The sequence below is a fragment of the Lutra lutra genome, chromosome X (assembly GCF_902655055.1).
Source record: "Lutra lutra chromosome X, mLutLut1.2, whole genome shotgun sequence".
NCBI classification, from domain to species: domain Eukaryota; kingdom Metazoa; phylum Chordata; class Mammalia; order Carnivora; family Mustelidae; genus Lutra; species Lutra lutra.
The window spans coordinates 19,059,786-19,203,964 of NC_062296.1; the positions used below are offsets into that span (position 1 = coordinate 19,059,786).

The 144,179-nt window shown below is 42.5% G+C and overlaps 2 protein-coding genes across 2 annotated transcripts; one reads left to right on the forward strand and one right to left on the reverse strand.

Moving 5' to 3' along the window:
- Positions 1 to 4,663: 4,663 nt before the first annotated feature.
- Positions 4,664 to 52,113, forward strand: FRMD7 (FERM domain containing 7). Its single transcript, XM_047715901.1, has 12 exons — positions 4,664 to 4,734; positions 29,374 to 29,478; positions 30,491 to 30,533; positions 33,061 to 33,139; positions 35,634 to 35,731; positions 42,697 to 42,811; positions 43,002 to 43,149; positions 45,707 to 45,802; positions 47,180 to 47,343; positions 48,904 to 48,972; positions 49,084 to 49,159; positions 50,228 to 52,113. The coding sequence occupies exons 1-12, from the start codon at positions 4,678 to 4,680 to the stop codon at positions 51,308 to 51,310; spliced, it is 2,133 nt and encodes a 710-aa protein (XP_047571857.1). The 5' UTR covers positions 4,664 to 4,677; the 3' UTR covers positions 51,311 to 52,113.
- A 1,473-nt stretch (positions 52,114 to 53,586) lies between these two features.
- On the reverse strand, positions 53,587 to 106,829 carry STK26 (serine/threonine kinase 26). Its single transcript, XM_047716178.1, has 12 exons — positions 106,647 to 106,829; positions 106,396 to 106,546; positions 74,580 to 74,810; positions 66,259 to 66,315; positions 61,667 to 61,775; positions 61,426 to 61,583; positions 60,051 to 60,236; positions 58,585 to 58,733; positions 57,233 to 57,326; positions 56,735 to 56,797; positions 56,516 to 56,652; positions 53,587 to 55,378 (listed from the first exon to the last, which is right to left on the reverse strand). The coding sequence occupies exons 2-12, from the start codon at positions 106,435 to 106,437 to the stop codon at positions 55,354 to 55,356; spliced, it is 1,251 nt and encodes a 416-aa protein (XP_047572134.1). The 5' UTR covers positions 106,438 to 106,546; positions 106,647 to 106,829; the 3' UTR covers positions 53,587 to 55,353.
- Between the last annotated feature and the right edge of the window lie 37,350 nt (positions 106,830 to 144,179).

The following is a 144,179-nucleotide window of genomic DNA, read 5'->3' on the forward strand; positions in this document are numbered from 1 at the left end:
TTATTGTATTATTTAAAAAAGCTTTTATTTATTTATTGGACAAAGAGAGCATAAGCAGGGGGAACAGCAGAGGGAGAGGGAGAAGCAGGGTCCCCGCTGAGTAGGGAGCCCAGTGTGAGGCTTGATCCCAGGACCCTGGGATCATGACCTGAGCTGAAGGCAGCTGCTTAACCAACTGAGCCATCCAGGCACCCCTAATTGTCTGATATCTGAAAACTCAAGAATCAAATGAAAAATGACTACAAACATTCATCAAAAACGAATGACATATTTTATGGTGACCAATATAACACAATAGAAAAAACAAAAAAAGTTCAATATGTTAACAAGATAGAAAATTAATATATAAAAATACCCTTCATATGTGCCAACAGCTTCCAGTTAGAAGATGGAACAGAAGAGAAGATCCCCATTTTAAAAAGCAACCACAAGGTATAAATACTTAGGAGTGAATGTATAAGAAATGCACAAAACCTAGTGAGGAATGCTTTTGAACACTTTGATGTTCATTAGTTAAACCCATTAATCAATCCTGGTCTCACTAAAAACGACCAGACATATGCCTCTTGATGTGATGAAATACAAAGTACACAGTATCAACCATGAAGTCTCCTTACCAGAAAAGTTTGGATGGGAATCTCATCAAGCACTTATAGCTACCTTCCATTTATAAGGAATATAAGTAGGATAACAAGTAAAATGACAACACAGTGAAGCAAACAGATCCAGAACGTGGAATATTCCATAGGGCAATTGGCCAAGTTTCTTTAATCAAAGGCATTGAATGAGAGCAAGGGTACTGCTATAGATTAAAAGAAAATTAATAGATGTAACAATTAAATGCAACATATGGAACTTGTTTAGATCCTGATTCAAACCAACCAATTGTTTTAAAAAAAATTTGAAACAGTTGGGGAAATTTGAATATGGCCTGGGTACAATATAACAACAAGAAAATTTTCTTAGTTGTGATCATGGTCTTGGCGTTATATGAGAAGATGCCCCTATTTTTAAGAGATGAATAGTAAGCATATGAAAGGAGTGAAATGACGTGATGTCTGGCATTTGCTTTAAAATAATTCCGAGGAGAGAAGCCTGGTTGGCTCAGGGTGTGACTCTTGGTCTCAAGGTTGTGAGTTCAAGCCCCAGGGTGGGTATAGAGATTACTTAAAAATGAAATCTTTTAAAAATATATTAACAATAATAATAATTCCTGGGAGGTAGACAGAGAGAAAAAAATGGCAAAATCTTGATACTATTTATATTCGTTTTCTAGTGCAGGGATAAAAAAATACCACAACCTGGGTGGCATAAACAACAGAAATTTATTTCTTATACTTCTGGGGGTTAGAAATCCAAGAGCAATGTGTCAACAAGTTTGGTTTCCTCTGGGGCCTCTCTTTTTGGCTTGAAGATGGCTCCCCTCTCACTACATCCTTGCATAGGCTTTCTTCTATGAACACACATCTCTGGTATATGTGGGTACAAATTTCCTTTTCTTATAAGGACACCAGTATGATTGGTTTAGGACCCACCCTAAAGGCCCCGTTCTAACTTCACTATCCCTTTAAAGGGCCTATCTTCAAATACAGTAACATTCTGAGGAACCAGGGGCTAGAGCTTCAATGTTAGAGCTTCAACACTATTTAATCTGGACGATGAGTGTATGGGAATTTACTGTACTAAACTCTTTGGTTTTGTGTATATTTGAAAAATATTTATTTACAACATTCCAGAAGAGAAGAACATTAAAGTACAACTGAGCAAATTGACATACACACCCCATGAATGAGAAGACCTGCCATTTGAGATATACCAACTTTCCACAAGTAAATTTATCATTTTAACAAATTTTTAACAAACTTGTATAGAAAAAATGAGTAAAACAAGAAAAGCCAGGAAAACTCTGTAAATGAAGATCAATGTGGTGTGGAACAGCCTAGCTAGATATCAAAACATACTCCAGAAGGGCACTTGGCTGGCTCAGTTGGTAGAGTGCATGACTTTTGGTCTTAGGGTCCGGAGTTTGAGCCCCAAGTTCGTATAGAGATTACCCAAAAATCAATTAATTAATTTTAAAATTTTAAAAAATAAAATAAAAAACAAAACACACTCTAGAGCCTCAAAAATTAAAACAATGTGAAAAACATTAAAACAGTGTGGAATTGGTGCATGAGCAGAAGAGAATAAAAATCTCTAAGCAGACCCAAATGCATGTGGAAATTTAGTGCATGATAAAGGCATGGGGCACCTGGGTAGTGCAGTCAGTTAAGCATCTGACTCTTGGTTTCGGCTCAGGTCCTGATCTTAGGGGCTGGAGGTTGAGCCCCATATTGGGTTCTGCACTCAGCACAGAGTCTGCTCCAAATTGTCTCTCCCTCTCCCTCTGCCCCTACCCCTGTGCTCTCTCTCTCTCTCTCTCTCTCTCTCTCAAATAAGTAAATAAATCTCTAAAAAATGTATGATAAAAGTAGCTTTTCAAATCAAAGAGTTGGAAACAAACTTTCCAATCAATGACATCAGGACAATTAGGTATCCATTCAGAAAAAAGGTGAAAGTTGATCCATAAGTCACATCATATATCAAGATAAAACAAAACCATAAAAGTACTAAAAGAAAACCTTGGAGTGAAGAAGACCTTTCTAACTATAACTCAAAAACTAGAGGCCATTTAGAAAATGATAGACAAATTTCACAACACAAAAATCAAAAACTTGCCATGGCAAACAACACATCTACACCATAAACAAAGTTGAAAGACAAAGGACAAATAAGGGACAATATTGGTAACTCACATCATGGGCAAAGGGCTAGTGTTAAAATAGTTCCTAGAGATTGAAGAGAAAAGGACAATAGCCAATATTTTAAAGAGGGGCTATGGAACTGTGTGAACAGAGAGTTCACACAAAAAGAAATCTAAACAGCCCTTAAGCACCTGAAAAGATGCTCAACTTCTCTCATAAAATGAAAAATTAAAATTCAGACTTCGAACGGCACTGAGAGGGGCTCCTGGGTAGCTCAGTCAGTTGAGTGTCCAACTCATGATCTCAGCATAGGTCTTGATCTCAGGGTCATGAGTTCAAGCCCCACGTTGGGCTCTACCCTGGGCATGTATACTATTTAGAAACAAAACAAAACAAAACAAAAAAGAACTGGACTGAGATTCTTTTTCACTTATCAACTTGGCAGAAACCCCAAAGTTTGACATCACACTCTGTCGGTGAGCCTGGAGAAAAGAAGCCCTGTCATACACTGTTGGTGGGACTGTGCCCTGCTACAACCCTTGTGCTAGTTTGATAGGTCTCCCATCAGAAATGAGGTAGGTGGCGTACAACAACAGGAATTTACTCTCTCACCATTCCTGGAGGCTTGAAGTCTGAGATTGAGGGGCCAGCAGGGTTGGTTCCTTCTGAGGCCAGTCTCCTTGGCTTGTAGGTGGCCATCTTCTCTTCCCCGTGTCTTACATGGTCTTCCCCCTGTACGTGTCTGTGTCTTCATCTTCTCTACTTAGAAGGACACCAGTCCGATTAGATTAGGACCCAACCTAGTGGCCTTATTTCAGTTCCATTATTTCTTTATAGACCCTACCTCCAAATACAGCCACACTCCGAGAAACTGGGGGTTAGGACTTCAACACATGAATTTAGAGGGATGCAATTCAACCCATAACAAGTTTATGGAGGAAAACTTTGAAATCACTGTCAAAATTACCAACATGTAACTCTTGGCCAGCCATCTTACTTCCGGTGAGTTATATGACCGCTGTAGCTGCGCACATGTAAGATGACATATGGATGAGGATATTCGTTTCAACCTTGTTTATAATAGCCAATGGTTGAAAACAACCCACGGCCACCGATGAGGAACTATTTGAATTAACTGTGTTTTACCTCCGTGGTGCAAAATCACAGAGCTGTCAATAGAAATGAGGAAGCTCTCTCCGTGCACGGCTAAAGCAACATACGAAGAAAAGGAAGGCACGAAGCAGTGTAATAGCATGCTACCTACATAGGAAAATATGTTCGGATGTGCTTGTACAGTATTTGCTTAAAGAAACACTGAAGGCTAAATAACTAACAGCAAAAAAACCCTAATAAAATTGGTTACTGATAGGGGTGCATGGGGAGCCCCCAGAACACGGGGGGCAGAGGGGAAAACGAAGCTTTTCGGTATATTCCCTTTCACATAGTTTTTGTTTCTAGATCATGTAAATTCAAAACAATTAAAATCATTCTACATAAAGCTTCCTAGTTTGGCTATGAGCTTTCTAGTACCCTATGAGACTAAGGTGAGTACCTAATCCCTTGACTTTGGAGAAGAGCTGTTCTCAGTTTATTCAAGCTTCACCCCAGGATTTCAGACCATACTCTTGCGAAATAAAGAAAATCCCCAAGGGTTGCGAATGCTTTCTCTCTTTTTCTTTTCCTTTGAAGAAAAGAACTAGTTTCAGAGGGCTAGAGAGAGTCCAGTTGGACTTGACGTTGACCAAATAGACGAGATTGCCCAGATGCTATCGATCACCAGCGCGGCGCAGCACAAACGCCCTGCTGGGATGGGGGGGGCTGGGTGGGGGTGGGGGCCCCCAAGCGCACGGCATCCAGCTGGAGAAAGCCCCTCTTCCTGTCACAGCTCCCACAGCACTCCAAGCCTGCTTGCAGCCCAACGGCCTCGCCGAGAATGCTACATTTAAAAGTACAGTTTTTGGATGATTCCCAGAAGATTTTTGTGGTTGATGTAAGTGGAAATCACATTGCTATTATTCCTTTATTATTCATTCAATAGTGGTCATTTGTGGACAGCCCATTAGCCGGCGATGTTGTGTCTTCTTTAGGACCAAATGAAGGAGGACTGTGGTTTTTAGCTTTGGAAAAAGAAATCTGTGCTTAATATCACAGTGTAGCTTGTGTTTTCCCATTAACCTTTCTTCTAGAACAGGTTCTCCTTCCTCAAGGGACAACAACAGCATGTTTGGAAGAGATGCTAAATATTTGTAAAAAGACAAAGCAGCAATAACTTATTCGTCTTACCCTGAACGGTATTAGTGCTCACTGAAATAATTTGTGAGTCTCACCCCAGGAACATTTGTGGGGAGAAAAGTATGGTTGTGAGGAAAAGGAGAAGGGGAAGGCTACCCTCCTTTTCTAAAGGAAACCTGGGGGGTTCGGCAGGGGGGTAGAATTATGCAGTCGTAATGAGAACTTCAGGAAGTAATGACAAGTATGAAGAGAAAAATAGGATAAGAGACTATTTAGTTTGATTTAGTACTTATAGTTCAGGGTTCTTAATATAATTCCTAGCTACGAGATGATTGCGTACAATTATACCTCATCTCTTCAAGAAAGAACAAATGTATTAAGCACATCATTTGGGACTTGTCTTCCAGAATCTTAAGATACGTACATTTTGATGTAAGGATTTATGTAGGAGCATTTTGAAATGTTCTGTGATTTTATTGGAACAAAAGATGCTATTTTGCTCTCATATTTATATTAGCTACTAACAAGGAACAAGCAGTTCATGTTCTTTGAAATTCGTACAAAACGCCGTTTGTTTTCTTTTATACACAAACTAACAACGGCTGTTGGGTGTGGGGGTAACCCATTTTTCAAATGAGTATTTCATTTTTATTTGAATCATGTGCTTCGTGGGTGATGACTTCATGGCCGTCTCTTCCTTTCACTTCTATTTGCAAAAGGCATTTCTAGGTCCACGGACCTGAATGATTTGTTTTTGTAGCACATAGCTTCCATTAGAGGGATGAGGCATTTCCTAGTCTTTCTTGGACCTCTATTTAAAGGGTGGAAAATATCTTTTGAGTAGTTTATCCATTTGCAGGCTGGTGGTGTAGGCTCGCCGTGCTCCCGGACCTGAATGAGTGAGCTGGGAATTCAAAAGACATTGCTTTAGGCTAAGTTTTTAATAGAGATTTCAAGCGACTCAAAGAGAAATCTTTGACCAAAAATGACAGAAGAGCTTTCTGAATGTGTAGCTTAAATTCAGATCCAGTTAAATGGGAGGGGAGGAGGGCGGGGGACAGAGCACCAGAGCTTTATAAAATTCACCTTCTGGGGAACGGGAACCAGTAACAGCAACTGGAAGCCAGCCTGATTTTGCTTCGAGTCGGTCTGTCTCTTTCCAGCTGCGGCACATTGTGTTCCTTGGGAAGATAATGGGAGAGATTTGATACCCAGCAATTCGGGTGTCACAGCATCTGATCCCTTCTGCCCCGGGAAGGCTCCTTTGTAAGTAGCAATCGTGGTGTCACCCAGAGTGGCAAGAGCACTGATGGCAATCCCACGGGCAGCTTCATCCCGAGGGGCGTGGAACCTTAACTTAGCATCCATTCGTCCAACACCATCTTTTCTCCTTAACAACGGGAGACTGATGAGGAGGGGGCGGTAATGATGCTAAAGATGATGGTGGTGATGACAGCAACAGCATCGAGTCACGAGTGGCTAACACTTTAAAATAGATAAAGCAATCTCGCATCCATTAGTTCCTTTGACCCTGCATTCCACCCTGTGAGGGAGGGTAGGAGAAAAGTTCATCTTCGCCCATTTTGCAAATTAACAGGTAAAGCCTCGGGAGCTGAAGTGACTTTTGCTAGATTACACCGCAGATAAATGCAGAGTGGGGACTTCCAATGCAGAAGTCTTCTCCACTAGTTCATATACAGTTGTATCCGGAAGACTCATCTGTCAGTAGCCTTCTAGTCCTGTATTACTGCCCACTATTTATTTTCTGTTGCCCTCAAAGGTCATACCTACAGTGAGCCTTTCATGACAATTGTAAACCAATGAGTAGATCCTTCCTTCCTTACCCATATTTGAGGAGTTGTGAGAGAGAGTGGTTTCTAGAGGCCAGGAAGACCCTGGTGTGAATTTTTTTCATTGACTCGGAAGCTTAAAAAGGTCCCTCGAGGCACCTGGTTGGCAGTCAGTGGAGCATGCAACTCCTGATCTCGGGGTTATGAGTTCAAGCCCCACGTTAGATGAAGTGATTACTTAAAAATAAAATCTTTTTAAAAAGTCCCTCAATCCTATTCATAATTCCTTAAAATGCACCCCAGCACCATACTTTGGAAGACTTCAAGTGGGAAAAGGGGAAAAAAACAACCTAAACATCCTCTTCCATTAGTACTAATATCATTTTTTTAAAGATTTTATGTATTAATTTGAAAGAGAGAGTGGAAGTGTGAGTGGGAGCAGGGGCAGAGGGAGAGAGAGAGAGAAAGGAGAGAGATGCAGACTCCTTACTGAGCACAGACCGCCCCCCCCAAACATGACCTGAAGTGAAATCGAGAGCCCGAAGCTTAAAGTCTGAGCCCCCCAGGTGTCCCCATTAGTACTAATATCTAAAACAGGTGAAGAAATGCTTGGACCCATAGTAAAGAGGACCATTAACAGTGACAGAAAGCCACGCAGAAGGGCTTTTGGTAGCAAAGTTGAAGTCTCAAGAGGCATGGATCAGTCCCGGGGAGAATTGTTCCTTAAGATAGAATTTAAGAAGGGGCGCCTGGGTGGCTCAGTGGGTTAAAGCCTCTGCCTTCGGCTCGGGTCATGATCTCAGGGTCCTGGGATCGAGCCCCGTGTCGGGCTCTCTGCTCAGCGGGGAGCCTGCTTCTCTTCCTCTCTCTCTCTCTCTGCCTGCCTCTCTGCCTACTTGTGATCTCTGTCAAATAAATAAAATTAAAAAAAAAAAGAATTTAAGAAAAGAATTGGCTGCACAGGGGGAAATAATGGTGTCTTGGGCGTTGGTGTTGATTTTACAGAAAGTAGCATATGGTAGAAATACAACAAGGATGCATGCTCAGGTAGAATAATGTCTCCTGGGTGAGACTAACTGACATCCAGAACCCTCTGTTTTTTAGTCCCCCACCCACAACATTATCTTGATATTTACAATCAGGATGCCAGTGGCACCATTCACAGTGGGACCGGGGATGCTAGGATCCTCCCCTCAGTTACATCTGTTGCCAAGTGTCAGAAGAGTCTGATTTAAAGGAATGGGACCCGTGACGCTAATACCTGATGAGCTGATAGGGCAGCCATTTCCTCCAAGGCTCTGTCACTGAGACCTTCCAGTCACCCATTCATTCATTTAGTCTCTGTTCTGGCCCCTGAGACAGCCTGACTCTTCCAAGTTTCTTTGCATATCTATACTCTGAGGCTCTATGTGTTGATTTTATAGATGAACTCTCTGAAAATATTAGTCAAACTTTTCCTTTATGCATTTCCAAGAGTATTTGGGGCGATGCAGGGTAGATACAGGAGTTCAGAATTGCTGGCATATGCCTACTAAACTGTAATCCAATGAGGAAAAATGTGTTTAGTGAAAAGAAACCTCATTGTACTTTTCAAAGTGTCATATTTATTTGATAAAATTGATCATTTTCAAATATCGACACCATCCCTAGTGTTGCACTGATCCTTAAATGACAGAGAAGGACTCTATCTACAGAATGATGATGGGAGTGGACAGGCAGGAGGAGAAATGAAACAAGGTCATTACTTTTTAAAAATAATTTCAGATTTTAGTGTAAATTCAGTTTTGCCTCTTCAACATGAGGACCAGGACTCTTCGTGAGAGAAAAAGGGAGGATGAGACCAAAGCTGAGGCCTTCTGAGCTCTCAGAAAAAGTAGAGGAGGTCAGGTGTCCAGCTCCAGGCGGAATCATCCCAACGCCCACAGGTGCCAGGTGCAGCTGTGTCCTTGGAGGCTGACCTTCCTTTAAGCCTAATGTTTGCTTATCTCTGGGTTAGACGGTGAGTTTCAAGGCAATAATCCCATCACCATACCTACAAATTTCTGTCTGATATCTCCCCCACCTCCCCCCACCCCACTCCCTGAACCTGACACAGTTCTACCTTGGTAGAAGCAGGGCGGAGGGGAAGAAAAGCTGTTGTTGGTGAATTTCCAAAAGCATACTTTGTTTCAATGGTTTCTAGAACCCAAAGTCCAAAGAAGAGGTTTGAAACCTCTCAGATCTTACATTTTACCCGATTGCTAAGTGACAGCATTGACCACTGCAGTGGGTACATTGTGGCTTACCCAGGGAGAGAAGGTAATGAGTCAGCTTACCTCAATCCCTTGGGAACCCTTCAAAAGGCCACCGGGCCTCATTCTCTGGAAGAGGCAGAGGGGAGGCCGTGCCAGGACCGAGCACTATTCAAGCTAAATAAGAAAGCAAAGAACTGTCCAGGAATTTTTCTTTTTTTTTGGTAGTGGCATTTACCTTTGGTTGTTTGTCCAGGAGGTGGTTTTTCAATTTATAATGATGAGGGATCTTTTGTACCCCTGTCAACAGTTAGATGTTATATGTCAATAGATATGCCACCCCTTCCTAAGGCAAAGCTTTGCAAACTCCCAATGAGATGGAATTGCGCCAGTGTAAATAGAATGTACCTGGATTTAGGGCTATAAGAACTGCATGGTTTTAGTGTGTAATCTTGGTCCAGTCACTTAACCCCTTAACTCCCTGAGCTGTTGTGCGAAGTCATAGAAATTATATAATGTGCATTTGGAATCTCATAAAACAGGGTAAATTAGACTCTGCCCCTTACAAGCTGTGTGGCCTTGGGCAAGTCACTAGGCTTATCTGAAACTGAGTTCTGTCAACTCTGAAAACTTGGACTGGGGTGCCCGGGTGGCTCAGTCGGTTAAGCAGCGGCCTTCAGCTCAGGTCATGACCTGAGGATCCTGGGATCAAGACCCGAGTTGGGCTGCCTGATCGGCGGGGAGCCTGCTTCTCCCTCTCCTTCTGCCCTTCCCCCTGATTGTGCTCACTCTTTACATGCTGGAGGTGCCAGGGAGAGTCTGGACGATAGTTTCAAGTTCAGTGGTGCCAATGTTAGTCAGCCTCTGTGCTAACCCATACTGCCCACTATCACAGTATTCCAGCCTGATAGGGAATGGTGGAGACAGGAAGGAGGGATACAGAGATGCTAATGACGTAGAATTTCTAGAAGCAACTGATGCTGGTCCGGATACAGGAGATGACCTTCAAATTCCTGCCTCAGGCCACTGGTTGGATGGGGGCCCCCATTCACCAAGATGGAGAACAGAATGAAAGGAGCATGTTTAGGGTGGGCAATAATGAGTTCTGTTTGGATTTACCGATGGAGTTATGGAAAGAAAGAGTTCTGGTCCCAGCCCTGGCAGCCTTAAGCAGGGGAACCTCATGACCTCGGGGTGAGTCCCCTTAGCTCTCTGAGCCTGTGCCCTTATCACTAAAATTGGGATAATCATAGCACCTACCTCATGACGTCGCTGTGAAGATAAATGAAATGACCAGATTCCTGACCCAAAGTACAGAGTCAAAGCATGTTAATTCTGCACCCCTACCCTGCCCTTGCTTACAGACCTCTGGACTTCTACACTTGGCAACTCGACAGGGATCAGCCCTGATTTTACAGCCCACCTCCAGGCAAAAAGCTCTTTCCCCAGGTCTGCCTTCCTCTGGGACTTCCTGCCAGGTTAATTTATCCTGCCTTTCTAGCAGTTTGCCCTTTGCTTAGTCAGCAGCCCCTGGTGGGGGAGGGGATTTGCTCTTCCCCCTGGAACCATTAATCCTGGGAGGGTCCATAAGAACTGTCTAGAGTTACCTAAAATAATGTTAGGCTTCCTTTAAGGAAGCAGATGGAAATGGCCAAACCCTTTGTGTTTACCTACATTTTAAATTAGTCTGTGGTAACTACTCATAGTAATGCTAAGGTAGTTAATCATGATAACAGTACCCCTGGCTAATAACCACAGATCTAATATATCCACAGATACATTGTACATATGTTTTGCTTGGACTATCTCGTGTAATTTTTACACAAATCGAAGAAGTAGCACTGTCTGGGATAGTTACATACCTCTCTGTTGTAGTGGGTTTTCTCATCTGTAAAATGAGGATAATATTAGTTAGCTACTCCATAGGATTGCTACAAAGGTTGGATGAATTAATACACATGAAACACTTAGAACAACACCAGTAAGTGCTATAAAAATGTTTGCCACACCAATGCCTTATGGAACCTGGCTCCAAATTTAGATGGTGAACACATGTACTGATATTTATGTCCAAGCAGGAGGAAGGTCTGGAATGAGGATGAGGCCTGGACTATTATTATAAAAATAATAATAATTTACAAGCATGTAAAGTGAGGTACAGAGAGGTCAACTTAGACAAGGTCACCGTGCTATTTAAGTTCATGGGTGAGCCAGGGTTCAAGCCCCAGTCTGTGTAGCTTGAAAACCTTGGCTGGTCACTCTTTAGGTGGTAGGTTTACGGCTCAAGTGGGGTCACTCTAGGTATGGTTTAGGGCTCAAGTCGGGGGTGGGGATCGCTGTAGGTGTGGTTTACAGCTCAAGTGGGGTCGCTGTGGGTGTCGTGAAGCTTCCTGGTTTTCCAGAACCTCGTGATGTACCCTCAAGTTCCGAGCAGCCTGGCCCAGGCTAGGCGCTCCGTCAGTGCCAGATGACAGACTGCCCATCTCAACTCATACCACCCCATGCCTGTGCAAAGAACTCCGAGGAGCATCCAAACCACGTCAGAAAAACTATCCTGCAATCTTCATAGCATCCCAGCCTAGCCAATGGAGGCCGTTTCTTTGCCAGGGATTTATTTGTCATTACAGGGGGCCCGAGCTGCCTGATGAATGCCTTTGTTTAAACGACTGAGTTTGCTTTGCCCCTCATAGCCTAAGGTTTGTTGATTCAGAGAATAAATGGAACTGAAAAAGAAAGAAAGTGCTTGTGCTTTGTCTGGCCCCGGGCCAGGCTGAGCAGCAGGCCAAGAGGGGTTTAGGTGCTGCCCCGCCCACTCCTTTAGGGGCCCCGGGCCTTCTGCGGTCACCTGGCTGCCAGCCTGCCCTCTAGACGCTCCATCTCAGAGGAGAGGCCTGGACTCAAGCCTCCCACCCCCGCTGCTTGCTGCAGACCCCTCTCCCCCGATCCCTGCATCTGAGAGGAGGAGGGAACCTGAACTCCAGAGCACTGAAGGCACTGGGGGTGGGAACTGGGAACTGTTTCTGGAGCTGGTGGGTGGTGGTTGGGTGCTCGTTCAAGTCTGCACTCGTGGGAATCTCTGCAAAGAGTTTCAGTGAGTTGGGGCTTTGCCACTCCTTCACCTCTCATGCGGGTGCAGGGCCCGGCCCACCGTGTGCACCACCCCCTCCCCATCGCGGGGAGGACAAGCCTAAGCTTCCCGCCCCGCAGCTAAAGCCCTCCAGGGGCTTCTCTGAGTGCAACGCTAAAGGGCAAGATTCCCCTGAATTCTGTAGGATTTTCTCTCTTTCTTTCAAATGCCCTTGACCGCGCAATTGCATCATCGGCCTGTCACGAATCCGAACCTATTACTCGAAGAAGAGCTCAGCCCTCACTGACGCTTTAAGCCAAGGCTGTTGTCAATTGCGCCCATAGCAATTCTTCAAAGAGCTCAGTGCCACCTGGGGATTAAAAGGGGACGGCCTGAGGAGCAGAACCACCTGGGAGGTGGCGTGACTGAGCCAGAAATTCCCTAAAAGGACCCGGGGCCTGCCATCCCAGCTGCTGAGAGCGGCGCTGGCCTTGGGGAGACGAAACACTTTTGTCTCAGGCTGTCAGAACTGGAAGAACATTCGGTTAGACCAGTTCTACCGTGGGAGAGATCCACCCTTAGCCGATCATTTGCATCTGGGGAGGTCCTGGGGGATTGGCCAATCAAGTGTCTAGGCGAGGCAGCCCGGGGAAGATCTGCCAAGCTCAGGAAGAATGGAAGGTGACAGGCGTTCAGGGGGGCACTTCTCCGGGGGCTGTGGAACTCTCTGATGTAGAACTTGTCTGTTCTAAACACAGCTGCTCTGCAAAAGCTGCAATTATTTACCCCCACAGGATCTTATTCCAGCCCCCTTTGCTCTATTCCCTCTCTTCTCCTTTACCCACTTCCTCCTTCTCTTCTGGGTCCAAGGTGTGGGGCCAGAGAGGGGAGGTCTGTCTGGGTGAGCTGACCCCAGGCCCTGGAAGCAGTTAGGCACGGCGCCTCACCACTAATCGCCAGGCTTAGCTGTCTTAAACAAAAGGTCCTTTGTCCTCTGAGATTCGTTCTATGATTATGAAATTCACCTTTCAACAGACTTGAACAAAGACAAAGGTTCTCCGGAATTTTACACCAGAACGTTTTAAGTGATTGCAAGAGATCCATCACAAAGTTACTGTCAATTGCCTTTAGTGCTCTGAGATACCATTTCCTGACCTGTGTTCCAGGAATTTCCACTTACATTATGCCATTCAATTGTGAGTTAATAAGTGTGGTAAATAGGTATGATTACATGACTTTGTTCATTCATCAGTCAGTTGACAAGTTCTTAGGAGCCTTCCCTGCGTCCTTGCACCGTGTTGGCTACTGAGGATGCAGAGAAAAGTAAGAAATAGTGCCTGACCTCAAAGACTCGTGGAAGAGCCAGAAATGTGAACAGGTACCCACACTACAGTGTGACATGTGCAAATGACAGCAGCAAGGATAGTGTTTGAATGGCACAAAAGAAGAGGGGCAACTAACCCAAACCAAAGTGTGCTTGTTGAGGGGTTGGTCAGAAAGGTTTCCTTGACGGAGATGATCTCTGTCTTAAGCCATCATGATTAGTACTAATTACTGCGTGACGGAGAGGGAGTTGGACTAGAGTTGAAGGTTGGTCCAGACAAAGGGAGAAACACAGGGAAAGGCCCGGGGAGGAGCTCAGTCTGACGGGATCCTGCAGCGGAGGGCAGAGGGTTCTCTGAGAGCCATGAGAGGCAGAGATGAGTTAGGAGAGAAAAGCATGGGCCAAGTCATACAAAGGGATGTTTCAAATGAAGAAACTAAGGTTCAACAAAGTTAAAAACGAGCCCAAGTTCATACAACTGCAAGTAAGTACTTGTGTTGACTGCAGAGCCCCGCTCCTTCCCCTACAGCCTGCTGCCTCCAGACTTCCCAGGCCCAGCAGCAAGTCTGGGTTCTCAAAGTGCTTTCGCTGCTTTACCCAGCAAGGGCGATGCCGCCATGATCTTTTTCACGATTTGTATTTGTATTTCGTTATTTAATTAAAATTTGACACAGAAGTTAAACTCTCTAGTATTTCATTGAAAGTCCCAGACAAGGTGGGATTGGGAGGGAGACAAACCATAAGAGACTCTTAATCTCACAAAACAAACTGAGGGTTGCTGGGGGGAGAGGGGATAGGGAGAGGGTGGTGGGGTTATGGACATTGGGGAGGGTATGTGCTATGGTGAGTGCTGTGAATGTGTAAACCTGGCGATTCACAGACCTGTACCCCTGGGGCTAATAATATATTATATATTAATAAAAATAATTAATTTAAAAAAAGAAAGTCTCAGACAAAAATAAGACAAACAGCCAAAAAGGCAACCTAAATAAGCCGAGGAACTCGACTGCTGGATAAACGTCTCCTAAGGAATGATTAAGGTTGTGTGCCAAGATGGAGGTACATCTTCGTAGTGTTTGCAATAGCTAACAGGAGGAAACGATGTATGTGTCCATCATGTAGGTGGTTTCCTATACAGTAACTAAGGATGGTATTCAGTTTTTTTATATAAGATTTTATTTTTAAATAATCTCTACACCCAACATGGGGCTCGAATTTACAACACAAAATCAAGAGTTGCATGCTCTACCAAGCGAGGCAGCCAGGCGCCCCTACTAATGATGATATTTATAATATAATGCTAACTTTTTAAAAATCTAGTGACCAGAAAGTGTTATTATATCACGTGAACTGGGAATTATCTGGAAAGCTTTACCCTAAGGTCCTAATACTGTCTGTCTTTTGATGGATGAGATTATAAATACTTTATTTCTTCCTCTTGCTTTTCTGCTTCCTTTTTACCCTGATTTTTTAATGAGCTTATTTTGATTCTGAATGACGGGGGGAGAAGAACCCTCAAAAACAATGAAAAGGGGGTGCCTGGGGGGCTCAGTCAGTTAAGTATCCAACTCTTGATCCCAGCTCGGGTCTTGATCTCAAGATGGTGAATTCAAGTCCCACATTGGGCCCAGCGCGAATCCCACTTAAAAAGAAAACAATGAAAGAAACTTCATTTCTATAATAATGGTGCTATATGAGGTCCATGTCCCTCATAAGCAATTAAATTAGGGGACTCCTCTCAAAATGGCTGGGTCATATGTTCCAATCTGCTCATACCCACACCTGCCTCAAACTATCAACCCTTTGCCAGTAGTCCACAGTTACCACTCAACTCCTTTCCAATCTAAAAAGTAATCATAAAAGCTAATACACATCACAAGAACATTTATTATGTACTAGGCACTAGTATCAGTATTTTACACATATTAGCTCATTGAAATGCTCAGTGAAGTAGGTGCTATTAATATCCCCATTTGACAGATGAGCAATCTGGGCAGAGAAGTATAGTGAGTGGTTGAAACAGAATTTGCACGGGACCTCTGGGTTAAGAACTCATTCAGTTGACCACCATATCCTGTCTTTACAGCTTGTCTTTCAAGAGTCACTGTGTTGGTGTTATCTTGGTATTGATGCCTCAGCGGTTAGGGCTTGTGTGTGTGCTCGGAGTGGTGATGCAGAAAACCAGCTCAGCCGCTTCAGGGGAAACTGACTTGGGGTAAGCAGGACCTGACATAGCTGTCAGGGGCTTTCATGGGACAGATGGACAATGGAAACGGTTCTCACAAATGGGCAGGGTTAGAGAGACAAGGTTTAGGGTGTCTGAGAATTGCATGAGGCAATAAGGATAGGTCGTTCTTTGGGGCTCAGTGTTGTGGGGGGTATGCCTCCAAAAGGGCACCGTTAGTTGTCTTAATCTGGTGAAGTCAGGGACTGTCTGTAGTATATGGTCAGCACGGGCCTGGAAACATAGTAGATGCTCAATGACTATCCGCTGAAGCAATGAAAGAATGAATTCTCTTCTTGTTCTCAGCTGCCAGGCAGCTAATCCCTGCTCCGATGAGTTCACTGATAAAATGTCAGGTAAGAAAACCTTCTAGGAAGTCAAGTCTTAAGTCAGGGGGGATGTGGCACAAACCTTTCATATACTACAGGAACAAAATTTCCCTGGACTAAACCTGCACCCAGGTAAAACCATGTGGTCACGGGAAACCCTCACTGACTGCCAGAGATGAGAAATGCTATGAGTAGGCTTCCCCAAAGTTCAGCAGAGGAGAGGTCGTGTCTTCTCCTGATAGCCTGCATAAGCTCTCCAAGTCTGTTTGGAGATGCCACCAACATGCCTGTTCGATTCCACATTTGTAGGAATGTGGGGTAGAGCCCCCTCAGCTGGGACGAGCCGATGTCAAGTTCAACATTCAGAAGGGAGGAGTATGTTTGGTTTTGATTTATAAACATCAATGAGTCAGCTTCACCAGATCCTTCTGCACAGATAATCGCACCTAAGAAATAAGGAGCAAGATATGGGAGTGTGGGATTTGGGATTGTACAACTAATTTTAAGACCCAAAGGTTAATATCTCTTGGGACCCCTGTTTCCCACTGAGGATGGCTGGTGACAATTTCTGCCACTACTCCCTTCCCAGCTTCCCCCAGTTCTACATTTTGCAAGTGAAACCATGCTTTGTCTTTCTTTCTTAAATGCTAGAACTTTAGAGGTCCAGTAGTTAAAAATATATATGAATGCAAATTGTTCTGGGCTTGGCCGTGCTTGTCCCTGCGTACAGTAAGAGAATCCCAGACAACCGCTTTGAGTTAGGCTGCACATCCTAACGACAACAGATCTGCCATATTGAAATAGCCCGGAGGAGGGAGGATGGCAGAGGTCTGCAAACCTGGTAGCAGCCCCAGACTAAGTCAGACTGAGAAGAATATGTAACCACCAGGCTTTGGGTTGGCAGAGCCCAGGTCGCCGCAAGGCCCACATGTATGAGTCAGCACTCAGGACTCGGATGGCTATACGCAGGGTAGACTAGGAGGAAAGGGGCAGAATGCAGCCCGCGACCCAGGAGTTCGGTGATACCACTAAGCCACAGGCTCAGCAAATCTCACCTGTGCGCAGGAGACAAGGTGAGGATCAAGCAAGAGGAGGGCGGAGCCTGGTGGAACCTAGCCAGCTGCCACGGCGGGAGCCAGCAGCAAACCGCAGCAGCCTAAGTCAAAGACGAGGTGAGTGAGGGTCAGGAACTCAGACAGATGTCTAGGCAGGGAAAGAGGAACAAAAGAACAGGTCCTAAATGACTTCTTTGAGGGTGGAGCTTGGCAAGACGCCAAGTTGGGTCTGAGTCTGGAGCCCCTTACAGGTTTCTTGCTGCAGGGCAGAGCTGGTCTCTCGGTGTAGTCCGCAGGTGTTGAAAAAGCCAGCACACCTGGCTAACGTGGGGGTGTTGACAGGGTGTGGGAATGAGACACTCGGTGGCAGGGAAATTAGCCTGAGTGATAGCTCATATGACCTCACGTCTTGCTAATCAGTTAGAAGCCCTTAGAAGTTCATTATTATTTTTCCATTTTCACATCCAGCTTTAATGCATGATAAGACATACATTCGTTATGGAAAGATTAGAAAATTCTGGCAGCAAAAAGAAAAAAGTAAAATCCCAATAAAATTCCATCGCCTAGATTTTTAACATTTTGGTATATATTTTATACACTGATCTACTATGTTCTTAGGGATCCCTAAACTTCACATGTGCCTCCCCCACTCCATTTAGTTTGGCACACTTTTCTGAATACATTTTTAAAAGATTCTCTGTTCAGACAGCACAGCTTCTCCACAGTAACCTTAATACGTTGTGTTTCATGGCCTCTTATTAAGTAGATGTTTTAAAAGGCATTATTCTTTAATGGCTTCTTTATAGAGTTTCTGTGAAATTCACAACCTGTCAGAACAGAGTGGCTTCCAACCAGTTCAGAGCCCCGCTGGGCGACATACTAAGCACTCTTTCTAAAGGCAATAAAACTAATTCTAGGAAGGAAGAGACAGAAATGGAGAGACGTTGGAGTTGTAAGCAGCACAGAAACAGGAGTCAACAGTACAGTCAAAAGGTGAGAAAAGATGAGGTTAGGAAAAAAGAGTGACCATGAAAGGGAAGAGTGGATCAAAGGAAGGCGTTTTGGGTGTTTATCTCTTTCTTGTCCTCCATGGACAGCCTGGTATAATGCAATGGGCTCTGCTTTTATTTTTTTTTAAATATTTTATTTATTTACTTGAGAGAGAAAGAGAGAGCACGTGGTCGGGGGGAGGGATAGAGGGAGAGGGAAAAGCAGACTCCCCACTGAGCAGGGAGCTGGATGTGGGATTCGATCCCAGGACCTGGAGATCATGACCTGAGCCAAAGGCAGACACTTAACCAACTGGGTCACCCCGGTGCCCCCAACCCCAGTTTTGCTTTTAACCTGTTGAAAGCCCTTGGGCGAGTCTCTTCCTTGCTCCAGATCCAAATCTCCTCACTTAGAAAACGAAGGGGCCAGACTACATGACATCTGATGGCCTCTCTTGTGTCCTGATTGTCCCGTATTGCTAGATACATACAGAATGTTTTGTCGAATTCAGATTTAAAGAAAACTCCTGCTAGCATTTGGAATCTGGTTGTGCATCACGCACACCACACGGGTTTAGTGCTAAAGCATTACATGGAAACAAACAATTATCATTGTTTTAATTACCCGGAGTAGCTAGCAATTTCGACAAGACTTGGGAGCACTGTCTTGAGAATGCTATTATTACCCTGTCACTTTTCAACAGCCTTTCCAATATAGGCATGGTAATAACAGTGTCCCAGGAGTGGGGGCAAGATTGCTATTAGAGTGGTACTCTTGTTTTTTTTTTTTCTTTTTTTTTCCTTTAGTATGAAAGCTAACTCTGAGCAATGAGACACCATCCAGCAAAGAGTGTGAATCAGTTGCAACCTGTCTAGATCATTGCCAGGCCTCTGTAAGGCCTCAGGCAATGACACCAACCATTTTCTGGTAGCTTCAAAAAGGTGTCTGCCAGAAAGTATCTATCAGGTACTAGACTAGCTCTCTGTCTCCAGAGTTCCCTCCCTATCTTGGTTTGGTCAGTATCAATACAGCCGGTAAAGAGGGCGGCAGTCAGGCGGCCACTCACTTTGGTTCTCCTTGATTCTCCCGGACCGTTCCCTGCCGGGGCAGCCACGTGGGCTGGAAATCTTTCTGAGCACTTAATCTTAAACAACGTTAAGCGCCCATCTATCACACACGCAGTACTGTGAACTGCCTTGTGTTTTCAGAAATAAAATAAAAACCAGTTGTAGCTTGGTGTGAATGTCACACATGCACAAGCAAATACAAGGGGCATTCTCTCGGTTTAGCCCCACCAGGAAATCTTAAGTACCCAGTTAAACTGTGCTTCCCTCCAGGGTTTATGGCTGAGCCCCTGAAAGGCCTTGGTTGACTTCCTACTTATTCTTTGCTCTTTGATGTGTCTAACTGCACCTTGCTCTCCACCAGATGCCTGCAGAGAGGGCTCCGTTTTAGACTGAATGGCTGCTACCTGGAAATCAGCCTCTCAGTGGTTCTTTCTTTTTACCAGGAGTTCAACCCCCCACAGAAGGGTTACAGCATAGCCAATCATTTCTTCTGCCTTGCCCTGAAGGAGCTCCATTTCCTAGGTTCCTGGGGAGTTTACCCAGTGCATACTCTGAAATCATGTTCAATTTCTTCTTAGAAAACTGGTTGCGTCTGACTCGATGGGTAAATGTGTGAGACATGGGCTTATTTATTTTATTATTATTATTTTTTTTTGCAACTTCAGGTTATTTGCATTTTTAAAAAAGGTTCTATTTATTTGACAGAGAGATAGACCCAGAGATCATGACCCGAGTGGAAGGCAGAAGCTTAACTGACTGAGCCACCCAGTCACCCCAGGATATTTTCATTTTTAATGAAAAGTGAAACAGCCTTTTAAAAGGGGCCATCCCAGGGTTTAATCCCTAAGGGGTTCTGAGATTTTTTTGGATGTAGCCTGTGCTTGACAGGGAAACAAAAAGACTTGCCTCTGGAGGGACCCACACTCTCTGTAAATGAGATGTATGCCTGTTGCTGTTTATAAACAAAGAGCTAGACTGAGGTGAAGGAGGGTAGACCAAGAGGCAGAACAAGATTTTCCATCATTGAAATTAAACCAGCATCACTGAAAACATTCTATCCCTGGATCTGTACCAAATGGTACCCAAATCCAGAAGTATCTCCAGACTATTCTACTCAGTACAAATCAGATACTCTTACTAGAGTGCCTTTGTGGTGCTGGGTTCTCAAATGCCATTCGGAGTTCGGTACATGAAGAGGAAAAGGAGAGATGGAAATTAGCCATCAGGTTGGCCAGAAGGGACTAGCTCCCAGTCATCTACATAAAGATGCCAAGTGGCAATGGGCTTATACTATCCTGGACAGACCTGATTCTCAGCCAGTTCCAGAGCGGGTGATTGGGGTAAGTTGCAAATGGGATAATACATAAGAAAGCTCTCAGGTGCACCATAAAACACCAGAAAAAAATTTCCAAGTGGGTGACTTTAGAAGGAATTAGTGAGAACATCAGAAACAATGTCAAGGTCACCTGGGTGGCTCAGTGGGTTAAGCATCTGCCTTTGGCTCTGGTCATGATGCCAGGGTCCTGGGATCGAGCTTCGCATTAGGCTCCCTGCTCAGCGAGGAGCCTGCTTCTCCCTTTACCTCTGTGTGCTGCTCCCTCTGCTTGTGCTCTCTCTGTCAAATAAAGAAGTAAAATCTTTTAAAAGAGAGAGAGAGAGAGAGACGGAGTGTCAAGAAGATATTTTGTAAGTGTACATCGGCGAAAGCTTTGGTATGACAAACCATGATTTTCTTTCCAGACTGACGCACAGGGTAGGGAGTGTCCAAGGAGGGGCTCAAGTATGTGCAGACATTGGTGAGGAATGTTCCAAGCATCCCCACTCTCAGATAGGTGGGTCTGGAAAGAATTCAGTGGCAAGGAGTGGTGGGAAGTGAGGGAGGCAAGCTGCCGCGGGGTAGCCCCTTGTCGTACATGTGGTCGGTGGGGCAACCGGCAAAGAAATAGATGTCGGGAATGAGCAGGGTGATGAGGAAGGGCGAATAAAAGGCAGCAGAAGCTCGGCCATGGTTGATGCAAACTCTGGCCCTGGCCGAGAGCAAAAGGGGGGCAAGTGAAGGGACCACCAGGACCTCCAGGCCTCTCACTCTCCCTTACCTCCCCAGCCCCACTGCACTGGCCGCAGACACGTGTCTCATACCTTACCTCCTTGTCTGCCAATGTCCAGGCCACCATCTATCTTCTCTCACCCAAGCTGTAGAAGGAGCCCCCACCCCGGCTCCACCTGTTGCCTCTTTTGCCCCCCACTCCCTCTGTTCCTTACACTCTCATCCTGCAAGGTGTTGGTAACAGAGCAGCAGAAGGATCAGTCTCACCTGGGAAATTGTGAGAAATGCAGATTCTCAGGCCCCTCCTCCCACCCATCAAATCGCAATCTGTATTTTAACAAGATCCCCAGGTGATTCATATGCACTTTACAGTTTGGGAGCCTCTGCCCTAACCACTGTCCAGACGGTGCTCCGGAAACCCAGCTCTGACCATGTCAATTTCCACTTAAAGTCATTCAACGATCCCCACCTCGAGCTTTGCCTTCCAGCTTATGGCCTCCCCTGGTACAAAAGGCCCGTCTTGGGAAAGCTCCCACCCATTTTCCAGTCCCCGTGTCTCAACTTTTCCCTTCGGAACACCTCGCTGCTAACAGTTTCATTCACACCGGGCTTTCTAGGCTCTGCCTCTGACATCCTTTTCTTATCCTCCTCTTCACCTGGCTAACTCCAATTCTTGCTTTCTGTCTTGGATTAGGTGTCCGCTCCAGTCGGAGTCCATTGCACTATGCCCTTTCCCATCCTTCTGGGTTAGGGGCCCATTGGATGTGATCTTTTATTATTTTATTATTTTTATTATTTTATTATTTATTATTATTATTTATTATTTATTTTAATTATTTAATTATTTAATTATTATTATTGCTTACATGCTGCCACAAGGGCACTTGGCCCCAGCTATTGCGATTACCTGTTGAAGTGCCTGACTGGCCTGCCAGCCTGTTCTGTGTTCCTTCATGGTAATGCCTGTGTCCAGTTCACCCCAGAATCCCTGGAGCCCCAGAAAGTACCCGGCACAGAGCAGGTGCTCAGTAATGTGTATTGCATTGACAAGACGGGAGAAAGGTAACAAAAGAATAAAGGCATATGTAGAAGGACCAAGGCAAGGGCATGAGAAGTAAGCCCGGAGCTGGGGCCAGTGGAAGGGGGATGATTACAATAGAGAAAAAGAATTGGGTAGAGACTAAAGAATGGAGAAAAACATGCTAAAGGGGAGGTGAGGGATTAGCTTTTAGAGGGTTTATTAAGGAGAAGGCTAAGACTGATGAAGGCATTCTCTTCCTGTTTTTGGTTTTTTTTTTTTGTTTTTTTTTTTGTTTTTTTTTTTTTTGCGGGCCTGTTCTGTGGAGTCAGAGGGTTAACAGGCCCCAAAGGCAACTCATTCACTTGCCAACGAAGGTCTGACCCACTGGCACTGGCTTCTATGACACCTACAGTTACTTGGGTGGTCCTTAATATTCCAGATCTTGAATATTCAGATCAGTGCCACCCTCATCAAACCAGACCCCTTGGGGGGCGCCTGGGTGGCTCAGTTGGCTAAGCGACTGCCTTCTGCTCAGGTCATGATCTCAAGGTCCTGGGAGTGAGTCCCGCATCAGCGGGGAGTCCGCCTCTCCCTCTGACCCTCTCCCCTCTCACGCTCTCTCTCTCTTCCAAGTAAATAAATAAAATCTTTAAAAAAAAACCAGACCCCTTGGGTGATCTAGGTGCTAACAGCTAGGTGACCATCCACCAGGCTTCGTCCAGGACGGTCCTGGTTTGCAGCTGTTGTGACAATATAACAATTAGTAGCCCCGTCAACCCTTGAGAGTGTGCCAGTTTGGACGATGGTCCTCTGACAGTTAACACTTCTTTTTGAGCTCTTCCTACGGCCCTGACACCGTGTAAAGCACTCAACGTCTGTGTTTTCATGAAATGCTCTCTATGAATCTTTAAAAACTGAGACGCAATTCACATGCCATAAGAGTCATCCTTTTAAAGTGTACGATTCGGTGGTTTTTAGTAGACTCACTGTGTCATGCAAATATCACAACTACCTAATTCCGGAGTATTTCCATCCTTCCCAAAAGATACCCCATACTAATAAGCAGTCATTCCCCATTCCACCACCCCCCACCCCAGTCTCTATGGATTTGCCTCTTCTGGACATTTCCTATAAATGGAATCCTAGAACATATGGCCTTTTGTGTTTGGCTTCTGACAATCCTATTTTACAGTTAAGGAAATTGAAATTCAGAGAGATGAAATAGCCTGTCCGAGATCATCCCTCCATCAGGTAGAGGGCAGAGCTAGGGCTGGCCACTCTAGGGCCCACATTCTTAGCCACCTCCTCGTATTTATTACAGGTACTCAGCCCAGTCTTGGAACTCTGTTTTGGCCTTCTGTAACCGGGCACATTCTTTCCCAAATGCCTCATAAATCTTCGTTATTTGAGAGTGGATTTAATGTTCGGAAAGAGCCAAAGTCATAAAGAGCAGATATGATACTAAAGTGGGCCATCCAGCTGGGTCAATGCTGTGGACAGAATCGTGTCCCACCCAAATTTGTCTGTTGAGTCCCTAACTGCAGTGGGACTACTGTGGTCCTGTTTGGAGATACGACTTTTAGGAAGTAATTAAGGTTAAATAGGATCATAAGGGTGGGGCCCAGATCCAAATCTGGTGGCCAAAGGAGAAGGAGGAGGAGGGGGAGGGGAAGGAAGGGGAAGAGGAGGGGAAGGAAGAGGAGGGGAGGAGGAGGGAGGAGGAGGAGGGGGAACGGTAGAGGGGGAGATGGGGGGGGGCGGGGGGAGAGTTACCTTTCCGCTAGGTGAGGACACAGCAAGAAGGCAGCCATCTGCAAGCCAGGAAGAGAGGTCTCCCAGAACCCCTACCATGCTGGTACTCTGATCTCAAACTTCTAGCCTTCAAAACTAAATGAGAAATAAATGTTTGTTGTTTAAGCCATCCAGTCTATGGTGTTTTGTGATGGCAGCCAGATCTAATCCAGTCATATTTTGGGATAAAAGTAAGACATAACCATAAAGTCAGGAGAATGAGTGATAACTATCTGTGACTTCAAGAACAAAATCCTGCGGGGAATATGAGAAATATTTTGAATGTGGGAATCAGCCCTGGAAACAGGAAAAGCATCTTCTATGAGACTTTTTGTATGGCACTACACTTTTAAATTTTATGCTGTCTATTGCATCTTTCTGAAAAATGTAACAGCTATAAGGAAAACGTGAAAATAATTGATTATGCTATTGTTAAAAATATGCTGTATTCGGTTCCAGTTCATTCTTTTCCGAAACCTTAATGACAGTGTATATATTTCTAAAGTACACATTCAAGATGTAAAAACATTAGACTCTACTTTACCTAATGTGGTCAAAGGTGGTTGTTGGTTAGTTAATCAATAAAATTTGTTAAAGCAGAAAATCATAAGTACACACACACAGACACCTTAAACTTCTATTTTTTAAAGATTTTTTTTTTTAAAGTAATCTCCACACGCAACAGGGGACTTAAACCCACAACCCTGAGATCAAGAGTCTCATACTCTGCCAATCGAGCCAGCCAGGTGCCCCTTAAACTTCTAATTTTGACATAAAACATATACATCATTATTCATTTGCCAATCTTTTGCTATAGGGTCAAAGCTTTTTTGAGTAAGGACTTCGATTCCTTTTGTCTTTCTTCCATACACCACACCCATAATGCATCCTCTATGATTTCCAGCATTTGCTTACTTAATGTGGAGAAAGAATGTGGATGTTTGCAAAGCATTTTGAGTACAGAATCTTTCCAGTGTTTTCTTCCCCCGTATTTTACTGCTGTCATATCTAAAGCTAATTTGACAGTGCAGTTTTGGGGATTCCCCTCTATTGAGTTTTTGCAAAGCGAAGAACTTAGTTTTTATAGAAACAATGCTTGCTTTTAGAAAACAATTTAATGATTCTCTGGGTCCATGAGGTGTGATTACATTAACAAGTAGAATTATCAAAAATGCTCTCAAGAAAACAATTATTATTGAGCATGGAACTCAACTGATGGGTGTAGAACCTTTAGAGTAGCCTACTGGTCATGGGTTTTCATCATGACATAGGGTCCTGTCAGTGTTTTAAAGGAGGAATGTATGGGTGTCTGGCGGGCTCGGTCAGTGGAGCATGGGACTCTAGATCTCAGGATTGTGGGTTCAAGTCCCATGTTGGGTGTAGAGATTACTTAAAAATAAAAGCTTAAAAATAAGTAAAGAGGGACTGTAAAACATTCTGAGTGCATCACTGAGTGCTCGTTAAAAACGTATCGAGATATTCACAAAGTAAAAAGTTAAAATTCCCCTTTAATCTATCCTCCCTCCAGGGAGAATGCTATTAACATTTGCTGTGTATCTTTCCAGACTCTCCTATGCATTTATCTATATATGTGCATTGCTTCAGTCGTATGATGTGCTGGGCATTGCACTAAAGGCTTTGATGTGAATTGTCTTGTTTAATTCTCGCAAGTCTATGGGATAATACTACTATTATCTCCATTTTACTGATGAGTAAACTGAGGCTCAGAAAGAGTCAGTAATTTGCCCTAGGTCACATAGTGACTAATTTGTTCTTCCTCCTGAGAGAGCTGTCTTACTAATGCATAGGAATCAAGTTAATCGTTTGGCTCCATCCATTTATTCAGCAAATATTTATTGAACGTCCGCTCTTTACCGGGCATTGTATGTACTGCCAGGTATTCAAACACATGGCCTCTGTCTTCAGGCACCTGGAAAAGGCAGGTCAATCTGTGAGCTAAAAGATTTTCCCCAATTCATCCAGTTAGTAAGTGGGTAGAGCAGGATTACAATTCGGATTTGAATTAACAAATTGTTATATGACAGGTCTAGCTGCCGAAAGGCTGTGGTAGATTGTTTTATACGGGAAACCACCTTGAATATTTGTTGTTCCCATGAGGAGTTTGGAGCCCCCAGAAATCAGTGTTATGAGTAAAACACAGTTTGTAAATTGGAGATTATAGATAGAAGTTCTAAAAAGTTCTAAATTATATATATATATAATATATATAAATAAATATATATAAATAAATATATATAAATAATAATTATATATAAGTATCATAACTATAGATATATCTATAGATATGATACTTGAACAACACAAGAGTTAGGGGTGCTGACCCCTTACACTGTTGAAAATCCATGCATAACTTTGGACTCCCCCAAAACTTAACTACTAATAGTCTACTGTTGACTAGAAGCTTTACCAATAACACAATTAATACATATTTTGTATGTTCTGTGTCGTGTGTGTGTGTGTGTATTTTTTTTATTTTTAAGGCAAACGCTGTTCTACTGCAATCAGGGGAGAAGGTTAAACAAGATTCAGGATTGTAGTTCCAATTCCTTGAGTGGGAGGACTGGTAGTAAAGACTTTAGATCCACGAAAGAACTGGGTTAGAATGTTGACAATGTCAGCTTAAACAAGAACTTGCAATAGAAAAGAGAATCAAGGGGCGCCTGGGTGGCTCAGTGGGTTAAGCCTCTGCCTTCGGCTCAGGTCATGATCTCAGGGTCCTGGGATCCAGCCCCGCATCGGGCTCTCTGCTCGGCGGGGAGCCTGCTTCCTCCTCTCTCTCTGCCTGCCTCTCTGCCTGCTTGTGATCTTTCTCTGTCAAATAAATAAATAAAATCTTTAAAAAAAAAAAAGAAAAGAAAAGAGAATCAAAAGTCCAGAAAGGGAAAAAAAAAAAGTCTTGAAAAGTTGCGTGTAAAGAGTTATGATGAGAAAAATAATCGCAACATAAAAATCACAGAATTGGATTGTAATGGTTAAACAATATTAAAGTCTGTACGCTGAGACAGAACCAAGAGCTTGCCTATTATGCAACACGTTCCACAAGGCTGGCCAATTTCGAAGTACATTATGGAGGGCTGAAGGGAAATGCCTCTCCTGAGGTGGGGGTGGAGAGCCCCAGCCATGTGAGCACCTGACCTCCAAATGCATTATTGCCAAAGGCCTTTAGAGCCAGTTGGCAACATGTGCAGGGACAGAAGAATCAGGAGATTATTCTTATAAACATGGTATGGGAATCTTATGGAAGGGAGCAAAAAGGAAGCCTTGACTGGCATCCTTACAAGAGGGCTGTATATTCTTTGTGACAGCAGAAACCTTTAAATATACAAACACATGGAATGTGGCAGACTTGATGGGGACGATTAAATATTTCGATGGAAAAAAAAGAATCCAAAAATGAGGAGGAGAAAGGAAAATCTTGAGTTTCTTAAATTGTTTGCAAAGAAACTGGAGTCTGTGACGGAATTTGGTCCTCATGACTGAAATGTTTCCTTGGTGTTGGAAAAAGTATTGCTGTCGTATCTCTCTTTAGAAATTCTTCTTCTTCTTTTTTTTCTCATAATAAAAATCCCGTGGCAGCTCCTTGTCTGGACGACTTTAAAAATAGGAGCGATTTCATCTGTCTGGAATGGTCTGTGTCAGCATTTGCCCTAGGCAAGGTTGCCACATAGGCAAAAACTCCCCCTTCCCTCCTCCCTCCCAGACGCCCCCTCCTCCACCGCCCCCCAAGGCCCTTCACGCCCTTGTGTTCCACCCCCAACTCTGTGTGTGCTGACTCCCCTTTCCAGGACCACAGCTCCAATGTGACCTTGAACATAAAAATCCAAGCCCCCCCCAACCCACCCTGGGCTCTGTCCAGGTGCTGGGGATGCAGTAGGTGTCGCCCCTGGTGGCCTCTTTGCATTTCAAAATAGGACCCTGGTTAACCCACGTGCCTGTTGAGTCGGTGCAGCTTTGGACGGTGAAACCAAGCGGAGCGAGGTCCAGGGGAGAAGGAAGGATTTGGTCACTGGGGGAAGAGGGTGGGGTAGGCCACCTTCCTGGAAGCTATTAAATCCCAGATGTGGGCCCCTGCTCAGCATGGCACTGCCTGTAGGGAGAAGGTAGGGGGTCGGAGGAGGGTAGCCAGACTCTCTGACCTCTCAAGGTTGCCGTGAGTTCTATGGGTCGGTGATTTCCAGCTACATCTCCTTTCGCCCGGCTTCCTGAGCAGCACCATGGGCACTGCGTGACTTGGCTTTAACTAGGGGTTTTCAGCGGCGTGTCTCTGCACCCATCCGCCAGGGCCCAATTTTCCCATCACAGTCCTCCTTGCAACAGCCACCCTCGGGTTCAGCTCTTACGGTGGCTGGAGATCAGTCGGATCTTCAAAGCTCCTGTTCTCAGAGAAACCCGGGCAAGGGGCTCTTTTGTGCTCGCAGTGTCTGCGGGCTTTGGGGGGGGGCGGAACATGATGTGTGGCGTTATGGAAACGAATTGCTGGGAGATGTGGTGGGAAAGGCTGCAAAGTGAAGTCTGCTCAAGGAGCTCCCATGAGTCACTGGGTCAATTTCACGTCATAGCAACAGACATTCAAGAGTCCCTACTAGGTGCCAGGCTCTGAGTTAGACGTGGTGAGTCACAGGAGAAATGAAGCGAGGTCCCTTCTCTGAAGGGACTCAGTCCAATGGGGAAGACAGACATCCTGGGTTGAGAGTACCACGTGTGAGGCAAGCGAGGGTGCTTGGGAGCACAGAGGTTGCCCTTGTCTCAACCTGTCCCCGATAGGATCAGGGCAAATTCTCCAGGGAAGACAGCCTTTAAGCTGAGCAGGAGTAAGCCAAACCAAAGAAAGGTGGGAAGGGCGGTCTGTGGAGAAGGAATGACAGGAGCAAAAGCGTGAGGCGAGAAACCACTTGACAGGTGTGGTTAACGGCAAGCGGGCTGCGATTATTAGAAAGGAAAGTGCCAGCAAGGGGGAGGGGCAAGAGGAGAGGCTGGAGGGGCGGGCAGGGCCAAGGGAGGGAGAGAGGGCCCAGCCTCCCGATGGAGAGCCTAGACTGTAAACTGAGGGGAGCCACAGAAGGATTTTTAAGCAGGTCAGATTTGCTTCTTGATTAAACTGTCTGTCAATTTGGGGGAAATCATTCAAATTGCCCATGGGATGAATTGATTAAAGAATGCCACTGAAAGGGTAACACTGCCAATCTCACCGTAGTTCAGTGCGGGTTTGTCATGAGTCTGGGGCTTTTTGGAGGGGGGCCGGAAGGGCTAAAACAAGCTACAGGTAGATGCATGTATTTATCTGTAAAACTTTCGGTTTGAGAGGATGCAGGATGGCTGAAAGGTGCTTAGAGGAAACGGTGTCTGCCCAGAGGTGGGTGTCTCCCACCCTTTCTTCCACGTGGCCTGACATCTCAGGTTAGGAACACAGACTGTGCTATGATCTCTCTGTTTTGTTTAGCAAAAGTCATCCGGGAAGGCGCTGTTTAACCTGAGTTGCAGCCACCTAAATCTCGCTGAAAAGGAGTATTTCGGATTAGAATTCTGTAGCCATTCTGGAAATAATGTAAGTTGGTTTCATTACAGGGTTTTTTTGTGTGTAGCCTCTAAAATGCAGTTTGCGGCTAGGTATGTAGGGCTCAAATCAGATTGAAAAAATGAAAAAGCGTTTGAACCCTTGCAAAATGCCTGGATTTAATAATGAAGTTTCCTCCTCCTCCCTCCTTGCCTATCTAAAATCACCTCAGTTTCCCAAACTCTTCTCCCCTCTATTCCTCTTTCGTCACCCTGAGAACAGGAACCTCTGCTTTATCTGTTCTGATTTTCCAGAGGCTGGACCTCAGCCTCCACCATGAAGACTCCTAACTCACCAGTGAGTGTTCAGTGAATTCTTCTCTCCCCTCTCTCAGCTCCCCTCCTTCTCTGTGTTCTTCCTCCTGTGTCCTGTCTTGGCATATCTGTTATCTGGCACCTTCCCAGAAAGGCTCATTAGATCGATTAAGCTGGCATTTGGGGGATGTAGGATTCAAATGCAGAGCCAAATGCCTTCATTAGTCTTTGTAGTAACTAATGAGCCGTGGATGTGACACCTTTGTCACCCTACTTAGGCAGGGGAGCAGTGATTCAAATGTCAACAACAAAGACTTTATAGATCAACAACGTTCACTGTCACTGGAAAAATACAAGGGGGCTGACTGAGTGTGGTGGAGATACGCCATCTCTTTGACACGGCTGTTTCTAACTTTCTTTAGAAGGGGTGGGGCGCCTGGGTGGCTCAGTGGGTTAAGCCGCTGCCTTCGGCTCAGATCATGATCTCAGGGTCCTGGGATCGAGTCCCGCATCAGGCTCTCTGCTCGGCGGGGAGCCTGCTTCCCTCTCTCTCTCTCTCTGCCTGCCTTTCTGTCTACTTGTGATCTCTCTCTGTCAAATAAATAAATAAAATCTTTAAAAAAAAAAGAAGGGGGCCAAAATAGTTTGGTATTTGATTATTTTGTGCTGACTTCTGTTTGTTACAAAAAAAAAAAAAGCTGTACTCAATGCCATGTTCTACCAATTTTTTTTCATTAATCTTATCACAGGTCTGGTTGGAACTGCTGAAGCCAATTACAAAGCAAGTGAAAAGTAAGTATGGGAAATCACCGAAGGCATCTAATTCCCAGGTACAACTTGAAAAGTTTTCAGTGACACCATGCTATTCCTCACCAAATATAAGCGGAGAAAAGGGCTTCGAAGCATCATGTTAATCCTTCACAGGTCCAGTGAATTTAGCAATTTTTAAAAATCACTGTAATGTTGTCCAAGATGAAGAAAAAATCATGCTGCTGGATCTTTGGGGAGATTGGAAGAATGCTGGTAATGACAGCATCCTGGGGATTGGCTCAGATCTTGGAGCATCCTTGACGTTCCCAGGGAAGGAAGAATTTCCTCTGCCCTTCAAGGTCCTTCTAGCCAGACTAAGAATCAAATTGACACAAGACAGATAAACAGGGGAAATTCAAATTTAATCTTATACATAGGGGGAGGCCACACAGACATGGAAATTACAAGACAGTCAGATATCCTGAGCGAAGAAGGGAGTAGGGGTCTGGGACTTCAAAGCCAAAGAAAGCAATTCGCAGGAAAAAAGGAAAAGTAAATGTTTGGTAGACAAATGTTTGCTGGGCCACTCAGAAACAATGGGACAGGAGGACTTTGATCAAACAGGCCTTGGGAGGTCCCTCCTTGTCTACCACACCTAGTTCATATTATAATGTAGTTATCTAAGGTGATAGTTCTCTTCCTGGTACAGGTTCTCCTTTGCAATGTAGGTTTAGCCTGTTGGGGTTGGGCGGTAAGAGCGTTTCCTGAATCGACTGGGTTTTGATTGCTTTTAATTCAGAATATTCTTTTTAGAATAGATTTTATTTATTTGAGAGAGAGAGAGAGAGAGAATGAGCAGGGGGAGAAGCAGAGGGGAAAGGGACAAGAGGACTGACACAGGGCTCGATCCCAGGATCCCAAGATCATGACCTGAGCCAAAGACAGACCCTTCACTGACTGAGCCACCCAGGCGCTCCTTAATGCAACATAATCTTAATTCCCAACTGGCCCATTTTAGGCATTCTGACCTTGTTACTTATAATGCCATTCACCCTCGGCCTGAAGATGTTTTAGTTTTATCACGTTACAGACATTGTCCATTTGTTTCAGTTCACATTCGAGTGCCCGCAATGTACGAAACCTCCCCCCCAACCCCGCCCCTTTTTTCATCACCTAGTGCAGCGGTTCTGAGATTCCAGTGGGGAGTAGGAGCGCTTGTTCAAATGCAGATTCCCGGGCCCCATTCCTGGGTTGGGGGGCCAGCAACCTGCGTGTTAAATTCCACAGGTGTTTCTGATGCAGGGGGGTTTCAGTGAACACTTTTGAGAAACGCTGTCGTATGGTGTCCCCTGGCTCACCTGCCCTCTCCGTGTTAGTTCTGTCTACTCCCACCACATGGTAATCATCTGTCACATTACTCCAACCGCTTCCTAACTGACTCTCCTGATCCGTCACCTACCCTACTTCCGAAGGGAACTACTGCAAATACAAAGGTGACCACATCACGCTCTGGCTCAACGGGTTTCCGTGGCTCCTTATTGCCCTTAGAATGGAGTCCGAACTTGTTCGCATGAGCCACGAAGCGCTCCTGCCGGTCCAGTTTTCCCTCTGCCACTGACCCCTTCGAATTCCTAACTCTCCTGTCTGTGGCAAAACTAACTTCAGGTGTAGGGCTCTCGGAGAAAAGAAAACATGTCCACCTAAATTGGAATTTCAAATTAAGAAAGAAATAATTTCTCGGTGTAAGTATGTCCTTGTGTTATGATTGTTTATCTCCAATTTCGATCTAACCGGAGCCCTCTGTCCTCCCTCTCGTGCTTGCTCGGTGCTCAGTGCTCTCAACCGTCTGCCGTTCGCCAGGCTGCCTCTTCTGAGGGCTTAATTGTCTTTCTATTCCCCGTGCCTGTGCCCGCTTAGTACAATGCCTGACCTATAATAGGCACTTGACAAATATTTGCTGAACGAATGGTGCTAATGGTGTATGGATGTGTTTGCTTTTGATGCAGAGAGCTTCTTTTTTTTCTTTTCAAACCCGAGCAGGAGTGAAGGCAAGTTGATGTGTTTTCTTAAAGCAGATTTTAAGCAACAAAGAAGCAGCAGTCCGTCCACTTCTAGTTGCCCTTATAAGATGCTTGATGCCAGATGATAATCACCTGCTTCTAAAGCTGAGCTCTTCTCTCAGCCGGGAATGCAGAAGCCCAAGTGGCAAGTGGTATATATCTTTTTAAATGGGACACTTCTTAGAGGACCCAGTAGGGCTCCAAAAGAGGCGCCAGCTTTACAGAAAGAAACTCAGAGGGAAAGAGGGTAGAAAGAGTGGCAGGAGAACTTTCCCGATTGCTAGCCACATGAAGACACAATCCAGAGATAGCACCATATTAGAAAAGTGGAAGATTGAAATTTAAAAGAAAAGTCTGAGGGAGGGAGTGATGGGGCTGGGATGCAGAGAGGACAGGGGGAAGCATGTGTGTGTGTGTGTGTGTGTGTGTGTGTGTGTGTGTGTGTGTAAAAACCTGTAACTGTTGTGATGGACATTTAAATAAAACTTATGGAGATATTGTGTTTTAAGATCCTAAGGAGGTTGTTTTCAAATTTATGGTGAAATTTTTCCCAGTGGACCCCGGACATCTTCGAGAAGAGCTTACAAGGTAGAGTAAATTCCCTGTGTGTCTGCTGCATGACGTTACTTAAGAATCATTATTCTCCATTTATCAGAGAACGGGCTTCCAGCCTTCTTTGGAAAGCTTGGCTCTCACTCTGGGAGATCGTGAGGAGCTGGAGAGAAGGTGGGCCTGGCTGGTCCCCAAAGCATTAATCTTGCAAAGAGTGGGGTCCTCAGGGAGAAGGAAGGGTGGCATTCTAGCAGGGTAGACGGCCTGGGTGCCCACTTGGGGGTTCTGCCATTAATTCCTACAACAATAAGAGCACTCGCCTTCAGTGCATCTGTGTTCCGGTCAGAGGGCAGCTTGATGGCACAAGTGTGATACCAGCTATTTTCCGTAGATGTTGAAAACCGCGTGGGTGTGTGTGCGCGCGTGCACATGCACGTGTATCCCATAGGTAGAGAGTGATGATGACGTGTACTTATAAAAAATTTTAAAAGTAAAAAAATAAAAAGTCTAAAAAATGATTTAAATAAATTATTTATCATATATAATATAAATCATTGATAATTTTATAATTCTTTAATAATTATAAATTATTCATTGTTTTATATAATTTTAACAACCATTTATAATTATACATTATTCATAATTTTAGATAGGTAAAATATTTTATACTCATAAAAATAAAAAAGTTAAAAATTCACCAGTATAAAACATTTTTTAAAAGTATATTTATACTTACATACAATGCCCTTCATTATTACAACGTAACCCTGCTTCTCCAAAAATGCACTGTCAACCTAACACTCTTCCAAACCTGAATGTGTTTGCTAGACTCTAGAATCTTCCCCTCCAAGGGATGCATGTTATCATCTAGCCCAACCCTCCTGGTTTATAGAGGAGGAGACAGTTCTGGGAGCTAGAATGACTTGACCGGGCCTTCCGCAGCCCCCACTCTCCCCACCCCCTCCCACCACACGGATCGCCCCTTCTGCACAGGGGCCCTTGTTTTCTGAGGGGTCTCTGCAGACGTCACCTTTCACAAGTCTGTCACTGGCTCGCCCCCTCGCCCCACATTTGTGACTTGTAGGCCACTTTCCCAGATAACCCGATATCTTGGTATCTGTATCGGTTTGCACTAGCTAACCCATTTGAGTCTCAAATTATGACCAATTTTAATGGAGATAAACTTTCTCCCCCCGCCGCCAAAAAAAAAAAAAAAGAATGAGAAAATCAATGCGATGATAAATGATTCATCAGCTGTTCAGAGTGAGGATTTGGTATTTGTAGCAGGCAGCTGCCCCTTAATAGCGAGGAACGTGTCAAATGACAAGAAGTTTCCTTTCTTGCTTGCTAGGAGCAAAATGAGATTCTCTTTCCCTTTAACAATTGAGGCTTATTATTCTCATTCACATCTATATTTGAAAGCAGGCAATGGCAAAGGTTAGACTTCCTTTATTTTTTTCCCTCGGTGGTCCGTTGAAGATACTTAACCATGGCTGACTTCACAAGGATGCCTTGTTTGGGGCCAATCTGTGAGTTTCTGAGAGTGGTCTGCAAATATAAATTTTCTAATTGAGTCATTTCTAGCCCATTAGGGGAGCTCATAATTTGAAGGATTATAATGATGAGTGCATTTATAAATTGAATAATCACCTACTAATTTTGCCTGTTTTTTTCTATCACCTGCAATTAATTTTGATTTACCACGTTGTCTTCAAGACTTAATTGATTTAAATTAAAAAGTCCAGATAAAAATGTTACTTAGAAAGGCTCATCTTATATTGGGAAATGCCCACAGTAGATACTCATGAATGCTGGATACCTACCCGCACTTGCTGGGTCCCTGACGAGCCCTTGGTGGGCGAAAGGGCAGTGTGGCTTCATTCCATTCAGAACATTGGCATTTCCTACCTGCCCCGTGGCAAGTGCTGGGCCGGGCTCTGAGGATGCAGAGAAGGTGGTGCAGGTGAAGCCCGGCCTCACGTCCTTGATTTCCGCAACACAATCTTTTGGATAGGAGGAGGCCTTAATTCAGTGGGTGACCTGACATCCGGCCGCAGTTTTGCTATCTTTGGGCAAAATCACCTTGCTTAAAATCCCTTAACCTCTGCCCTTCTGTAATTGTAAAATGGATCTGATCGATCCTGCCCCACCAACCAAGTTGTTTGATAGATAGGGTTTGATAGCATTTGCTCAACAGAGCGGCCCGAGCCAGCTTTGTATTGCTGAGTCTCCCTTTCTTTCGGCCTGGGTCTGCGGCTTTGCTCTGTGGCAGAAACCATGAGAGGATGATTGGCCAACTCCCCCAAGCTGGTGGGAGGATTTAGCGGGGGTGATTCCTAACGGCTGCGAGGGAGGCCTGCCAAAATGCTGCACCAGACCTCTGCTCTTAGTCACCCTCCCAAAAAGGCATCTCACTGTCTTGGGGGCGCCGTTTCTTTCTTGAAACATCTTGGATCGGGGAGAAAGGAAATGATTCTCTCTTGTTCCTGTTTCTTTCTCAAGAGATTTTTTTCCCCCTACTTCTTTTCAGGTATCTTTTTACTCTTCAAATAAAGAAGGATTTGGCTCTAGGAAGGCTTCCGTGCAGTGAGAACTGTACTGCGTTGATGGTGTCTCACATTCTGCAGTGTAAGTAGCAAACGGCGGCTTCGGGGCAAGAGCCGAGCAAGGGAGCGGAGCACCCCTGCCTGTGCTCATCCTGTGTTAGGACTTACAGAGGAGAGAAAGCCTGCATAAGGTGTCCGGAATCCGCATGGGCCAGTACAAAGAGGCTGGTCATTGTAGCCACTCAGCTTTGGATTCCAGATCCAGTCCCTGCTATGTTCTAGCTGTTGTAGGCTTGGGTGAAGTCCCCTCACCTATCTGTGCCTCAGTTTCCTAGTCTTTACAATAGCAACAAAAGGATCTTCTCATAGACTGGTTATGTAGATTAAAAGTAAATGCAGGTTTTCTTCCATCATGGTGTAACCTCCCCCCTCACCACCCCCCACCCCCACCTGGGGCTTGCTGTCCAGGAGCTGGGTTGGACTCATCTGTCCAAGCATGGATTTTGCCAAGCAAGCTCCACTCCCTCTGCTTGCCCCGGGATACATTTCTGGTATGTGCTTTCTGTAGCACACCCTCATGTTTGATGGGATTTCTGCATTGCTCTTTATCCTGAGTCTGGGGAACCAAGCACAGAGTACAGCAGGTAAAAGAGGCTAAAAGGGAAAAAGGCCCCAGGGGTCTACTAGGGTCCCCCATTTGCTGGCAGCCAAATAGCTGGACTAGGCTGAATAATGAAGGCAGGGAGAAGGAGACCCGGGGAACCGCGGGGGCCAGCTTGGGAGGGGGTGAAGCAGGGCAAGCCAGTCTTCTCCTGCACCCCTAACAGTGGGGTCGAGGCAGCTGGAGACAGTATTTCATCTCCTATGGCCAGTGGACTCTCTACCTTTTCTAGAGAGGCCTTCCAAGAACAGGCTGTTCTTTACCACTTTTGCGGGATCATAACATCATTTTTTGGCTTGTTTTACAAGTTCGGTGTTGACCTCTGTCCCTGACCATTCTGACAGGCCAGAGCTGGTAGATTTCTGATTTCACTGGGAGCACCAGGATGAAGTGTTTGGAGAGGGACATTGTCTAAATCAGTGTTTATTTCAGGGATACCTGCCTGGGATAGGTGACCACAGCCCCAGGGTATCAGGAATGCAGTGGGCCCTGAGAACAATAGTAATCAGGAAAGGCTTCTGGAGGAGGTGGCTTTTGTGCTGGACCTTAAAGGAGCACATAGGTAGTGATAGGCAGAGACACAGCTCAGGTAGAGCTCAAGCATAGTGTCTGTTTAGGGGAAGTAACAGAGAACTACAAGTCGTATGGATGGGCTTTGAATGCTTGGCTGGTGGGGTGGGGTGCGGGGTAAGGCGCATAGACAAAACAATGTTGGAAGACTTATCCTTTTTCATTATCAGCCTGTTAATGACTGGGGCTCCCCCACAGCCTCTAATGGCTGCGGGGGAGCCCAATTTCAATTTTAATAGCTGAGCATTATGGATTTGGGCATTCCCTAGTGGCCATCTGAGGCATAGCACTGAGGACTTCTGCTTTTCTAGAGAATACTTTGTCAATACAAGTTCTTTCCATAGGGAAAAATCTGAAGTTTCAGTGAGTCCCACTCCTCCCAGGGCAAGTCACTGGACGCCAGGGCAGTGTGCAGAACATCATCAGGTGGCTCATTCTTTTGCTCATTTAGTCATTCATCCGATATTTACATCCTAGGCACTCCAGAATCTCCACATGCTGACCTCATCTGCCTAAGTCTCTCTTACATATCCCTTTTACGAACGCTCTTAGTAACTTCTTTGTCATTCATTCAACAAAAACTTATTGAGTGCCTACCACATGGCAGGTGCTGTTATAGGCACGGGGAACTGGGCACTGAGCTGGACAAACACAAAGCCTTGCTCTCATGGAGCTCACCTTTTGGCAGTGGAGGACAATCAGACAACCTAAATGAGGAAATATAGCATGTATGTTAGAAAGTTATAAGTGCATCAGGGAAAAATCACATATGGGAGGAAGATGGGGAATCCAGGGAGTGGGTACTCAATTTTTCAATGAAGTAGTCAGGGTAGGCTTCACTGTGAACATGACAGGTGGACAAAGATTTGGAGGAGGTGAGAGGGCAAGCTTTACAGAAATCTGCTGGAAGGTTGTTCCAGGCAGGGATAACATCCTGTGCAAAGGGCCTGAGGTGAGAATGTGCCAGGAGTGTTCAGAAACATTTAAGCAGGCTTGGTGGCTGGCTGGAGCTGGGGGGGAAGTAATCATGGAGGGCCTTAGAAACCTACTAAAGACCTAGAACATTACGTGAGATGGGAAACCACTGATGCATGCTAAGCAGAGGAATGAGATTATTGGAATTAGGTTTCAACAGGAACTTGTTGGCTGCCAGGTGAAAACCTTATTCTTGGGGTGGCTGGGTGGCTCAGTGGGGTAAGCATCTGCTTTCAGCTCAGGTCATGATCCTGGAATCCCAGGATTGAGCCCCTCACTGGGCTCCCTACTCAGCAGAGACCCTGCTTCTCCCTTTGCCCCTCACCCCACTCATGTTCTCTCTCTCTCACTCTCTCTGCCTCTCTCTCAAATAAATAAAATCTTAAAAAAGAAAAAAAAAAGAAAACCTTATTCTGGAATGGTGGAAGTGGGGAGACCAGAGAAAAAGCTGTAGCAGTAGAGAGAGATGATGGTACTTTGGGCCAGCGTGGTAACAGTGAATATGCTCATAACATTTGCTACTTTCTTGTACTGCTGATGTTTACTCATGTGAGTTTCATAGGTCTCTTCCTAGATTGTCATAGTCTTGCATGGAGTGAAAAACTAGCAGTCTTATGTGTTCTTGTGTTTTCCAAGGGTCAACATAGGCTCAGGGTCTTGTGCTTAATAAACAGTAGGGTTGGGTGTGTGTGTGTGTGTGTGTGTATGTGTATAATTTAGAGAGCAGGAGAGCATGAGCGGGGGGAGGGGCAGAGGAAGAAGGAGAAGCAGACTCCCCACTCAGTGGGGAGCTTGATTTCAGGACCCTGAGTTCATGACCTAGGCCAAAATCAAAAGTTGGACACTCAACTGACTGTGCCACTCGGGCGCCCCCTCTAATTTACTTTTAAACACAGCTCTATTGAAGTATTTACTTATCATAAAATTCACTCTTTTAAAGGCTACAACTAAACAGTTTTTAATAAATTTACAAACTTGTGCGTGGAGCACCTTCTCATCTGTTTATTAACAGTCCCTTTTTGTTGGCAAAATGCCTTTCAGATCTTCTGCTCATTTTAAAATGGATTGTTGTCTTCTTATTGAATTTTGAGAGATTTTTATATACTCTTTTTAAAGTTTATTTACTTATTTTTGTAAATAATCTCCATGTGGGGCCCAGACTCATGACCCTGAGATCAAGAGTTGCATGCTCTTCCAACTGAGCCAGCCAGGGGCCCCAGATTTTTATATATTCTGATTAAAAATCATTTGTGAAATATGTATTTGAAAAACTTTTCCCCCAGCTTGGTGGCCTGACTTTCCGTTTCTTAATCCTGGCTTTTAGAGTGGAACAGTTTTTAATTTTGCCAGAATTCCCCTTTCTCAATATGTTTTAGTGGATCGTGCTTTTAGTGTACCTAAGAACTCTTTGCTTAACCTAAGGTCACAAAGATTTTCCTCTGTTTTCTTCTAGAGCCTTTGCAGGTTTACCTCTTAGGTCTAGTTATATGATGTTTTGAGTTATTTTATTTTTTTGGTCTGCTTGTATGGTGTATGTTGTGAAGTAGGGATCCAACTTCTTTTTTTTTTTTCTTGTGGTTGTCCATTTTCCCCCATTTGTTGAAAAGACTATCATTTCCCCCATTAAATTGTCTTGGTGTCTTTATAAAAAACCAATTGACCATTAATGTAAGGGTTTATTTCTGGATTCTTAACAATATTCCATTGATCTATATGTCCTTATGCCATTATTACACTGTCTTATTTATTGTAGCTTTGTATTGAGTTTTGAAATAGGGAAGTGTATATCTTCCAACTTTGTTCTTCTTTTTCAAAATCGTTCTGGTTATTTTGCATCCTATGTGTTTCCATGTTAAGATTATCTATCAATTTCTATCAATTAATCTATCAATTAATATCATCTACCAATTTCTATTTTAAAATGTGGTGGGAATTGCATTGAATTTATAGATCAATTTTGGTAGAATTACCACCTTAATTATATTGAGTCTTATAATGCATGAACCCGAAATGTCTCTCCATCTATACAATCTGTTAAAAATTTAAAAATGTTTTGTAATCATCAGCATACAAGCCTTATACATCTTTTCATTAAACTTATTCCTGAGCACTTTATTTTTTAGATGCTATCGGAAATGGAACTTTTTTAGTTTCATTTTTGGATTGTTCATTGCTAGTGTATGCACGTGCAAGTCCTTTTTGTATATTGATTTATTTTGCTAACTTGATGAACTCCTATATTCTAGGAGTTTTTTGTGGATTCCCCAGAATTTTCCGCACACATGACCATGTTGACTACAAGTAAAGACAGTTTTATCTCTTCCTTTTCAGTGCAAATTATTGATATTTTTTCTTGCTTATTAATTGGATTGACTAGAACCACCAGTACAAAGGTGGATAGAAGTAGAAAGAACAGATGTCTTTGTCTTATTTCTGGTCATAAGAGAAAGCATTCGGTTTCTCACCATTTAGTATGATTATGATGTTAGCTGTAGGTTTTTCATAGATAACATTTATCAGTTTGAAGAAGTTCCCTTCTACTCTGTGTTTCTTGGATTTTTAAAAATTTATTATTATTATATTTTTCTTGAAAGAGCAAGAGAAAGAAAGAGAGCAGGAGGGTGGGTGAGGGGCAGAGAGAGGGAGGAGAGGGAAAGACAGAATCTTAAACAGGCTCCGTGTTCAGTATGGAGCTGGATACTGGGCTTGATCCCATGACCCTGAAATCATGACCTGAGCTGAAATCAAGAATCAGATGTTTACTAGGATTTTGTTGAGGATTTTTGCCTCTGTATTCATGAGGTATATTGATCCATAGTTTCCTTATGATGACTTTGTCTGGTTTGGGTATCTGAGTAATACAGCCCTCATAGAATGAATTCGTATTTTTTTCTATTTTTTGGGAGAGTTTGTGAAGAATTGGTCTTCATATCTTCTTTGAATATTTGATAGAATGAATCAGTGAAATCATATGGGCCTGATTGTGTTTTAATGAGATTTGTACATTTATCAATTTTGGCAAAAAAATAAATTAAAAAGCCATTGATCTGGCCTTTTTAAAAAGAACTTGTTTATGAGGATTTTTATATAATGTGACTTATATACATACATACCTCATTTGTCATGAGCATGTTGGTGAACATGTCATCTGTCTAAAATGTAATAGAGGGGCGCCTGGGTGGCTCAGTTTTAAGCGTCCACCTTCGGCTCAGGTCATGATCCCAGGGTCCTGAGATGGAGCCCTGCATCAGGCTCCCTGCTCAGCGGGAAGCCTGCCTCTCTCTCTCCCACTCCCCCTGCTTGTGTTCCCTCTCTTGCTGTGTGTTTCTCTCTGTCAAATAAATAAATTAAAATCTTTTAAAGAAATGTAATAGAAAAAAAGAAAAAAGAGGAAGTAAGTTTCCATCCCTCAAAATCAGTGTCCCATATCCATCTATTTTAGTCACAGGATTCCATGGAGAATGTATTTACTCTTACAATTCATAAAATGCCAATTGTTTTGGATATCTATGTTCTTGGTTAGGAATCCTAATTATGACCAAGTGTGGAGACCTTTTCGGGAGAAGTCAGTAACCAAGAAGTGATTCATACCAATCTGACAGAGAGGGAAAAGGCATAAAAATTATAAGGAAGACCCAGTAATTCAAAAATTGAAAGATTTTGAAGCCATTAACTATAGGAGCAGATAATCCTGTATACCTCAATCACCTTTGTAGGCATTGTGCTGTGACAGGTGTTTATAACAATAAGCTAGAGACATCTAGAGATGAGAAGATTATGATCAGGGATAAGCTGCCAATGATTTGGGAAAGCCAGAATGATTTCCAGAATGATTCATTTACTGGGCATTCTGGATAGCTGGGGTTTTGCTCGTTTCGCCCATAGTGATGCATTTGTACTTGGCATTCATAGTCTCCTTTTCTGATAATGCACAATCAGGGTAGAGTGAGATTAGGGACCCGTGTGAGTTTGCTAGGGTTGCTATAATAAAACACCAGGAACCAGGTGGCTTAAACGGCAGAAATGTCTGGACGCATCCTCACCCGCCCTTTCCTCCAGGTACCGGGTTCCTGGTGTTTCTCTGCAGGGTCAAATTTCCTCTTCTTCTAAGGACACCAGGTCCAACTCACTTAGGGCCCACCCTACTGACTCATTTTAACTTAATCCCTTCTTTATAGGCCCTATCTCTGAATATAGTCACGTTCTGAGCTATGGGGTTTAGGACTTCCACTTCCGTGGTGGGCAGGGGGTGGCGGCACCCAGTTCAACCCATAATAGGCACTGGTGAGAAGAAAAAGACCAGAAACAGAGTGTGGAAGAAGGAACCAAAGAAATATTCATCTGTGATCCTGGAGCCTTTAAGACATACACTGTGCCTATGATTTACTATACCGAGACTTCATGGCAACCCACTGCTTCTGATTTGAAAAAGACCCAGTTATGGGGCACCTGGGTGGCTCAGTCGTTAAGTGTCTGCCTTCAGCTCAGGTTGTGATCCCGGGGTCCTGGGACTCAAGCCCTGCGTCGGGCTCCCAGCTCAGAAGGAAGCCTGCTTCTTCCTCTTCCATTACCCCTGCTTATCTGTCTGTTTGTCTCTCTCTCTCTCTGTCAAATAAATAAGTAAGTAAATAAGTAAATAAAATCTTTAAAAAAATAAAAAAGATCCAGTTAATTCCCCCCCTATCCTAAAACATAAATACATATAAAGCACGGAGTAGGGGGCCTAGGGCTGCACTGGCTGCAAAGAAAAGGCTGTTTGGGGAGGTTGGAGGGTCTGCTGAGTGCTCCGTTGCTAAATCCCCCAATGCTAATGTGAAAAATGTCACCTCTCCGTCATGCAGCAGAACTGGGAGACTTTCATGAAGAAACAGACAAGAAACACTTGGCACAAACCCGCTACTTACCGAACCAGGACTGTTTAGAGAGCAAGATTGTGCACTTTCATCAGAAGCACGTGTGAGTCCTTCAACCAGTACCCGCTTCTACCAGCAGGGAATGGGACAGCTGGGGTCAGGCTCTTAAAAGCAAGTCCTTAAGTCAGAGAAGCTCCGGGCTCAAGAAAACACTGAGCTCCTCCCAGATCCCTTAGGGAGGAGGTGGCATTCTTGCTGCATTTATTAAGCTCATAAATTCTTTCCCTTTGCAGTGGCAGGAGCCCTGCGGAATCTGACATCCTGCTACTGGATGTAGCGAGGAAGCTGGATATGTACGGCATCAGGCCTCACCCTGCCAGCGACGGCGAAGGCACGCAGATCCACCTGGCTGTCGCTCACATGGGAGTACTGGTGTTACGGGTAACAACCATTTCCTTCTAAGTCCTGTGGCTTTGGGGGTTATCTTGGCTCAAACTTGGGTGACCTTGCCCCTCAGTCCTACCACCAGCCAGAAAGGGAGGGGATGCTTATGAGCGTCCCGTGTCCAAATTCTTGCCTGCCTGGGCTTTGCCTCCATTTGTGGTCTTTGACGGACTGATTTGACTCTGAGGATCATTGGATCGGGCCGGCGTGGTGGAAAAAGTCAAGAGGCCCTTTGGAACTCTTAGACCCTAAATATGAATATGGATTTTGGCATCCTAAAAGCTTTGGCTATGACACTAAGTGCACCCACCTTGTCCAGATCCACCAGAAACAACCCAAAGAGACCAAATGAGAGCTCCAAAGAAAGTCACAAACAGGTCAGGTGCAGACTCGGCTAGAACCATCTTGGCCTTCTCATGTTTCGGGTTGTAAACTTTGCAGCATGAGAGTCACACAGGTGGGCAAAAGACCCAATGGGTCACAGGAATAAGTGTTCCCCTAGGAAGGAATTTGACCCATTCTACTCTAACTGCCCCCCATCAGTCCTTGTCGTTTCCTATGGCGTGGGAGAAAATGGGGCAGGGGAGGGGAGCAAGGCCATCATGTTAGTTGGGAGCTCTTCCAGCCCGAGCATTTCTGTGGACAGTGTGGAATAAAGTAGCCAGTCTATTTTGTCCTACCCCAAATGCAGTCTAAGAATACTTGTGTACCGAGTACTTTGTATGTGTTCGGTATTGTGTTATTCTTTAAAAAAAAAAACAAAACTCAAACCCAGCTTTATTGAGATGTAATTTGCATAATCTAGAATTCATCTGGTTTAATTTTTCAATTCAATGGGCTTGAGTATATTTACAGAGTCTGGCGGCACTATTCCTTGATTCATTCATCCTTCTGTCGGTATAGTTACTGTATAGCTAGCCAGTGCCGGATACTAGAGCTGCAGAGGTAAACAGGAGGGATGCTGACAAAGTCTTTCTTTTCTTAAAAGATGTATTGATGTATTTATTTGAGAGAGAGAGAGAGAGAGAGAGAGAGAAAATGTAAGCAGGGGGAGGGGCAGAAGAGAGAATCCTCAAGCAGATTCCCTGCTGAGTGCAGAACCCGACATGGGACTCAATCCCAGCACCCTGAGATCGTGACCTGAGCCAAAATCAAGAGTCGGATGCTCAGCTGGCTGAGCCACGAAGGCGCCCCATGGACCTTGCATTCTAATAGGGGGAAGACGGACAATGAAACAAGTAATTTTAAGCAAATGCCATGTATTTGTTTTCGAAGAAGTATGGGGTGCTAAGGTAACGCATGTGAAAAGGGTTTAACATTTGAGCTAAGGGGTCCCCTGCCTGGTTCAGTTGGAAGAGCTTGTGACTCTTGATCTTGGGGTCATGAGTTCAAGCCTCATGTTGGGTGGAGAGATGACTAAAAATAAGTAAATAAATAAACTTAAAAAAATTTAAGACAAGACAGTAGGAAGTTGTCCAGATCAAAGAGATAGGGTTGGCAGGGGCTGGGGGCGGGGCGTGGATTCCAGATAAAGGGCACAAAGACAAAGGCCCGGAGAAGGGTAAAGGATGGCACGGTCAACAGACTAACATTAAGCATGACCTATGGCTCAGGTCATTAAGATTCTCACAATTTAGGCCAGAGAAATAGTGATCAATATCAGTAATAAGTAATCCAAAGCTAATCTATCCTACACACGTGAAGCTGCACAACAAGCATACATAACAAACTAATAAATGTGGTTATCCATAGAGAATGGATAGATGGGTACAGAGGGACAGATATAGGAATGATGGTGGTGGGAGTGAGACTTCTCGATGTGTATATTTTTTGTATACCTTTGATTTTTGGACCATTTAAAGAAACAAACGTCAAGCAACTGACCAACCAGCCAACCAACCAACCAACCACCCAAAAGAGCTAAATGGTTTGAGCAGTCCAGAAGAGCCCAAGGCGTTCAGAGCAGTTAGAAATGGATAGTTATACAGAATATTTTAGAAGGGGGTGCTAGCCGACTGGTGAGACAGCTTGACTACGGGGAAGGCAATTCTGGGTAAGGAGAATGACGAGCCCTCTGGGAGGGAAGGTACAGAGTTGGATGGAAGGGTGTTTTCTAGGATTAGCGGGATGGAAGGCTGGATGTTCAATACAGCTGAGGCAGGACACCCCAGCCAAACGTGTTTAGACTTGATGATGCCTGCAGTGAGAAGTTCTGGAACGTATTCGAGTAAATGCGGTGGCAGTTGAATCTGAAAACATAGGAAGGGGGTGCAGTTAGAGAACCGACTCTAGTCATCCCCTCCTCCCGTGGTCTCCCTATCCTGGCTGGAGAACTTTCCCACGTGAACCCCTTCTTGCTTGCATTTCAGAACAGTCTTATGTCCCCCTGGAATAACTTCTTTGCCCACAGCTCCTACCTAGTACAACAGGATCATCCTGTGCAAGAGGTGGGATGGTCCCATGCATGAGGTGCGTTTTCTACCAGGTTCTCGTTGTCTTCCAAACCAGCTTGTGCTGACATTCACCTTCAAATCTGCCATGCATGTCATTACAGGGCAATACAAAGATCAATACTTTCAACTGGGCTAAAATTCGCAAGTTGAGTTTTAAAAGAAAGCATTTTCTCATCAAACTTCATGCCAACATCTTGGTAAGTAGTTTCTAATAAATTCTTTTACTTTCTGTTCACTTGGGATTTCTTGGTTGTTTCAGCAAATGGTCTAAATGTGAGTGGTGAAAGCTGAGGGGTGAGGTACTCCCTTTTTTGCCTCTACATAAATAAACCGGAGCATGAGTCATATTTTTACTCAAGGCAAAACACCAAGGAATCCTATCGGCAGTTCAGAATGAATAAACTATGTCGGAAAATGGGGTGGCTGAAATGAAGGCCAAGTCTCCTTAAAAACCATGTTTTTCCCCCAAGGATTTGATAAGTCAAATTCAAGTGACCAGATCTAGGACTACGGACATGTTTAATTGCTGTTATCTGCCCCATTTTATATTTTTGTCTCCTTTCCTTAAACAAAAACAACTGAACACTGAGTACGTGCCAAATAATTGAACACCTATTATTTGCCAAAGCAGGATGCGGTATGGGGGGGGGTGTGGGGTATAGATTAGGCAAAAGCAGCTCTTATGGATCAAGGCTGGATTGTACAGGGTATGACAAAGGTGCTAGAAAGGATGCTTTGTGACTCTAAAGGAAATGAAAATGTGTATCAGCTCATTTTTTGACTTTCAGAAGATGCTGTAGTATGGCCTTCATTCTCTGGATCTTAGCCTCACACAAAAGTGTTCATTTGAGCAGTTCAGGAGACTGTCTCCAGTGTAAAACTCAGGGAGTGTCCCAGGGCTGCATGTGGGAACCTGGAAAGGAATGAGGGAAGGGGGGAATCAGCAGGAAACAGGGCTGCATGCACACATGCGCAAATGGGGGTCATAAAGTGGGTTGGGGTATGGGGAAAACTTAACCTTTAGGTCTGAAAGGCTAAGCTCCCCTGGAGCAGATGAAGACGTGCTAAATGAGCAACACAGAGCATCATAGAACAAGGCAGCATAGGGAGGGCGAAGTGTTTCTAGCTGGTATGTTGGAAAGACTGCTATACATGTAATCATCCTATAAAGCCTACCATCTATAAGGAAATCACCTCCTCCCCCTGTTTCCTGTTGGCCATTTATAACTTCTTGTCACCTTGAAACGATGTCCTTTGATGTTCATTTTAACCTAATTTACAACTTCATAAAAATGTTCCTGGCAGAGAAGAGGGGGTAAAAACGCATTTGAGGTGTGGGGGCTCCAGAGCAAGATTGGCTTCTCAGAGAAGGCTCTGTTTTTGAGCATTGGCCATGTCTGTTCCTCGGAAGGTTGCCAATCGTTTGGTTTTAGTAGGTGTGAAGACTGTAGGGAGCCAAGTGGAAAATCAGAAGCTGCATGGGCCCCTGAACCAATCGTTTGGAAAACATTAGGAATCGAAGTTCTTTGATAGTCTTGAAGGATGTTTGGCTTGATGGAAATTGGTTTACACAGGTGTTGTGCAAGGACACCTTGGAGTTCACCATGGCCAGCCGAGATGCCTGCAAGGCTTTCTGGAAGACCTGTGTGGAGTACCATGCTTTCTTCAGACTTTCTGAAGAGCCCAAATCCAAGCCCAAAACCCTACTGTGCAGTAAGGGTTCCAGTTTCCGCTATAGGTAATGAAATATTGCACATAAGCAAACGGGACACACAACTTCTTTTCAGTAGTGTGGAAGGCAGTGGGAGGCATTCAATTCTAGAAGCAATAAAGAATCCCCTTTACTGCTCCTTCTCTGTGTGACACCTGAGGTCCATATTTCCTAAGGGGGAGGCCAGAGGAGGGAAGCACCCTAGTTTAGGGGCTAGATCAGAATATTGGCAAGGATCGGCGGGAATTTATGCTGTTTGAGAAGATGTATTTAATGAACCTATAGTTTTCCTTATATCGCAACTTACATGCAAGGTATGGGAAGGAAAGCTCAACACCATCTGTTTGGTGATGGTTGGGCAAGATTGGTGGGGAGACAGTCTTGGAGGAGCTCAGGGAGGCCAAACTCCGAGCTATATGGTGGTAGAGGCTCCTTGGCTCAGGTGACACTTTGGAGGAATGGAAGCAAGGTCAAAATAAGATCTGATTTTTACGTGAATGCACCAGCCTAGGAATTCTTTGGAAGAAGCCTTCAAAACTCTTAGCTAAGATTTAAAACAAAACAAAACGAAACGAAACGAAACAAAACCCTCCTAATTGAATGTTTCCCATAGGGGATTTTCAAACAGTGGAATTGAGATCTCAAAAACATAGGTATTTTTTTTTATTTGACAGAGAGAGAGAGAGAGAGAGAGAGAGAGAGATCACAAGTAGGCAGAGAGGCAGGCAGAGAGAGGAGGAAGCAGGCTCACTGCTGAGCAGAGAGCCCGATGCGGGGCTCGATCCCAGAACCCTGAGATCATGACCCGAGCCGAAGGCAGAGGCTTAACCCACTGAGCCACCCAGGTGCCCCGACATAGGTATTTTTTGATGGAATCTTTCCAAGATGTGTTTTACAAATCCCCACCTTCTTAAACAGATGATACTGGGCATATTTTGCCCTTTTCTTAACGACCAGATTTATTATAAACGTCACTTATGATCCTCTGCGGGGAGCTGTGGTCCAGTGATGGCCCCTGGGTCGGGGCGGGGGAGGCATGTACCTCAGTGATAAATGGCTCAGACTTGTTGGGTTTTATTATTTTTAAAATATTTTATTATTATTTTATTTTATTATTTTTCCTGATTTTTTTTTGGCTCTTGTGTTTCTCCCAGCTGTCAGCTGGCTTTCTTTGCTGGTGTATGTCTGTCTGGAACAAACATCTTTTACTATTTAGTTAGCTGTTTTTCTTCTGTCAGGAGTTGGAAAACCAGCTAAATAGCTTTATTAGAAATTGTATGTAAATTTGCAGGTAGGGAAAAGGCCTTTATAGGAAAGTCAGTTTGTTTTCAAGGCCAGAATTTTTAACTGTGATATAGTCCTGTTCCGAAGCTTTTAAAAATCTTCTGGGTTCTGAGTAGTTGAGGTTGCTCTAGGCCTGATAGTTGAAAAAGCGGGTAGTTATCATTACTGTGATGGTCAGCCATTCATGGCATATGTCATTCATGGGGACACTTGACTTCAATAGTAATTGAAGCTTTGGAGTTTTAGTAGTCTACTGGCTTATGAGTGGTGTTACTAAAATATCTATCGCATTCTTAATCACAGTGGAAGGACCCAACGGCAGCTTTTGGAATATGGAAAGAAAGGGAGGTTGACGAGCTTGCCATTTGAGAGGTACGGGATTTTCTCTCTCTCTCATGTTGATTTGAAGCCGAATGTAGAGATTTCTATGTATTCTCTATGTGCCTGTAGACCATTTCAATTCCTTCCTTTTCTGGATTACAGGAAACATTACCCATCTCAGTACCATGAGCGACAGTGCCGGTCCTCACCAGACCTCCTCTCTGATGTGTCAAAACAAGTAAGGTTTCTGAGAATCCCTTCTTCTTTAGATAAATGTACTGCATCTACATGTGAAATGCTTTTAAGAATTGATTCTGCCAGAAACCTCCCGGTGTGTGAAAAGGTGACTCTGAGTAGGCTAGCCTCCTCAGGAGGTCTGTTAGCTCAATCTTTCCAGCCAATAGAAGACCATTTAATAAATTACCACTGGTGGGCACCTTATGGACTGAAAGCATCTGGCACATCTCTAAATTGCAACTTGTATTGCTAACGTCATGTAAAATGCGGATCCAAGTGAATTTCTGTGGCTTTGAATTTTTTAAACTAAAAGCTCTTTTCTTTTTTTTACCTAATGAAAAATTTTAAGGCTCAGAGGAAGCTTTAAGGTCTTGGGTTAACGTTTTAAAGTACTCTTGTCGTGTAATTTTGTCACTTAATTTAAGAACAAAGTGCTATTCTCCTGGAACCGTGAGATGATGGCTTCATTTGAGTTTTATAAGCATTAACCATGTTAATTATTTTTCTTTTGCTCTCCCTAAAAAGAAAAAATTATAGGTCTCACAACCTCTCATGTCTTCATTCAAATCATAGGCAGTTTTTATCTCAAAGACCTCACGGAGGTATAATGCCATCTAACTATGTGACCCTCTGGTGCCATTTGTAGCCCTCCTTCCCACCATTTTACAGAGAATAGGGAGGATGCTAGAGCAGGGAGGTCAGGAGATCCACCTGAAGTCCCAAGGCAGAGCCAGAACTCGAAAGCAGAACCCCTGGCTCTTTTATAAATGAGCTACTAAACCATTCTGCCTGAAGTACCATGCCAGCGGAAGTACATGGAGAACTCAAGAGGCAAGGAGTGGGATGGCAGTCAGAAAGGAGACTGTCGTGGGTATTCTTTAGCACAAGGATTGGGATATGGTACAAGGTATTTCCCTTTCTGTATACATTCACCAACTTGGACTAGAACATGGAGTTGAGATGACCTTGTGAAAATACCTTCGTGAAATTCAAGGCGAGTTGAGATCCCTGCCCCACCCCCAAGCAAATGGCTTTTCTCTTCTTTCACCAACGTGTCCTTTCTCTCAAGGTGGAAGATCTGAGACTAGCATACGGCGGTGGGTATTACAGAAATGTGAATGGAGGGCACGCGTCGGAGCCCGTGCTCGACGGTAGGAGGAGGAACTCCGCAGTGGAGGTGACGTTTGCAGCGGAGCTGGAGCGTTCCAAACCAGAGGCGGATCCCACACTGTTACACCAGTCCCAAAGCAGTTCCTCTTTCCCTTTTATTTATACAGACCCTGTCTTTAGTACTGACCCGGATCCCAGAGACTACTTTGAGGAAAGGAGTCCTCTGAGCTCCTTCCAACCAAGCTGTAAGTTTGCTGACAAGTACATGAGCACATCTTCTGGCCTTGCAAGCAAAGTGAGTCCAGCAAGGCAGCTAACTTACACAGATGTGCCCTATATTCCTTGCACTGGACAGCAGGTTGATATTATGCCTCCCCAAGTCTTTTTTTATGTGGACAGACCACCCCAGGTGCCCAGACGGTCTCCAGTCATGGCAGAGGAAAGGGAAAGGCCAGACAGCTGTCTAGAGCCCACTGCAATGAAGCCAGCCAAAAGAAGCCCAAGGAATGTTAGAATGAAGAGCTTTCAGCAAGACTCTCAAGAACTCCAAGAAGCTATGGCCAGGACTAGTGGGAGGAGCAACATCAACGTAGATCTGGAAGCAGAAGACCCAAATTTAGAAGATGCGTTTGCATACAGCATTCAAGACCAAACCCCCAAGCGATCCCAGAGCCAGTCAGACATGAAAACGATCCGTTTTCCTTTTGGGTCCGAATTTAGACCTTTAGGGCCTTGTCCTACTCTGAGTCGAAAAGCTGACCTTTTTACATATATGTTTGCAGAGCAGGAGTTTCCAACAGTTTTAATGGATCAGGGAGCAGCAGAAAGGTACGTAGCTAGTGAATCCAGTGATTCGGAATCAGAAATTCTTAAACCAGACTACTACTCTTTGTATGGCAAAGGAATCAGGTCGCCCATGGCCAGAATCCGCTTGTCTTCTGGTAGTCTACAGCTTGATGAAGAGGATGAAGGTGTTTCTTTCAATATGCCAACTGCTGAAGAAAGGACTTTGTTAAAACCATGTAATTACTTTTTAGCTTGAAAGTGTGAACTCAGTGAACATTTCTGGGTCAGTTCCACGTTGCCAACTTAGGTAAAAAATAAGGAACCTTCTGCACAAACCATTTTCTTAGTTATCCTTCATTGGTAATGAGGGGATCGGCTATGTTTGGGCACCTAGCTCAGGAAAGACCCAGCTGCTGCCTCGTTCCTCAAGCTCCCCTCTTCAGTTTCCTCTAAAGGGGCTCCAGAACATACCCTCTCCTCACCAGCACTGTGGTGGGGCGAGGTGGCTACCTGTCATCTGCATTATACATTTCCCCATAGAGACATCGGTGACTGTCAACACTGTATGATGTTGACAGTATGGGTTGGCATAGCATTGGCCTCTGATGTCCTTTAGTGATTTGGTAGATTGTGACTGTGTTGGTCATTTTGTTTTTAAGCCATACTGTGACTAAAGGTTCCCGTAAAAATGGTCCTGTTGTATGTTAAAGACTTCAATTTTTGTAACATATGTAAGGGGGAACATGGCCATCCTATACCTCAAGAACAAGATGGTGGCATAGAACCTCCCATCAGATGCATCTAGGACTTGGAAGCATTCTAAACCCTGGAAATTCATGAATTGGTCAATTTCTAAAGCCAGATAGATGCCCAATGAAGATTATGACGTTTGACTTACTACTTCTCTACTCTTAACTATTATATGTAGTGACAGATAGAAGTTTACATGTTGGTTTCTCTACTTTCTCCTGTAAGACTTTATTGTTTTGCCATCTCTTGCTGCATGTATGTAGGCAAGGAAATGAGATGAATGGCATTTTAATAAAGAGTGATGGAAATCCATTTACTAAAAAAATCAATTGCAAGTATGATCTTCATTTTGTTTTAGTCAATTTCAGAAATGACTGGTTCTGGTCTTTTATCAAGGGAAGGGACAGTTAGAGAACAAGAAAAAGGAAGGAGACAGGTGAAAATGTAGAATTGGGGAAGGAGAAGTTGTAGAATTGGGGTAGTTGATGAGAAAAAGGATAGTGCCAAAACCAGACTGAGTTCATGAACCAAGATTCTATTCTTGACCCATTCAAAATTTCCCTACTATTCCCCCTGGAAGGTCCAATATTCCATTTGAGCACTTTTGTTCATTGATTTTAATGTTAAGTACAACATATTTACAAGATAATGGTAGGTACTAACTTCAAAGAAACGATGCAATTATATAAGCAAGCTATTGATGAGAGGGAGAGAATGAGTGAGGGAGCAGGAGTGGAGGGGGAAGGGCAGAGGGACAGGGAGAAGCAGATGCCCCATTGAGCCGGGAGCCCAATGATGCGGGGCTTGATCCCAGGATTCTGGGATCATGACTTGAGCTGAAGGCAGACACTTAACCAACTGAGCCACCCAGGTGCCAAAATGCAAGCTCAATATACATTTATGTAATATATAAATAAATATTTAGAAATATAAATATATATCATATGTAGCAATATATAAATGTATATATAGCTTGCATCATGGTATTACTTTCCTAGTCCTTGTATCAGAAAAATTCCTTTTAATACACCTTTCTCTAACCCTTTCCCACACTCTAGCACTTTCTTCCCTGCTCCTACCCAGTAACATGAATATAAAAAAGTGATGTAAACATAAGAATATATTGAAGCCTAGTCACCTATATGTTAATCCTATAGATTCTTTTTTTTAGAAAGATTTTATTTATTTGACAAAGAGAGACACAGCAAGAAAGGGAACACAAGCAGGGGGAGTAGGAGAGGGAGGAGCAGGCTTCCCGCCCAAGCCAGGGAGCCCAATGTGGGGCTTGACCCCAGGACCCTGGGACCATGACCTGAGCCGAACGCAGATGCTTAACGACTGAGTTGCCCAGGCGCCCCAATCCTATAGATTCTCAGAGCTACAGTTAAGTTCATCCTTGAGTTTTTCCCTAGGAAAAACTCAAATTCCTTTAAGCTCTCAATTTCTGGAAGTCTTTGTGAAATTTCTTTTCCCCAGAGAACTATAGGGTTCAAATCTGTGTATGACTTCCTAATAAAACTATAGTTGGGGTGACCACACAATGTATTGTCCAACCTAGGGCATTTCTGAGCGAAAGACGACTCTACCAATAATTGTGCCAGGACAGGGGGACAGATACGCACTGTAACTACCATCAGTGCTTCAGTGAGAAGAATACCTTCTAGTTTTCAATGGAGATGCTGGTGTTCAAGTTCCAACAACAAATTAAAAGGCAGAGGAGACAAAATTTCAAACAATAAAAATTCCACCTCATATCCCCACCTGGAGAAAACAGACGCTAAGGACCATGAAATTTAAATATTTATTTTTAAATCCCCCACAACACTGGAGTATGCTTCACCTAGACACAGTTTACAGGACTAATAACTCTAATGAATAAGCAATTATGATTCCTATCCATGATGCAGCTGTGTTGTAAAGTTTCAAATAATCCATTTATAAATTCACTGCTTTTGTTTTTACAAAAATATTCATTTAACCCATGATATGAGTTGCAAAATTATTTCTAGACCTCTAATAGATTACGAACTGAAACTGCGTTTCAGTCACATAGAAGGTGAAAATTTCAACTGAACCATTACTTCAAAATACAATGCATTAAAAGGAATTGTCACAGTATCGGCACCAATGGAAAGAACTTTCTTGGCATATGACATGACCACGACTTACTCAAGTGTCTGAATGATTACAGAAAGAGAAGAGGTAATGGCCGCTTTGAGTAAAAACAGTATTCTCTACTTGAAGGACACGTTTCTTCTAATATTTGGCAATTATTCAGATTTTTAGAAATGACTTTGGTGCAAAAACCAAACTGTGCAGAATCCAAACAACAAAACGTTAAAATATCAATAATTCTACAACTACTGAAATATAGCCCCAGTTCGGAACTTAGGCAGGCATAATATATATACTGGGCTTTAAAGAAAAAAGGTATTACCCATGTAACAGTAACCATAAATATAACTGGAAGTTAACTGTACAGTCTAACAACTTCTCTATGGACATAGGTCATCCTGTACTATGGTTATTTTCACATGAACTAGAAAATGCTTATTTAAATAACCTTTCAAAAATGAACAAATGATGCTTTTTGTACTGGATAATTACGAAGAACAAAAATGTATAAATAGTTTATAGGACACTTCACTACCATGACGATAATATGCTGGTGTCTAAGGTATATTCATACCTGTTGATCAGGTACTTAATCACACGAATAACAGCTCTTACTTAAGCTCCCCAAATCCAAGCATATAGTATGTGATATGAGTTGAAGACTTTAAAAATGAAGCCTGACAAATTCCTCCAGGATTGCCAAAAACCCATCCTTGGTTAATTAGTATTGCTTGAAATTTCCAACCACGTTAAATAAGGGTTAACTGCCTCTTCTGCAAGAGAAGGTCAATACTACACACCAAGAGGTACCTCCGCTGCTACATGTTGCCTAGACATGCTTCAAACACAGGGCTCTCAAATGCGATCATCACTGAGCTGCCTGGAAAATCAACCCAAGTTGGCAGAGGGAGTCAATACTTTTCAGGTTTCATTTCCAAGAGCTTATTAAAAACTTCAGTTTTAAGAAAGTATGACTTGTTTCTACCTCCCCACCAATAGTCCTTTTTAGAATATGCTTGTGTTTTTTTTTTTTAAGAGTTTTGATGCTTGATGACTTGGAAACATTCGGTATTTAGGATGACTTTGAAAGACCTGTACGTTTCATGAGTGTACAGTTAACTAAAGATCAAAACATGAAAGGTATTCATCCCAGTAACTTAAGTAATAATGATACCTAAAAGCAAAACTGTATCTCAACATTTAGTAGAATACAGGTGAAACTATAGTATTAAAAGTTATTCCTTACAAAATAATCTCTTTAAAATATAAAATGATAAACACCATCACAAAATAGTTGAAGAGCTTCTTCCAAATCTTCAATGTTGCAAAGATCCAAAAGGCACATGGAGCTCATGAGTTAAGCACTGTTAAGCTTGAAGTAGCTTTGGTGGGTTTCTCTGGGTCCGTATGAAATAGAAGCCAGTAAGAAGTTCCTTAGGGGGATTCATCTGCTGAACACCTATAAAATGAAGAAAAACTTAAACCTATATACAAATACACATTTGTATTTCTCATCTGTATGAACTCTGTAATAAAGGTACTGATTCAGCAAACTAAATTCTTTTACTGAATCTTATCAGGTAGATGTGAAAATATAAAGAAGTTCAAAAATCTCTTCTGTGGAGCACCTGGGTGGCTCAGGTGGTTAAGTGTCTGACTCCTGATCCTAGCTCAGGTCTTGATCTCACGGTTGTGAGTTCAGGCTCCGTGTGGGGCCCACTTAAAAACAAAATCCCTTCCGTTTCTGATTTGACGAATTCCAACTGACTTATCTAAGGGATTTTGAAGGGGAGCTCTAGTGTATGAGGACACATGGGCTTCATCAGATAGAAGCTCTATCAGAATGTGTGATTTTATAGGCCGTATAGTTTGTTCCAACTTGATCCCAGTGGCATCACAAATACAAGCAAGTAGAAAGATGCACTGAGAAGCAATATATAATGGGACTGAGACTAGAATTAGGGTTGCTTTATTCCGTTGGAGCTAAGGAGGTGTATGTATGTGTGTGCTTGCAAACAAAAGTCTGGTTTCAAAAGAGAACTTAAAAATTAAATGTATGAACTTTACTGAATGGGAACAAAGTTAAACCAACAATTTGAGACCGTGTGGAAAACTAAAGTCAATCATATGAACCTTTTGTAGGCTGTACTGACTTCCTCTACTTACAATCCTTCCCTTTTCTTACGGGGGCTAAACGTAAGAACTTCAGCACTGGAAACTACGTGAATAGTAGTGTGATGAGGGTACTGGCAAGAATGAAAGCATTCCTAAATGGTATTTATAAGGGCCCAAATAAAAATACGCTCCGTGACCTTTTGTCTGTACCCCTACTAGCGGGCAAACTAGCGGGCAGAGGAGAAAAAAAACAAAACAGGCCATTTCTTTCAGGGGGAAAAGTACCTTGTAATACCCAAACAATTCCAAAAGCCCGTGTTTAAGATGAGCAAGAAATAAAGTAGTTTTAAGCATATGACTATTAAGAAGGGACTTAATAATTAAGAATAGCCGAAATGACTGAATCAAGGTAATCATATTGCAACATAAACATCCCAGAGAAAATGTAAAAATAATTTCTTAAATGACATTTGAAGCTTACTTTTGAAATTTTTCAATTAATTTCTTCACCATTTTATCTGTGATGCCAGGACAGGCGGCTTCGGCCACAGCAATACTTTTCTCAAGTTCTTCAATTGCCTGATTCCTGCTAGCATTATTCTCATCCTGCTGTTTAAGCTGTGGAAGATCAATAGTAATAACATTTGAAATCTCCAGACTTCTTAACATAGATATCCAAAGCTAATGAATCCGTACTTACTTCAGCAAATGCAGGTGTGATTATCATAGACAAACAGCTCAGCGTTTGCACGAGATCTTGCTCCTTGGAACAAACAATATAGATTATGCAGATGAAATTGACGTAAGTAGTCATGGTTTTCTTACTCTTTAACAAGTGAGGACTAACTGGAAACCTCTCTCCCAAAAGACTCAATATAAGGCACGTTTCCATGCTTCCTTCCCACCCATCCATCATCCAGAAGACCTCTAACCTCCCGGATTACAACAGATACCCACGATTCCACTGGGTTTATGCATGTCTAGGTTGCATTTAAAAACATACCGATGGCCACTTAAATGACTCCCATGACCTTTACTTAATGAGCTCAAAACTAACGGCACATGAAGCATTCTATGGACACAGTGAGGTAAACGGGTTTAGTGGTATTAAATTCTAGTAATTTTTGGCCATCACAATCTCACTACATTAGTCCACAAGAGTCCTATCGAGAGAAAGTGATCACCGCCATGCACATACTGCCCCATTCTGGAGTTTCTTTGGATCAGGCTTCTTTCGCACGGTGGTAAAGCTCCATTCGGGATGAGTATTACTTTCTCTGCTGGTGGATTCCCTAAAGAGATGGCCCAAAATACTAATATAAGTTCCTAAATTATTCAGCTTGGTGAAGATACCAAATCAATGCAGCCAGACTCTGAAGAGTTGTTCTGATATATAAAGAATCACAGTATTTAAAAGCATCTGCTCTCAGTTTTGGGTGGAGACTATCTACTGAAGAAGGGCAGTGGTCCTCAAATCCTAAGCGTGCATCAGAATGGCATGTGGAGACCTCTCACCACATAGAAAGGCCTGCCCCCATCCCTCCCCACTGACCAGATCAGGATCTCTTGGAGTGTGGCTTTTGCTTCTTTTTTAAAGTTCCATGGACCACTTTCATGGACAGCCATGGCCAACAAACCAACAGGGGCACAAGAATCAGCCTGGTATTTTTTATTCTTTTCAAAAGTAGGGCGGGGTGCCTGGGTGGCTCAGTGGTTAAGCCTCTGCCTTCAGCTCAGGTCATGATCTCAGGGGCCTGGGATCGAGTCCCACATCGGGCTCTCTGCTCTGCGGGGAGCCTGCTTCCTCCTCTCTCTCTCTCTGCTTGCCTGTCTGCCCACTTGTGATCTCTCTCTGTCAGATAAATAAAATCTTTAAAAAAAAAAAAAAGTAGGGCAATTTCTCATAAATGCAGGACTCTGAGAATATTATCGGAAGAAATTTCGTGTTGCCTTTGTGCCGATTCAGCCAGTGGAAGAGTAAATTCTGGTGTGACCTACAGACTTCCCTGGTCTACATTAAGTACGGACTTAGAATCTTAGATGTCAATGTCAATGCTGCAGTCAGAAAAACAGTGGAACTTTTTTAGGGGGGTAGAAATCATATATAGATGAATATTTAAATGTATCAGTCTGATCACAGTTTAGTATGTGGCCAAGGGGTGGGAAAGGCCCAGAGGTCAGTTCTCCAGAAGGATTCTGCAGGTTCCCCCCCGCTAAGTATGAGAAGACATAGCACCTTATCACTTGAGGCAAACTAATCTAACACTTTTGATCGATTTTTTTTTCCAAAATTTTGCAATATACTCAAGTATCCACTAGGGGTTAGACCGAGACCATTTAAAACAAGAGCAATTCGCTTCTAAGAAAAAAAGTTTCCAAATTCATTGTACTCCACAGACTGTGATTTTGAAAGATTTCCACAGTTTCTAAAGTAAAACTCTGAAACAAGGTTTGTATTTTATGCTAGAGAAAGCACAGTGGATACTAGTTAAAAGACAGGCAATATTAGAATGAGCTACCTACATAAAAAATTAAATGATTTGTACATACGAATCAGAGCCCTCGGAATCAGATTCATCATCACTGTGGCCTTCTGCCTTCCATCTCTTAAATCGATCTATCAGTTCGGTCAGATAAGAAGTCTTCTTTGAATTTTTTACAATGAATTTGTGTTTCAGAAGTTCTTTTGCTGTAGGACGCTAGGGAAAAATAATAAGGATGCATGAATACTTCCAGGCTCTTTATGATTACAAGGGGTGGTAAAAAATTATTTCAATTATCAAGCAGAAAAGGTACACCTGGAAAGTAGGTCTACAAACATGAGGATAACTAAAATGCTATGGGTAATAAACAGCTAATTCTACTTTTTGAAGTGGTTCAAGGCAACCAAATTAAATTTACTACCTTGGTACCTATTTGTTCAAGCCCAGTGGGCAAAGCAGTAGCCTACCTACCAGCAAACTGGCAGGCAGGAATCTCTCAAAAGCAGAGAAACACATGGCAGGATTTTGAAGATAAGTTAAAAATTGAAAAATGTTTCTAAATAGTGCTTTCAAATACTCTTATATTTACTGTAAGTTGAAAAAAATGGATGACAACTAGCAAGGCTGTAATTTTATCATCAACTACACACATATGATCCCCAGATTAATCCTTTCTCCATCACCTGTTAATTCATCGAGCATCTAAATGCAAGCACCAGGGGCTGTAGGGGCTATTTCTCCCCTTGGGCTTTGCTAATATCAGAATATTCATTCTCAATTTAAAAACAGTTACATCGGGGCGCCTGGGTGGCTCAGTGGGTTAAGCCTCTGCCTTCGGCTCAGGTCATGATCCCAGGGTCCCGGGATCGAGCCCCGCATTGGGCTCTCTGCTCCGCGGGGAGCCTGCTTCCTCCTCTCTCTCTGCCTGCCTCTCTGCCTACTTGTGATCTCTGTCTGTCCAATAAATAAATAAAATCTTTAAACAAAAATAAAAACAGTTACATCAAGAACTTAGTTCTTGTACAGTTCTAGCTTCTAGAAGTCACCAGGCAGCTTTATTTTAGAAACAGTAAAGCGACTGTGATCAATTCTGCCAGGTAAATGAGTAGAGTTCGCTAGACTTCAGTAAAAGCATATGACTTCATATGCTGGAATTTCTCAACATTAAATTCTTTAAAAAGTGAAATGCACACATCACTTTTCAAGAAAAATGAAAACACAGTTGAGTAAAAATCACTGTGGATAGTTACACGCGTACTTTAATAATGACTTCCTGTAACAGGAACTTTATTTCTCAAATTTCTTTCCCTTTGAAACAGAATAAAGGAGCTAGGGACCATGAGAAAGAGCAAAAGACACAGGGGAAGGAGAAAAGGAAGAACAGAACTAGCAAGAGAGAAGGAAGAATCAGGTTCCTAGAAGGATCTTAGGCAATTTTCACAGTCACTGTATTCCTTACTGCAGAAAAACCCCATTTGCTTATGCAGATTTAATAATCAAAACCAAACAGTAGTAATAGCAATATATACTCACAAATGACGGATCTTTGTTCAGGCAAGCATCAATGAACTCCTTAAAGGACTTAGTAAAGTCTCCAACGAGAGTTGGAGGATTGTTTTTTGGAATAAGGAACAGAACTCTCATCGGATGCATGTCAGAGTTAGGTGGCTCTCCTTTGGCTAGTTCAATAGCAGTGATTCCCAGTGACCAAATGTCAGCCTGATATAAGAGAGAGAGAAAAAAATTAGCTTGACTTTCCATTCCAACAGACTGCCATGAAATAGCCTCTGGGTCACAAGACTTTAAGTGTCTTAAGAGGGGCACGTGGTTGGGTCAGTTGGAAGAGTGTGACTCTTGGGTCTTGGGCTCGTGAATTCGAGCCCCACACTGGGGACAGAGAGGAAATCAATCAATCAATCTTAAACAAACAAACAAAAACCAAGGTGTCTCAAGAAATGTAATGTAAATGTAATAAATTTTTATTAATTGAATTAATTTATTTTTTACAAAATGACCAAATCTCCTTATGGTTTGCCAGATACCACATTCTAAGCACTGAGAATTCAGGTGATGAATAAAGCAGACAAAAAAATCCCTGCTCTCAAGGGGCTTGTGTTCCAACAGAAGAGACCGAGGAGTAAATAAATAGTATGATGTCAGATGGTGCTAGGTTCTGTGAAGGAGAGTAAAATTAGGGTAAGGGAATAATGAATGATGGGGTCAAGGGGCTGGAAATTTTACACAGGATGGCTAGGGAAGACTACTCTGTGAAGTAATTTTTTAAAAAGATTTATTTATTTATTTTAGAAGGGAGGGACAGAGGGAAAGGGAGAGTATCTCAAGCACACTCCATACTAAGTGCCAAGCCCAACATGGGGCTGATCCCCCAACCCAGAGATCATGACTTGATCCAAAACCAAGAGCTGGAAACCAAACTGACTGCGCCACTCAGGTGCCCCTACTGTGAGGTAAGATTTAAGCAGAGACCTGATTGGAAGAAAGGTTATTCCAGATAGAGGGAAGGGTCAGTGCAAAGGTCCTGAAGCCGGAGTGGTACTTGATATGTCTGAGGAATAGCAGTGAGGCCCCTGTGGTTGAAGGAGACAGAATATAGAGGAGAGTGAAAGGAGATGAGGTGGGAGAAGCAGACAAGGGCCAGATCATAGACCACTATGCATGTGATAGTAAGGACCTTGGATTTTATTCTAAGTGGGATGGAAGGCTACTGAAGGGAAGGAATAGAGTCCAAATACAGGAACTTACGATTTAGCAGAAGACTTCATAAAACACTAGCTTTTGAAATACTTTTAAAAGAAGGAAAATTAGGGCAGCTTTTTTTACATAGAATAGCATGTGATATAAAAGCTATTATTAAAAACAAAACAGTTTTATACAGGTAACACTTTACTTTTGAGTCATAAGCTGACTGTTGAATAACTTCAGGAGCCATCCAAAATGGTGTTCCCACAAAGGTATTTCTTTTGATTTGTGTATCTGTCAGCTGGCCGGCAACTCCAAAGTCAGCCAGTTTAACATCTCCTTGTTCTGACAGCAAGACGTTGGCAGCTGGGGGGAAAAAGAAACAAAAACCCCTCAGCTTCCTTAGAATATAGCTATGTTTCTCAGGGTCATATAAGATTTCTGTGTACCTTTTATGTCTCGGTGAATTTTCTTTTCTGAATGCAGATAGTCCAGACCTTTCAAAATTTCCTTTAGCATGGTAGCGATCTGGAACTCATCAAATGGACCAGCTCGAAGCTGAGGAGGGAAAACACAGACACTTTTACACACAACTGAACAATCTAGTTCAAACTTGGTATTATCTGTGAAATCAGGGAATCACTTAGATATACGAAGCCATTCTGCTTACTAAGCCAACCCTGAAACAAATGGGGAAATAATTTAAAAGGTGAGGGAAGAGAGTAAATAAGTTAAGTCGAAGGGAAGGCGTTTTTATTTTTTTTCCCCAAGATTTTATTTATTTACTTGACACAGAGAGAGAGAGAGAGATCACAAGTAGGCAGAGAGGCAGGCAGAGGGGGGGGGGAGCAGGCTCCCTGCTGAGCAGAGAGCCCAATGCAGGGCTTGATCCCAGGACCCTGAGATCATGACTTGGGCCGAAGGCAGAGGCTTAACCCACTGAGCCACCCAGGCACCCCCTGAAAAGGTTTTTAAATGATTAGATTTAATCTCGAAAGATAATATAAGCAGTGTGACCTCTGTGCTAGCTCCAAGTCCCAGGGTTCCTAAATATTTACCTCCAAGATTTAAGAAATATGCTTCAACAATGACAGAACTAGGTTTTGTTTCTTTTTTGGCTACAAAAAAAGAAATCAGCTACTTAAATTTTGGTGTTGGCTATTTAAATGATTAACTATTTACACTGAACTGATTTTGAGGTAAGTCGGCCCAGAGTACAGTTCTTAACTTTTGTGGCTCTCAATCACTTTGGAAAGCAGAGAGAATTTTTGAGACTGAAATTTAAAAGTTAGCCAGGAATATGATAATTAATCTATTCAGACTTTCACTATAAAAAAAAAAAGATCAAATTGTGAAGGGATACAGTTTTTCAAATAAATGTAACACATCTGCCTTTCTTTCCCCATCCCTGTACCAAAGCCAATAGTTCCAACTGGAATACAAGGAAAGCAATGATTAGGTTTCAGGAGAACTTGTAATGGAATATCTGAAAATCTCTCTTTAAAATAAATGGTTATTTTAAAGTTCTGGTACCTCATAAAGCACAAACAGTGGACTGTACAATATTATTATAGGAAAGGGTGGGAATCTAAAGTCAGAGCTGAGGTAGAGTTCTGTTTGCTGGAAGGAGGGAAGAGGTGGTGAAAATCAAACATCGCCCACTCTGCCTCACACTGGGAGGGATTCACAGCTCTTTGGCACCTTGTGTATTTCATCTTTCATGAATACCATATTTATTCTGAATAAAGAGCACTTTCATGTTGAAATTTAACAGCTTAAAATAGACTCTGTACTTCAGTCTCACCACTGAATAGGAACCGTGGTCTGGATATACAGTATACTCCGGGGATGTCCACAGTTCAGTAGGTGCCTTTCCTAGGTAACATTATCTATTTACTTATAAATTTATCAACTTCCACCCCAGAAGTTTCTATTTAAACAGGAGTGATTAAAGTTGTTCTCAAAGGTGAAAATGGCATTTTACTGATTGCTAGCAATGAAATTCTGAGGGACTACCAAGGAAGTGAGAGACCAAGGTCATACTAAGGATTCCTAGTTAGTATCACTGATCGTTAACATGTTGATGGGGCCAGAAGAGGTATACCCTCAGTGAAAGAAATCAGGCAAGATCTGTAAGGGATACTACTTGTTATTCTGAAGGACTTCCAAAAGTGACCTGGATAAGCCAGAGTATTAAGTAAGAAATTAAAAAATATATATTTCCATTAAAAAAAAAAAACAAACAAAAAAGGGGTCCTACAGACCCACTAGCTTATTGGGTATATTTAGGACCGGTTTAAAATATAGGAAACATAGACTCTCGATGAACAGGCTACTGGGGGAGGCTGAAAGGGGGAGACTCCATGGCAGGGAAATGGGAATGGGGTGCTGCAGCTGGGTTTTTCTGGTTCATTATCAGACATAAAACTATTTCAAGGCTTGTGGTTAAAATGTTTCCTTAGCCATGTTGACAACAATGAGAAAAGGAGAAAAAAAAGGGAGTCGGGAAAGAAACCGAAGGTAAAGTCTATGCAACAGAGACTTTTTTTTTTTTTTTTTTGACCGTATGACCTTGGGAGAGATAATGATGAAATCTTGGTTCACTGGCCTTGGAGTGCATAATTGAACTTCTCCTCAATGACTGAAGACGGTGACAATGTCTCTCACAGCTAATACCCCTGCCTTCCGGGCCGCATACTGGCCTTGGGTAATTTGCCTCTATTGTCCGCTGAGAGCGTGCAAGAGAGGGACATCTGCTCTTTCACAGACTATATACTTGTGGGCCTGGGGCTCTCCCCACTCCTTTAGACTTCCAGCTGGTCCTAATCAGCCAGTCCTAAGGCAGTACATTGTATTAGGTCTTCTCTTAAGGCTGGCATATTGTTTCCAACTTTTTTCTTTGGTGCTCCTGTTTTATTCTATTAGCCTTAACGTATGAGTTTTTGTTGTAAGCCACCGCGATTCTTCTTGGAAAGAAGTCAGGTATGATCGATTCCATAAAATAACCTACAACAGGCACAAAGTCTGTTCATACACAACTCAGTTTTTTTTCAATGGGAGAGAATCTTGAGGTATACACTCTAAAATGTTGATGTCAGCTACAAGTCGTAATCATGCTCCTTTAGTTGGGCACCAGCTTAAAGTGAGAAATACTCTCTGTCCAGCATCCCTCTTATTTCCTCTTGTCCCTAATAGCAGTGCCCTCCCTCCCACCTAATCCTTTCTTCCATTCCCCAAATGCTAGCATTCGTTTGTACGGCACATTTTCTCATCATGCGCCCTCCTTACAAAGGCCAGTTACATGAACTTTATCATTCAATCACAGTGTTCTTGAAATTGAGAAACAAACCTCGAGCAATTATTAATTGTATTTCTTCTTTGAGTATTTGAGGAAATCAAGGCACAGAAGTTCAATGATGGCTTGTCCAGTATTAGCCAGCTAGTCAATGGTACAACGAGGACGAGGACCCAGGTCTCTTGATTTTTTACAGAATAGGGAAGGGATATGGTGAGCACCTTGGGGGACCAGATAAGGTAACTGTGATCAATTTGGAAAGGGCTCTTAACTATGTGAAAAGTAGGAGGAGGAGGATCATGGAGCAACTGGCAGGCTTCTTGTAGAGCTAATGAAAACACTATTGTGGAATAAAACTGTGACAAGACAAATGGAAATGGGGTCATTTAACTTCAAGAGAAGAATGAGATCTAACTCCATAAGCATGAAGGATTATTATATAAAGAAACACCAGTTGTGTTCTATCACTAGAGAGGAGAGAAAGAAAAAACGAACTCAAGCTTTAGGGTGTAAGAATTAGATTAGACACAAGGAGGGATTACCTAACTCAGCAACTGATTAAAATGAGATGAATTCCTAGAAGGAGATGAGACTCTCCGTCAAGTTTAATTACCATTTCTTTAGAATGCTTTAAATTTGGTTCTGTTTAAAGGACAGAAAATCTCTTACAGCCATTTCTGTTCATAGGATTATTTGAAACTTTGGAGTCACTGGCAGGGAGGATTAAACCCTTTTAGAAATATTTAATCACTCACAGTTGGGAAAACTCATCTCCACTTGAAAATAAGAGTTAAAATATTACTTGATGATCTTAATCATCAAAACACTTTATTTTTAGAAACAGCACACTCTATAATTTCAAAAGCAGAAGCATGCTAAGAAAATATAAGTCATATAATATTAAAGACAGAAGGGAACTTAGAAATAACTTCTTTGTTTTATAGGATATCCAAGTCTAAGGAATTTATGTGTCTGGTTCACAGGCACAGATTTAGTTATGAAGACAGCCCCACAAGATCAAACTCCTATAGGCCAGCTCACTGGTCATCTTACTACACAAAGTTGCCTTTAGTAATGCATACTGAATTTTAAATACAATGTCATATTAATAAAGATTTAAAAGGGGGAGACAGCAATGACAGAATCACACCAATTTAGGGAAAACCACCTGTGTTTCTCAAAGGGATTATGTGTGTGATCACAGCTTCATTGGGTGAAACTTCTCCTGCCCATCGGAGGATTTCAGCACCCTGCTCTTTGCCCACTAAAATGGCCCTAGCACTTCCAAGTCATTATGACAACCAAAAATACCATCACATTTCCAAATGGCCTATAGAGGGGCAGAGAGAATTCTGTAGGGAACTGGGTCCGCAGGCCTCTTTGGTGAGAACCCAAGAACCAGTTTAATCACATTTTTAAAAATCCAAGAACACTCTGTCTTTTCAGGGAAATCCTTGTGAAGTAAAACTCTAAACTGATAGCAATGGCCACATACACTGCTCATTTGCAGAGCTTTATGTCATGAAGATATTCATGCTTCATTCACATGCTAAGAATATCAGCAATAGGCTCAATCCTGCAATCTAGCTCAATCTACGTAAGGGCAGGGGTCCCGAAGTAAGAGCTTAACTTGAACATATTACCAGAGCAACCATTCAGCTCACCCAAAAGCCACTGCTTATGCCAGTTAAAAGAAAAAAGTTAAAGTATAGATATGTAAGTGTGTGATTATTTAAAAATACTTACAAGATCCAGTGCTGAACCACCACCCAGGTATTCCATTATTATCCATAATTTTGAACCCTGTAAAATCCATGAAACAATTTAATCATCGTAAACCTGAGCCAAATAACTAGCATAAAATGTTAAATCTGACATACTAATGTACTGGTCTTAAAACACAAGTTTAAAATTAGTTGTTTGAAGCCCAGCATAGATTTTTCCATAGAACATTACAAATAAAAGTAAAGTTCTGAGTCTTGACCTTCCTCCCAACCTTTTCAGCCTGCGATACGGCTAAATGAAGAACAAATTATTATTTTTTTAAAATTTTAAAAAAAAACTTTATTTATTTATTTGACAGAGCTCATAAGCAGACGCAGGCAGAGAGAGAGGAGGAAGCAGGCTCCCTGCTGAGCAGAGAGCCTGATGTGGGGCTCGATCCCAGGACCCTGGAATCATGACCTGAGCTGAAGGCAGAGGCTTAACCCACTGAGCCACCCAGGCACACCCCCCCCTTTTTTTAAAGATTTTATTTATTTATTCGACAGAGAAATTATTATTTTTTTTAACTGTTGAACTATTAGCAATTTTTATAAAACCCAGAATAAAGAAACCATAGCCTTAAATTATTATTTTGGATGATTTTGAAAGGAAAAGATAGCCACATTAAGGAACAAGGAGGTGTATGGAGACTTGTATAAGTTTTAAATGGAGCTTCTGGGTACCTCCCATGTGATTTTAGAATTTGAGTACACTGGTTAGCTTGGCCTTATTACAGTTTTTGGCTTTTGTTCTCATGTACTGTACCACTTCTATCAGCCATGATTAATGGGCATTTTTGGGACACACGTGGAACCTAGAAAGGATATTGTCCCTCCTGGCCTCCAACTCCTACTGCCGAGGTACATGGCTAAGAGAAAGGGAGTGTGTAGCTTGAAAAGCATATAAGATTACTTGATTATTCCAGAATTAACTTCATTCTAAGTTGTACAGAAGGAATGGGGCAAGTTACCTGAAGTATGTAAATTTCAATCAGGTGCACACACATGTGCACACAGGCACCACTCAGCTCTGTCAGATAAAAATTGGAATCAACCATTAAACCTTTTCTTTCAGCGATAGCCTGAAATACGAGGGACACCTCTCTCCCCAAATCATTTCATGAGTGTTATTCTCTGCATTTTTGTGGGACCCCAGATTTGACTATAAGTGGAATGGTTGATTTTACTATCCTGGCAAGGGGCCAAGTTGTGAATGGCTGGTGTTCTAAAAGTCCATTCTAAGTAAGGTGTTTCAAATTTGAAAAGCAAGCACTTTTCCCATAAAAAATAATGTCGAGGTTCCTAGGGTAGTCCCCCACAAAACAGAGTTGAACACGAAGGTCTCCACAGTGTAGCAGAAAGAATGCCAGAGAAATGACTGTTTACACCCTCATAATGTTTCCAGGGGAAAAGCACATTCAGTGTTGTGCTTCAACTTGGGATGCCAGGGACACATTTTTTACCCTTACAGCCTCAGCTGTGGGATAAAGATTCTCGAGCTACTGCCAGGAGCCATCAAACTCTAAACTCCCCAGGAAGTACTCAGGAGTTCCAATCAAAATGTCTACACATCCCCATGAGGCTGGGGCTTTAGCATGGTAAAAGGATGGACCCCATTAATAGGACGATGGGTGACACTGCAGTGAAGGGACTGGGAAGAGGCTTAGTATTGGGGCCCGGGGAAGAAGGGCTCCAGTTAAATTAATACGCAAGGATTCCTCCTGTCTTTCTGGATGCTGACACCATGTAGGATGCACGGCGGGGGGCGAGGGCTGGGGGGTGGGGGGCAACAATGTACCCCCTCCCACCCCTTGACAGCCACCAGCCACTCCCCTTATCACAACCTGAACTGAAGTAAGAAGGAGCCAAGAATCTTTGCTGGTGGCGGTGTCTAGGGTAGGAAAGAGAGGAAATATGTTCTCTTAACAGTGGGGAAGGGGAAAGAGCTCTGGGAGTGCTTCAGGTAACTTGTTTTATGTCTAGAATCAGGCCCTCAGAACCTGAAAATTGTCAACCTCATGTGTCTTTATAGTTGATTTTCGAGAGAAGAAAGAAGTGGTTCTCACAAGGCCGCAGAGCCTGAGAATTTTTTCTTTTGCCACTTTGTTTCTAATCAGCCCTACGTTCTACCTCATGAGCTCAGAATGCTTCCCATTCACCTGATACTTACAAGGCAAACGAAAAGATCTTATTAAACACAGTTCTTCATGAATGAAAGCATCTGTTTTCCGAGTCTGAAACAATGTGTGTCCTTTTTGGGAGGGGGGGTACTGACTCAAAACAGAAACTTACCGTCTGTTCTCCACTAAAGCATATTCACAGAGAGCTCAAAATGCTATTAAAGTTGCGAGAAAGCAACTTCCAGATCTGAAAAAAGGCGGCTTCCTTCTCGCAAGCAAGCCACTGGGTGGGACCAGGACTCTCTGGAAATAGCAGGGAAGGAACCGGAGCTGCCAGACAGAATTTTCTGCCTGCTTCCTTCTGATTGCCACTTCTGGAGACAAGCCTCACTAGAAGATGGCCACAGGTCTGACCCTTCAGAAGACTGCTCTGCAGGTGTGGGAACTGAAGTGAGGCTCGTGGAGCTCTTCTCTGCTCAAGGAAACTTCGTCCACAGAGCCTTTTCTGACAGGTTCCTTGTCCACAGCAGGCCTCAGGGAAAACACCAATTGCAAACCAAACAAAAGCCTAGACTCTATGTTTGTATTCTTTTGGGGGACTACAACTCCTACCTTTGATTTCTGTGAAAAGATGTTTGTGTTGGAGAATGCAAATAAGTATGTTTGGCTTGCTTTTAAATAATTTAAAAGGCTGAGATGATATCTACATACCAGCTGAAAATTCCAAAAGAGCCAGGGACTGTAAACCATGCCCGTACATCCGGCACATTGAAGCAGAGGAAGTCCCTTAAGGAAAAATTCCACTTCTCCACTTATAAAGTGACCCACACAGTTTCACAACGGGTTGGAGGAGTAAGTTTAAAGTCCTGCATCAACATGGGTGGTCAGGGGTTAGGAAATGGCTCTCTGTTCCAAAATTCAGAATGCCTAAAGTGTAAGGACTCCAGAGTCGTACTATTTACTGGGGAGAACTTGGAGCCTAGTGTTAACAAGTTATCTCTGCCACCCCACAAGAAGGCCACCGAACCCCACTGTTTGCTGCTAAACAGACATTTGGACAAAGCAGGGAGAAAGGCTACTGTGAAATTTGGGATTCATTTGTTCATAGAAAAAAATTTTTTGAATACCCATTATATGTATTTGAGAGATGATTATTTTACTATGTATTAAATACATGCTGAATTAAATGGGCTGGTCTATGAATCTCCTAGCCAATCATGACATTGACCACATAATCCAACATGGACAACTAAAGTCAGCCAGTTATCAAAGGACAAATGTTGTCTGATTCCACTTACATAAGGAACCCAGAGTCGTCAAATTCATAGGGACAGAAAGTAGAATGGGAGTTACTGTTGAGAGGAGACAATGGGAAATTACAGTTTAATGGGTACAGAGTTTCAGTTGAAGAAAACGAAAAAGTTCTGGAGATGGATGGTGGTGATGGCTGCACAACATGAATGCATTTCCTGCCACAGAAATGTACACTTAAAATGGTTAAAATGGTGAATTTTATGATGTATATTTTACCACAATAAAGAAGAAACAGCACATAAAATTTTATAGAACCACAAGGGACAGGAGAGATCATCTGGCCACATGCCTTACCACCCTTGAGTTCTTTTTTTCCCAAACTGGAAGACCTTCTCTATGCTCCACCCTCACCAAAATTATGCTCAAGTTCTTGTTCAAATGCTACTCCTCCTTGTCAGGGTTACTGTACTTCATGTACCCACAGATAAGTGGGTAATATGAAGCAAGTTAGGTGTATCTATCTGGGGTTAAGGAGAGAGGCTGGAACCAGAGACATGAATTCAGAAGTTGTCGCCCTAGGGGCACGTGGGTGGCTCAGTCAGTCAGGCATCCAACTCATGATTTCAGCTCAGGTCATGAACTCAGGGTTGTGGGACTGAGTCCCACGTGAGGCTTGCACTCAGCATGGAGTCTGCAGGAGATTCTCTCCCTCTGCCCCTGCCCCCTTTCAAATCAATCAATCAATCTTAAAAAAAGAAAGAAGCTGTCACAACAGAGTGGATGAGACGGACCATGACAAATATGCAGAATGAAAGGAATATACATAGTAGGGAATTTGAAAAGCAAATGTCTGCAAAACTGAATCTAATATGGGGCTCCTTAGAGCTGTGTTATCTCAAGTTTAAAGCTGTATTTGTTTTGAGCAAAAAAAACATTGTAAGAAGGAGAACATTTTTCCCTCTTCAATTTCCTTCAAGTTTTATAAGAAAACTCCAAAACACAATTTTTAACTAAGGAACATTCCAGAAACATTCACCAGAGGCTGGGAATAAACACACACAAGTCTCAGGAAAAACAGTGAGAAGGCCACAAAACTGGACTCTGTTCTGGAATATTTTACTTCTATCATTTTTTTTTTTTTTTTTTTTGGTATCAAGGTGGTGGTGTGGGGGGGCATATTTCCTTAACATAAACAGAAATCTAAAGGTGATTTTCAGCAGCCAATAAAGGCATGATTCAAATTCTATTCAATGCCTGAGTGAGCTTCGTTTTAAGATTTACATCGAACTGGAAAAATATTTAAAGATTATAAAAGATTTTTCCAATATTATGAGATCAGAAGGGAAGGGTTTGCTTATTTTAGCACTCTTCATAAAGACCAACTTTGTCTCTCAAGAAAATCTGCAGTGAACTAAAATTAAAGGAAAATACTGTGGTCATACTGATGTTTGTCTGGTTTTTACTCTTGTTTTTAAAAATGAAGTTATACAGTGAGCTCAGTCAAAATGAATACCTTGTACATTTCTGCATGTTTCAAGGAAATCACTACAACTGCACACAGTTTCAGAGAGCATATAATTTTCTCTCCAATGCAGTAACTTTTCCTCCAGCTTACAGTGCGGTCTTGGTTATGTATAATATCCTGTGTAAAGACAACCTGAGAAAAACCCTTATCCTACTGTACTCAATTAACCTGACTCACAAAATCCCCCATGTCTTCTGAAATGGAAGGATGCACCACAATAAACCCTAAGTCGATTGATAATGCAGGCCCCTGATGGTACTTAGAGGATGTAGCCTTGAGTTATATTGACTGCATTAAACAGAACCCTGTTCCATCTGATGTGATTTTAGTTTAAAGAAAAGCAGGCCTACAGACTCTCACTAGGTTTTAAAATAAATGGAAAATAAAGAAGTCGGTCAATTTAAGTTGGTCATTTATTTATTTTTTTTTTTTTAAGATTTTATTTATTTATTTGACAGAGAGAAATCACAAGTAGGCAGAGAGGCAGGCAGAGAGAGAGGAGGAAGCAGGCTCCCTGCTGAGCAGAAAGCCCGACGCGGGGCTCAGCCCGACGCGGGGCTCGAACCCAGGACCTGGGATCATGACCTGAGCCGAAGGCAGCGGCTTAACCCACTGAGCCACCCAGGCACCCCTAAGTTGGTCATTTAAATAAATATTACAAGGTTATAAAATCATAGGCTATTTCTGTGTGTATATATGCACATACAGAGAGAGACAATACACATGCATTTATTTAATGTGAATAAATTCAGGATACAAATAATCAGTATCAGCCGGCTGTGGATTTCTACAATTCTATCAAGAAGTGACACGTTTTTCAAAGTAGTCTTTCATATTGTAGACTTTAATTAATGATGGTAAAGGGGATAAGAATTATTCAGTTTAATCCTTTAAGAAGACATCATGGATAATGGCCCTGATTCATTCACTAGTCTGAGAACATTCTATAATCAAGATTTGGGCATGACAATCTGTTTTGTTTCTTTAAATATTAAGTAGTTATTGGGTGACTGGTACATGTACACTGTGAAGGGAATTTTTTTAAGAACTTTTTAAAGTTTTAGGAATAAATAATACAAACAGAGCTATAATTCATTTTCCATAAGAGTACTGAGTCTGATTCAACAAAGGCTATAAACAACCAATGAAAACAGTCAATACCACGATGGTACCCATTTTCAATATAATATAGAATAACCCATTTGGAATAAGGCTTATTTAGTATTTTAAGTCAGTCACCAAAGGGAGCTTATCTGTTATTACAAGTGCCTAAGAATAGCAAATGTTTAGGTTTGCTCTAGAGTAGGTCTGGAATTACCAGAATCCAATCCAGAAAGAGTAAACCAGACATGCTCTAGAGTAGATCTGGAATCACCAGGATTCAATCCAGAAAGAGTAAACCAGAATCTGTAAACAACACACAACAACAACAATAACAACAACAGATTCCTGAGGCTGCCTCAAACCAAGTGTGCTATGGGAATCAGGAGGGAGACCTGAATATATTGAGACTGAGTGACCTTTCAGGATTCCTTAAAAAGAATCTGACCTGCTAAGTAAGTTTTGTAGGTAAGAATTCACAAGCAAAATATGCCACGAAGAATCAAATAATTGTGTATACAATTAGAGAGAGTAATGGCTAACACTGAGAGATGAATTGAATGGTACCATCTCCTCTTGGAACCGCCACCACCCTCCCCTCCAAATGAGAAAAGTGACTACATGCTTATTTGTGCTGTCTGTACGTTGTACATAATCACAAAATCTGCACCCTGTTAGTGCAACGTGGGATCATGTGCTCTTTAAAGGCAGGGTTGAGTTATTCCTTTTTTAAAAAGATTTTTTATCTATGAGAAGGAGGGAAGGAAGGGGTGGAGAGAGAATCAGCAAGCAGACTCCTGCTGGGCATGGAGCCAGATGCAGGGCTTGATAGATTGAAACCAAGAGCCCAAGGCTCAACCGACTGAGCCACCCACGTTCTTCATTTTTCTATCTCCAGCACCTAATGCCGTGTATGACACACAGTGACAGCCTGTTTAAGGATTTATTCTACTATGCATTCATTCCACATTCATCTAATTCATGTAATACTAGAATAAACAGGCTTCGTAAAAAGGCAGTGAAATTTTTGATTTCTAAATAAGTAATAACTAATATAGCTAGATTATTCTAGGGTTTACTCGGTCAGCAGAATATAAAAGATAGCATTAATTCTTATTCAGGTCAGTAGCCTGATGAATTATAAATACACCCTTTTTGACCCAGAGATAGGTGAACAAAAAAACCAACCAACCAATCAACCAACCAACCAACCAGACTCCTCTGCCCTGCCCAGTAAACCCTGAAAAGCAAAGAACTAACTAATACTGCCTTCCTCTGAAAAATTACAATATGGGGATACAAATTTTTAATTTTAAAGTAATTATATCTCTACCCAAAGCTAGATTTTTCTATTTATTCTTCACATTTCAATAGACATAGATCCTGACCTTTTTTTTTTTTTTTAGATTTTATTTATTTGAGACAGAGAAAGAGAACATAAGCAGGGGTCATAGCAGAGGGAGAGGGAGACGCAGACTCCCCACTGAGCAGGGAGCCTGACATGGTACTCGATCCCAGGACTGTGGGATCATGACCCAAGCCGAAGGCAGATACTTAACCGACTGAGCCACCCAGGCGCCCCCAGATCCTGACCTCTAACTCTGGAACCCAAGAATTCTTGGGTTTTACTAACCAGAGTATTGTTATGCAATCACATTTCCACCTGCTGTGACCTCAGGTGTCTGCTAATTCCATGATCCTGGAAACTAAAATTCCAACTTCTGTTGAGGGAGGGAGGGAGAACAGATAGTATTCCATTTGACTCTACTTCAACAGATATTTATCATGGACTTAAGATGTGCCATGTCCTGTGCTAAGTGATATAAAAACCAAGCCTCGTTGAGCTAAATTCCCTGCCATCAAGGAGCTCATAATCCGGAGGGAGAGAAAGATGTGTATATAACCACCATAGCTCAATGGAGTAAGTGACATACTTACATATTCCATCAATTCTAGGTTGAGACAGACTGGACCACTGAGAATTATGTGTGAAAGCCCAGGGGGAAAGCTCTTTCCTGACAAAGGATACGTCTCAAGGACCAGCTGCATTTCTGCTCCCCCGTCAACCCGGAGTTCAGGTGTGGAGTAACGGTGTAGCCGAGTGCTGGGATGCATTCAGGATACAGCTGCTAAATCTAAAAACAGTCTATTTGGCACTATAAATGGAGCTGGATTCTGCCTGGAGGCCAAAGACTGCCAAATCCTAATTTAAGACATTGCCTTTCAAAAAATAGAATTAAAAAAAGAAAGAAAAACTTCTAATGAAAATACCTTATGACTTAAATAATACAACACACACATTACCTTTAAATATGATCCGTAGTATTTGGTTACATATGAGCTGTCACACTGACTCAAAACAGTTATTTCTTGCTGAATGTCTTCAATTTCATCTTCGGCTTCCTCGAGGTCTATGATTTTAATAGCAACCACTTGCTGGGTACGGTTATCAATTCCTTTGAAAACTTCTCCAAAGGAGCCTTTCCCAATGCGTTCTAATTTTGTGAAGAGTTCCTCTGGATCAGCTATGTTATTCTAAGGGGGGGGGGTGGCAGGGAGAGAAAGAAAGAAAAGAACACAAATGTTTTGCATCAAGTTTTTTTTTACATGAAAGGAAAATAAATCACATAAGACAATAACACATTTTTAAAAGCGTACAAACTCCCCTGACTCTCTGCATGTGCTTTGTTAGAGCAATTACAATCCCAAATAGCCAGCTAGTTCATATTCTACAGGGTCACCCACGCTAACTGGGCTTAGCTGATCCTGTTACCACAAACAGTCCCTTGTAACAAATGCTGTTTCTGCTGACTGCCAAAGGGCCAGGTACTTTTTACTTTGACAACGGCCTTAGCAACATTTTTTTCTAGATACACGTCCTTAGGCAAGGGAAATAGAAACAAAAATAAACTATTGGGACTGCAACATAAAAAAGCTTTCGCACATGGAAAGAAACCATCAACCAAGGGACAAGGGAACCTATTGAACAGGAGAAGAGATCTGTCAATGATATGCCTAAGATAAGCGGTTAATACCGAAATTAGCATTAAAAAACGTATAGAAGCCAACACCAAAAAAGAACAAATAATCTGATTAAAAATGGGCAAAGGACCCCAGTAGACCTTTTTCTAAGATTTATTCATGAGAGAGAGAGAGAGAGAGAGAGCGCGCATGGATACACACACATGCAAGCAGGTAGGAGGGGAGAGGGAGAGGTAGAGAATTTCAAGCAGACTCCCCACTGAGCTCGGGGGCCCAATGTCGGCTCTGATCCCAGGACCCTGAGATGTTGACCTGAGCTGAAATCAAGAGTCTGATGTGCTTAACCCACTGAGCTACCCAGGTGACCCCTGAATAGACATTTTTCTTTTTTTTTTCCCCAAAGATTTAATTTATTTATTTATTTGACAGAGAGATCACAAATAGGCAGAGAGGCAGGCAGAGAGAGAGGAGGAAGCAGGCTCCCCACTGAGCAGAGAGCCCGATGCGGGACATTTTTCTAAAGGCATCCCAATGGCCAACAGACCCGTGAAAAGATGCTCAACATCACTCATCATCAGGGAAATGCAAATCACAACTGCGATGAGGTATCACCTCACACCTGTCAGAATGGCTGACCCCAAAAAATAACAAGTGTCGGCAAGGATGTGGAGAAAAAGGAACTCTTGTGCACTGTTGGTGGGAATGTAAATTGGTGTAGCTACTGTGGAAAACAGTATGGAGGTTCCTCAAAAAGTTAAAAAAAATAGAAATATCATATGATCTAGTAATTCCACTACTGGTTAATTACGAAAGAAAATGAAAACACTAATTCTAACAGATATATGCATCCCTCTGTTTATTGCTGAATTACTTACAATTGCCAAAATATGGAAGCAGCCCAAGTGTTCACTGATAGATGAATGGACAAAGAAGATGTTATATACGATAGAATATTACTCAGCCATAAAGAAACAGCCAGATCTTGCCATTTGTGATGACATGGATGAAACTAGAGGGTATACTGCTAGGTGATATAAGCCAGACAGAGAAAGACAAATACTGTATGATTTCCTTTATATGTGGAACCTAAATAAAACAGAACAAAAAACAGATTCTTAAATACAGAGAACAAACGGATGGTTGCCAGGGAAGAAGGGGTTTGGGGAGCAGGGGAAAGAGATAAATGGGATTAAGAGGTACAAACTTCCAGTTATAAAAGAAGTAAGTCACAGAGATGAAAAGTCCAGCATAGGGAAGAGAGTCAACAATACTACAGTAACACTGTTTGGTGACAGATGGCGACTACACTTACTGTGGTGAGCACTAAGTGATGAATGAATCATTATGTTGTAAGCCTGAAACTACTATACCATTGTATGTGAATTATATACTCAAAAAAAGGGGGGGCAGGTACTTTTTAGAATAAAGCAGCTGACTAGACAGAGTTTGTACATTAATGCAAGGGTAGTGATGGTGACACAATGGCTAACTTGAGCGGGAAGTACGTGAATTGCTTAAAATTCTAACATTCTGCCAGCAGAACATTACCGTTTCACTCTCTTCTTTCCAGCTCTGACATCCTAGTCACCCCACCTGTACCCCTGAACCACCATGTAATCACGGAATGCAAAAGACTCAAGAATCTAGGAGTCTTTTTTCTTAGCTTGGGATCCTATCTGTATGACATTGTCATCAATGGCTGAAGTGCTAAGTGCTCACTTGGAAATGGTAACACACTGAGCTCCCACAAATCATCTTGCAGCAGAAATCCAGAATAAGTCAACATTTTGCTACAATAAAATCTGGAAGGAAGCATAGGTTTTTAGGTTAACCAATGCTTTGGATATTCAAAAATTCACCGTCCCTTCCTGATTCAGAAATATCCTGTGTCTTACACAATTCAGAATTCAAACTTTCCTCTCACGAGACGGTATTTATATCCTTACCTAAAACTCATACAGGTGAACTTAAGACTCACAATATTTATATCCTTCCTTAAAACTCCTATAGCTGCATAGTTACTGCTGATCAAGAAGAAACACAGGATTTCCAAACCTCCCCTAAAAGGCACATTATTAATTTGTACTTAAATGCTTCAAAATATAGAAGGATGCTATCTAGGTGTGGTAAGCTGTATATCCAATCATCTGTCAATTGGACCGACATTATTTGTTCATTTACTGCAATTTCACCTGATCAACAATTTCAGGAGACAATTATAGAGTTAGCACGGTCCCTTAGATTTTCTGTTACTAGACAACAAGATCATCAAAGTTTATTTTTGTCTCTCAGCAAGTTGCTTGTAGCCTTGGCACCATCATGCAGTAGTTGCTTTGATATTGCGAGCTACTTGTTATCCCTGCCCATCTCCAGTACCCACACAGAACAAATGTATGTTGAGCTTCCCATACGGGCTTTTAAAAATAATTTAGGGGGCGCCTGGGTCGCTCGGTGGGTTAAAGCCTCTGCCTTCGGCTCAGGTCATGATCCCAGAGTCCTGGGATCGAGCCCCGCATCGGGTTCTCTGCTCCGCATAGAGTCTGCTTCCTCCTCTCTCTGCCTGCTTGTGATCTCTGTCTGTCAAATAAATAAATAAAATCTTTTAAAAAATAATTTAGATTTCCAGTAGGCTGCAAATGTGTCTTTACTACTTACATTTTATTATATACCTTCTCTAACACTTTAGTACCATCATTACTGATTTCCTTGGTGTTCCCTTAGCAAGACACTATACTTTGCTGTGATTAATATCACATAGTAGCAAAACCACCAGTTACCTCTTCATACTTTTGGTGATGGTTCTTGTCTTTCCAGTATCTTGTGGCAAAAATAATCGCCAAGGTCGGTGACAGATTCACCTCTCTGTAAGTTGCTAAATACAGTGGATTTGGAAAAATAAAAAGAACAAATCTTTCCATTTTTCTGATATAATCACAAAACAAATCTGGAAGTTGTAAGCATACCACTGATTAAAAACTACATACTATGCACTCTCTGATAACACATTCTGGACTAGGAAGTGTATTCGTTTACTTTGTAACAAGATTCTTTGTTGTTGTAAGCAACAAAGATTAAATCCTAATCTCCTTAATTCAAGTTTTAAAAGGATTTCACTGAAACAATCAACCCCTGGGAGAACACAGCTGTTCTATAATAAAATGGGTTCCAGAAAGTATGGAAACAAAGATTTAAACATCAAGTCACATTTTGCATTTTAAACAAGCTCTGAAGTGAATCCTCACTCAGGGATAGTTTCTGATTTTAAATCAAGGAATACCAAATTGGAGAAAGGAAAAGAGAAAGCTTTTACACAAAGCTTGCACTTTCTACTCCTTTATTTTGGGATGAAAACTTGTCACGCAGAACCCCAATATCTAGAGTGGGGGAGATCATGAAAACAAGTTTTCCCAAGTAGAACCTCACCTCTTTGACTTCAGAAGGATAGAGGTCCCCGCTCTGCTTATCAAGTCCTGAATCTTGGCTAGGTAATACCAAAGTTCCCATCTTTTCCTCTTCTATCTCACTAGCTTCTTAAGCCAAAGTATACCAAATCTTTATTAGGACAGGTATTCTTCCTGGGTGGCTTTTTTTTTTTTTTTTTTTTTTTGGCGCAAGGGCAAAATCGAGCAAATATATGGTAAGCATCTCAAGCAATGCAGTAGGAAAAAAACCTATATGAAGAAATGGACTTGCCCACTTGTTCACATTCTTCTTCAGAGTCTCTAAGAAAACCAAGTCGGCTCCCTCTGCATCCCAATAAAATTTTAAGAATATTAAAATATTAGAGAATATTAAGAATTTCCAAAGAATATTAAAATCTCCTAATCTTCCTACCTCTACTGCACAATCCCAGTTTACTACTAGATCCGTATTTGCATTGCCTTCTCAAAGCCATGGCACAGGACGGAGCTCTCAGGTCAGTAGCAGCAAACAGGAGGACTGGCTACGTTAACTCCACATGGTTTTTACAACTAATGGTAGACAATTCGTATATGGCCCCACAGAAACCGGTCTGGGCACATGGGAACCTCACAGGTCCATCTCAGGATTTTCAGTGAACTGTGCTTGGATCTGAACTCTTCGGCTCTAAGTACAGTGTTACATATTTAAGTCTTAGAAGTTGTCGTTACTACTAAAACAGTAACTAAGGGCAGCAACAAGCTTTTAAGTATGGAAATACTCTTAGTATGTCCAAAAGGGACATCTTAACTGTGGAAAGTCAGGGGCAGATGAAGACAGCATGTCCAAAAGGGACATCTTAACCGTGGAAAGTCAGGGGCAGATGAAGACAGCATGTCCAAAAGGGACATCTTAACCGTGGAAAGTCAGGGGCAGATAAAGACAGCATGTCCAAAAGGGACGTCTTAACCATGGAAAGTCAGGGGCAGATGGAAGAAGGCTTCTTGCACACTTTAATCGCAGAATCAGAGGGCTGGAAAGATTCTTAAGGGTTCTCTAAGGGCTCTCCAGTCCTGGCTACGCAGTAGAGCTGGCAGTGTAACTTTTAAAATGCAGATACCTAGGCCTCATTCCCAAAGTACTGATTTGGGATCTCTGAACTTAGAGCCCAGCAATAAGTTCTTGTTTTAAAGTACTCCGAACTGCTTCCTATGCAGTCATTCTGGCACCAGACTTGACATCGGCATTGGGAACTACCGAGCAGACATTTGAAATTTCTATCCTTGATTATAGGGAACTCATCACCCCTATTTTTCCCAGGCAAACTCTGGCTCTCTTCTAACTGTGCACACTAAAAGTGGACAACTTAGAGATTAAAAGTAAACCAAAGGGGCTTTGGTATTTATATGTACATAGCTGTATTTTAAAAATTTAGTCTGTAATACTTCTAAGGACACGTCTCTAAAATTAATGTCTAACCTCAAATAAGACCAGAAAAGTAATATTTACCAAAACACACAAAATGTATCCCATACTTTTTTTTTTTTTTTTTGTAATTACTTCAGTTTATTCCTTTACTACCTGGAGGCCAGGGCCCCAGGAAGTACCACAAAACTGAGGCAGGAAGCCCAGAGTGCAATCCCATACTCTTGGTGTATATTATCTTTGAACACTTTAAAGAGAAAAACACACAGTATGGTCTATGTAATAATAGGGTACGTAACAGGTTCAGATCTAATTGATGACCGTTTTGAGTTAATAGTCAACTCTGGCAAAGAGTAAAAGTTTAGCTAGTAGAAAATGGGTACACATTGTGGGGGGGCGTGGAGGGAAGGAAAACGGTTTCCTTGACCCTCTTAAGGTCCCTGGCTGGGTCTGAAAATTAAACTCCACAAAGATGGATTCACAGAAGAAAAGCATATACATTGATTTAATATAAGTTTTACAAGGTACTGGATCCTCCCTAAGGAAATGAAGACTCAAAGAAATGGTTAAACTGGTGGGTCTTTTTAAAAAGAACAAATAATTTATTTATTTGGGAGAGAGAGAAAGAGAGAGCAAGAGGGCATGAGCAGGAGAGGAGCAGAGGGGAGAGGGACAACCAGACCCCAAGCTGAATGCGGAGCCCAACACGGGGCTCAATCCCATGACCCTAAGATTATGACCTGAGCCAAAACCTAGAGTTGGATGCTGAACGGAATGAGGCACCCAGGCGCCCCTAAACTGGTGTGTTTTAATGCTAGGTTTGACAAAAGAGCAAAAACATGTGGAAATGGGCAAAGAGTATCAACTAAGTGTAGCAAACTGGGGGAAACATAGCAAGGCCTGTTTGTTCAGATTCTTCTTGGCATCCCTTTGTCTTGGAGAAAAGGAAGCGCCTTTCTTCCAAGTACTATGAGAACACCCCCCACATGAGGGTTGTAAGACCCACTTCAGGGGAGAGGGGCAGGGAGGAATGGAAGGAGGAGAGCCAGTCCGAGTAACCTTCCTGCTTCTATTTCCTCAAACTCCTTCAGCTTAAAATATTCAATATGCCAAGGTGCTGTATTTTGGGGTAGCATATCCTGAACCCCATCAGGGGCATTAAGAATAACTGAATCTGGAGAAACAAGAAAACTGTGTACAGAATTAGAAGTAACCTTGAGGTTTTAACAGAATGGACACCTGGAAAGACAAAGGTGCAGTAAAAAAAAAAAAAAAAAAAAAAAAAAAAAAAAAAAACCCAAAGGTACCAAATCTGGTTTCTTTGAATCTGAGGTAGTCAAAGTAAAACCTCCAGTCTGCAGCTGAGAGTAAAAATGTAACAGATTTAGGGAAGAGAAGGTAGATTTCTCGGAGAATCTGACCAGGAAGGGTAGAGCTCAAGTGAAAGAACCTTCAAGAACTAAGAACCCAGCTGAGCAAAGCTGACCTCGACAGAGGTTTTGCACTTGCCTCCCTACCTTAATAAAAGCCATACTATGGATGCTCTTGGTTATATGTACTTTCTGCACTTTACAAAGACTGATCTGTGTAGAGGCCTACCAGGACTCACGGATGAAGACGGGTATACAGGAAATAATGAGCAAAGAATGTGCTAATGATATCCGCTTAGAAAAGCGGAAGAAGACCTCTTACTCTCTTCAAAGTCTCAAGTGTAACACCAGGAGTGACCTGCAGTGAACTCAGGATGCCAGGACAGTCACAGAGGGTAACTAAAAACTGTAGCCTAACAATATACTAAAGACTCGAGTCTACCTATTGAAATTGCTCAGGTTAGTTCTCCCAAGCTAGAGAGGAAACGCTTTTCTGGAATACTTCCATGTCTACACTATTACTTGTCATCTAACAAGTAGAATGCATAGAAATCATTTTCTAGGGGCTCCATGAGCCTCAAATGCTATTAGTTCTATGATGCCTGCCTATGTTAAGATTTGTCAACTACCCTATCAACATTGCCTCAAAAGTTATACTGAGTGCTTCCTAATCAAGATACTGCGAGAAAAAAAGTATATAAAGATTTAAAATCAACAGCCATACATCTCTTAGCACTGCTTGTGTTCAAGACCACAGGATACTACCTATCTTTTTAAAGTGCTATATATTATCCAGACACAACTGACTTCTCCCTTGATAGAACTAGAACAGTCACAGGCTTTCACAGCTGGAAGGAAGTGTGTAGGTCATGCACACTAACTCCTTATCACCAACATTAGTAACAAGCATTTACTGTATGCCCATTGTGTCCCAGGCTAATGCCACCAAATGGAAGCTATGAAAATAAGGCCACTTAAGTCAAAATGATGGCACAGGTAGGGAAAGGTTAAGAAGGGAAACACAAATCCTGAAACTAAAAGAGTGGCGTGATCTTTGAGATGAACAGGAACTTAGCAAACATCTGACCCAAAATCTATTCTTACAGGGGAAAAAACTCTGTAGCTTATGAAGGTTAGAAACTGTTCAAGGATGTAAGGTAGTTAACTAATGGCAAAGCCCCAACTTGAACCCAGGTCCCCTGACTCCTAAGTGTAAGATTCCTTCACTACAGCTTGGACCAATTTGTAACTTAAATTATACTCTTCTGCTATAAAACCAAAATTATTTTCCATCACACACAGAGCACGTAATTGTTGAATGTCTACTTAGGAATATCCCTACATTTAAAAAGTCTGAAAACTTTTAAACCTAGAAGATTTTGAAAAAAATAAAAAAGTAGAATTTTCCTCTCCTCCAAATGATACAATTTCTTACAACTTTGGAATTACTCTGCAATTGATTGATCCCTGCAGATATGCATGATTACCGAATATTTTATACTATAATTCCACAGAGAAGTAACCTGTATGTAATCTTGACTTTCAGGCAAGGGTACTATATTTGGCCCATTTTTTCCCATGTCAGTAACTAATCTGGAATGGGCTAGCCTCTGGAGTGTGGGAGGCAAGGTAGTGATGGTGTTCCATACCATGAGTCCCACAGGATCCAATGTCCGGAAACCAAGAGCTCCAATTCCAGCTTTATCAGTGATTTACTGTAACCCTTAACACTTTCATAACCCTTAACACTAAGGCTTTCAGTTCTGTTCCTTTAAAAAGACCCCGAGGTTGATGAAATGGTCCAAGAATAAAAATACTATTTTTGTGCTAGGTTTATACAGGGCAGAGACTGTTCACATGACCATGTGAACACTCAGATTACTTTAATAATGAGAATAAAAGAAACTCATAATTTTTTCTAGACTTTAGAAGGATGTGATGTTAGCAGAGTGTTTTCTTCTTTTGTACAACCTCAGGTTCATATTACAAGTATCTGATAACAAAGTTGATGGAATTCTTAAGAGACCTCTGTGATTTAGATTTCTGGAGTAAAATATTTAGCTTCACTGTATTTTGTATGTGACCGAATAAGAACCAAGGTAATAACTGGTATGTCTGTATGTGTTTCAAATTAAACATGGAGAGTTGGGCTTGAGGTGGTCAGTCGTCTGAATTTTTATTTCCATGTCTGAGAGCTCAAAATATTTATCTAAGTGCATACAGAAAATGTTCCTAGTTTGCCTATTTTTATGCCACACTCACATTTTTTTTCTCTCTCTTAAAGGTCATTATGATTTGCTTTTGCAACATGCTGCACATGTCAAACTGCCCAGTTTTACGTATACGCAATAAAATAAATGAACTGTAGTTTAAAAAAAAAAAAAAAAAGGTCGTTACAACAACCCTGGTCTTCCTTGTGGTCATCACACGGCATTTTATCAACTCACAGTGGCGTCTCCTTCTTTTCTTACCACTTAAAAGGAAGTTTTGAGACAGCTGAGGCAGCCCTGGTCTTACTGGTAAAAAGCAAGAAGTCGAAGGTCTCATACAGTTTTATTTTGTATTCTTAAGCAACAATTTAAACTTCCAGCAATTTTGTGCACAACAAGAAGAAAAATGTGTTCATGAGGCAGAAATAAAATTAGGTTTATAAGTACTTTTTCATCCTTCCTTTAGTTTATTATTCCTATTTTTAAATGTACCTCATTAGCAAAAATACTTGGAAAATATTGTAGCAAAGGATAAATTCGTTGAAATTATTACAAAAGGTTTTGACACGGCGGCATGAATAACACAGCAGTTTGAGGAGTTTCTCCTTATTAATTTTGAGTCTACTCCACCTCTAAGAACAAAAGAATAATTGAAAATACTCCATCTGAATTCCTCCTACTCGAGAGAGGATAAGGGAAGAGCTTCCTCTGCCCTCCTAACGTGCTTTCTTCTTTGTACTTAAGCTCAGAGCAGAGGGAAAGAACAAAGGAGTAAGCGGGACACATTCTGGGATGTGAAGAATGAAGTTCTTTACACATGTTGGTAAGACAGTTCAATTTACAATCGGGTAAAGAAGAATAAAACATCTCTTTGATTCCACTGTCACTTTCCCACGTACCACGTTTTTTCTAAAGAAAAAAAATTAAATGCAGAAAAGCATGAAAGAAATTTCACTGTAGCCTCTCCCCTCTTCGAAATCCGTAAGAAACAGAATCCTAGCCGGAGGTGCTTTTATTAGCTCTATTTCTTAGATAGATCTTGAAATTCCTGCCATCTTAACTGAAAGTAGAAATATCAGATTATTCTGTTCAGCCAGGTAAATCATCTTTGGGTCTAAGGCCACTTAAATGGAAGGAAATAACTAATTTTGTCTTTTGACTAACTTTCTGGGATTTGCAGTTCCCTTAAGCCTTTAATTATAACCACGGGTAAGGGGAAGGAGACATCCTGCAAACAATCACATTCTTTTCTCAATAAACCAAAAAGTCTAAGGCTATCATCACAATAAATGCTGGATGCAAAATGCCATTGCATCATTTAGCTCATTTCTCTCTGACCTTACAGCTATCCAGAGGAAAAAGGAGGTCTGGTTTCTTCCAAGTATTGCAGAGGCAAAGAAAGCAGAGAGGTCAGGCAAAATTGCCCTCATTTTGCTTATCCTGGAAATTAGGAGAACTCAGCGATTAGATGTTGGCTTCGCCATCTATACAATGAGGGAAAGAGGTGGGCTCGGTGATCTCTAAATCGCTTCCTGTTTTGACACTGCGAATTTGTGAGGTATTAAAGCCAAGTCGCTTTGTTCCCCTCCTTGTATCACTGGCAATTGCCAACTCTAGTTTTGAAGCGATCACGAAGGCAGGGGGTGAACTGGCAATTCTGTAGTGGTGTACGATGGCTCAAATGGGACGTTTACGCTACCCCATTGCTGCAGCCAGCAATTCAGAATCTCACTCGCAGACTGCATTCGAGTCCCAACTCTCTGATACTGTAACGAAGCAGGCTCAGAAGCCGAGGGCGGACGAAGAGCAACAGGGGGAGTTACTGTCCAGACTGCCCTCTCGCCCCTCACACTGACCAGGTCCCATTGCGTATGAGTGACTGCTCTAAGGAAGTCAGGGGAGCCAGAAGTTCAGCGAACACAGGACCTAAGGTTACATTCGTCGCCTTCTCCTTTCATTGTAAATTCATTCCCAAAGTAATATTCAGAAAAGTAACATAATTGTACTTGCCCATATACAGAACTAGAACACCCAACAAAACTAAGTGCCCAAGGGGAAAACGTCAGGGATAGCTTCTCATATATCAAACACAATGCTTCAGTGAGTAGTAGCTTGGACATAAAAATCTGAAGGCAATGCTCCACTGGAGAACAATTTTACTTTCTTATTATTTAAGATTTTTATTTATTTATTTGACAGACGAGATCACAAGTAGGCAGAGAGAGAGGAAGGGAAGCAGGCTTCCCGCTGAGCAGAGAGCCTGATGCAGGGCTCGATCCCAGGACCCTGGGACCATGACCTGGGCCGAAGGCAGAGGCTTTAACCCACTGAGCCACCCAGGCGCCCCTTACTTTCTTATTATTGAGCCTTTGAGTCATGCCATCTTCTCTGCCAACAATACTACCCTCATTCTCCCCCCATTTCTGGAAATACCACAACTCTTTAGAAACAAACAAACATACAAAACACCTTCCCAACTCAGGGTAACCTGATCACCTAACAATCAACTGCTTCATCCATTGCCCTCCCATAGCTCTTTGCTGGAGCCTCAGACTCAGCACACATTTTATTTTCTCTGCGTTCTCTTTCACTGCCATGATCATTCTTTTTTCAAATGAATAAGCTCACTAAGGATGGGGCTCTGTCTCAGTAAGCACCAGGTACCCTCACAGCACCCAGGGCAGCGCCTTGCATACTGGCTGTAGTCCTTGGTTATCTGCAAGGTGTTTACAACTTACCTGCAATCTTTGGCATGAAGCCATCCTTTCATCTGTAGTTTGATTTCAGACTTTTGGTGCAAGGGAGAGTGCATTCGGTACACTTGAAGGATGTTAAAATAGGTATGAAATTCTCTAAGTCAATCCCTATTGTTGCATGTGATTAACATAATAGAAACTTTCCAAAGTGACAACTTTGAGGTTTTTTTTTTCTACTTGGAGAGCTCTTTAGGTTGCAAAATAGCAGTTCTTAATTAATATGGAGCCATACCCAAAGGAGAGTAGGTAGTAGCCATACCCACAAGGATGCATATCACTAATCTATGCAAATATGATTCTGAAGCACATCCGCAATTACTATTAACGAGAGCCATATGACTGTGTGTCCTGGAGAGTAGCACAATTTCATACTCCAAGGCAAAGATTAAAGGTCTCGAAGAGTGGCAGTCGGTATATCATTCTGCTGTATATTTCTTTTAATTTACCTGGGCTAAACACATATAGAAATACACAATTCCATCAGGGATCAGGTTTAACCTTAAGCATGAATGTTAAAATAAAGGGATTATTACTTACTAAACAGGATGTTACATAAATACGGCCTGGGATTGATAACAAGCTCTTACTATAAAATATTCATTTGGAAAGGGGGATGAGGCCATACAGTGAAAGGAAGACAAAGATTCTGCTAATACAGAAATGATAAAACAGGTATCCTAATTTATTCAGGCCATTATTTAATCAAACCCACACACAGGGCACTTTAACATGATGGACGCTGAGAGCCTCATTTTACGCTATCCATCCAGGAGGTGAAATAAAAGGATGCCATTCAAGTACTTTCAGAAATACACATCTTTGGATAGAATCTAAGGCAGAGACACCTTATAGCAAATATCGAGCTATTGCAGATAATGTTACTGTGAATCTTTAGCACACTTATTAAAATGCATCAGATTAAAACAAAATTGATTTGTTCGCTGCCTATCTTCCTTCTAGATGGGGAACTCCAATTAAAATCAATAGGTTTGAAGCTTGTAAGCACAGTACTAAATTATTAACACCACGAGTTCTTTTAGAAAATTAACACTGATTGAAAAAGTGGAATTTTACATAGACTTACCTTTTCAATGAGAAAGTGGCTGCAGTATCATTTCCCTCCAACATTTTTCTCTTTAATCAAATCTATACTTTGAACGGATTTAATCAAATTGTATTTGCAAGGAGTTACCCAATGGAATCTTAGGACTAAGGAAAATTACCTCTTAGGTCCTACTGGTTTTAACATTCTATGATCCCAAGAAAATGATACGGATGGCATGATGGGTGTCAACAGGAAAGAATTTTAAGCCTGGCAAATACAAAGACAAGAGAAGAGATTCTAGAATACTCTAAAAGAATGGTCTGTAATATTTTCAATAATCCACTCTGTAGTTCCTCAAAGTGAAAAATATCATCAGAGCATCTGTTTATGTGTGTGTACGGGTGCAGGGCTACAAGAATAATGCTTTGTTATTTTTATGTCCTATCTACGTCCTTAAAGAATTTGAAGCAGTGCATTCATAAACAATACATTCAGGAATCAAGTAAAGTGGGGTGTCTTTGTGGGTCATAGTTGTACCTGAAAACCTTAGGCAAGAAGAGCTACTACAAATGAACATAAAAGTTAGCTCTGAGCTCAGCACTGTGGTGCACCCAACATATATGAGAAATTAGCTTATGGGAAGAAATCTGTTACACTAACAAAACAGGGGCTTTTATTACCATTACTCCTTCCCCCCTTGCATAGGGAATACCAGTTCATTTGCAAAAAGAAATAAAAACGGCCCTGATTATCACAGTATTTCCATTTTTCCAAAGAATTCCAGCTTGGAGACCTCTTCTGCTTTTTGTTGTAAATTAATCTCCTCTTGAAGTTTACCAACTCTTCCGAAACTGAAATTTCTCAACCCATCTCCATCCTACCCTACACTCCACACTGTCAAAAGCCTGCGTGAATATCCTAATCCCTATCCCTAAAGGTACAGATTTACCAGTTTGAACCCCCACTGATTTGTGCTGGCACTGCTGACACCTGTTCATGTTACCAAAGCAAAACATTTGACAAATTCAATACTCAAAGAGAGGCGGGACATGCTACTGACATAATGAGATACGACGAACATGAGTTGAATCTTTTAATTTTTAACAAATACCATTATAAACATAAGGCTATTTACGTGTTCTTGACACAGCTGTGTTTGGGATATTTTATTAGTTAAAATCTATAGCCTTTGTTCATTTACCAATCAACACTGCTATTCTCCAAGAAGGAGAATCAACTTCCAGTACCAAATTTCAACACATGTACAAAATCTGAACGTTTTTCCTCCAAAAAAAAAAAAAATGCTATATGGTCTCTTTAGGAATGTTAAAGTGTCATTTTATTTTAGAACTGGGAGGAACCCTTATAAAATATTTAGGTTTTTGATTTTATAATGAATGATTTCCAGCTGGGGGCAGGGTGGGGAGGGACAATAAACAAACATATAACCTCAAGATGGAGACAAATGACAAAGTTCCTTAATTAGTTCTTGAACTGCCACAGCCAAAATAAGCTTGATGAGCAATTCAAGGTAATTAAAATGCTTTGAACAGTGTGCTACCCAAAAAGATCTGTGATCTACAACTGGAGCTGACTTGTACCCTATCATTTTACAGCCCTAACCAGAGAGAAAGTACCACTCACCAAACAAATCCTCACTGCCCACCCCGAAAGGACCCATAAAACATTCTGAAAAACACAACCTTAGAAATCCCTTTGTCCTTTCTTGCCTTGGAGAATTTCTTTCCCTTCCTTTCCCTTCTTCCCACCCAGTCTTAAAGCCAGCTCAGCTACCCAGTGATGCCTTTCCTGACCATCCCAGCAGGTTGGCTTGACACATCATTCCTAGGAATTTCTGGACAGGCTAGGACGGAGTCACCGAAAGCTGTCAGCAGACAAGTGGAAAAATCAAGTCTATGTTCCAGGTAGCTCCCTCATGTCTGCACCTAGCCCCGAGCCTACTTTGTGACAAAGGCTAGAGTGCCATGATAAAAGAAGAGATGATGTCTGACACTTTCCGGGGGGGAGGGGTGACGCCCTCATAGATCTTCATGATTAACTGAATATGGAGATAAAAGAAATCAGCAGCAAATTACAAGTAATGCCTGCTAGTCTTTTTCTCCCTTGATAATTCTGTGATTTACCAATATATATTTTATGGCCGATAGCACCTCCCCCACTAAATCAAGTAGTTAAGCAGCATTTGGTAGAGCCTGATTATTTCATATGCTATGATCTAATAATTTTAATGCATTTTTGATTAAGTACTATTCTCCTTACTGCTGACAAACCTGAGACGTTAATTGTAGGGTGAAGGCACTCATTCAGTTACAAGGAGGAAACAAATGTGATTATGTCTGACACTCAGCACTCTATTCATTTTTCTCTAACAGATACCACCCTTTAATTTAAAATAGTGATGAAAGCAATCAGTGCCTTCTACGATGTTCCTATATGAAATCCTCCCACTTTTATTTTCTTGCTTTAGAGACTAAGAAAAATATTAAAATCTATCTGTATACATACACACACACATATAATTTGTATTATCATTATCAATACAACTTTCCATATAATTCAACCACAAAAATTTCTGCCTAGAAAACAAACAAAAATGTCTATCTATTTAGCATCACAGTAATGGGATCAATACATAAGTCAGTTACTTTCATAAAGAGCAACTTTCCTATTATCTTACTGTATCCCTAACCTCCGAGCAAATGCTATAAAATGTTTCCTTTATTTAGATCAGCAATTTCAGTGTGGTCCCATAACCTAAGACAGCGGTCAGTGTACTATTCTGTAAAGGGCCAAACAGTAAATGTCTCAAGCTTTGTGGGCAAGGTACATTTTGTGGCCCCTGTCACATATGCCTCTTCTCATTCAAAGACTCTTTAAAAACATGAAAAAATATTTTTTAGGTTGGAGGCTACACACAAACAGGCTGGAGGTGGGGCTTGGCCCTTGGCTACAGTTCTCCCACAGCTGCTTTAAGGAATCCACTGGATGTATGTAATACATAAACTCTGCCCTAATACATCTAGAATAGTCTTAGCTTGAGAAAACATTAACTTAAATCCTTTTCTCGGCTTTGTGGTTCAGATGACAACCCTGGTTGAGAAAGGCTGCATTGGATTAACAAAGGTCCAAAAACACTACTGGAAGAAGATGATCGCTATTATTTTCAAAAGACACAGGCATTCAAAAATATTTAACGCAGGGAAGATAAAATCCAAAAGTTTCTAGAAACTTTTGTCCAAAGCATAAGCCAAACACTACAGCCTCACTATAATTACACACAGAAGCAAAGTAATTATACATTAATTGCCTCAGTAGAAAATTAATTACATCTAATTCAAAATGTGTTTGGAACAGGTACCTGATTCCTTCCATATATACACAGTCACACATGCTTTATCTTTGTAAACAATAACCCTAGTCCAGCCTCCCGAGCAGAATCCCCCACATTCACAGTTTCAGATCTCACTTTACATTCGAGGACAGCCATGCAGGCATGGTTTCATAGTATAGAGGAACAGAATACACTACATTCCTCATTCTAGTACCTAGGGGGAAATAACTTAGTGTCTTAGCAGGAAAAAAAAAAAAATCGTTAAATTCTCAAGCTCTGGAACAACCTGCCCATATTAAATAAAAATATTCTTTCACAATACACAGATCATCTTTCCAGTTAGAGGAGTTTTTCAAAAATCGTCTAAAACTGTGCTTCGTCTTTCAATCAGGATCGTACTTATACCATCGCTGTGTGACACACTGTGCTCAAAAAAGACACACAAGAGAAATGAAAACGCTCCTAGTTACACGGATGGGACTCTCCCAAAGCACCTTGGCATGTGGGGGAACCAGGGAACCTGGGGTGGGGGGAGGTTGTAATCCCTGAACAGAAAACAATCTTCGTTGGGTTTTTAGGTATGAGAACATTTATACCTTTTAAACTCCTGAGAAGTTAAAAGCCAACAATAGAAACACATGGTATTCAGTACCAGTAAGTGTTCTTAGAAAAAAACCAACTGGACTACATACCACTTAGAACTCTTCTCTTAGCCAAGACATAAATCAAGTAGTGCTAAAAAGTCATTAAGCAAACTTATTTTAAAGTAAATCTGAGATGCCACTCAGCCTTGCAATGCTCCAAAGAACTGTTTTAATCATTCCCTCCCTGAAGGAGACTTTTAAGGCCAGCACCTACTGGAAAAGGAACAATAATATCAAACCCAGTCATTTGAAAGAAGCTTCCTTCTCTTTAGCCTTGCTCCCCGCCCCACCCAAATAACAGTCCAAATGAGCCAAATATAACCCAGTGATAATCTAGCGCTTTTCCTTGTTAATGAAAGGTATTCATTTTGCCTACAGAAGGAAAAAAGTAAAAGGCCACGCAAAACGACTCCAAGTGTCTAGAAACAATTTATTGGCCGAGTACACATGCCATCAAAATTGCAAATCTTAAACAGAAAAGCAGCTGAACTCCCCATCCCTACGATGTCAGCTCTTCCCCCCCCCCCAGATCTTTCACAAGCTTTCTCCTGACCCAAAAGACTCTTTACATATGGTCCCTTGCCACAGCAAATCAATTATTAAATGTAACTTTTATCACAGAAGTCATAAGCAACAAGAAAGAAATGAATGACTATTACCTCCCCAATTTCCTTTTCTGTTAGTTTTTTCTCCTCTCTGCAGAAAGTAGAGAAATTTCCCATTCTCAAAAACAGAGAGAGAATTCGAAATCTTTAAAGTGAGAGGCTACTTTTTTCCCCTTCCTTGGAAATACTGTCTTTCTCTTCTTCCAGAGTCCACACCTTTCCCCTCACCTACATTTTCTGTCTGCTCGTGAGGCAGCAGGAAGCCTCTGGTATTATGAAATTCTACCTTCCTCAAGCAGGGTTTGCACTGCAGCCTCCAAAACGATGCCTGAAACTCAGCAGATAGAGCCATAGCAACAGCGGTTAATAGTTTTGTTTTTTTTTTTTCCACTTGCCATTACCAGAAATCACAGTCCAAAAGGACGACCATGGAGTGTCACTTATGCTAAATCCTCGAAACTGATTCATTATTTAACTAGTTAAATCCCACGTTTTCATTTTATGTGCCCTTTGGAAAGCTGTGACAGAGGAAAAAAGATCTTTCAGTGACAGCCACATTTTTCATGAAGAGATAAATAGTTTAAAAAAAAAAAAAAAGCAGCTCTCTGGGTACAAGATTTTATTGGTCCCTGAAACAGAATCTGAGGTCCCATCTCCTCCGTTCCCTATCACCTCAGAATCTATAGTGTAAAGGACTTATAGCAATTTTAGCTTCAAAATAAGAGCTTACACACAATGATCACAAGTTTCTGTTAACCAGAAGTCATTTGCATACTACCCACATGACTCTGATTTTACTCACAGGTAAACCGATTGGTATTTATTTATCCTAAGCAATTCCTTTGATGCAATGACGCTCTGTAAAACTATTCTATGGGAGAAATTAAGCAGAGAACTGAGAATCTTGATAAATATAATCCTTTGTAATGCTCAACTCAACCCTAATTCACTAAAACATCTTAACACTGGTATTGGATTTCATTAAAAGTCACTTCCCATGATCTGTATCCTATATGGAACAGACTGCTGTGAGCCCAATGTCTTCAGGAATAATAATAGTTTAAGCAGTAAAAGCAGAAAGAACTAGCCATGATAAAAATGTAGCATGTGTTGCATCCCGATAACCCTGTTACATATTTAGACAAAGGCACACATATACATACGTATTTAGAGTAAATATTTTGAAAGACGGTAAAGAATTCTACATATTTTCTATCTAATAAAAATATTTAGCAAATCCACGGATATCATGTTACCGAGCACATATTTTTTACATGTATTTTACTGAATTCCCCTTATTTTTAAAAAATATTTTATTTATTTATTGGACAGACAGAGATCACAAGTAGGCAGAGATGCAGGCAGAGAGAGAGGAGGAAGCAGGCTTCCTGCTGAGCAGAGAGCCTGATATGGGGCTCGATCCCAGGACCCTGGGATCATGACCTGAGCTGAAGGCAGAGGCTTTAACCCACTGAGCCACCCAGGCGCCCCCTAAATTCCCCTTATACACAGAACTTTTTTTTTTTAAACAGTTTTTTTAAAGATTTTATTTATTTATTTGACAGATAGAGATCACAAGTAGGCAGAGAGGCAGAGAGAGAGAGAGAGAGATAGGAGGAAGCAGGCTCCCTGCTGAGCAGAGAGCCCGATTCGGGGCTGGATCCCAAGACCCTGAGATCATGACCGGAGCCAAAGGCAGAGGCTTTAAACCCAATGAGCCACCCAGGCGCCCCTACACAGAACTTTTTTAATTCTTTAAAGAAATTGTTTTAAGTAATCTCTATACCCAACATGGGGCTCAAACTCACAACCCTCAGATCAAGAGTCGCACATTCTACCAACTGAGCCAGCCAGGTGCCCCATACACAGACCCTCTTAAATGATACTGCCAAATAGTAATTTCCTGCTTTTTGACTTTAGTGACCATCCTAACATTTATTCATTTTTTATTTCAACAATGCACTTTTCTACTTTTTACGTTTTAGAATTTATTGCCTATTTTTTTCCTTTTTTAAATTAACATATAATGTATTATTAGCCCCAGGGGTACAGATCTGTGAATTATCAGACTTACACTCTTCACAGCACTCACCATAGCACATACCCTCTAAAAAGATTTTATTTATTTACATGGAAGAGCGGGGCAGACAAGGGGCAGAGGGAGAAGGACAAGCAGATTCCCTGCTGAGTGGGGAGTCTGAGGCGGGGCTCCATTCCAGGGCCCCGAGATTGTGACCTGAGTCGGAAGTCAGATGCTTAACCAACTGAGCCACCCGCGTACCCCACTTTTCTACCTTCTAAAACAGTTATGTCTAGAATTGATAAAAAATTAAAAATTTTTTTGATTAAAAATTAATTAAAAGTTAATTAATTAAAAATTAAAAATTCCATGGCAAACACTGAGCCTCATCTTCTTGAAGAGAAGAATACACTTTGTGTACAATACAAATTGTGAGTGCATATATACAACCCCTATCAATTTTCTTCAACAAAAAGTTAATCTACTACCCAGAAGCATGAAAAAAATGGGTCACAAGAGTAACTAAGTATCCTGGAAAAGAGACAGCACATAAGAGGTAAGAAGTATAAGGTAAAAGTACAGGAATTTTTACACCCAAAGAAACTGAATTCCCTCAAGGGGGAGCAAGTTACCTAGGGACCCAAGGAATTGATCTTCATGATAATCATGGCTTTAAATGTGTTCAGAGGTAATACGTCTTCTGTACATGCTTTTGAACATGGGCATTGGAGGCAAATCTTTGATTCTGAAGGATAATTTTGTTTCTGTTGGTTTTGTGTTCATTTTAGAAATTGAAAAGTGATTTAGATCCAAGGCCACGGAATGAGGTGCACAATCAAGTTTGCTCACATCGTTTGGTGTTGGCAAACTCATTAAGCAGGCCCTATTTGCTTCTTTTATTTTCATTCCTAATCCTTTGTTTAAACTAAGCTCTGAGCTGCTCTACATGGTACCTGTTGGCAAATGGGAATATATTAATCTGACAGGTAGAGAGAACAATTTAGAGAGCAATAGCTGGACCCAGAAAGGCCATTTAGGAATTGGTATTTCCTTAACGTTTCAGAAGTAACTTCCTCTCCCCACCCCAGGAATTTACATATGTAAGCACAAGTTGGCTTTGGACTGTCAGGACCACGAATGGGCATTTTTTGACATAATAGCAGCCCAGAGTTATTACATCCAGCAGAGTATTTTTGGGGAGGGGAGGGGGCAATAGCAGGGCGGAAAAAAAAGGGGGGGATTCTGAACAATAAAAATTGATATGATGCATCAATATTCTTTAAGATTTTATTTATTTATTTGACAGACAGAGATCACAAGTAGGCAGAGAGGCAGGCAGAGAGAGAGAGGAGGAAGCAGGCTCCCCGCTGAGCAGAGAGCCTGATGGGGGGCTCCATCCCAGGACCCTGGGACCATGACCTGAGCCGAAGGCAGCGGCTTAACCCACTGAGCCACCCAGGCGCCCTTTTTTTTTTTTTTTTTTAAAGATTTTATTTGACAAGTTGCATTTTCACAACTACAAGCATAAATAGGTTTCATGTTCTTGATAAACGTATTTGCATTTGAAGATAAGAGTACTGACTGACAAGCAGAGAGAGTCAATTATCATATGGTTTCACTTATTTGTGGAGCATAACAAATAGCATGGAGGACAAGGGGAGATGGAGAGGAGAAGGGAGTTGAGGGAAATTGGAAGGGGAGGTGAACCATGAGAGACTATGGACTCTGAAAAACGATCTGAGAATTTTGAAGGGGTGGGGGGTGGGAGGTTGGGGGCACCAGGTGGTGGGTATTGTAGAGGGCACGGATTGCATGGAGCACTGGGTGTGGTGCAAAAATAATGAATACTGTTATGCTGAAAAAATAAAAAAAAAAAAAAGAGTACTGACTGAGTTTTCAAATCTACCTAGATCAAGGAAAACAGAAGTGATGGGTGACACTGAGATTTTGCCAAGTTGTAGCACTTCCAACACAAAGTTGCTTTCAGCTCCTCCCATCATGTTTCTCTCCTTTCCATACCAAATTACTCATCAAGGTCTGTTCGTCTTGAGTGGTGCTCAGAGTGGTCGCCAGATAAATGGAGCAACTAGGAATGCGTTAGAAATGCAAACACACAGGCCCCAGTGCAGACCTACAGAATCAGAAATTCTGGCCATGGGGCCCAGCAGTCTAGCAAACCCTCCAGGTGGTTCTGCTGCATGCTCAAGTGGGACCATCACTGCCCTAAATCAAACCCTTGCTAACGAAAGCCTGGGGTATTTCAACATCTGCTGATTATATCCAGCCTACCCCCTCTCTAAACCATCCTGTTGGGTTGGAAGCTTAACGCAACTTTCCAAAAACAAAGAACAAACGAAATAACCACTGCTTTCATCACTTCACTTTCTTGCTGAAAATGTCCTTGTTGTAGACTGAGTTTAAAGAAAAAACAAAACTGTCTCAGTCTGGCATTCAAGGCCTATCACAGTTTGGCCCTAAGAGTTCATGCCAGTGGCACCTACCTCAAATCTGTGATGGAGGGAACCTGGTGCGTTCTCCCTTTGTATCTTTTTCCTTGCGTTATCTCCTGTTCTCCTTTAATGGCATCCTATAAATGACCATTCCCTTCCTTAGTCTGCTCTACCCTGGAATGCTCCTGAATCAGTTTCTATCCCATTTGCGATTCATCGCCACTGTTCCACATTGCCAGCTTTCTAAAGGTGTCTAGTCTTTAAGGTGACTAGGTGTCTAGTCTCTCCAGGTACAGCAAAAACTTCTCCAGGCCTGGGATTCTTTTTTATACTTTCTGTATCTCAAAAATAGGCTTCAAGTACCATGTCCTACGCAAAGTAGGCCTTCCAAACTTTGTTGCTGATAATTTTCGAACTTAAATCACACCCAGTTGTTTCATGACAACTAAGGGCGGAAAAACATTAAACCTGGATCACCAGTGTCCAACCTGGGAAAGTCTAATATGTTACCATTAACACATAGGAAAGCTCAGAGCTAAAAAGTTCGAACAAAGGATTTAAACTAAAACTACAGAAACAAACAGGACCCTAATTAATGAGCTTGCTAACTGTTCTTCCCATGGGGTCAGTAGCACTTTAAAAGCATATATTTGAAAAATGCTTCTTTCCCTGAGGCCGCCAGACACACTGAGGCCGCCAGACACACTGACTGTAGTCTCCTTAACCACAAGAGGTCAAAGTTCTATTTTCTGTCACCATACTTAGTAGCATGTGTGCATGCTTTGCTGATTGGTTTCTTTTGTGTTTCTGCTCAGAGTGAAGGCAGGCAGCAGGAAATTGAGACCAGGGAGTCCAGAAACTTTCCCAGGTCTAGTAGGCAGTGACAACGAGGAGGTAGAGGCTCTGGGAAGAAATAATGACTTTATGGTTTCTACTGGCTTGGCTTCCCCAAATTTTCTTGCATTTATAAAAACAACTTATGCCCCACCTGATGATCTGTGTTGTCTATCCCTTCCCCGTCACCCACTGCTGTGTTATTTATATGACACTGCATCATTATATTAGCTTAATATAACATACTGTAAAGTGATATGTTGCAAAGCCAAAGGTTTAATGGAAAGCTGGGGGGAGGGGGATGAAACGGGCACTAACAGAGCAACTCAAAAATGCATTTTCAAAGAAAAAAATCTGGATGCGTCTAGATGTCCTTGAAGTATTTCCTCCACCTGCCAAAAATTCACTCCTAGGATTGTGTTACCAGGCACTATTGAAACCTGGTAGAGTAATTCACTAGTATGCTTTGAAATTCCCTAACATATCTAGTGTGGTATGGATTTCAAATCCAGTAAAACTTCATTAGGTTGGTACTGGTGAGCTGTTTCTGTAATTCAAAGCAACTGTTACTCTTCAGCTAGACACCCTATTGTTCTGTAATGAACAAACTGAAAATTCCAATGGTGGCTGATTTGAACACTACTTTTCTCTGTCCTTTGCATTTAAAATTGATAGGGTTTTACACAGGTTTCTTTTCCCTACGTACTTTTTAAACAGGTGAAAGGAGGAGAGGGCAGAAAAACACCACAAAGAACACACAATCTGCTACCAGGATCACAAAGAACGACTGGAAAGTTTTTCCCGTAAAGGTTTTTCGTGAGAAAAAGACAAAAATATAATGTCTTCCATTTCCTCAGCAGCACATTTTCGAAGTGACTTGACCGAAGAGGAGGAAAGTAGCCACTTTAAAAAAAAAAAGAGTATTTCTGGGCTCCTGGGTGGCTCAGATGGTTGAGCATCTGTCTTCAGCTCAGGTCATGAGCTCCAGGTCCAGGGATCAAGTCCCTGCTCACTGAGCTCCTAGCTCAGATAGGAGTCTGCTTCTCCTTCTCCCTCCACCTCTCCCCGTGCCTGTGTTCTTTCCATCTCTTTCCCTCTCAAATGAATAAATAAAATCTTTAAAAAAAGAGAGTATTTTCAACTCTTTCACCTAAAGCTGTCTGCAATTTTGCTTGCGTTAGTTTCTCAGGACGTATGAACCACAATTCTGTTCTCATTTTGCTAGAAGAGCCGAAGCTATGCCATACCAATGACTAATCTGATATTTCAGGACACGGATCATTTTAATCCATGATGGTATGTATGATAAATGAAGGAAAAGAAAGGCCAGCAGGGTACAGTCAGGGAAATGCTGGAACAAGTCCAGAACAGGCTGAGAGGGGGGTGTGTAGCTCCATCCCCAGTTAGGTAAATGCTGGTGACAGGTGGTGCGGAGACAGAGGCAGGAATAGAGGAGAAGGACGGGATCAGGCTGCACTAGGTTTCCTGGCTTCTCTGAATGGGCATGTCAAGTAAACCGCCTGAATTACATGGGATCTGGGGGAGTGACATCAAAGAGGATGATGGGTAGAGCTGGCTAGCAATGTGTTTTGCTTTAAAATCCAAATGTAAAGGCATTTTCCGAGTGGATAGCTCTTCCTACCTCACAGGACTACTGAGAGGAATTAGTCAATATATATTTTTTAAAAGATTTTATTTATTTATTTGAGAGAGAGACAGAGTACAAGGAGAAGCAGAGGGAGAGGGAGCAGCAGACACCCCAGTGAGCAGGGAGCCAGACACGGTGCTCGATCCCAGGACTCCAAGATCATGATCTGGAGCTGAAGGCAGACACTTAACGGACTGAGCCACCCAGGCGCCCCAGATTAGTCAATATATTTTTTTAAATGTTTGATTTCACAAGCATTAATTCAAAGATGACCATGTAACACTGTAGTCTAAAATGGCAGATGACAAAATGAGAAACATACGTAAGATGGGAGTCCAAATTTTAGTAGTGCCTATTTTATTGATTTTTGTTCTCTTAAAAGCAAAATTACCTCACGGCTTTCTTCCAGAGACATTTCTTTACATGTACCTGTGGTGAAAATTGTTTGGGTCTTAATGACAAGAAATGAAAAGCAGTTTGCCGCTGTTAAATTTGTTCTCCTAATTCCATTTTCTAGCAACAAATAAGATGAATAAAACCATCACTCATTCAGAAGGCACGGTTCAGTCAAAAACAACCATCAAGCTATCTAAGGTGCTACTACTGGATTTCCTTTTTTTATTTTTTAGACATTATTCCCTGTAAAATGAGAACATCCACGGGAGAGGTCATTCACTGAGCCATTAATCAAAAATACCTTAAGTGCTCGCTTCGGCAGCACATATACTAAAAATACCTTAATATGTAATTTATCAGATTCTTTCTAATGTGACAGCTGGGACAGAGAAGCAAAACAATTTCTTTTATTTATTTGTTTGCCTTTTGAGGACGGTGGGGTGGGGAGAGGAACAGAGAGAAAAGACAAATGGTTAATTTCTCATAAAGACACAAATTTGTCTGCAATCAGCCCAAGTTACAAGAAAAGCAACGAGTTTCCTTTTTCACTCAAAGGCCCTGGAAAGAGAAATGAGAATTTCCTTGTGTGGACAGCTGATTAGTTAGAAGTATAGGTTGCCAGACATGTTACATATAATGTATTAAAATCATTTTAGTAAGTACAAAAAGTCTACATCGTATACACATAAATCAGCCTCCATGATCTGTTAAGAATTCAAGCATTACACAATATACTCAAAGACACAGAATGGAAAAAAAGTTAGAAAAGTTTAGTCTATATGGAACTCATTAGCCAACAATTTTACATACAATTCATGCCTAGTGACATAAATAAAAGTAAAATATAAATATAGTAAAGTATAATATAAATAAAGTATGAAAAAGTAAAATTCAAGAAATTTACAACCCCGTTTGAAAGACAAGTATGTTAGAGAAAATCTAAGGCAGTGTATGAAGCAAGGACTGGACTGCATACTACTGACAAGAGATATAATGGGTGCCTGGAAATACCAGAGATTTATGTAGCCTGGACCACTCAGGCAAAGTTCACGGAGATAGTAAGTTTGCGGACCTTGAGAATCAGGTAGCATCTGGTCAGCCAGTAATTGCTAAAAGGTAAGTGGCATGGTGGAACAAAAGGGATTTCTTGCCGGGGAAATAGTGATAATGCAAAGTTTGCAGCGGTAGACCAGAGCCAGATAACAGAAAAGTCTGGAAAGCTGAGCAGAAGACTTTGGGTATGGTACTGGTAGTGTGGGGAAGAGAAGAGGAAGACAGGATTTCAACAGAAAAATGTGGGTTATCAAGTAGGAGAGAGATAAGATAATGAGAGTGTTTTCATGTGATTAGTCTAGCATTGTTTTGCAGGATGAACAGCCCATATACATCATAACACCTTTTATAAAGGGGCTCGAAATATACCCCGCAGATGGCAGTTAATTCATCCTAATAACAGCTCATTGAAGCAAAGGAAATGCAGCTTTTATTATTCCCCATTTTGGAGATGATTTACTCAAGGTCACTGAATAAATAAAAGGCAGAATAAAAAACACAGTATCATGATGTCCATAGGTTCCTAAGTACCAGTTAAATTATGTTCTCTTATTTTCTACGACTCAAGCAAGGGACATACATTATGGACCTCTGTCCTCAAGTGCCATTTCCAGATCCTCATTAGTGTTCAAGACACGTATCCTACCATCCCCATTCCTGTTACTCTCCCTCTAGCCCCTGGCCCTCTAACTCCACACCTTTCACCCACCTCCAACTCTCCTAGCTAATAGTTGTTTCTGATTATTCTGTTCCAGTTGGTCTTAGCCAGTATCATTAGCATATTCAACTTTTCTGTATCAACCACTCATCAATAAGGACAATGGTATGGCTTTATCAATCGAAGCCAATGCTTTTAAAACTCTTTCCACCTCAAACTGCAAAGCTCAAATTACACCTTCGGAAGGTGTGAGGGAGGTAAGAACTACACATACTAGACTGTGGCACCAAGCTGAATTCCTCTCCAACTTTCTTCAAGATCAGAGTTAGTTAAAGGATTGCCCCCAGTTAACCCCTTCTTGGTGCTGACACATTTTCTCATCCTCCCATGCATCTTGAAGTCACCCCTCCTTTTCTTACAAGCTAGTCCCCCACTTACGCTTCCTATCTCGTGAGGGCCCACAACCACCACATACTCTCTCTGGCCTTAGCAACTTCTCCCTTCTTGGTGGCTCCTTTTCAGTTTCAAGTAGAGAGACTGGCATATAATAAATGCTCAGTAAATGCCTGATGAATGACTAAAGCTCCAGATCTGTATCTTCAAATATTTTTTGGACATTAAAAAAAATTATTTATTTATTGGGGGAAGGGGCATAGGGAGAGGAGAGAACGTTTAAAGCAGACTCCCCGCTGAGTGTGGAGCCAGATGCGGGGTTCAGTCCCAGAACCCTAAGATCATGACCTGAGCAGAAATCAAGACATTTTTTTTAAAAACAGACTTATTAAGGTATATTGTGGTACCAAAAAATTGTACATATTTCATGCATACAATTTCATGAGTTTGGACATACATGTACACCTGTGAAACCATCACCACAATCAAGGTAATAGACTACTGTTCCACATTTTCACTTCATCATCTCATTGTTACCTCAAACTTCCCAACTGTAGAACAGAAATCATTAACTTCCTACCAGACCTGGCTCTTCCTCTTAATTTTCCAATTTCTTTCATATATGTACTGTAACTCCCAGTTTCCCATATTCAACACCACAACACCTTTGATGCCTCCTTCTGTAATTAGCTAATTATTAAGTCTAGAAATCATATCTTTTTCTTCATAGTACTGGGCATATGGAAAGCAATCAGTCAATGCAAGGTCCACTGCCTCTGTACAGGTTATGATCATCCCCCTGAAACAGCCTCAGCAGATCCAACTGCCTCAAGACTCTCAAACCTCCATGTCATCAGTTCACCCCATCTTGGGATTTCTCTTTCTATATATAACTGTTCACCAAGCCTCCTTTACTTAGAGAAGTTTCACAGCCAGTCTAAAGGCCAGAGTCCGTCCTTAGAATTCAAGAACCACCATGATCTAGACCCAATCATGTTTTGCAATCTCAACTCTTATTATTCTAGAGGAATTCATCATAATCCAAATGATTTTATCTCGCTCTCAAAGATTCTGTGTGCATGCGCACTTGTGGGGGTTGCGCTTTTCCCTGTCTACATGCCTTTGCTCAGGGTACATCCCTGCCTGGAAACACCCTCCCCAATATGGACCCCAATAATCCTTAGCGGTTAGTTTACCTTCTGTAAGCCTTCAACTCCTCCAGTCAGTAAGTTCTATTCTAGAATAATTTTTATTATTTTATATTTCATGCACTAGATTTAACTCCTCAACATTGTAGGACCTTCAAGGGCTAGAGATCATGTAGTATAATTCTGTGTCCTTCCCAGAACCCAATAATGAAGTTCAGCAATGCAAGACAGTGTTTTCCATCTCTTTGATAAAAGTCTTTAATAAAGTGTTCATTAATTCTTAAACTTCATTTCCATTTCACATCTCAATTAATAACTGCTTAAAAACTGTCCCACCTAGGGGTGCCTGGGTAGCTCAGGCAGTTAAGAATCTGACTGTTGATCTCAGGGTCATTGACTTCAAGCCCTACACTGGGCTCCACGCTGGGTGTGGAGAGGACTTAAAAACAAAGCAAAAAACCCCAAAACCAAAAACCAAAACCATACCACCTTTATCATACTTAAGGATAGATGAAGGCTACTTTTAAAATTCTTTAATAGAAACTTTAAAAAGCTTTCACAAGAGACCTAACATAAAGCATAACATAATACCACTGAGTACTCCAAGTCAACATTTAACTTTATTCTCCCACCTACATTTTATGGAAGATTTAACAACCAATTTAGAATACTTGCCTAATAAACACTAATGCAGGTTCTAAGGGAAAATATCTTAAACTTAAGTGTAACTTATAACTGAAAACTTCAAAGAAAAATATGTTTTAAATCATTAAAGAGTAAATATTTGAGTGGAAAGAAACAGGTTTATTGGTTTATTATTTTTTTTAAAGTTGTGCTTTAAATATTTTTCAAGAGTTTAGCTCCTGGTATGGAAAATTCCTTTAGGTATACACTAACAAAGTAAGCACAAATTAAGTACAAAACAAATTCATACCCTCAACATTTGGTGTAAGAGGGCAAAAATGTTCATTCCCACAATATTAAGAAACATCAACAATATGAGTTTGAATAACTAATTCATAAGGAAGAGTTTGAACTGGACCAAATCCTGGATTTTCTTTCGTCACTCCAAGTTTCTTTTCTATTTTAAACTAGTGGCAACAGAAATTTCTTTGTTTGAAAGTCAGGAATGCTGAAGTCTTAAGTGATAGAACAGGTAGCTCGGCTTCTACTTCATGTCTCTCCTCAGGGGGAGAAAAACACTGCGGATAAAGTAATTTTGTTTTTATTTCTGGAAAAATCATTTTTTCCATCAATCTTCATAATTCTCTAAAATAAACTGTTAAAAAGTTATAGGCCGGTCAACCACTTCACCCTGACTTGTGGAAATACTATACATTAATTTCAAGAACACATGGCTTACTCAAGTTTTCTTACTATTCTAAGGGTTTAAAAGTTGCTCCTAAGTCTTGAACAAAAGTCCAGGAGAATTTTACAAGCTCATGATATATTTCTGCATCTCATCTGCAGTATTTGGGAACAAAAGAATAGTCAAAGTAGTCTAGGCTCAAGAGTCACACTGAATGCCATCAAATTTATTTTTAGGGTACCGTACAATTTTAACAGTGGAAAACTTTTGTGTTGCTCAAATGCTTAAGAACTACACCTACAAATAAAGTAGAAATAAGCAGCTAAGAATTTACCATTTCATTACAATGGAGAAAGTGACAAATATCCCTCTCTTCTTTGCTAATATGGAGATGACTGCCCTCCCCAAATAATGTGGGACAAAGTAACCACAACCTTGAGAAGGCATACAGTGAACAGCAGAACTTGTAAATTAAAAGATGTGATTCACATTCTAAACTACCTTAATTAAGATTTTAAAGTTCAAGAGATAGGGAACTCCGATAATTAAAGCAGGGAACATTAAGAAATACTGAACAGCACGCAGGTCCTAAGCCATATAAATCAAATAAACACAAATCAAGTAAGGACCAGAAACCATTTTCTCCTTAGCACACAGAGTTCCCCAGAATCGCAAACTTGATGAACGCGAGGCACTCTCTGTGCTGACGCAGGCGCACACAATGGAGACAAGCATGGAGACCCCCAGAGACAAACTTTCCATCTGTACCGTTCTACTCTCCACATAAAGGAAAGCAGAGCAGGGTGAGAAGTTTTTCGCACTTCTTCCACATCAGACGGGGCAAAATTGGGAGTTAGTATTGCAAACGACTAATCTCTGGCTAAACCAAAGGCAGACTGAATGAATGGGGTGTGGGGCAGGGTGGATAGGGGAATGAGCGAGGCAGGGAGGGGGGTGGCCTCAGAAAAAAGTTTGAAGCATTCTGTAAAGCCTGAATGGATTAACCTTTTAAAAAGCCCCAATATTTCTCATTTCCCTTTTTCTTCCTCCCTCCCTCTCTCTCTCTTTATTAAATACACACCGACTTCCTGGGACTCAACACAGACATGCTCTATACTCAGCTAAAAGGCCTGGTGCTTAGTACACACGGGAGTCCTAGGATTGATGTATGTCCCACACAAATGGTCCTTTTGTGATTAAGTATTTTTAAAATTACTTTTTTGTGACCATGCATAAAATATGACCTATTGCTAAAAAAAAAAAAGGATGAATTCCATGCATCGATTAGTAAACTGAGTCCCCAATCCACAGCGCTTTATTTTTTACTAGAAACATAAGGTGTCTATTTACTACTCTAAGCGTGTTTTTTGTTTTTTTCTAAGCGTGTTTTCTGAACTTGAAAAAGTCTGCTTTCACATTTTTAAAAGATAATGAGGGACTGAGGCTTTAGGGTTTCTAGTCTCTGATCTGTTCACAAATGGGTTGTTTAGACTATTTAGCAAAGGGAAAAAAAAGTGAATGCTTAAAAGTTAGTAGATCTGAGTAACATTTAGTAGATAGCTTGAAATGGACCAGTTTAAAAACCTAACCGCGTAAAAAGTGTAGGGACACATCGCTTATTTCTTCTTGAATAAAAATAAAAATATAACGGGGGGGAGGGGTCTGGGTAAATCTGGAGTAAGGAGATGGGTCCCAATCATTAGTCCCTTGTCCAGGACAAAAAGCTTCCTTCAACCACATGCAACAGTCTCTTGTAGGAAAGGCGGGGGTGGGTGGGTGGGGGGGGGGGGGCTGGGGAGTCATCACCTTGGCCACTCTGACACAGGACCCTGCATTTCTCACGCCACACTATGGGCTAGGCCAGGTGGGGGGAGCAAGACAGAGCTTCGCCCTTAAGAAGCAACAGCAAAAGGGGAAAAGAAGCCACCTCGCTCTTCACTCTACGAACACAGGAAGAGCCTAATTCAATGCCGCCGCCACCGACACCCCCTTGTCTTGCTCCGCCCCAACGTGTGTGTGTGCGGGGGGGGGCACGACTTGCGTTTTACCCCACAAATTCCGAAACACCTCCATCTCTCCCAGGTTAAGACCTCCCACCTCCACTCCCCAGCCGGACCAAGCTCTGCAGGCGCAGGTGTCTGGATCTGGCCTATTTTTATGCTCCCCCGCCCCCTCCCCCCGCACCTCGCCGCGCGCTGGGTCCCTCCCCGCCCTCCCCGCGCAGTGCACCAGCTAGCCTCCCGCGCAGTGCACCAGCTAGCCGAAACGCCGGGAAACGCTTCGAGCCCTACTCCACGGTCACCTGGCCCCTGCGCTCGGCCCTGCCGTCAGGAGAGTCCCGGGGCCGCCTCTGGCGGCCGGGGACCGCGCACGGGGCTCCGGGGCAGTCACGTGGTCGGCAGCGGCGGCCTGGGCTTCCTCACCTGCATCCCGGGAACTTGGACAGCCACCGGTGAGTGGGCCATGAAGGCGACGGCTGCTCAGCACTGTTCCTGCGGCGGCGGCGCCTGGGGCTAGGACTGGCTCCTCCTCCGGGGGTAGCTCGGCGGCCCTCCCAGGCTTTTCGACCGGGGCCTGGAAGGACACACAGAAGTGGGGTGACGGGGCTGGTGGCGCGTAGCCCCGGGCTGGGGGGTGGGCGGTTGGCGGCGGGGCTGCCCGGGACTCAGTCTACCTTTCTGGCGCCCGCCCGCCGCTGTTGCCGCCGCCTCCGCCGCCGCTCCTCTTCCCGAACGCGGGGCGCAGCGTGTGGCGGTGGCCGGGACCTGGGCTCGAGTGATGCCGCCCGTCTGCGCCTCGCCGCTTTAGGAAGAGGAGGTGGAGGAGCCCCAGCAAGCCACCCGCCCGCCGGGCCGGGAGGCGGTTGGGGGCGGTTCCGCCATTGGCCCTGCCCCCGCCCTGCCGCCGGGCGGTGTCAGGAGCGCCGGGGCTCCTCGCGGTGCAGGGTTGTGGCTGGGCTCGCCGGCGGAGGGGCGGGCTCCCCCCGCGCACACGGAGAGGAGAAGCCGGGGGCTGGGGGACCCGGCACCCGGCTCGGCCTGGGAAGGGAATGGAGGAGTCTGGGTGACCCTGCGGGTAGGAGGGCGTCCCAGACGCGGCCACGTTGCAGGCAAGCGTTCGAAGCTGGGGCACACGCAGCTTCGGAGACGACTTGAGTTGAAAGTTGGGGAGTGTTGGAAGTCCTTCTAGGTTCCCCGATCTAGTCGAGGGTGGAGGCACGGAAAACCACCGAGTCGGTGGACCCCGACTCATTCCCGCAGTCGGGTCCCTGCCCCCCACCCCTCCGGGTGGGGCGGCGCCTCTGGACGGATTTGTAGCCGCTCGCTGGCGTTCTGGATTCCCCGCCCCCAGACATGCTTCAGGTGACTTGAACCTGAGGCTACCCCTGCCTCTTGGGCTGTCAGTTCGTGGAAGGCGGCCAGACTGGGGCTTCTCTTCCCAAGTTTGCACGTGGAACAGAGAGAGAGAGGGAAATTGGAAAACAGATAGTACTTCAACAGAAAATTAATGAGGATGATAGAGGTATGGAAAACGAGACTGGATCATTAGCAGTGCGCCTTACTGAACTCGACATATACGCAGCCGTGGTTTCAGCAATTCCTTGCTTCTGCTCGCTCTTAAATTCCACTCCAGCAGGGAGAGGACTCCTTTTGAGACTACCCTAATGATAATAACAGTAACAATGATAATAGTAACAATTACAGAAATCTCATCATGAAGGCACCTTTGCGGACCAACAGGGGTTAATTAAATTTTAAAATGTCATATCCAAGTGCCAATTTAAGACAAGGATGAAGTTCCTTACATTGTGGGTTGTTATAGGTCTATACCCAACACAGTGTTGGGGCTCTAGTAGACACTCGCTAAAAGTTTCTTTTGTTTTGTTGTTGTTGTGGTGGTGGTTTTGGTGCTTTTGAATCTTTCTCAAAAGATAGCATCTTATTGTTATCAATATAATTATTATTAGTAGGTGTCATTTTCTTTGTGCTCGGACTGCCAAGTGCTAGATATGCGTTACCAGATTGAATCGTTACAAGGGCCCTCTGAGGTCATATTGCCTCCCCCACCATTTTACAGGTGATGAAAAGACCTCGGTGGGTTAAATAATTTGATCCAAATATCACACAGTTAAGAAGTGGTAGAGCTGAGAATCCAAACACAAGTCCCTCTAACTTTTAAGATTTACTTTTTTAGCAACTGTCAAGGATACAATAGATTGTTGTAAACTATAGCCACCATGCTGTACATGACATCCCAAGAACTTACTCATCTTCTAACTGGAAGTTTGTACCCTTTGACCACCTTCACTTATGTCCCCTCTCACCTGCCCCTGCCAACCACCAGTCTACTCTCTATACGTTTGGTATTTTTTAGATCATTCAGTATTTAGGCTCTTTCTCTCTCTCTCTCTCTCTCTGATTTCTTTCCCTTAGCATAATGCCCTTGAAGTCCATCCATATTGTCACAAATGGCAGGATTTCCTTCCTTTTCAAGGTTGAATAATATTCCATTGCATGTAGAGCCATCACATTTCATTATCCATTCAGATGATAAAGGATATAATTGCATTCTCCTTACACCTAGTTCCCCATGTCCAGGCCCTCACAACTTCTAACCTGATGATAGGCCCCAATCCACTCTCCATTTTCCACCAGCCCAGCTCATACTTAACAATGCCAGCCTGGTCAGAAATCTGTAGTGCCACCTAAACTTTAATGTCCTTATAGGTTCTCTAGAATTCTCGGGGCACCTGGGTGGCTCAGTTGGTTAAGCATCTGCCTTTGGGGGTTCCTGTGTGGCTCAGTCACTAGGCGTCTGCCTTGGGCTTAGGTCATGATCCCAGGGTCCTGGGATGGAGCCCCTGCATCCTGCTCCCTGCTCAGCAGAGAGTCTGCTTCTCCCTCTCCCTCTGCCTCACCCCCAGCTTGTGCTCTCTCTCTCTGTCTCAAATAAATAAATAAAATCTTTTAAAAAAAGATTTTATTTATTTATTTGAGACAGAGATCACAAGTAGGGGGAGAGGCAGGCAGAGAGAGAGAGAGGAGGAGGCAGGCTCCCTGCTGAGCAGAGAGTTGAATGTGGGGCTCGATCCCAGGACCCAGGGATCATGACCTGAGCCGAAGGCAGAGGCTTAACCCACTGAGCCACCCAGGCACCCCTAAATAAATAAAATCTTAAAGAAAAAAAAAAGAAGTTCCCTAGGATTCTTTTTAAAGTGCAGAGTTTGATTTAGCACGTCTGGAATGGGCCCAAGATTCTGCATTGCTAACTGTTTCCCAAGTGGTGCCAGTGCAGGTGATTCTCAGGTGATGCTTTGAGTAGCAATGGTCTAAATCTCAAGTCCCAGCCCCACTGAACCTTCCTCATTGTTCCAGATCCTCCTTCGATACTCTTCCTCTTGCATATTGGTGGAAGTAGTGTCAACATTGTAGTTCTTTCTTCTTATTTCATGAATTTCATTTGTTTGGTCTGCCCAACAAGATGATTAACTCCCTGAGGCCAGAGATCCAGCTTCTCTTACCTAGAAATTATTCAGGTAGAACGTCAGCTTTCTGAGGGCAAGATTTTTGTCTGGATTGTTCGGTGCTGTATCCTCAGAGCCTAGAAGAGTGTGTGGCACATAATAAGCCCTCAGGAGATATTTGTTGAATGAATGAGTGATGAATGAATGAATGAATGAATGAATTATTCCTTTGAATTGCTCACTGAGGTTAGTATAGTGCTAGGCTAGTAATGGGTCCACTGATTTTTTTTAAGATTTTTTTTTAATATTTTATTTATTTATTTGAGAGAGAGAGAGACAATGAGAGAGAGCATGAGCGAGGAGAAGGTCAGAGGGAGAAGCAGACTTCCCGTGGAGCTGGGAGCCTAATGCGGGACTCGATCCCAGGACTCCAGGATCATGACCTGGGCTGAAGGCAGTTGCTTAACCAACTGAGCCACCCAGGCACCTGGGTCCACTGTATTTTTAATTGATGCTTGGCTAACCTCCAGGTCACTGCTCTTGTTGAATCTTTAAATTGTTCACTTTACTATATGTTACACTGTTAATTTTTTGTGTCCTAAGTTCTTTCCAGTTACTTTAATTTCCCAACTGCCTAAGAGTGAGTTGTGTAATTTTAATAAATAAGTGAATTACACCTATCTGAGAAGTGACTTTCCCTGACGTCCTTCTGAGCCAGACTGTGGAAGACTGAATGCTAAATTTTGAGACCTGAACTATGAGACATTTCCTTAAAAAAACTGCTTTTGAAATCTTAGTAAACTTTCCGACCCTTATTTAGGACCACTGCTATTAAATAAATTATCTGTTGTCGTAATTATACTTGATCATGATCACTTGAGTTGTGACATGGAGTTCCTTGTGGTTTGGTTATGCTTTTTCATATATATGTATATATATTTCTTAATTTAAAGATTTTATTTATTTGAGAGAGAGAGAGAGAGAATAAGATAGAGAGCATGAGGGGGGAAGGTCAGAGGAAGAAGCAGACCCCCTGCTGAGCAGGGAGCCCGATGTAGGACTCAATCCCGGAACTCCAGGATCATGACCTGAGCTGAAGGCAGTTGCTCAACCAACTGAGCCACCCAGGTGCTCTATATTTCTTAATTTAAGTAAAATGACAAGAAATTCGTGTGTGCTTTTGTTACCCCCCACCAAAAAGGACACTTGAGTACTTTACTTCAAAATGTCAGCCCAGAATCCAATGATATGTTACCATGTATTCCCACAACTCGATGGAAGAAGTTCCTTGAGGGGAGACACCACATCGTATGCTCTTTGGTAGCCTCATAGAATGCAAGATTGTGCCTCAGATTGGATTTGCTACCTGCTTGTCCGTCGGGGCCTGAGTGGCTATGAATACTTAATAACTGTGTAAGTAAAGTAAGATCGTATACAAATTAAGCAAAGTCAGTGAAGTTAGACATTGTCTTTGAGCCCACCAAAACTTAATAATTTAAATTTACAATCTGTGGTTTCAATTTCCTGACATGTGTCATACCCTCAATACTAAATATTTAACTTTACCCATGTTTATAAATATTTACTGAGTGAATTGGTTCATGGCTACAGTGTAGGGAGATAGAAATGGCCAGACAAACTTTGATGTAGGCAGTGGTAAGGTAATGATGTCTTAGGGCTCTGGTTCTCAACCAGGGGCAGTTTTGCCTGTTGGAGATGTTTTGGTTGTCACCAATGGGGAAGAAAGGATGCCATCGGGATGCTGCTATCCATACTCCAGTGGGCAAGACAGCCCTTAACAACAAGAAACTGCCCAGCCCAAACTGTCAATGGTGCCAAGCTTTGAGAAACCATGCTCTGTACTCTTTGCATTAAGGGTTACTAACCAAGAAACAGACTTGGGAAACACTGTTCCCTGAGCATTTCAGTTCAGTGTGGTGGCTGGGGCAGAAAACAAAAACAAAAGCCCAAAAAACAGCCCGAAAAGCCATCACCAACAAAAAACACTCCAAAAGATATTGGGTCCCATCAAGGGAGAGTACTGGAAACAAAGCAGTTATTTTTGTTACCTTTGTATGAAATCATAGATCATCTTCCCCCAAAGAGTGAATACTACCTAGTAAAAAGTAATATTGAACAGAGAATAAGTTTAAGAAAAATTTAATGATTGACTTAAAAATATTTAATCATGGGGGTGCCTGGGTGGCTCAGAGGAGTAAGCCTCTGCCTTCGGCTCAGGTCATGATCTCAGGGTCCTGGGATCAGGCCCCACATTGGGCTCTCTGCACAACGGGGCGCCTGCTTCCCCCCCTCTCTCTTCTGCCTCTCTGCCTACTTGTGATCTCTGTCAAATAAATAAATAAATAAAATCTTAAAAAAATAATAAAATGGGAACCATGTATTAAAAAAATATTTAATCATGGAGCGGGTTGTAGTGCACTAGGCATTACCTAGGAACATTCAAATATATGACTTTGTTGAGGTAAATTTGACCTCTTACTCCACTTGACAAAATTTAGAGGTAGAGTTTCACAATTTGGGACTTCTAACAATTTGAGCCTTACTTAAGAACTACATCAAAATGTATGATGTGTGTCAATGTATGAAGCGCAAGGACGAGAGATTCAGTTATCTGAATTTCTTTCAATTATCCAAATATTGGGAATGAAAGGGAATTATTTTGGTAATTCCAGAAGCTCACCATCCAGGCATAGGAAGATTTGGATTCAAGCTGCTAAACTCCGTACTGATATTTGGAAGGACGATGGTCAAGGTCCTTTTTTAAAAAAAATAAGTAAAAACATATGTGATGCCTCCAGTCTCCTCTTTACTGTCTACGGGCATCAGATTGGAAACCAAGACATAACAGTTCTTGTAGGTGTTGCAGCCTCGCTATTGTTCCAGCAAAGTATCCGGAGAAAAGCCTAGAGAATCAGTTCTCGGTCGAGGAGCGTTAAGCCTTTGGGGGCTTGCACGGGACTCTACCACAGTATCATTTATAACAAACACTCGTGTCTAGGACCCAGCCCGGTCGAATTGTCTTGCTAACTTTACTTTCTGATGCTACTGAGGGGAATAGAGCCACAGAGGAGGTGGGTGGAGGCAGATGCTGCTTCAGCGGTTTCCTGCTTGTAATATCTCTTTACATGTACGCGTACTCACTTCGAAATATTTGCATTTAGGTACCGAAAGAATTGAGCTCGTTACCTCTTGCCCTCACTGATGAGTTAGAGAGCCGAGAGGTAAGTGCGGCCCAGACAATGTCATTCCCATGTCAAGGTAGGAGTCAAAAGATGGAACGATAAGAGGTTTCCTCCTGGTTCCAGTTGTGCTGGGAGCTGGAATTCTCACACAATTCCCCTGGGGATCTTTCTGGGCCTTGGACCTAAGGCAAAGGCCCTCAGAACCCAGCATGCCTTCACTCCCAGCCTCCTTGGGGGTGACAGAGACACTGCTTGCCGCACCAGTCATCCCATAATGAGAGTTTTGTGGTGCCATTGGGAACATGAAGACTGGGGAGTTTCTTAGGAGAGATTCTTGGGGAGACTGGGCTCTTTGTAATGGAGTCAGGTAACTTCTCTGTGCACTTAAGATGCCGGTTTTAGCCACAGGAGAACCCTTCATGTGTTACCATGAAACGACGCTGAACAACCAATCGGGGTGATACTTTCCCCTCTGAGTTAACTTCTTAGGATGGATTGAATTGACCCCTTGTTCTTGAATTTGGAGGCTCCTCAAGAAAACAGTTCTAGTCAAAGGTGGCAGTTAAAAACAGGAAAAAAAAACTGGCAGTTGAGACCAAATAGGAAGTGACTATGCCATCAGCTCTCACTGAGGAAAAGGAAGTTGTCGCCAGGACCTCTAAGAAAGGCAGTTGTGTAAAATTACCACCCTTAAACTTGCTCGGTGAGGTTCTGTCACCCTGTGGTAAAAGCTCCCATAGTTTTGTTACTGCTGTTCTCAAGAGGACATGAACAGAGCCGGGGAATAACAGGCAGCCCTTGCAGGACTATTATCAGGGACTACCAGAAGTTTCTGGGGGCAGAAACTCAACATTGTAGACAAGCAAAGCTTCCACCCTACTCATTGTTTCTTTCCTGTGCCAAATTGAAAGTTGAAGATTAGTAAAAAGTCAGTATGTTATCCCATGAGGCCCACCACAGGGTCCAACTGTAGACTGTAATGGGGTTTTTGCTGAGAAATAGAAGACAGGATGTCTTTTTATGTTTGCACTTGGGCTCCAGAGCCAGCCGAGGCCACACAACCCTTCCCTTTTCCCTTTTCTTTCTCCTCTGTTCTTCTCTTTCTCACATATCTCTTGAGCACAGTTCTAGGAACTGTGCTAAGTGCTGAGAATACAAAGAAATGCAAGGAATTTGCTTTCTTGCAGGAGAACACCATAAAAAACAAGGAGCACTCAAAGTGATACATGATTATAATAACACTACATTTTAACGTTACGGCAGTAGGCACCAGAGAGAAGTACATTTGACCTGTGTAGATCCTGGAAGGCTTCACAAAAAAGGTGACATTTGAACTAAGCCTTGAAAAATGGCCAGGACAAGCCTTGGGGAGAAGGAGTAGAGAGAACATTCCAGATAGAAAGAAGAGCACAAACAAATGCCTAAGCCAGGCATCATCACCTGATGATCTAGTTAAAATCTACATACTCCGCTCCATTTGTAGAGATTCTGGTTTTGTAGATCTGAGGTGGAGAAAGGGCTTGTGTATTTTATTAACAAAACAAAACAAAACACAAAAAAAGAACGGGGCGGGGGTGGGGCTCCTGAGTGGTTCAGTTGAGTGTATAATTCTTGGTTTCAGCTCAGGTCATGATCTCATGTGTTGTGGGATGGAGCCCCACGACGATTCTGCTTGAAAGGTTCTCTCCCTCTGCCCCTCTCCCCCAAATAAATAAATAAATCTTAAAAATAATTCCTTGGGTGATTATGATGTGTCCTCTTGGTTATGAATCACTAGCTTAGAGAAATGACAAACTTTCTTTGAGGACTAGCTGGTAGTTTGGTTTAACAGGCAAGAATACAGAGTACATGAAGCACCCTAGTAATGAGGTTGGAAGGGGAAGTGGGGGGCAGACAGTGAGCCTTGTGTGCCATGCTAAAGACTTTGGACTTGATCCTGTAAGCTCCTAGGGGTACTGAGTGGTTTTAAGGAAGAGAGGAATTTGCTCCAGATTTGAATGTTCAAAAAGCAAAAACAAAACGCCCCTCTGGTTAGTACATAAAGGATAGATTCGATATGGGAGAGACTGGAAGCAGAGGGACCTATTAAGAGGCCATTAGGAGGCCATTGTAATAGTACAGAGGAAGGACTGAGTTAAATTTATGGCTATGAGGATGAAGAGCAGGGGATAGATTCCAGAAACAATTTGGGGGTGGAATCAACAGCATTCAATTGATTGAAAGTGGCCAGGACCAGAGGGAGAGGTTTAAAAAATAAATAAATAAAATGCCAGAGACATCTAGCTTAGGGAAGTGGGTAAATGTTGATTCCTGGATCTGAGCCAGGGAATACGGGAGGAGGACCAGGTTTGGGGAAAAGATAAGGAGTTCCGTTTGGGTGCGCTGAGTTCGAAGTGCCTGTGTGATATCCAAGCGTGGATGTCCAGAAGCTGGTTAAAAATAACAAGAGGTCAGATTGCAAATATAGATCGAGAATTGCAGAGAAGAATCCTTTGTAACCTGATGGCAAGTTGTCAATAAGGGACATAAAAAATAGAAGCCAAGTTGGAATCATTCACTTCCTATTTAGAGAGTCACTTCTTGAATAATTGTCCCATGTTTTGGTCCAGTGAGATGTTGCCTGTGCCAACTGACATCAGATCTATCTGCAGAAGGCATACCATTTTCTTCAAAGCAGTGATTATTAATCTCATCTCTATAAGATTATGCTACTAAATATTTCTGCTGTGTCCCTGCATACATAGATAGCCCTTTGAATGCATGATAATGACAGCTAAGAAAAGAGTGGAGTAAAGAACAGGAGTGACGTGAAGAGATCTGAATGCTACGTTGCCAGGTTTTCTGGGACAGTTTTCTTGTGTGCAACTGTAAAACAGATTATTGTGCACCAGAGCAGTTTGTATTAGATTTCTCCTCCTACACTCAAAAGAAAATGAGGTGGGAGATGACATGCATGCCTCGTTTCATGAAGCCAAGTTAGTGTCTTCTACAGTGGAAAGAAAAACAGGAAGAATTTATTGCAATCTAAAGTGCAGATTACTGGCAAAGCCATGTTATTTGCCTGCTGTGAAAGTGCACAGCAACTTTAGTTAATATTTCTCCAATTTTTCAGAATCATTCATACTATTCTGGTTCTTCCATTCTTTCCGTGCTATTGACCTTTTGTGAAATTTCACACATCCCTGTAGTTTACCATATGTGAAGGTAAGCATTCAAGTGGCTAAATGCCAACTTGAAATTAACATAGATAAATCATGCTTTTCATATAAATTCGGAAAATAGGGGTAGACATTTACAATCTGAAATCATGAAAGCAGATACAAATAGATTGTATTCTAAATGTTTTGTACAATGCTTTTTATTATGTGTTTGGGTTTTTCTCAGGTGTTATAAGAAACTGAAACATACTAGCTCTTAAATTTTAATGTTACTTTCACATCTGACAATATACAGATTCCTGTTATGCAAATACAGAGAACTGGGTGCTTAGTATGTTGTGAAGGATGGATTTAATTCATGAAATATATACTAAAAAAAAGATACTTTATTTTTTTTCCAGACTCTCAAAGCATAAAAAGGTTATTGCTGTTTGGAAAGGTCATTTATATGAACAATAACAGAAGAAACAGTGTCTTGGTTGTAAAATGCTGAGTTATTGAATAGGTTTCCTAGTAAAAAAGTAAGGTATTCGATGTGAGTATGCATAACAATACACTTAGTATTGCTCTTCCACTCTGGTTCTGCACCTAGTAAATGAGATATAAAGTTATTCTTTCATTGTCCTTTTTAAAGCAGGAGCCCAAGCCCAACTTGTATTAAGGTAACTAGAAAATTAGGTAATTATAAGAGCTATCATTCATGTAATGCTTGCTCTGTGTCAGGCATGGTTCCAATTTACATATATTTCCATGTCATTCTCACAACGCCATGGGCTTGGTACTACGATTGTAACACCATTCCCATTTTATAGTGACAAAACTGAGGCACAGAGAGATGAAGTAACTCATCCAAGGTTGGAGTACCAGATAAAATACAGGTTGCCCAGTCAAACTTGAATTTTATTTTATTTTATTTAAAAGATTTTATTTATTTATTGAAGAGGGAGCACAAGCAGGGGGAGCAGCAGAGGGAGAGGGAGAAGCAGGCTCCCTGCTCAGCAGGGAGCCCAGTGTGGGGCTTGATCCTTCGACCCTGGGATCATGACCTGAGCCGAAGGCAGATGCCCGACCAACTGAGCCACCCAGGCCCCCCTAAACTTGAATTTTAGATAAGTAATGAATAATCCTGCATGAGACATACTTATACTGAAAAACATCATTTATCTAAAATTCAAATTTAACTGGCCATCCCATATTTTTACTTGCTCAGTCTGACAACTCTTCAGGCCAAGGTCATATAGTTCTTAACTGGTAGAGCTGGAATTTGAACCAAGGGACTGTGACATCAGAATTTATGCTTTTAACCACTATGCTTCTACTGATTATAAGAAATGGGGGGTAGAGAGCTTCATTTTCTCTATGTGGAATATTGAAAAAAAATCATGACTAATGAATATATCATGGGCAAGATCACAGGTCTATAAGTTTGAATTTCTTTTACTTTACTCAGATTGTTGATATCATTTGGGCACAGCATTTTTAATGGGAATTTTTGTTCTAAACGTGGTAAGATCTATAACATTTTGAATGAATTTTTCCTTCCATGCTCTCCAGTAGGAGAGGTTAAAAAAAAAGTGTGCTTCACTACAACGAATGGAATTAACTGATAGGTACTGTTGTTCAAAACCCATTTTTCTTCCTTCACAAAGCAGCTTTATGTTGTTTATAAAGAGTAAGGGCTTTCTAAAAGAAAAATATAGGATAATTTACTCACACCATTTCTTTCTTTTCTTTTTTTAAAATTAATTAATTAATTTATTTATTTATTTATTTATTTATTTATGAGAGAGAGAGAGAGAGAGAGCACATGTGCACGCGGGCAAGCAGGAGGAGCCGCTGGCAGAGGCAGAGAGAGAAGCAGGCTCCCTGCTGACCAAGGAGCCAGATGTGGGATCTACCAAGCTGGGAGGGATCATGACCTGAGCCGAAGGCAGATGCTTAACCGACTGAGCCACCTAGGTGTCCCACCATTTTCTTCCTACTTTGAAATTTTTACTCTACAACAGAGTAAGTGGCATCTACTTTTTGAAAGGTAGTACAATTTAGTGGGGGAAAAATAAACATGGGCTTTGGAGCACAAACCTTATTAACTTTGTGAACTTGATGTCTGAGCCTCCTTTTCTTCATCTGCAAAATGGGAGTTATTAATCCTTTCGAATGCTGACAGGATTAAATGAGATGATGAACATAAACTGCTTTACAGAACTGACGGTCCATGAATAGTGGTACTTCTGTTCCCCTGTCCATTTGCCTCTTCCCCAGAGCCTCCACGGTGCTCAGCAACCCCCATGAATCTTTGAAAATCTAATGCTTGTGTACAAAAGTGTCTTCACTCAATCAGAAGTTACATAGCAATCTGTGGTTGAGTCAGCTGGAATCCAGTGCCTAAAAGGTTTTCTTTCATTCCATGATTTTTTTTGAACCCCTAAAATGTTTAGGTTCTAACAAAAAATTACAGTGTGATTTTTTAAAGATTTTATTTGTTTATTTAAAGAGACCCAGAGAGAGAGAGAGACCAAGAACACAAGCTGGAGGAGGGGCAGAGGGAGTTAGAGAGAATCTCAAGCAGACTCCAGTGCCCAGTGAGGGTCTCCATTCCAAAACCAAGAGATCCTAACCTGAGCCAAAATCAAGAGTCTGTCGCCCAACCGACTGAGCCACCCAGGCGCCCCTGCAGTGTGATTTCTGCCCTTAGAGATTAATTGCAAGGATTTTTAGGGTGTTTTTTTTCCTTTAATGATGAGAATATTCTTTGAGTTTCAGGTTAGGGTTTATATACTTTAGTCTCATGGGGAAATTCACCATGGACATCTCTGACAGACACAGAGGGGCATAAAAAGAGATGGCAAGGGCAGGGAAATTATGTCATCAACGCATTTTCCTGTGTATACATGCGTGCACGTGTATATGCAGTGGAGCAAGGGGGTGACATATTATGAGGGGAAAATACAAAAATAAGTGCAGTTAGGGTCAAATACAAAGTCACCATCAGGAAGCCACTAACATTGCTGCTGAAAACAATCAGTTCTGCAAGGTGGTAGAGAGGGAGTGTGCTTATTAAGAACGTGGACTGTGGAGGTGTGCCTAGATGGTGCGGTCAGTTAAGCCACGGACTCTCGGTTTTGGCTCCAGTTGTGAGATCGAGCCCCGGCTGTGATCGAGCCCCAAACATATTAGTGTGAGCCAAAGTAAGAATTTTTACTCAAATTGCTAAGAGACCGAGAAATGGAAAATGCATTTGGCAGAAGTTTTTTAGGCCTCAGTTTCCTCATTGTAAAAGGGAGAGAATTGGGCCATCTGTAAGCTTCTTTCCAGTACTGACATTTCATGATTATGTAAAAAAAAATTTCTTAAAAAGTAAAATCTGGAACTCTCGGAACAATTTTTTTACGGCCAAATAATAAATCTAAAGTCAAAGTCAAACATGACCTTTCAGAAAGAAGGCAGCAGGGTTTCTGTGAGGGGAAAATCATGTCTGACTAATCTATTAGCACTCCTCAAGAGAGTAAATAACATATGGATGAGGAGGAACCAGGGGATAGAATTTACACAGACTTAAAAAAAAAAACAACCCTTGACAAGTTTCCTTACTGTTGACTTTTTTGTTGTTAAATGAGTCCCTGTGGGATCCGGGGAAACATTTTGTCATGGAAGGCAAGCGAACTTACAGAATGAAATGGAGGGTAAGAGGGACGCCTGGGTGGCTCAGTGGGTTAAGCCTCTGCTTTCAGCTCAGGTCATGATCCCAGGGTTCTGGGATTGAGTCCCGAGTCAGGGTCCCCGCTTAGCAGGGAACATGCTTCTCCCTCTGCCTGCTGCTCCCCCTGCTTGTGCTCATGCTCGTGTTCCCTCCCTTTCTCTGACAAATAAATAAAACCTTCAAAAAGAAAAAGAAAAGAAAATGAAGGGTAAGAAAAATGGGTGCTTCTGTGGATGGAGAAGTGTCAGCATTAAGACTCCTATGGTCCCAGATTGATTTAAGTGTTACAGGTGATATAAAATAAGGTGTACATAGTGGTATTTCTGTGTTTGTAGCTGGCACTAAGCTCTTCTCAGTAGTGAAATGCCAAGCTGACATAGCATTAATGGCAAGAAAGTCTCTCAGAATTGGGAGAGTGGGGGGATGCCTGGGTGGCTCAGTGGGTTAAGCCTCTGCCTTTGGCTCAGGTTGTGGTCTCAGGGTCCTGGGATCAAGCCCTGCATCAGGCTCTCTGCTCAGCGGGGGGCTGCTCCCGCTCCCCCCCTCCCCGCCTGCCTGCTGCCTCTCTGCCTACTTGTGATTTCTGTCAAATAAATAAATAAAATCTTTTTTAAAAAAGGGATTGGGGGACTGGGAATAAATGAACAATTATCTCAGCAAGGTAAAGCGTCTATGGAAAAAAAAAAGAAACCCTAACTGTATCATACAAATGATAAGATTGTTGTCATTTTTGGCTCAGGAAAGAAATCTAGGAGTCGCAGATATTTCTGGAACAATTTCAGCTCACTGAACCATTTTGGCCAGAAAGGTCAACGAAATTCTGTGCATCCGTAGAAAACAGATTAGAAACAGAATGATATATTATCCTGTTTTTGAAAAAAAAAATTAAGAACCTGGGGCAGGAACACAATGTTTAATTCAAGAAAGGCAAAACAGAACCCGAGATGGTATAGAGATGGGCAGGCAGGACGATGGAATGAGAAGACTCAAAGTATTAGGAGTTTTTACCCCCCAAAATTAAAGATTTGAGGCAATGGCCAAAGTCTATACTAATATTGGCAGTACGAATAATAACTGCTTATTTAGTGCTTCCTCTGTGACTTGAGATGTCCTAGATCATTCAGTACCTATTACCCCTATGAGATGAGTCCCCCTGTTATCCACACTATAAAAGCATCATGAAGAGTATGTACAGAGTAAATAATGATCAAAGCTGTTTACTGGCTAGAACTCAAAAGAACCAAGTTTGAGACAAACAAAAGTGAGTCTCCATGGGGTGGGCAGTAAAACCTAGGGAACTCAACACCTCAAGCAACAAGTTGAGGTGAAACACATTCAGGAAGGATTTAGGCTATATTTGTAGAAGATAAAACCATGATAGCTTACTAAGAGAATCTTGTGAAATGTCTTTAACCTTTGAGGTTGTCATTAAGGAGGCCAACCACACCCTTTCCACTCATACTGCCAACATGTCTCTGAGTCCTCTTATAAAAATTTGGGGCTGGATAGACCAAAAATTTGGTCAAGTGTGGCTTTTCTTTTTTAATTATGGAGGAATAGCATGTAAATTCCTTGTGGGTATTTCAAGATGGTTGTACTTTATCCTATGCTTGAGACTGTTGTTTTCATTGATAGCCTAATGTGCACGGAATCTTACTGAAAGCAAAGCTTTCCCATGTAGAAATGAAATCTAAAAAACGATTACTTGCAGAAGAATAATTTGCTGCAAAGAGAGTAGGTGGAGAGTTTTCCTTTAACACCATTCTCTGGCCAGCATTCATCTGGGGCATTTCATGCCCATATTTCTTTAAGAAATTCCATTTCAGAGAAAATAGATTTCATGTAAGGAAAAAACAGAAAAATAGCTTATAAGAGTATCCCTGTATAAAAACCCTCCCATAAGGGCGCTTGGTTGGCTCTGTCAGAGGAGTGGGCAACTCTTGATCTCGGGGTTGGGAGTTCAAGCCCAATGTTGGGTGTAGGGATTACTTAACAACAACAACAATAACAACAATAACAACCCCTCCCGTGAAAACTACACAGTATCTTCTCTGTCACATCAGTGCTCAAAAAACCCAAGGATGGAGCCATCCAGGGTTGCTCGGGGCTGCTTCTGTCTTCATGGTGTAACATGGTTAGTTTCCATAAAATGTACCCCCGTCCTCCTCTGGCCTGGTGACCTCTGCCTTACTGAAATACTGTATGTGCTACAGGCACACCATGAAAAAGAGATGGGGAAGAGAAGGAAGCCTAAGTGTGAACATCTAGTTCACAGGGAACTCGCCTTACCTGTGGGAAGGAAGTATGAAAAGAAAAAAGAAAACTGGAAAGCTGAGAAATAGAAAAAGGGAAAAAGGACAAATGAAATGATAGGATTGTTCTGAAGTTAATGGAAATCTTTTAAAAAGTGAGAGAGGACAAAATGTGGATTTCAATGCTAACGTGGATAATCAGGCCATTAGCAAAATGATGAAGGTGTGTAATCCTTTGAGCTCATCTACTTCTCACGGCAGAGTCTCTGCTCACTGTCCACTCCCCTGACCCTGACTCTGTGTCCCTGGCTGTCCAAAGCCCATTTTGGCAGCTAGTGGCTGAGCCAGTACTCCGCCAGGCTGTGCCCTGGTTCTGGGCTTTTCTCATCTCTCTGGATCCAAATGTATCTATGTTTTGCCCATTTTGTTGCCCTGCTGGAGAACCTCCTCATCTTAATAGAGACTACTTACTAAACACAGCTCTCTACTTCTAAGTGCAAGTAGAGAGAGGGATTCGGGGAGCAGAGACCTCCTCACCCACTCAAATAACAGGTGGAAAGTCAATAGCCTTTGTCTCCCAGGTAAACCACTCTGACCATAGGTTGCCTCATCTGTAGAGAGGAGATAATTAGGCCTTTTGTTTCTGTTACAGTTGACAACACTTTCACATACATTTACCTATGGGATCTTCACGGCCACCCTCTGAGGTAAGGACTAGTTCTCCATTTGACAGACAAGGGAACTGAAGCTCGGTGAGGTTAAGTGACTTGTCCTGGGGTGGTATGTGAAAGGGCCCAGGCATGAGGAGAAGACTCAGCTGGCCAAGAGAGTGAGTACAGAAGCTGCCTAGACAGCGGTGCCTGGCGCAGGAGGCATGTGGCTTTGTGGAGGCAGTTTGATACCAAGGTTATTCGGATGGGATTTGGAGTCACACACACCTGGGTAGGAATCCTGTCCCTGTCCCTTGTGACCTGGCTTCTCTTTGACAGCTCCCTTCTCTGGCTCTATGTTTCCTCATTTGGAAGATGCAGATAAGAACGTTGTGAGGGTTAAATGCAACACTGAGTGTAATGCACTCAGGACAGGGTAGAACACATGAGCAACAGGCAAAAGATGTGGAAGCTCCTGGAATGATGGTTAGTAGTAGTAATACTTGGCACACATGCTGGCCCAGAACATGGAGTCCACTGGCCCAAATGTGGAGTTAGCTACTAGAGACCAGGCCATTGGCAAACAAAACCAAACATGGATGACGCAAGGAGAGCAAGAGGAGGCTTTGTGCTCTGGTCAAGGTTACTTAGAATGAAGTTGTGGTTTCCTTAGAATAGTGGTTCTCAAACTTGAGCCTGGGTTAAAATCACCTGTAGGCTTTCTTCAATGACAGATGGCTGGGCCTCACTCTCAGAGTTGCTGATTTAGAAGATCTGGGATGGGGCCTGAGAATTTGCATTTCTATTGAGTCCCTCCGTGTTGCTGATAGACCTCGGGAGCCCACTTTGAGAATCACTGTCTTAAAGAATCCTGTCCAGTTCTAGGCATCAGAGTTTTTCCTTGCTTTCATCTCCTCTTCTCTCCTCACTAAAAATCCACTTGAAAAATGCCTCCCCTGTTCTGGCGGAAGAAAGGGAATTGCCCATCACCGGTCCAGGAGGGCTAGTGTAGAGGACCGCTGGAAAGCAGGGATCACCAGGTGTCAGTGGTGGCCCTGGCGCAAGGCTGGGGACAGCCTTAGAGTAGAACAAAGGTCAAAACTCAGATGGGAAAGAGTCAGAGACAGCTGTGATTACAGAGCCTTTCCCAGCTTGATTTTTCCCTGGTAAGCTTTTTCTTACTTAAGCTTTTTATCCCTTTTATAACTACTACTATCTTTGGGCTGCTGGGGGGCGGTAGGGGAAGGATTCACTATAGTTTCTTCTTGCGCTTTTCCTACTTCCTTGTTTTACTCTTTGTCAACCACAAGGCCAGTATGAAATTCTTGTAGAGCCTAAAGCAGCGTGCGCAGATGATGGAAGCCTGAGCTAAAAGTTTAACAAAATTAGACATCTCTCTTCAAGCAAAATATGTGCTCTGTGCTCTGTATCGTGTTACAGCAAATTCGAAAAAATCAAGGGCTGGATTCCAAATCACTGCCTGGCAGTTGTCAGTAAACTGTTAAACACAGTTAATGAAGCAGTCTGTGTTTATAGATTAGAGGATTTGTCTTTGAAAATAGTAACCCAATAGAATAAGAAAGATGGATAGCCTTGTCTTTAGATTTAGGGATTAGAAATCATCTGTCCCATGAATTCCAAGGGGGCAAAAGAGCTCATGGCTTCACTTACCGAGAATGTCTATTTCTAGTGCAAATTTTCGGAAACCGAAACGCAAATAGGAAACATTGCTCTAATTATAAGAATGCAAGTTTCTTTAGCTCTTGAGGCAGAGATACTTGAGATTAGGGATTCCATATACTGTGTCCAGGCCTGTTTAGTGCCTTTAAGCTATCAGGTATTTGCCTGTACCAACCTGCCCACATTACATGAAAACAGGCCTCCCTCATTCTTTCAGAATTCATGGCTTCTGTCCTGAACCATTCACCCCAGCTTATCTCACACTCATTCCTAACCCTTCCTCAGTCTGTTCTCCTTTCTGACTTCATGACTCATTTTTCCTCTTACCGCCTTGCCTCGCCCTAGGACCTGGCACTTGCTGTTACTTCTTCAACTTGAGCCTTTTGCAGAGTCCTCTTTGGCCAATAATCAGATTCTCCACTTGGCTAGCTTGCGGGGGACGTCCATGGATGAGTGCCCTGAACTGGGACCAGCCCACTTCCTGGGACTTCTACACAGGCCCCCGTGGAAGGTACCCCTGCCCAATGGGCTGAGTCCTGGAAGCAGAACTCAGACTTGAGAGATTTGTGGCTCCTTGATAATGGTCTCAGAAGGAACAGAAAACAAATGGAAAGGAAGGAATTTGATTGCCCAACCAGTATCTACCAAGGAGCCAACTGAATTTCTGTATTGCCTAAAGTAAATGAGGAAGAAAAGTGATGGTTTATAGCCTCTACTCTTTAGTAGTTCTTGCTTCTCAGATGTGAAGGATTATTACTTATTTTTCCCTCTCCTTCATATCCACCGTCTGCAACAGCCCACCCATCAGTTGATTGCCAAGACTCATTAAGTCTACCCTCCATAATGTCTCTTGACTTCATCATCTCTTGCCTGAGCCGTTTGCAATAGTGTCCTAATAATTGGTCTCCCTGCGGCCAGTGTCTCTTTCTCCCCGTCCTATTTTTCCATGCTTCTTACCCCCGCCTGTCCATTTTTCACACCTCTGCCAAAGTAATCTTTCTAAAACACAGATGTGATCATGTTACTCCTCCTCTTAATACTTTTCATTCCCATGTATGTATCAGATTGTTATTATATATATGATTCTGGTTTTCTAGAAAGCAAACTCTGTTAATTATGACAATAGTATTGATCTACTATATCTATATTGTGTTTTAGAGTGTTTTCACAGCTATTATATAACTATAAGATACTAATCCTGTGACTCAGCTATTATTTTATCTCTCTATTTGCGGAGAGAGTCTAACTTCTGTGTATACTGAATGGTACATAGTGTGCGGCAGATACTTACAAATTATGTATTGCATCTATTTGGTTAAGTGTTTAATTTAGGTCCTCCAGAAAAAAAGTCAAACTTTCAGTTCCAGAGAATGAACTTGTTAAATCTTATTCGGATGCTGGCAAATCTCAGTTGTTTAGAGCATGTAATTACTGAGGTCAAAGTTGGTGGTTCAATTCCCATTTGTTTAAGTTAGCCTCATTCGGTTTCATGGACGTAGTTTGTAACCCTAACCTCAGCCAGCTATTTCACAATTGCAGGTCCCAGTGGAACATGGGTAACAGAATATGGATAAATCTACGCCACGACTCCATCCCTGTTCCTTGAAAACTCGAATATAATGCTAACTCCCTAGTGTTATATAGAGTTTTGTATATTCAGTTACACAAAGAAGTTTTAGTAATAATCATCTAGACAAAGAGACAAAATGATTCTCCAAAATGGTACTTCAAGGACCCCAAAGAATGCTTAGCAATTATCTCATTCCAGTAGTAGTTTCCTAATTATACAATCCCTGTCCGATAATGCTAATGCCACCTCTAATGATGACTTGGGTAATAATTTTTAACGTAACTCCAGATAAATACTGTAGTGATCCTACATATGATTTTCCCCATTTTTCTCTTGAATGAATCACCAAACAGTGTGCAGTTTCTACTAGCTTTCTCATTCAGAGATGTGGTGGGCACCAGACAGCCTATGTCTAGATGGCATGACTGATGTGGTAGCACTGAGAAGACCCTGACTTGAAATTTTCAGGTCCCCTCTTACTGACTCTGGGTTCAGGCAAGATTCTATTGTGAAAATGCGGATGTCAAGAAATGTTAGCTATTACTATATAAATAAAAATTTAAGGTTGTATTTTATCCTCAACTATATATACTATATTCTTAGTGGACTAGTGCTTCCATGGATTCAGATTTATGCCACCCCAACATAAAAACTCTAGCAAATTTCTTTGATGCTAGAAAGAAATAAACCTGAAATAACATAAGAAATAAGCCCAACAAAAACAGAAGGTCAGCAAGGGTCCCTGTGTTCCAGCAGAGACCCAAAAGCCACACTTTGGAAAGATGAGGTCTAATCAAATGTGCGAAGTTGACAACTGAATTAGTACCAGGAGAACTCAGAGTAGTGTAGAAGGTCAACAGGTGAAACAGAGCTAGAGGTAGAAGCACACATTACCTATTCACACAGAAACTGTGTGTGTGATCTCTGGTCAGCCTGTACAAATAAGATGTGGTTTCCTTCACAAAAACCATTTAGAGGAAGGCAATGAAAGTGCAACCTCTTTTCAAGATAGGAGTTTAGGGGCAAGACATCACTGGTGACCTGCTCAAAGGTCATGTTTATTATTATGCATGTAGACTTTTAATTGATAGTTCAGAGAAAATAACATTTGTGTTCGTGTCCTCCTGGGGCCTGAGAACATTCTTCTTGTTCAGAATCCGCTGATTAGCTGGTATAAACAAATCTCAAATCACCAAGTTACAACTGTTGCTTTTTTAGGACATATACAATGAGTTCTTACCTATGTGACTAAAAGCAGGCCAAAGCACTAGGTTTGATGGAATGTTAAAAGTATGGCTGTTAACTGTCACCTGCACAATAACCCCTGACAGCCATTTCCTGCTTGGCAGCATAGGGGAGAGCACTGGGGAGTGTGGGTGATTGACTTGTCATCTTGACTCGTCATTATGACTTGAATAAGCCCTTCTGCCTACCTATCCTGCACAAGCAACATTTTCTTTAATTACGAGAGACACAGTGTCAGTAACTTGTTCTAAGGAAAAAGGTCAGAGTTGGTCCTGTTAGATTCAAGAAGTGAGTTTTCAAGTCAGCGGGATAGCAATTAACATTTGTATGTAGCCCCTTCCAGCATGTAAAGCACATTTTCCTGCATGATTTCATTTAACTACTACAACAGATCTGTGATGTAAATCATAGCTATTTTTTGCTTCTCCTGTGAGGAAACCGAGTTTGCAGGGAGAGAAGCCTTGCCCTGGACTTCACAGCTAAGTGACGAACATTCCAGCATTGACTCCAGATTCTGGGCTCTTGACTTCACGGCTAATCTCGATGAATGCTATCACTATCTGCCAAGGTTCCCCATTTGACCTCCTTCAGTCTCCTTCTGCTAGTCATAAGATGCCGTTAATTTTACCCCCATGATAATTCTCAAATCTATCCCCTGTTGAGCTTCCTGTCCCCACTTCCATGGTCCTAGCCTAAGGCATCATTGTTACTCGGGTGATTGTAGTCGTCTCCTAACTGGTCTGCTTTGGGTAGTCTGATCTGTCCCACCTGCAGCTGCTAACGTGGGCTATTTAATGCAGATCTGACCACAACACTCACGTGATTATAAACCCTTCGATAGCTCCTCAACTCCTTCAGAATGAGTTCCTTATTCCTTAGCATGGCCCTGCCTCCTCTCTTTCCTCTTCTTCTTCTACACGACAGTATGCTCTGGTTGTCACTAGCTCTCTTCTCCTCCTTGAACCTCTCAGGACCGATCTTGTTTCTGTGCTTTTCATTCCATTGGAAAAATTTCTTTCTCCTGTTGTCCTTGAACTGGACAACTTACTGTGTAGGAGCAACCTTGAACAAATGTCTTTGATGGTGTGGTCTAACCCTGAAGTAGTGCTCCCATTTGTCTTCATTTAAACTCTTGTTATGGCATTTAACAAGTTTGGCTGTAATTAGTGATTTACGTGTCCATCTGATTCACTGGACTCTGCAATAAGGGCCAAAGACTTGCCTGATGAAAGGTATATCCAGTCTTTTTGCCTACAACAACATTTGGAACATAGTAGGGAGTAAAAGCTGTTTATTATGTGAAACTCCTAAGCAGTGATTCATTATATGCCGTATGCCCAACTCTGTGACACGTAGGGAGGTACTAGGTCCAAGCCTTAATTGAAAAGAGAATTATGCGATTCATTTTGCTACGGAGCAACAGACGACATTTTATAATTGAGATATTGTGTGGTACCGACTGAAAGTCTATAGCAGTTCAGGAGAAGATTGGAAACTAGGGAGACACCTTTTTCCTTTAGAAACGATGATTACTTACGAAGGGCCAACAGCAATTGAATATTTGCCATCTGGCAACTGTCACAGTACTCATTGTAAATCAGATTTAATAAACCCAAGTCCTTTGAAAAGTGAAGGTGTTTTCTGTTATTTAGGGAGAAATATCATCCCCCAGGAGACTGACTCAAGGAAAGTACTTAGAAACTGAAACTAAATTCCTCCAAGCATTAGGAGGCAGAACTCTACCTGGCTGAGATGTCACATGGTTGGAATACCTTCTTGAAGGGAATTCATATCCATTATTTTCATCGAGGAGAAGAAAGCACACTTGCTTTTCATTTAACCCATCAAAGTTTGAATAAATCAAGGTGGATATTTGGTGCCGCCCATTGGCCTGCCTTTCCCAGGTCAGCACTGCCAAGTCTCCCCTTACACTGAAACAGAATGTGATAACAGTGGTCTTCCTGCTTAGGGCTTAGACTCTCTGGAATACTAGAGCACAACCTGTAGAAATGTGCCCCTCCACTCTCCGCTGGCTGACTGGGAAGCTACGTGTCTTCCCTCAGAAGTGATTTTGAACTACCACCCAATCACCACTCCGGAGAGCTGAAGTAGTTGTTTTCATTTATAAGTGTGGGACCTTAAGGATTTTCCCAGTAAAGTTGAAGTAAATCCGAATTGTCTTTAAAACATGGATGTGCTGTGGGGGATGCTAGGTGGTGAATCTCATTCAAGAAAACTGAATCAACAAATCTTTACTGAGGATTGGCTATACGCAAAGCCCTGTGCTTATTGTGGTGTGGGACGTGCAGAACCATAAGCCATGGTCCTTGCCCTTAAACTGTTTAATTAGGTGGCAGAGGGGTCCCTTTGCCTGGATCAGGGATGGGAAGAAAAAGTGAAGTTGACCCTCAGTTGGCATGTAATAAAGAATTAACTGAGGCATTTTCAGAAAACAAAAAGAGCAGACAAGCTATGATAGGAAAATGTAGGCTGGGGACAGGGATTGGCTTAAGAGTTAAGAAAGGAGAAAAGGAAGATCCAAAGCCAGGGATTCTTGATGCACAGTAGTGGGTAATGCCAGGCAGAACCTCCTAAGACAGCGAAGTACATAGGAAAGTTGGTGGAGAGAGCGAGGCCTATGTCATAGGCTGGGGAAAGGAGGTAAAAAGAAGCATCATTCATTGAACAGAATAGTCAGAATGTACCAGTTGTGTTGGTAATGAGGATGGATGCAGGCTGCATACATAGAAATGGGTTCTCCCAGAAGCAAATGGGTTCCATCTAGGGTTCAAGCAAAAAAGAACCTTACTCCTCTAGAAACCCGAATGACAACCAAAGATAATAGATCCACTCTGGACTGGAGGGTGAAAGTAAAGCGAACTTGGAATTTCTTTACACAGAGAGAGGACTTAGTTATAAGCTTAAATTACTTGTTGTGTTGGTCCTCGGTGGATAAGGTGGAAGGAGAGGAATGCTGCTGGAAAATCTGGACAGTCTGGTGAGAATGGGGAACCTATGACTGTGAATAAAGAAATCTCTAGCCTCATCACGCACCGTGTCTTAATAACTTGAGATATGTCCAGACGGGGTAACTGCCTCAGGGTCTGAAATTTCCACCGTGAGATTCTATCTTTCATGGCCTTGTGGAAACATGTGCATTAATTGAACTAAGATATCCCTACCTGGGAGGAGTAACACCTTGTCTGATTTGTTACTTTTGTCTCCATTTATTTAACAAATAATGAGGGCCGGGTGCAAAGGTAGTGGATGCAGACGTGAGTAAAACCTAAAACCGAATCCCTTCCTTCAGGAAGCTCGCAGCTTAGCTGTGCCTGGGGCCTTACATGACAATGGCATAGGAACATAGGTCGTATGGGGAGGTGTAGGTGGAATGAGGTTACAACAGAAGTGGGGGGGGATTTGTGGGAGGCTAGAAAAAGCTGAGCCTGGAGCTCTGTGAGGAATGACAACCTAAACTAAGGAGGTGGGAAGAGGCTGCTAGCAAGAGAAGGGCTAGCATGGGAGGGTGGCCAGCTCCATGGATTGGCAGACCGATAACAAAGCCTGTAAGGAAGAGAGAGGAAGAAGTCAAAACTAGAGAAAACTTGAGTTTTCTGAGTCTAAGTTTATGAATGAAACAGTGTCGTTTCGGTGTGTGTGTGTGTGTGTGTGTGTGTGTGTGTGTGTGTGTGTGACAGAGGCAGAGACAGAGTGAAGCAGGCAAAGGGGGACAGAGGGAGGGAGAGAAAGAGAGCAAGAAAGAGCCAGAGAGCAGGAGTTAGCAACTAGATCAGTGAGGCTAAATTGAACTTTAAAAAAGAGGAAGTGAGGAAAGTTTGTTTGTGAGCTCTGGTGGCAGGAAATCCTGTGACTAACCTTATTTCACACATCTCAGATTATTCAAAAGGATCTTAACTTTCTTAAGAACAGTAACTTAAAATGGAAGGGGTTGTCTCAGAGGCACGCATGTCTGAGGAGAGCTCACACCCTTGCTAAATCAACTAATCCAATTTGGGTTGCCCTTTACTGTGTGAAGGGACGCGTTAGGGAGCATGACCCCCTGGTATTTCCAATCAATAGAGTAAATAGCATTAACAAATGGATTCAACTCTATGGGGGGGGATGCCAACAGTTTGGAAACAAAACCAATGGGTGATCCTGTTTTTCCTGGCAGAAATGTTTTCATAGAGCTGAAAGCAATCATGATATGAGTGCTCTAATAATTTTAAATAGCCCGGGTGGAAGTATGGAGGTGATGAGGACTGGCAGGGGTCTGAAGAGCTGGTGTGGAGGGGAAGGGATGGGGGTCAGGGTCGGGCGATTACAGAGCAGCGCACGTCCAGGCAAGTAGGGACCTGTGTTCGGGGGGCTGTACGGTAATGGGAAGGAGCCCCTGTGCTGGGCGAGGCTGGTCTATTAGCAGGGACATTTAGGGTTCCAGCCACCTGGAGCTTTCATTTCCAGCTGAGGGTGCAAGTGTGGCAGGAAGGGGAGGGTGGCTCAGACTTCTCTTTCATTACCGTGCATGGAAATGTATCTCAGGCAAACACAGGAGTGCTTCGCTTTTCTCTTATTCCAGAAATCTAAAGCACGCTCAGTTGTCTAAAGGCAATAAAGGAACAAAGCTGGGGAATTGTTTATAATGTATGCTGAGGGCTGGCATGGTTCCAGCCAAGTGACTGGATTTCCTAAATGGCCAGGGAGACCCTCGTTAACATCCCATGACTGCTCTCCTTGATGGGGTCCACAGGACTCTGAGCCTAGTCTCCCTTTCAGATAAAATCCTCTATCTAAAGGTGCACGAATCATGTGAATACTCATCTTGCCGCCTCCCGTCCGGGCCATGCATCTCTGTGGGGGTGTGCTGCGGGGCTACATGTCTCGACAGGCAGCGGAGCCCTAGAAAAGGCCAGAATCCTATTGACAGGCCTGACTTGCCATTTCACTCCTGGACTGATGAGGGCAGGTTTCTTTCTGTGCTGTCTGAAATCGTTTGGGGGAACCTGCTGTGTTCAAAGAACTCAAACAAAAGGCAGGACGAGTAAATAAGTCAGATATTTGCAGGCGCAGGCTGGAAACCGGGCCTCCTGTGGACACACACACACATACTGGTGGTGATTTTCCGGGCTCTTATCAGGCTTACACTGGCCAACCACCAGATCTGAGGGGCCAGGTCAAGGTTGGAGACCCCAGTAGGCTGAAGTAAGTATTCCCAGCTGGTCTGGAGAGCTGGGACTGGAGACTGGGGCTGGAATTACATCTGTACCTGGTTCAGGCAAGGTTCAGGAATCTGAGACAAGATCCAGGCAGAAGCCAAGACATGGGGGAGGGGGTATCTCAGGCCAAGGGAATTCTGCGAACGAAGGCAAAGAGCAGGAAGGCACAGAGCACTTCTGAGGAAGAGGGGGGTGTATTGTTAGCACCCAGGAACATAGGGGGACATAGAAACCTGAGGACGTGGGAATCAAGCCTCAAGACCTGGGAGAAAACTGAAAATTGTCCAGTACTGGGGTGGGTTCAAGGAAAGAGCTTCTCATTCTTGACCTCAGAAACGGGAAAGCAGTTACCTCAAATCCTGGTGATCGGGTTGACTGGACTTGCAATCTTAGCTGAGGGCCTTGGGACTCAATTAAATGCATTTATCAAAAGCCTACTATGTGCAAAGCACTCTGCTCGGTTCTGAATCAGGAATGTGACGATTAGGAACACCAAAGGCATATCAAGAATGTAAACCATACCAGATTTGGTTCTTTCAAAAAGCCAAGTGTATGGAATCTCCAGGCCGGATTGGACATATGATGTGCTATAGATTCATTATGAATATGGCAACTATAATTTACAAATCCCAGGTTAGATACATGATCCAACTAAGGACTTTTTTTTTCCTCATGACTAAATTTATTTACATAGTTATTATAAGCTATACTAAGATTCAGACATTAAATCACATTCAGTTCTACGTTTTATAACTGATCTTTACTGAAAATAATAAACACACATGAAGAGAACTATAGTAATAAAAAGGTACATGAGCGAGAAGCAAAGAAGTAAATTAGAATATGCAGGGTGCCTGGGTGGCTCAGTGGGTTAAGCTTCTGCCTTCGGCTCAGGTCATGATCCCAGGGTCCTGAGATGCAGCCCAGCATAGGGCTCTCTGCTCAGCAGGGAGCCTGCTTCCCCACCCCCCCCCCGCCCCCTGCGCCCCTACCTGCCTCTCTGACTACTTGTGATTTCTGTCAAATAAATAAAATCTTAAAAAAAAAAAAAGAATATGTATACGCTTTGGAGTAGAAAAACACGATTTCAAATCCTATTTGTACCCTTTACTAGCTGCGTGACTCAACCTTTCTGTGCCTTAGTTTTCTCATGTGTAAAATGAGGATAAAAAAAATAATACCTTTAAGAGTCTATTGTGAGGATTAAGTGAAATAGTCTACATAAAACATTTAGCAAACTGTCCATACGTAAGTGCTCCAAAAAATGATCTTGTATTTTTGTTGTTGATTTTGTCATTCGCTTGTTGAAGCTGATAACATATTGTTCCATTTACACTTTCTTTTTAAATGGATTCAGCTTGTTCCAGAAATCTTTATCCTTATTTTTTTTCAAACAACTTTTTCAAACAAATCTCGGCAAGCGTTTGTGTATTCATTTGGATTATTCAGAGAAAGTTTACATTTTTTAGTGATCAGGAGTGGCTTTCCCTAATCCCCTTAATTTGCCAATTTGTGAAAATGACCCTTGATCCCAACATTCCTACCTCATAGTCAAAGGATAATTCTCCACATCCCTTACATTTACAAGATTGATACTCTCAAGAGGAAATTATTTAAGTATATTATACTACATCTGATCCATAGTTACTCTCTCTATATCCCATTTGGCTAGCAAGTCCTCATTAGGCTATGATTTAAGAACCAAAGGTTCATTACACAGATCATCGCAAGACACAATAGCAAAAATACTTTGGCAAAGACTGTCTCATTCAGGGCTCTTTATGGACTAACTCAAGGATAATCGTGGAGTCTTAGCTTGGGTTGTCCAGGAATCAGACTCTGAGACAAGGATTTTGAATGGAGGCAATTTGTTTGGGAATTGCAGCTGACACCTGTAAGGGAATGGGATCCTTATAAAGGAAATGAAAACACTCAATAAAGACGGTGCTGTTAAGCCAGCTACCATAGTGGTGGACTGACACCTAATCAGACAGGGCAACTCTGGAAAATGCCACAGCACACACCATGCCTCAGAGTTACCCCACTTGAGGGGCAAGGCAGCTGAAGTATTTATACACCAACTTAGGAACCCCATCTCACCACTTGGTGTGGGGAGGGCGTGGGGAGGTTAATTCACTGCCATTTTTTGGATTGCTGTACATGGAGACCGCATAGAGATCTGCTGTTCTGGGAAAGAGGTCTCAAGCAGTTGTGCAGATACTGACCACCGGAACTCGGCCTGAGGATATGGAAAGGTCCACGGGATGTTATGGGGGTTCTGACAATACCTGTTATATCAGGAGAAACTCAAATGGGCTTTTATCCTATGGGATGTCAGGCTACTGGGCTAAGGTTTGGGCTAAGCTCTGACTCTGGTTCTGGCTGTCTTACTCTGTTGCCTTAATCTGTTAATCTGCTTGCCACTGACTGACGTGTACTTTCTTGCTACCAGAGTGGTAATAGCTAACAACGGAGGATGATCTTGGGGGCAAAAACTGGAGAGAGAATTTCGGAGGATCTGAGCAAGGGCATTTTCCTCTATACCTAGAAACACTGGCCCATCTTTCTGCACCTGTGCCCTCCTGTCATCACCTTACCTCATGCAAGGAATCAAGCCAAAAGACTGAGAGGGAGAAGCGGGAGACAAAGGGAACAGAGCTGTTACCTGCCTAACATCATGAAAGCTAAGAGAGTGCCTGAAGAGGAGATCCCAAGAAAGAGGCAGACCCTCAAAATACTAGCACAATGGCTCAGCATCCCGGGATGTGATGACTCTCTTCCTATGCTACTCTTCTTCTAGAAGATTTCCAAAAGAGTTAGGAAAATGAAGATGGCCAACATTTATTAAGTTTTGTCTTCAGAAGGTCTGGGTTGGTAGTTTGCACACTGCAGCAAGGGTATAATAGACATTTGCCCAGCTTTGGCTATCTACAGCTGAACTTCTTAACAGTTCTCTAGTCTCCCACTGAGGAATTTTCCATTGTGTATGGTCCTAGTGGGCGGCCCTGCTTACCTTTCATTATGGTAGCCCAAGGGCCAGTATCTTGGTCTCCACAGTTCTTTGCAGCCATGGGGCAGGCAGGTAACAGTAAGAAAACATCCTGGAATTAATTTACATAACTATGAAAGACTTGGGGCATAGGATAGCAACTGAAATGAGATCAGAGGGTGAAAGGAAGACATGTCTTTATTTCCATTGGTTTTATACGTGGAATATTTCAGAGTTAAACAGAAGGAGCTTTCTGTGTAAGGGTCCCCTGAACAGGTTTATCACACTGGAAGCAGGACTGATGATGGTGACGATGATGACGACGACGACGACGATGTCGATGGCAAGGACAACAAAGAAAATGGCTAACACTTACCAAATGCCTCCTCTGGGTCGGATACTTAACCTGGGTGATATTATTTATTCTTACAATAATCCTGTGGTCTCGGTGCTATCATGCTCTCCATTTTTCAGAAAAAGAAGCAGAGGCTTGGAGAAATTAAGGAACTTGCTGAAGCTCATACAGGTAGCAAGTGGTTTCAAATCCAGTTGCATCAGATTCCAGAGCCTGAACTCTTTACCGTCATGCTGAGCTGCAGCTTCTCATAGCCAGGAAGTCATATAGTTGCAACAAGTTCAGTTGAAACATGAACAGAAGGGAGTCCAAGTCCAAGGTAGTGAGGAGGGCACCCTTAAACTAGCTGAGCAGAGTGTGACCTGGGAAGGAGGCTGTCGTCACCAGATCATGCGGTTGTGATTCAAATGGAGTGGAAGGTACTGAGTGATCAATTCTGTAGGGAGGGTGGAGAACCGGTTCAGTGACTACGAGGATGATGGAGACAACATGGGAGAATGATGCCATTCGAGAGACAAATGGGGTGTGGGGAGTGGCCTGTTCTGGCCTGTGGCTTCCGTAAATTTAAAGGGGATAGCTGCTCTATCTCCAGCCGTCATCTTCTTCAATAATGTGTTGATTTCCTGATTTTTACAAAACCCGTCAGAGTCTTGACTTCCCAGTTTTGTTCTCCTCCTGGTCATCCAAGTACGATTTACATTACATTTAAATCTCCGTTTTTAAATATTCTCCCAAGCAGTGCTGGGTCCCACTGGGACAAAATTCAGGTAATGATTTGGAGGCATAAGCGTATTTGTACCCGTGCAGGTCCCTGCTTATTTCTCTTTGGCTTCATATCTCTAGTGATAGGGAAATTATATTCAAGAATGCTCAGTTCAGATATGTGTGATATGCATGCTTGAGGGGTTTTAATGATGATTCGCAATTTCAAACATTAAAAATTGACTTCAAGGTTTGTTTGGTTCTTTTCTTTTGTCTGAGAGTTTCTAAGGGTGTAGAGAAACTGCTTCTGAGTACGGACTGCCAACTCTGGCTTTATGCCGAGTTGTGCTTGCGCGCGTATGTGCGTACATGCATGCGTGCGTGCGTGCATACATGTGTGCGTGCATGCATATGCACATGCATGTGCTCTTGCGTGCATACACATATGCCTGCCTGCCTCTACCCACCAGGAAGCTGGCAGGTACCCTGAGGGCTACTGGTAGTGTGATATTCTCAGGGTTGTGAAAAAGAAACGAGAAATCAGCTTGAAGAAATTATTTTTCATTTACTTGGGCCTTAGGGATATAATAGTATGGATAGATATAAAATTTGTACTGGTATCTCTAGCCAGCATAAATTAGAAAGGATGAGGCATAGCACCCCTCCTCTACACATACTCCTTGCAAACACTTCTCAAGACCCCTTGTTTACATTAGTTGTTGGGGAAATGTGCTTTCACATGGGGGCAGAAAAGATTGGAGGAGAAAGAGTGTGTGTTCAGGTGTCTCAACAGCTGTGGGAAGAACATACTTGCTGGTGGAAGTCAGTTGTTCGCCAAGATCCAAGACCCCTACGTACATCTAACTGTGCCTCACCTCTTCTGCTGTTGTGAGACTCCAGACCCTGGAGAGTGAGCCTGGCAGGCTTACAGGCTGGCTAAGACCCAAGTCAGAGGTTCATTATTATTGAAAGGAACCATAGGGTTTATCCAGATTACTGAGACAAGGTCACAATGGAGACCAAATCCAATTTTCTATTTTGGGAACTTTGTGATAAGAAGAATAAGCCATCGGGAGTCTCATTTGCATAAGGACACCAGCCTCCTGGGATAATTGTGAAGGCTCTCAGCATAGCTGGACTGAAAATGTGAACACAGAAGGGGAGACAAAGACTGTTCCAACATGGGGGGTTGACAGGAACTCACTTGAAAGTAGGAGAGAAAGTGCAGGCCCTGAGCTCTTTTCTGTGACACTAGTCTGGGAACATCGAGAATTGCATTTAATGGTGCACAGGAGGGTGGCCCTCATAGGCCCTCTGGCCTGATCTTTTGGACCTTACTCTATAGCAAAGGAAAGAACAAAACCAAAATAGTTGGAATACCTCTCCTAATGCAAGGTAGTATGCCTATAAAGATAGATCACATCAGGCTGGCCAAGCAAATGGTATTGAAAGGAAGAGATGCTCCCCATTGGAGACCCCATTAGCTGTGGCAGTGGCAGCAACAGTGGTAATGAAGTGGTGACAACTGTATGCACAGGGCACAGGAAACGGTTAGCAGTCTGCCCCAAACACTAATAGAGATAACTACAACTTACTGAAGCTTATCATGTGTCAGGCCTCGTTTCTACGTTATCCTGATCCCATGGACTCAGTACTGGCTGACCTCCAATTTACATATGAGAAAACAGAATCAGAGAGGTGATGGCATGCTTCTAGTCACTCCTGCTATCATACAGTCCAGTGACTAAAAGGAAGAATCACTCTGGTGGGCCCCAGTGAAAGGCTGCAGTGATTCGGCAAAGGAAGGGCCCCGTGATGTGATGCTTCCTTCCTCTGGGATTCAGTTTGTCCACGTGGGAACTGAGAACAGGGTGGAAGAGTGGTCCTCAGCAGGCTAGCACTGCCCATCAGAAGAGGTTTTAGAAATTTCTTGGGGGCATGTTTGTCTTCTCCTGTATTTCTGCCCCAGCCTTTGAGTGTAGAAATAAATATTTGTTTTATATGAAATCACTTTCCCATTTGCCCCTCATTTATATCACAGGATGTTATTTTTTATTTTTTTAATTACACGTGTAGGTAGGTTGAATCATCAGTGTTTTCCATTTCGGGATAATGGGAGGTGTTAACTTTGTTTTGAGAGCAAGTGTTTGGTAGGTTAAGCACCATGGTTCTATAAGGTTGATAACAATCCCTCCAGTCCTGATAGTCTATGGTTCAAAATTAGTCTTGGGACTGGTGAAGTGATGCAATGCCTAGTAGTCAAAGTGTTGGGATGACCTGATTTCCCTTGGTATAGCTCAGGTCATGCTAATGAGGTTCGAACCATAGATTTTTTTCTGTTCCACTCACTCAGTTCCTCCCCTCCCCTTCTTTCTGGTTGGCGAGCTCTTCCTTACTCCTGATTTAGAGGACTTTCCATCCTTTCTCCTTAGACCAGCCCCAGCCATAACCCTTGAGTTTCAGTCTGAGACTGCTCATTAGGCTAGCAGCTAAACTCAACTCCAAGGCTGTGTCCTTCCAGAGCTTCTGCTAGCATCTCTTCACAAGTCTCTCCTTAGAGCCTTCCTCTTAGCCTGCCAGACAGTTGCTTCCAGAAGTGACTTCCTCTTCTAAGGCCTTTCTAAACTACCCCTAACTCACTGCTGCTCCCAGTCATTGCAGCCTGAATCAAGTCCTTGATGGTGTTACATGACCTCAGTTTCTCTGCACAGCACATTTTCTTTCTGGCACACTGTCCAGTGAGTTCACTCTTACCTCCATTATTTTATCTCCATCATTCTCCAAGGAAGGGGGACTTCTCAGTTGTCTCAGTGGTGATAAACATGTTCTCCGGGAAGTTGTACAAGGATAGGGACACATCGGAGGTATTCACTGTCATTTAACCTGATCCTGCAAGCACAGATTCTGGCACCAAACGGGTACTCAGTAAATGTATTCCAAGTCCCTGACTGACTATGAAGTCCACTGTCCCACTTCCTGTTCAATGTAATGAGGATCATCGTACCTCCCTGGTCCCTAAATAACTATTAAAATCTCAGGATTTTCTATAAGGAGTCATGGATATTGATCAGCCCTGAGACCCAGCCTGGTCCTCATCAGGGTCCGAAAAATCTCATGGCCCAAATTCACGAAATCTTTGCTTTAGATCCATTTCTAGAGAGTTCTCTCCTTCCTAGATCCATTTCTAGAGAGTTCTATAGTCCAGCAAGGCCCATGCCAAGCATGTGCAAAAAACAGCTTGACTTGGAATGGGGTAAGAAATGGGCAGGGGCACTCCTCTGTGTTTCTTCCCTGTCTTAGTGAAGGCAGGCTTAGACCTTCATTGCCCTGGTCTTTCAGAGCTGTCCATGGCTTGAGATTCAGTTTAAAAAGGACTCTGTAGTTAAAATTTGATTCAAGCCACACAGTGTCTTTTTTTCCTCAGAAAATGGGAAAATAATACTGGCATGTGAGTCATACATGGAAAGTGTTCATCATGATGCTGAGAAAAACTACTTCCAAAGGGCGCCCAGATATTACTGTTGTTTCCACTGCGCCCCAGGGGCCAAGGAGGGTGATGTGCGCCCTGTGAAGGGGACAAGAAAATTGCCTACTACTTTGGGCCCTGCAGGGATCGGGAATGTCCTCACTCTGCTTCCGTAGAGTGTATACCCACAGGCAAGTTAGTGAAACCTCTGACCTTGGGCAAGGTGATTCATGCTCTTGGCCTCAATTTCTGCATTTTTAAAATAAAGGAATTGGACCTGTTGAGGTCTCAGGCTCCTTCCAAGAGATGATATTGAAAACATACAGGCTTCGAAACAGATAAATGCAAATCTCATTCGCCTCTCTGCTCCTTGGTGGTTCTGTGATTCTGAGCTAAATCAGTTCACAGCTCCCCGCCTGGGTTTCCTTCTCTGTAAATTGGAGATAAAATCTACTTCATTAAATGAGGGAGCATACAAGAAAACACCTAGCACAGCATTAGAACTTAGCAATTACTAGTTTCCTTCCCATCTCCTTTTTACCTGCTCCGTGTGGCCACAAATTATGGTCAGAGGAATGCGAAAAACAAGCGTCACTGCCCTGTGCCGTGCGTGGAGACGCGGAGTAAGGCTGCTTCCATTCGCTGCTGAAAGGGCAAAGAAGAGTGCCTGAGCCAGATGACAAGGAAATTCTCTTCTGAGAGCATCTGGCCATGAATCCAGCTGCAGTAGCAAGATTCCTGCCTCTACAGTACAGTATACCCCCACTATATGCTGATCCAATCTGTAAGATTAGGATTTGCCCTCTCAACCACTGGTGATTTTTTTTTTTTAATCATTTGGGAGATTGACACTCACTTTTTTGACTCAAGGTGAGAGGTCAGAGTCTCCCTTTAAATCCACTTAAGAATTTCTTTTTTTTTAAATTTCTTTTCAGCATAACAGTATTCATTGTTTTTGCACCACACCCAGTGCTCCATGCAATCCGTGCCCTCTCTAGTACCCACCACCTGGTTCCCCCAACCTCCCACCCCCGGCCCCTTCAAAACCCTCAGATTGTTTTTCAGAGTCCATAGTCTCTCATGGTTCACCTCCCCTTCCAATTTCCCTCAACTCCCTTCTTCTCTCCATCTCTATTTCTGGGGACACCCGGGTGGCTCAGTGGGTTAAGCGGCTGCCTTCGGCTCAGGTCATGATCCCAGCATTCTGGGATCGAGTCCCACATCGGGCTCCTTGCTCGGCAGGGAGCCTGCTTCTCCCTCCGCCTCTGCCTGCCACTCTGTCTGCCTGTTCTCGCTCGCTCTCTCTCCCTCTCTCTCTCTGACAAATAAATAAATAAAATCTTAAAAAGAAAAGAATTTCTATTTCTGGGCCTCTTTAACTAGGACCTATACAGTGAGTGTCAGCAAATAGGCTCGCATAGTCTCATCATCCATGGAATGTTCATTCTTGTTGCGTAGAGTAGATTCCAAATGCCATTGGAAACCAGAGCTTGCTTCTGTGGATTTCAGCAGTTTCCCCGCAGGTGCTTTGCCTTGATGCTCTTGTTAGGGAGCATATATTGCCTGCTCAATTACTGAATGTTGGGGCTCTATAATTTAATGGTTAAGAAGGTGGCTCTGGAATCAGACTTTCTGAATGTGAGGTCCTGTTCTTCCATCTTACTAGCTGTCTGACCTTAACCAAGTCAATTAATTTGGCCTGAAACAGAGATAATAATAATATTTGCCTTGTGTGGTTGGTGTGGGAATTAAATGAGATAATGTGTGTGGATCATTGAAAACAGTGCTTGGCATAAAGGGAGCATTCAATAAACGTTAGATCTCACCAGGATTAGTATTAGCATTAGGCTTGCTATTATTATTAGGGCCTTTTGTGAAGGTAAGCCTAATCCTCTATTAGATTCCATCCTGTTTTATAAAGGGGAGTTGTGGGGAAATGCTTTTTATCTTTTATTTGCGATAAAAATTTTAGCAATGAAGTAAAGAGGAAAAAAAAGACAGCAAAATCTTTGTTCTAGCCAACATGAGGCTTGTAGTGGCTCTTGGGCTGGTTGGATTGCTCTCCCTACCTCTTTCCAAAATCCATTCAGTATATGTTCAATGAACACTCACTGTGTTTTGGGCAGATCTGTAATTTTCTATTTTATCATATAGCTCTATAGTTTCCAAAATATGGTTCTATTTCCCATCCCCTTATCTAATTGGTTTTATTTTGAACAGTGTGAGCATTTGTATTGGGGTTTGAGGGAACTACTAAATACCCCTGAGCTCCTATCTGAGGTTAGAACCAATGGAGAGATAGAACCAGGAGTCAGGCAAATGGAAATCAAAATAAGCAGCTTTACTACTCATACAGCTGATGGGACAACATACTTGGGGTTTTCGGACCTTACCGATGCTTAACTGAAACTGCGACATTTCAGGTCTGCCCCACAGGGATTTTACCCACCTCACTAAGCCTCTGGGAAAGTGTAGCAAGCAGACCAGAAAGCACCAGGCTGTGTAGGCAGGCGGGTCCCAAGAGAGAAGAAAGGAGGCGGCCAAGGCAAAGATGCCCAGGTTATCGGTGCCGGCTCACCAATTAAGTCCGTCTCTTCTCTGTAAGAGGTGAGGAAAGAAGTCAGGAATGTTTAGGAAATCTTTCCATCTGCATGGTGGGAGATTAATTGCCCTCCCCTCCCCCCCACTTTTCCTAGCTTTTTGTTCTCTTACCCATTGAACGTCTGACCAGCTGGGGATACAGCTCTCCCCTTTGGGAAAGGAGGTCAGTGGCCTGTTGAGATTCTCTCCTTCCTGGGGCTACTTTCCCGAGCTACACTTCTCACTGGGGGTATCCTACTGGGAGTAATGGTGGACAGTGTTGATTGTTTTGCTTCCAGAAACAGTTAAGAATCATACGTTAATTATAGGTAGCCTAAAACCTGGATCAGCATGGCTGGAGAAAAATGCAGAACCCTGGGGAATTATCTTACTTAGTATTCATGGCAACGAACCTCCCGTGGGTTCTTACTGCTGCTGCCGGCTATAATACATGTCTCTAGCTCATTCATTCTCCTACTCTCCTAGACAGACTAGACAGATGTTTTTTTTAAAGATATTTTTCAAAGATTGTATTTATTTATTAGAGAGAGAGATCACAGAGAGGAAGAGGGAGCAGACTCCCTGCTGAGCTGGGAACCCAATGTGGAGCTTGATCCCAGGACCCCTAGATCATGGTCTGAGCTGAAGGCAGACGCTTCATAGGACTGAGCCACACAGGCTCCCTAGACAGCTGTTCCATGTTGGCTCCTCTCTTCTCAAACTCCAGCATCTCCTTTCCCATCCTCACCTTCAGCTGATGGACTTAGTTGCGATCTCACTGAGAAGCTGAAGAAGCACTTGTCAGGGATTTGTCCTAGGCTCATGTCATTACATGTTCCCACCTGCTGATAGCTGTGCTCATTATACTGTGCCTTGTTTATGGAAGCACTGCCCTAGCTCTTAGCAGAGGCTCTCTCGCCCATACACTAGAGCCAGTGACCTCTCCCCTGCTTAAGGACGTTACTGTGACAATTCTTCATGCTCCTGCATCATCAGTTTTCCTTTCTTTACTGGAGCTTTTCCATACCGAAACATTTTCCTATCCTAAAAACAACAAAACAAAACCCTCTCTCCACTTCTTTCATGTACTACCCTGTCTCTCTCTCCTGCTTATAGCAAAACTCCTTGGAAGAGTTCTCCATATTCCCTCTCCAGTTCCTCTCCCGTTTTCTCATGCGCCCATTCTTTTTTTTTTTTTTTTAACGATTTTATTTATTTGAGAGAGCAAGAAAGCACAAGCAGGGGGAGGGGCAGAGGGAGAAACAGACTCCCTGCTGCTCAGAGGGGGAGCCCTATGGGTGGGTTGGGGTTAATCCTAAGACTCTGGGATCCTGACCTGAGCTGAAGGCAGATGCTTATTCACTCGCCACCCAGGTGCTCTCATGAAGCCCTTCTAATTAGTCTTTGGCCCTTACTCCTCCATCAGCATTGCGCTTATCAAAGCCATCAGTGACTTCCTCATTGCCAAATCCAATCACTGATTATCATTTCTCATCTTATTTGTCCTATCTGCAGCATTTGACAAACTGTATTACTTTGTCTTCCTTGAAATGCTCTTTTCACCTGGCTTGCAGGGCTCTGCATTCCGCTTCTCTGGCTCTTCTTTCTCAAATATCTTTGCTATTCTCACCTTATTTTCCTGACACCTGAACACGGGAGATTCATGGGACTCAGTCTGGGGACCCCTTCTCTTTCGTAAGTGCTACACTCATGCTGATAACTCTTACATGTATATCTCCAGCCTAGACCTGTCTGTGGAGCTCCACACTCATATATCCAACCACTTACCAGGCATCTCCCCTTGAAGGTCTGATGGACAGCTCAGACTTCGCATGTCCAGAACTCTTGACCAATTCCCCTAAAACTGTTTTTCCTAGTCTTATCTACTTTAATAATAACAGCTCCGTTCTTTCAGTTGCTCAGGACTTTTATGCCTTGAAGTCATCTTTGATTCCTGTCTCTATCTTACAATCTGAA

Bases quoted from the DNA above. Each gene is read 5' to 3' on its own strand.
- FRMD7 (XM_047715901.1), top strand. From the start codon at position 4,678: ATGCTACATTTAAAAGTACAGTTTTTGGATGATTCCCAGAAGATTTTT. The intron at 4,735-29,373 runs GTAAGTGGAAAT...TGTTTTGTTTAG, and splicing joins AGAAGATTTTTGTGGTTGAT to CAAAAGTCATCCGGGAAGGC. The intron at 48,973-49,083 runs GTACGGGATTTT...TCTGGATTACAG, and splicing joins ACGAGCTTGCCATTTGAGAG to GAAACATTACCCATCTCAGT.
- STK26 (XM_047716178.1), bottom strand. From the start codon at position 106,437: ATGGCCCACTCACCGGTGGCTGTCCAAGTTCCCGGGATGCAG. The intron at 61,584-61,666 runs GTACACAGAAAT...TTTTCCCCCCAG, and splicing joins AATTCACCGAGACATAAAAG to CTGCCAACGTCTTGCTGTCA. The intron at 55,379-56,515 runs GTAAGCTTCAAA...TTCATTTTATAG, and splicing joins TTAATTGAAAAATTTCAAAA to GTGTTCAGCAGATGAATCCC.